The sequence below is a fragment of the Arachis stenosperma genome, chromosome 10, assembly GCF_014773155.1.
Source record: "Arachis stenosperma cultivar V10309 chromosome 10, arast.V10309.gnm1.PFL2, whole genome shotgun sequence".
Classification (NCBI taxonomy): domain Eukaryota; kingdom Viridiplantae; phylum Streptophyta; class Magnoliopsida; order Fabales; family Fabaceae; genus Arachis; species Arachis stenosperma.
The window spans coordinates 2,582,068-2,725,090 of record NC_080386.1 but is presented as its reverse complement, the minus strand read 5'-3'; the positions used below and the strand labels follow the sequence as shown (position 1 = coordinate 2,725,090).

The 143,023-nt window shown below is 32.9% G+C and overlaps 16 protein-coding genes and 1 non-coding gene across 25 annotated transcripts; 11 read left to right on the top strand and 6 right to left on the bottom strand.

Moving 5' to 3' along the window:
- The first annotated feature begins 1,393 nt into the window (after positions 1 to 1,393).
- LOC130956448 (callose synthase 11) lies at positions 1,394 to 8,301 on the top strand. Of its 2 annotated transcripts, XR_009077124.1 has the most exons (3): positions 1,394 to 7,159; positions 7,465 to 7,669; positions 8,051 to 8,301. XR_009077124.1 is itself a non-coding variant. In XM_057883494.1 (2 exons), exon 1 carries the CDS (start codon positions 1,835 to 1,837, stop codon positions 7,154 to 7,156), a length of 5,322 nt encoding a protein of 1,773 aa, XP_057739477.1. In that variant the 5' UTR covers positions 1,394 to 1,834; the 3' UTR covers positions 7,157 to 7,159; positions 7,465 to 7,799. The 2 variants fall into 2 exon arrangements, 1 of the variants encoding a protein (XP_057739477.1); XM_057883494.1 differs by lacking the exon at positions 8,051 to 8,301 and having other exon boundaries at positions 7,465 to 7,799.
- On the top strand, positions 4,797 to 4,879 carry LOC130959327 (small nucleolar RNA J33). The gene has a single exon (XR_009078418.1). It is a non-coding gene; the product is annotated as a small nucleolar RNA J33 (small nucleolar RNA).
- Positions 8,302 to 8,395: 94 nt separating the features above from the next.
- LOC130956449 (uncharacterized) lies at positions 8,396 to 11,664 on the bottom strand. The gene has a single exon (XM_057883495.1). It carries the CDS (start codon positions 11,627 to 11,629, stop codon positions 8,771 to 8,773), a length of 2,859 nt encoding a protein of 952 aa, XP_057739478.1. The 5' UTR covers positions 11,630 to 11,664; the 3' UTR covers positions 8,396 to 8,770.
- A 402-nt stretch (positions 11,665 to 12,066) lies between these two features.
- Positions 12,067 to 18,428, bottom strand: LOC130954506 (probable ubiquitin-conjugating enzyme E2 24). 2 transcript variants are annotated; one of them, XM_057881252.1, is made up of 10 exons: positions 18,004 to 18,427; positions 16,604 to 17,467; positions 16,350 to 16,414; positions 14,787 to 16,243; positions 14,312 to 14,449; positions 13,684 to 14,118; positions 13,534 to 13,597; positions 13,125 to 13,264; positions 12,683 to 12,994; positions 12,067 to 12,575 (listed from the first exon to the last, which is right to left on the bottom strand). In XM_057881252.1, exons 4-10 carry the CDS (start codon positions 16,230 to 16,232, stop codon positions 12,330 to 12,332), a joined length of 2,781 nt encoding a protein of 926 aa, XP_057737235.1. In that variant the 5' UTR covers positions 16,233 to 16,243; positions 16,350 to 16,414; positions 16,604 to 17,467; positions 18,004 to 18,427; the 3' UTR covers positions 12,067 to 12,329. The 2 variants fall into 2 exon arrangements, with proteins under 2 accessions (XP_057737235.1, XP_057737236.1); XM_057881253.1 differs by lacking the exon at positions 16,350 to 16,414 and having other exon boundaries at positions 18,004 to 18,428.
- A 22,050-nt stretch (positions 18,429 to 40,478) lies between these two features.
- Positions 40,479 to 46,512, top strand: LOC130955473 (lipoxygenase 3, chloroplastic-like). 2 transcript variants are annotated; one of them, XM_057882324.1, is made up of 9 exons: positions 40,479 to 40,974; positions 42,099 to 42,382; positions 42,596 to 42,836; positions 43,608 to 43,940; positions 44,048 to 44,130; positions 44,572 to 44,679; positions 44,772 to 45,076; positions 45,248 to 45,514; positions 45,591 to 46,512. In XM_057882324.1, the coding sequence occupies exons 1-9, from the start codon at positions 40,602 to 40,604 to the stop codon at positions 46,345 to 46,347; spliced, it is 2,751 nt and encodes a 916-aa protein (XP_057738307.1). In that variant the 5' UTR covers positions 40,479 to 40,601; the 3' UTR covers positions 46,348 to 46,512. The 2 variants fall into 2 exon arrangements, with proteins under 2 accessions (XP_057738307.1, XP_057738306.1); XM_057882323.1 differs by having other exon boundaries at positions 43,587 to 43,940.
- Positions 46,513 to 47,615: 1,103 nt separating this feature from the next.
- On the bottom strand, positions 47,616 to 48,488 carry LOC130955474 (uncharacterized). The gene has a single exon (XM_057882325.1). The coding sequence runs from the start codon at positions 48,343 to 48,345 to the stop codon at positions 47,908 to 47,910; it is 438 nt and encodes a 145-aa protein (XP_057738308.1). The 5' UTR covers positions 48,346 to 48,488; the 3' UTR covers positions 47,616 to 47,907.
- Positions 48,489 to 49,076: 588 nt separating this feature from the next.
- On the bottom strand, positions 49,077 to 53,857 carry LOC130954427 (probable hexosyltransferase MUCI70). The gene is made up of 9 exons (XM_057881164.1): positions 53,162 to 53,857; positions 52,548 to 52,781; positions 52,204 to 52,417; positions 51,928 to 52,037; positions 51,652 to 51,851; positions 51,138 to 51,241; positions 50,146 to 50,336; positions 49,862 to 50,061; positions 49,077 to 49,721 (listed from the first exon to the last, which is right to left on the bottom strand). The coding sequence occupies exons 1-9, from the start codon at positions 53,406 to 53,408 to the stop codon at positions 49,461 to 49,463; spliced, it is 1,761 nt and encodes a 586-aa protein (XP_057737147.1). The 5' UTR covers positions 53,409 to 53,857; the 3' UTR covers positions 49,077 to 49,460.
- A 9,040-nt stretch (positions 53,858 to 62,897) lies between these two features.
- On the top strand, positions 62,898 to 65,170 carry LOC130954721 (L-type lectin-domain containing receptor kinase VII.1-like). Its single transcript, XM_057881480.1, has one exon. It carries the CDS (start codon positions 62,950 to 62,952, stop codon positions 65,020 to 65,022), a length of 2,073 nt encoding a protein of 690 aa, XP_057737463.1. The 5' UTR covers positions 62,898 to 62,949; the 3' UTR covers positions 65,023 to 65,170.
- A 1,302-nt stretch (positions 65,171 to 66,472) lies between these two features.
- Positions 66,473 to 68,805, bottom strand: LOC130954273 (3-ketoacyl-CoA synthase 15-like). Its single transcript, XM_057881009.1, has 3 exons — positions 68,443 to 68,805; positions 67,111 to 67,695; positions 66,473 to 67,021 (listed from the first exon to the last, which is right to left on the bottom strand). Exons 1-3 carry the CDS (start codon positions 68,803 to 68,805, stop codon positions 66,473 to 66,475), a joined length of 1,497 nt encoding a protein of 498 aa, XP_057736992.1.
- Positions 68,806 to 85,788: 16,983 nt separating this feature from the next.
- On the top strand, positions 85,789 to 88,266 carry LOC130954621 (uncharacterized). The gene is made up of 3 exons (XM_057881377.1): positions 85,789 to 86,125; positions 86,252 to 86,483; positions 87,618 to 88,266. Exons 1-3 carry the CDS (start codon positions 85,829 to 85,831, stop codon positions 88,073 to 88,075), a joined length of 987 nt encoding a protein of 328 aa, XP_057737360.1. The 5' UTR covers positions 85,789 to 85,828; the 3' UTR covers positions 88,076 to 88,266.
- A 3,600-nt stretch (positions 88,267 to 91,866) lies between these two features.
- Positions 91,867 to 94,915, top strand: LOC130954322 (serine/threonine/tyrosine-protein kinase HT1-like). The gene is made up of 4 exons (XM_057881058.1): positions 91,867 to 92,137; positions 92,308 to 93,352; positions 93,576 to 94,031; positions 94,489 to 94,915. Exons 2-4 carry the CDS (start codon positions 92,687 to 92,689, stop codon positions 94,756 to 94,758), a joined length of 1,392 nt encoding a protein of 463 aa, XP_057737041.1. The 5' UTR covers positions 91,867 to 92,137; positions 92,308 to 92,686; the 3' UTR covers positions 94,759 to 94,915.
- Positions 94,916 to 104,353: 9,438 nt separating this feature from the next.
- On the top strand, positions 104,354 to 106,333 carry LOC130956447 (transcription factor bHLH162). The gene is made up of 3 exons (XM_057883493.1): positions 104,354 to 104,586; positions 104,767 to 105,087; positions 105,941 to 106,333. The coding sequence occupies exons 1-3, from the start codon at positions 104,452 to 104,454 to the stop codon at positions 106,025 to 106,027; spliced, it is 543 nt and encodes a 180-aa protein (XP_057739476.1). The 5' UTR covers positions 104,354 to 104,451; the 3' UTR covers positions 106,028 to 106,333.
- A 1,314-nt stretch (positions 106,334 to 107,647) lies between these two features.
- LOC130955374 (eukaryotic translation initiation factor 3 subunit D) lies at positions 107,648 to 110,707 on the top strand. The gene is made up of 2 exons (XM_057882211.1): positions 107,648 to 109,446; positions 110,451 to 110,707. Exon 1 carries the CDS (start codon positions 107,740 to 107,742, stop codon positions 109,441 to 109,443), a length of 1,704 nt encoding a protein of 567 aa, XP_057738194.1. The 5' UTR covers positions 107,648 to 107,739; the 3' UTR covers positions 109,444 to 109,446; positions 110,451 to 110,707.
- Positions 110,708 to 111,454: 747 nt separating this feature from the next.
- Positions 111,455 to 114,042, top strand: LOC130956133 (uncharacterized). 2 transcript variants are annotated; one of them, XM_057883168.1, is made up of 5 exons: positions 111,455 to 111,673; positions 111,856 to 111,942; positions 112,041 to 112,113; positions 112,434 to 112,499; positions 112,960 to 114,042. In XM_057883168.1, exons 2-5 carry the CDS (start codon positions 111,896 to 111,898, stop codon positions 113,104 to 113,106), a joined length of 333 nt encoding a protein of 110 aa, XP_057739151.1. In that variant the 5' UTR covers positions 111,455 to 111,673; positions 111,856 to 111,895; the 3' UTR covers positions 113,107 to 114,042. The 2 variants fall into 2 exon arrangements, with proteins under 2 accessions (XP_057739151.1, XP_057739150.1); XM_057883167.1 differs by having other exon boundaries at positions 111,476 to 111,942; positions 112,960 to 114,038.
- Positions 114,043 to 122,217: 8,175 nt separating this feature from the next.
- On the top strand, positions 122,218 to 125,053 carry LOC130956155 (VQ motif-containing protein 4). 4 transcript variants are annotated; one of them, XM_057883194.1, is made up of 3 exons: positions 122,218 to 123,066; positions 124,298 to 124,371; positions 124,541 to 125,053. In XM_057883194.1, exons 1-2 carry the CDS (start codon positions 122,370 to 122,372, stop codon positions 124,315 to 124,317), a joined length of 717 nt encoding a protein of 238 aa, XP_057739177.1. In that variant the 5' UTR covers positions 122,218 to 122,369; the 3' UTR covers positions 124,318 to 124,371; positions 124,541 to 125,053. The 4 variants fall into 4 exon arrangements, with proteins under 4 accessions (XP_057739177.1, XP_057739176.1, XP_057739179.1 ...); XM_057883193.1 differs by having other exon boundaries at positions 124,537 to 125,053; XM_057883196.1 differs by lacking the exons at positions 124,298 to 124,371; positions 124,541 to 125,053 and adding an exon at positions 124,150 to 124,172.
- Positions 125,054 to 126,550: 1,497 nt separating this feature from the next.
- On the bottom strand, positions 126,551 to 126,883 carry LOC130955436 (protein RALF-like 19). Its single transcript, XM_057882281.1, has one exon. The coding sequence runs from the start codon at positions 126,881 to 126,883 to the stop codon at positions 126,551 to 126,553; it is 333 nt and encodes a 110-aa protein (XP_057738264.1).
- A 7,132-nt stretch (positions 126,884 to 134,015) lies between these two features.
- On the top strand, positions 134,016 to 138,804 carry LOC130955521 (nonsense-mediated mRNA decay factor SMG7-like). Of its 2 annotated transcripts, none has more exons than XM_057882398.1 (6): positions 134,016 to 134,221; positions 134,711 to 134,822; positions 134,921 to 135,511; positions 135,601 to 135,723; positions 135,841 to 136,049; positions 136,312 to 138,804. In XM_057882398.1, the coding sequence occupies exons 2-6, from the start codon at positions 134,763 to 134,765 to the stop codon at positions 138,386 to 138,388; spliced, it is 3,060 nt and encodes a 1,019-aa protein (XP_057738381.1). In that variant the 5' UTR covers positions 134,016 to 134,221; positions 134,711 to 134,762; the 3' UTR covers positions 138,389 to 138,804. The 2 variants fall into 2 exon arrangements, with proteins under 2 accessions (XP_057738381.1, XP_057738382.1); XM_057882399.1 differs by having other exon boundaries at positions 134,703 to 134,822.
- Positions 138,805 to 143,023: the final 4,219 nt, after the last annotated feature.

The window sequence follows — 143,023 nt, the reverse complement described above, 5'->3', positions numbered from 1 at the left end:
TAACACACCGTTTCCTTCTTACCGATTTTATATATCAACTTCTTAGTTATAATTAAGATTTGAATTTGAATTAGGCACCCTTTCTAATAAGACAAACATAATTATCATTAGATTAGATCAGCCTTCTAGTGCTAGATAACGGAAGAATTAACCAGTAACATGTTAATCTTTTGCGTTTAGAGCATGTGTGGGCCTGTTTGAAGCAAATTCTTATTTTTTTTGTCTGATAGTAGCTGAATAATTGAGAATGGTGTATGGAAATAAAAAAACTCCAATGTTACTTACACATGCATGTGCAATGTTGAGCTCTTATCTCTTTTCTAATTTTATTTTTGGGAGGTGGGCTCCGTATTGAGACTTTGATCCATTGTAATTTTATAAAGTATAACTGAGTGCACTTAATGGACTATATGATTGCATCATTAGAAATATTGACTGTTAATACTTAATATTTGCACGCTAGGCAAACCATATTTTTAACCATTTTCTTCCTTGTCTCACAAAGACATCTGAGCAGATTCGATTTTAATTTTCTGCCTAATTATCTACAGTCGTGAGTTTTGGTAGGGCCAAACAAAATATTCCATTTGAAACAAAACAAGACTAATTACTCAAAAGACGATATCGCTATGATATGCTTTTGGCACATATTCGATTTCAGCAAAGCACTCCATTATATATTTTAAAAGGTAAATGGTTAAAGGATGTCTTTGAAGTGATTAAGACCAAACTTGTCATAATGATAATAATTTCGCTATGTTATCAACAGTGTCAACTTCTGTCAACTTTTATTTATAACTGTGTTTAATAGAAGTGTCTAATAAAAATATTTTTTTATAATTGTGTTTCACAAAAATATTTTTATAGATATATTTTCTAAATGTATCTCTTTATATATGTGTTTAAAATATAATAATTAATTATTATTAATAATAAATTCACAAATAATATATTGGTACTCTAATGATAATATAATATGAGCAAGTCCAAGTGGTAACGTGACAAAAAAAAAAAAAAAAGGCCCCTACTAATGAGCCAGATAAGTGAACCCAAGGCTCTTTATTATTAATTAACATTCATTGACAAATTTATCAAAAAGAACTCTATGGACATTGAACGATGATCATGCATTTATTCGAGACGAAAAAACAGAGAGATGCTGATGCAGCTCCCCACGTGTCGCACGTGCCACAGAACAAACGCAATATATGAATATGAAAAATACAAAATTACCCATAATCTCAAACTCAAAGGCAGAGATTCCCTCGGTCCCTGTCTCTGTTGGTAACATAAACACTGTACTCTCTCCTCTCAATTCAATTCCCCACGCCACCACCTATAACGTCGCATTTTCAAACGCTTTCATCAGGGCCGTCCATTTCCTAATCATCACAGCCATGACTCGAATCTCATTCAGGATCCCACATAACATAACTCATTGTTACTAATTACTACTTACTAGGTTGATAAACCGTTTCAGCAACTTTTAATGATGGTGCTAACGGGTCCCACTAGAAACTAAAACCCCCCAGTAATACAGTATAAACCAACCACCGCAACGGGAGCGTGGAAATCACCGCGGCTCACCGCCGCGTGAAGGCGTCAGATTAAGAAAAAGTAAAAAAAGAGGATCAGTTTTTTTTCGTGTACGTCTACTTCTCCTTCCTCGCACACTCGCTCACTCTACTCCTTCCGCCATAGCTAACGGGAAAATAGTGAAACTCAAACACCACGAGATATTGGAGAGAAGAAGTTGAACTAACTCTTTCGAGGAAACGAGAAATGACTTCAAAAACGGTGTAGTTTAGACAGGTTTGCTACTTCCTAGCTTCCAATGCAATTACGACAGCGTCCCTCCGCCGTGCGCGGCGGTGGCGTGAACTACGCACCGCCGCCTTCACCTCCACCGGTGAATTCAGTTTACAACATTATTCCGGTGCACGACGTCCTTGCTGACCACCCTTCCCAGAGGTCGCCGGAAGTTCGCGCCGCCGCAGCGGCTCTCCGTGCCGTTGGCGACCTACCGAAGCACCCGTACAATCCATGGGAGCCGCAGATGGACCTCTTCGACTGGCTAAGGTTGTTCTTCGGGTTCCAAAACGACAACGCTCGGAACCAGAGGGAGCACCTTGTTCTCCACCTCGCCAACTCGCAGATGCGGTTGGAGCCGCCGCCTGCCGCCGTCGACGCTCTCGACAGCGGCGTTCTGAAGAAGTTCCGGCGGAAGCTCCTCCGCAACTACACAGCATGGTGCTCCTACCTCGGCATGAAATCGAACGTGATCTTCCACCGGCGCCGCACGCCCGACGATCTCTTCCGCCGTGAGCTTCTCTATGTCTGCCTCTTCCTCCTTGTTTGGGGAGAGTCCGGTAACCTTCGTTTTGCTCCCGAGTGTATTTCTTATATCTTTCATTTCATGGCAAAAGAGCTTAACTATGTTCTTGATGAGCACATAGACCCTGACACTGGTCGTCCATTTTTACCTTCTATTTCTGGTGATTGTGCCTTTTTGAAGTCTGTTGTTATGCCTATTTACTATACTGTTAAGACTGAGGTTGATAGCAGTAGGAATGGAAAAGCTCCTCACTCTGCATGGAGGAACTATGATGATATTAATGAGTACTTTTGGAGCAAGAGGTGCTTGAAGAAGCTTCAGTGGCCATTGAATTTGGAGTGCAATTTCTTTGGGACTACTCCGAAGAACAAGCGTGTCGGGAAGACGGGATTTGTGGAGCAGAGGTCATTCTGGAATGTTTATAAGAGCTTTGATAGGCTTTGGGTCATGCTCATTCTGTTCTTGCAGGCTGCAATCATTGTTGCTTGGGAGGGGACTGAGTATCCGTGGGATGCATTGGAGAGGAGGGATGTTCAGGTAAAGATGTTGACCTTGTTTATCACTTGGAGTGTGCTAAGGTTGCTTCAGTCGGTGCTTGATGCTGGGACTCAGTATAGCATGGTTACTAGGGAGACTAAATGGCTTGGAGTTAGGATGGTACTGAAGGGCATGGCTGCCATAACTTGGACTGTTTTGTTCTCTGTCTTTTATGCAATGATTTGGATTGCAAAGGGTTCTAATCGAGGTTGGCCAGATGAGGCAAATCAGAGGATCATTACATTTCTCAAGGCTGTCCTTTTCTTTCTCATCCCAGAACTGTTGGCCTTGGTACTCTTCATAGTTCCATGGTTACGCAACTTCATCGAGGAATTAGACTGGAGTATTGTATACTTGTTGACATGGTGGTTTCATACTCGGATTTTTGTGGGTCGTGGTGTGAGACAAGGGCTTGTAGATAATATAAAGTATACTTGTTTCTGGGTTCTTGTATTGGTTTCAAAGTTTTCCTTCAGTTATTTTATTCAGATTAAACCTTTAGTTGCACCAACAAAGGCTCTATTGAAGCTTAGGATGAAACATTACAAATGGCATGAGTTTTTCAGTAAAACCAACAGAACAGCGGTTGTTTTGCTTTGGTTACCTGTTGTGCTGGTTTACTTCATGGATCTGCAGATATGGTATTCTATTTTCTCTTCCTTGTACGGTGCCACCATTGGTCTGTTCTCACATCTGGGTGAAATTCGGAATATCTCACAACTCAGACTTAGGTTCCAGTTCTTCGCAAGTGCATTGCAGTTCAATCTGATGCCAGAGGAGAGGCTTCTAAGTCAAAAAGCATCACCCATAAAGAAGCTTCGTGATGCCGTCCACCGATTCAGACTGCGTTATGGACTTGGTGGACCCTACACCAAGATTGAATCAAGCCAAGTGGAGGCTACTAGATTTGCCTTAATATGGAATGAGATTATCATTACTTTCAGGGAGGAAGATCTCATCAGTGATAGAGAATTTGAGCTCTTGGAACTGCCGCCAAATTGCTGGAATATTAGAGTTATTCGGTGGCCTTGTTTCCTTCTCTGCAATGAACTTCTGCTGGCACTCAGTCAGGCAAAGGAGCTGGAAAATGAGTCTGATACGTCCCTTTGGTTGAGGATATGCAAGAATGAGTATCGCCGGTGTGCTGTCATTGAAGCTTATGATAGCATTAAATATTTGTTTCGTGCAATTATTAAAGCTGAAAGAGAGTCCGTCATTGTGAATAATATATTTGGGGAGATAGAAACCTACATTCAGATGGGCAAGTTAACAGACGCTTACAGAATGTCTCTGTTACCAAGGATACATGAAAAGGTGAGCGATTTTGTTCAGCTATTGCTGAAACCAGAGATCAATCTGGATAGAGCTGTAAATTTGTTGCAAGCCTTGTATGAGCTGTGTGTGAGATCATTCCCGAGGGTGAAGAAGTCCATCCCCCAACTGAAGGAGGAAGGTCTGGTTCCTGAGGATCCAGAATTGCTCTTTGAGAATGCTATTCAGTTTCCAGATGCTGAAGATACAGTTTTCATTAAGCAGCTCAGACGGTTGCATACAATTCTTACTTCCAGAGACTCAATGCACAATGTTCCTTTGAATCTTGAGGCAAGACGACGGATTGCTTTCTTTAGCAATTCCTTGTTTATGAACATGCCCCGTGCTCCCAAAGTTGAAAAAATGATGGCTTTCAGTATTTTGACCCCATATTATGATGAGGAAGTTGTCTATAGCAAAGAGTCTCTCCGCAAGGAGAACGAGGACGGCGTCACTACCTTATACTATTTGCAGAGGATTTATGAGGATGAATGGAGAAATTTTATTGAAAGGATGCATAGAGAAGGCTTGGAAGATGAGGATGATATCTGGACAGCTAAAGCAAGGGACCTTCGCCTTTGGGTATCTTATAGAGGTCAAACATTATCTCGCACAGTCCGGGGCATGATGTATTATTATAGGGCCCTGAAGATGCTTTCCTTTCTTGATTCAGCCTCTGAGATGGACATAAGACAGGGATCAGAACATATTGGTTCACATAATCCAACAAATCATAACAGCAGTTTGAATGACCTATCCTCAAATAGGCCTCCATCTGCACGGAATCTCAGGAGGGCAGATAGCAGTGTGGCCCTGTTGTTCAAGGGACATGAATATGGGAGTGCTTTGATGAAATTCTCATATGTGCTGGCCTGCCAGCTGTATGGGCGCCAGAAGGCAGAAAAAAATCCCCGTGCTGAAGAGATATTGTATTTGATGCAAAATAATGAGGCCCTTCGGGTGGCATATGTTGATGAGGTTTCTTTGGGGAGGGATGAAACTGAATATTACTCTGTTCTTGTTAAATATGATCAGCAATTGCAGAGGGAGGTTGAAATTTATCGGATCAGATTGCCTGGACCTTTGAAACTCGGAGAAGGGAAGCCAGAGAATCAGAATCATGCAATAATCTTTACACGGGGTGATGCAGTTCAGACCATTGATATGAACCAGGACAATTATTTTGAGGAGGCTCTCAAAATGCGAAATTTGTTGGAGGAGTTTAACATCCACTATGGTATTAGGAAGCCAACCATTTTGGGGGTCCGAGAGAATATCTTCACTGGTTCTGTTTCATCTCTTGCTTGGTTCATGTCAGCACAAGAGACAAGTTTTGTGACACTAGGCCAGCGTGTTTTAGCAAACCCCTTGAAAGTAAGAATGCACTATGGTCACCCGGATGTGTTTGATAGATTCTGGTTCTTAGGTCGGGGTGGAGTGAGCAAGGCCTCTAGAGTCATCAATATCAGTGAAGATATTTTTGCTGGATTCAATTGTACACTGCGCGGTGGCAATGTAACACATCATGAATATATACAGGTAGGCAAAGGAAGAGATGTTGGTTTGAATCAGATATCCATGTTTGAAGCAAAGGTTTCTAGTGGCAACGGTGAGCAAATTCTAAGCAGAGATGTTTACCGGCTGGGCCATAGATTGGATTTCTTTCGCATGCTCTCAGTGTTCTACACAACTGTAGGATTTTATTTCAACTCCATGGTTATTGTACTGACAGTCTATGCCTTCCTTTGGGGCCGCCTTTATATGGCTCTCAGTGGCATTGAGGGGGAAGCCATGAATAATGCTACCAACAATAAAGCCCTTGGTGCTGTCATAAATCAGCAGTTTATAATCCAGCTTGGTCTTTTCACTGCTCTGCCAATGATCGTGGAGAACACTCTTGAGCATGGATTCCTTCCAGCTGTGTGGGATTTCTTGACGATGCAGTTGCAGCTTGCATCATTATTCTATACATTTTCCTTGGGAACCCGTTCCCATTACTTTGGTCGCACTATACTTCATGGGGGTGCAAAGTACCGGGCCACTGGTCGTGGTTTTGTGGTGGAGCACAAAAGTTTTGCTGAGAACTATCGGTTATATGCACGAAGCCATTTTGTGAAGGCTATTGAACTTGGAGTTATTTTAATTGTATATGCATCTCATAGTCCATTGGCCAAGAATACTTTTGTGTACATAGCAATGACGATCTCAAGTTGGTTTCTTGTAGTTTCCTGGATAATGTCCCCCTTTGTTTTTAATCCTTCTGGGTTTGATTGGTTGAAGACAGTATATGACTTTGAGGATTTTATGAATTGGATATGGTATCCAGGTGGCCCATTCAAGAAGGCAGAATATAGCTGGGAAACATGGTGGTATGAAGAACAAGACCATTTGAGAACAACAGGTATCTGGGGAAAGCTGTTGGAAATCATCTTAGATATTCGATTCTTCTTCTTTCAGTATGGTATCGTTTATCAGCTAGGTATTGCAAATGGCGATACCAGTATAAGTGTCTACTTGCTGTCGTGGATATACATGGTTGTGGTTGTTGGTATTTATATTATCATGGCATATGCACGGGATAAATATGCTACAAAGGAGCACATATATTATCGACTGGTTCAGTTTCTAGTGATCGTGGTCACAGTTCTTGTACTTGTTCTCTTACTAGAGTTCACTAAATTCAAATTTGTTGATCTTATCACAAGCATGATGGCGTTCATTCCCACTGGCTGGGGAATGATTTCAATTGCTCTGGTGCTCAGACCATTTCTACAGTCTACTATGATATGGGAGACTGTGGTTTCCCTAGCCCGGCTGTATGATTTGATGTTTGGGATTATTGTTATGGCTCCTGTGGCAGTGCTTTCATGGTTACCTGGATTTCAATCAATGCAAACTAGGATTCTCTTCAATGAAGCCTTCAGCAGGGGTCTTCAGATATCTAGAATACTTACTGGCAAGAAGTCTGCTTAAAATGTAATGTGATGAGATATCTTTTTTTTTTCCGTCCAAATCATTTTTACACTTAGTGAAATTTGTATCCTCATTCGTTAATTTTGTCTTTTAGTAGTATTATGTCTGGATACTTGGATATGAAGACAGTGTGATATCTGTCTATGTTAATTAGTAGTAGTACTCTGAAGTTGAATCATACCAATTAAACTGAAACTACCCCTGAATGCATGAACTACAAAATTGTAACTTGGAAGTTTTGGTATTTAGATAGTAATATACTAATATGTGTGTTTTGCTTACGTTAGTTTGATAATATGCATTTGCAGGTCACAGCAAAGACAAAGGTTACGGCCTTGCTGGTGAGAGATGGGTTTCTGTAGTTTCCCACGTAGTTTTGTCAAGAATCCTGTAACATGTTATTGGACCTGTAAAAGAAATAGAGAGAAGGTTATGGACAACTAGACACTAGCATCAGGTGGCGACTTTGACTGTTTGTAACCATGATGAACGGATGCCTATATATAAACCCATGTATGTACAGATCAAAAGCACTAGATTCTTTTCATAGCTTCATTTTCAATTAATTTCAGTTAAGCAACAAGTCATGTAGCTTCTGTTGAATGTGAAGGCCATTGTTTTATTGAATGAATAAATACTCCGTTTTGGGCCATCTAAATTCTCCTTCAATTCTCTTTGCTAATTGCTACAATATTCACGGAAGAAACTGCATGATTGATTTTTTTATGCGCCTTTTTCTACCTGAAGTTATGTCTTATATGATTGTTATTAGTTGATGGTATATGAAACTTACCTGCCAAACATACGAAATGAACATAAAATATTGCTCTCATAAAATATTTCTTCTAACAGTTCTTAATAGAATTCTAATTCAAAACTTGGCATTTATTTCAGGTTGTGCTTTCTCAAACCGGCTTAGCCTTCTCTCCGGAATAGTGATAGCTTATGTACAATCACCCAATGTTCTGTAGAGTATTATAATTATCAATCAACTTGCTGTACATCTTGTTAGAGTGCAACCTTATCTAACTATATACTTCATTCTCACGTCTTCATTGATTTTCTAGGCTCTTCTACTTTCGTTTGACAGCTGCTGCAAATATTGGACACGTTAAAAATTATTATATATAAATCTCAAATTCTTAACCTTTTGCTAATGACCATGAAGTTTGAACCTCTAGTATCAGATAACATTTTGAATTTATTTATTATTTATTTTAAATAAATAAAGGTTCCTGCCCGTGTGAAGTGATATGAAGATCAGATAACATTAGAAATTCCAGACCAAGAAAAGAAACGACAACATTACAGATTGATGTTGACTCTGGTGTTTGATTAGGGGATAACAAATGAGAGAAAAATAAAAGCTTTCTTTCTTTTGCAGTGATACATCCTTCGAGATCAAGGAAGCTAAAGAAAAAATAGTAATAATAACGGGGGCAAAATTTGTGTAACAAGATATGATTAGCCGCCTGCAGGGCCAAGAAATCCTCTGTTGCTATAATGTGAACTGTGTATGTGACACTGCAATCTATGCCATCCATAGCTCAAAAATTTGGAGGCTACAAATCATTATACATAATGCAATCAATAATATGATACCAGTTTAAGCTATCACAATTCATCATTACCAATAGCAGGTACTTTCTCATATACAGAACTCTCTCTAAACCTCTTTGGAAGAATGCACCTGCTGCCAAATCTCTGTTGTAAGTATACAAGGACTGCAAACAGAACACCACCGCATGGTATTACAATGTCCCACGCAGTGGAGTAAAAACCCATTCTGTGGTTTGCATAGATATATGATGAATCAAGGAACCATGCAGTAGTGTGAGCCCTGTAAAGATCATATGCATGGGGCAGTATCCGAACAATGGTTGTCCCCACATAAAAAGAAGATGCCAGAGTATTCCCTTCTGCTTTGGATGTTATATTAAATATTATTTGTGGGAGCAGAAAACCGTCGAGGAGCAAACCGGCATAGGATTTTAAGTCTTCCAAGATGGAAGGAGACTGGTAAGCTTGACCAAGAGGAAACTTAAACCTGTGGCGTGATAGCCGAAATGATCTAGATCCTTTCTTGTGACCACTCTTCCATATATGCACGAACCAAGCAACAAGTGTGCCACCAATGTACAATGGTAGAGTCATACAAAGAACCTTTTTCTCGGAAACCCACAAACCTGGCTGGCTTCCTTCATGCTGTCTTGAAGACCAGGTCAAATGGAGAAGACGCAGCTCGAGAAGGAAAGCAATCATTGTCACCATCCTCACAACTACTTCATTCACTTGAAACCAACCTTCACTCCCAAGAAACACAGTCTGCTGGCTGTGGCTAAACAAGGTTCCGAAGTTCAAAATCAGGGGAATCATGTGACCTAGAGTAATAACAAGCAACATCACAACCGAAATGTAAGGAAGCACTTCTGGGTGCTTTCTCACATGTAAGAGTTGCAATCCTACAAGTAAACATGCAAGTGTGTTTGATATCAACAACATAACAATCTCAAAATCCATTCTCCAGATTGATGCATCTGCCTGACTCGTGTAAATGGAACTTGAAGACAGCTGAAGAGGACCAAAATAGTAAGGATCAGACTTTAGTCTAGTGCTCTCTATTGTTCCTTTAACAGAGTCACGTCGCTTTGCATTCAATGCAGAAAACTGGACATTAATTACTATTTCACAGTCCATTGACTCATTCTTCATCAGTATTTTGCCATTTGATCTCAAATTCCTACATCCTGTCATACACAAATTTCCAGTATTCCTATTGTAGATTCCTTCAGCACTAATTTTAACTTCACCTGAAGAGATTTGACCACTGAGGTTGAAATCAGGTGGAGGGTTAAAGCTCATTGTATAGCTGACGTTCAAGAAACTGCTATAATTATCTGATCCAGTCCTTGGTGATTTCAGCTTTCCCATCTTTGTTGGAACACCATATAGCCTTCCTTCATAGCTCTCTTCCCCAACAAATAGTGGTGATGAGTAACCAGGAGCTACTTGTCCTTTGTTGCTTCTAACGGTCATGCTAAATCGCATATCAGAAGAATATCCATCTGGATACTTCTTTCTTCCCTTCCCCCTATCATTTATCTTTCCTCCACAATATTTTCTTACCCTTTCAATCTCAGTATACACATATTGGAAACCTTGAAGACCCCTTGCAGACTTGAAGGAGCTCTTAAATCCAACTTTACCGAAGTAACCAGAATCACCAATCCCTTTGTCACTCCAAATCTGGCCCAAAGCAGAACTCCTGTTTCTCAACGACAAAACCGCAGGAAATCTCAGTGCAAGCTTAATCGAGCAATCTCCAACATAAGGATTACCTAAATCTCCTGTGAAGTTCAATATCCGGCACGCAGATGCACAAAACCGATTCGCCTTCTCATCCCACACACCCTCAGATATCAACGTTGTATTAGGATAAAATGGAAACATAAAACCATGGTAACTGGTGTCAGGAAAACCCAACAACATTTGAACCCTTCGTCTTGTCACACATCTGCTACCATAAAAATACAAGAAATCCGGCAACTTCTGGGCACCGGAACCAATAGGGTTGCAATTAACATCACCACAGTGACTACCATATTCCAATTCAAACTGATCCATCCGTCCGCGAAACACAGTGCAGGCTCCTTTGCTAAGGTCTCCAAGGGGCAAATTCTCCCCATCAGATCCTCCAACACAACCACCATTCTCATTCCCAACTAGTGTAAACCTATAATCCGAACCCTGAGACAAAGCCAATATTGAAATAGGTTCAAAGTAATTCAAGCTACTCTTGTCATCAAAGCTTTCTAGGGTTCCACTAACCAAAGGATCCAAAACATTCAAATCCAAAGGGTAACTAAGCTTAAGAACAACATTAGCATCAGTCACCTTGTAACCATAAGATCCTGTTCCAAGCATGCAAAGCTTACCAGAAGAACGTGACCAGAACCCCCTGAGAGTAGCTCGAATCCACTGTGAAACTCCCCAATTCGTAACTCTGTGACCTCGGTAAACCTTCCTCAGCGACCTTCTATAATTCGTGTTGGGCCGACGCTGCTGAAGAAGGATTTGGCCTCGGAGCTCGAAAACGTCGTCGTTTTGGGTAATGCGAATGGAGGTGACGCGGAAATTGAGGCGCTTGGAGTAGTCGGAGGCGGCGGATCGGTTGAAGAGGCGGTGGGCGCTGGTGAAGTAGCCAGTTTGGAAACGGAGGGAGTCGGCGATGGCAGCGGAGGAGGTTGCGGCGGCATTGGGGCGGATCGGGAATGCGGTGACTAGGTTGTCGCAGAGGCGAATGTAAGTGGATTGAAAAGGAGAATCTGAGGCTGAAAAGGAGAACGTGAAGAAGGAGAAGAAGAAAAAGAACAAAAAGATAACAAATTTAGGGTTCGATGGAGAATTGCGGGTTTTTGAAGGGTTTAGAAGCAACGGATGAAGAAAAGAAAAAGAAGAAGAAATGGAGTCCATTGCTGAAACTTCTGTTTCTTGCTCCCTTCCGTTGGTCGTTGTGTTCGTTTGGTTAAAATAAAAGTCAACAAAATCTTTTTTTATTTCTGAACTCTGTGTAATGATGTAATTATCAATAAAAAAAGCTGATCAATCTCTTTTGTTTTTTAAACTTGCTCTCTCATTAGTTGCAGCAAGGTATAAAATTAAGGTCTATACCCTTTTTTTATGGTAGTTTTGTTCTCAATCTTCAGTTCTTCAACAAAGCATTGTTTGCATTTGCTTCATTTTATTCTGAGTCATATTTTAGAATGCAAGGATCCCAATATGTTTGTTTCTTACCATGATTTATCGAAGATAAGCAATACTTTGATTAGGAACGATACTTAGATATTGCTAATTTGCTAGTTGCTGCTATATAACATCAAATCATTGTGCATGAAACATGAAAAGACACATTTAAGGCATAAAGCAAAGCAATCAATGCAATGCTTCTTATTTCATTTTCATTATATTTCACATATGCAATCAAATATGATACACAGACACAATAAGTTTTTTTTTTTTTTGGTACATCATTGACATTTCATACCAAACCGTGGTTGTAGTGAACATAGCATAGATGGGTGTTTTAACATATTTTACAGATCCCATGAAAACAAATTAATTATACATAAGGTTGGACTGTCCTAGCAGGATTACTCACTACTTAGGACTTAGCTTATTTTTGCAGCTCAATATACTGGCTGCAATCAATTCCCTTATCAGAAAATGCCTCAACAAGCTTGGGGAAGAGCTTAGCCAGCATAATTTTGAATCCTGTAGAAGTCCCCTTCTGGTTTTCATCCTCGGATTTTCCAGAACCAAAAGCGCCTCCGATGGGAGCGCCTTCGAGATATGCCTTACAGGCAGAAAGTATATGACACGAGCGTTGTCTAAAGTGCTCTTCCACCAGTGCCTCAAAATGCTGCAACAGGCAACATTGCATGCATGTTTTACATGAATAAATGTCCAACACTATTTCACAATAATAAAGGAAAACCAAGCTCAAGTACTAAGTAGTATTTATTTTACCTTGGGTGGCTTTCTCAACAGATACAACATCGATTTGCAGGTGACAAGAAAAGCATTTTCATTGTAACTGACTGAGTTTTTCTCTCCTTCGGCTCTTCCAATTTGTTGATCATATCCGGCCTCATTGAAATAAGGTTTCTCATTAAGGACAAGGGCCTGCAGGGAGAGAAGGACTTGAAGGATTGTGGAGGATGCAGGGTTCCACACTTCGCTGGCCGTGCCGGTCCATGTATTCAGGAGACTCAGACACACTTTCCCAGACTCGTACAAATTAGGATTTAATCTGAGCCCACCAGAATGGTAGTGAACCATCTGCATGGAGTTTACATGGCCAAAATGGCTGCATTAGAGCATAATCATAAACCAATATGCAGTTTTTCTATGCATGAATAAACATGAAAATAATTCAACAAGCACAGTAAACCTAAATCCGAAAGCTTACAGGTGGTTCACTGGGATACTCTCGAGGAAAACATATGTCAAAGAAGAAGAGCCCATCATGATAAGGCGTCCCAGACGCACCCACAATGGCTGCTCTCATGAGATCCATTCTTTCTTCGAAAACACGGACATAAATAGTTTCTGTTTGGCCAAAAAATATACTAAGTGAATTTGCAGAGACTTTGATTTCTAAAGTAAAAGTTTTCAGTAACTACCACCAAATCTAATGGTCCTAGTCTTCCTAAAAATGAAACTGGTCTCAAACTTAATCTTCTCTATTAATTACAATGTCCAAAGGAATTAGAAACACTATGAACTTATATTCTGACCCAACTCTGAGCTTATATTCCGAGTTTAAGCACTGTATAACATAAAACATGTTTTCAAAACAAATGAGATGAAATGCAAACCAGGAAGATTTTTCTCCAGGATGCTCCATTCTTGCTGAACCTTTTTCACCCAATCTCTTTTTACCTACAATGAAACAAAAGGGATGAATAAAATTAGGGTTTTTATTGTAATTATATGTCGCTGTAATTGCTGATACGGAAATTTCTAACCTGAGATATCGCCAACCCTTTTCCCTTATCAAAAAAGTGGTGGTCTGAGCAATTATCTATCATATCAAACTGCTTTAACTGATCAGAACTATTGCTATCTAAAGAAACTGGAGAATCATTTCTCTCATGAATCTTAACGAACTCAGAATATGGAAGTTTGTCTTCATTTGTCTCCAACCCACTCACTGGAGTTGACTCGGGGAAGGGACCACAAGTTTCGAAATCTTTCTTTTCAAGAAAATTGGTTCCTTTTTCCTCTTCAAATGTAGGGACTCGGGAAACTGCTCCATAAAGTGAAGTTACACCAAATGTTTGGAATATACTGGTTTTAATGCTTGAAAAAAGTTCAATTGCAGCTTGAGGAATAGAAAAGGAACTGCACTCTCCTGGATGCTTTTCATGATTCCCTCTACCACTATCACAATTTAATAAGTCCTGATAATGAAAACATGAAACTCAGCTCATGATTGGACAATCACCTTGGAAAAATTAATCAATCTAATAAAAAGATTACGATTATTGATTTCTAACGCGAGACCTCTATATCTCAATGTCCCAATTAAGCATCTCACACACAAAAAAAAGTGATAGTAATATGAAGCATAATTCGAGAAGTTATTGCCCTTACCTTTCCCTTCTGGTCAGAAGGAAGACTTTCATGTACAATCATCTCATGAGATAACTCCTCAACATTTACTTCATTAGGAACAGGGGTTGCAGTTGAATCTTCATGTTTATCAATGCGAAAAATTTCATAAGGTACAACCTGTGAGGGGAAAATTATAAGGACTTTCCAAAGATGAAAGGCTACAAAGTGAAGTAATATCACGAAGTCTAACATGGTTCCATCTCAGTTCCACGGCTCATCAAATATAAGGATTCTGACAATGAAAGGAATAATTTATCTATTCTATCACAAAAGAGTTGAAATAATCATCCTAATCTCACCAAACTCTACCCTGACTTCAGCTTAGATACCTAAGAAGCACAACGAAATTTTCATCTTGATAAGCATAAACATAAACTTCATAAGTTTGATCTCACCACAGACCAGTAGCATCATTAACTACAAAATATTGAGAACAAAAAATTTGATTTCATACCTTGGTTGTTAAACCAGTAGCCCATTTCACCTCTACATCACCATCTTCGAAACCTACAACATTACCAAAACAAGACAGGTAAAAGTCATCAGGGAACTTATTCTGATCACTGATTTCATCCTTGCCTCTCAGAGGATCATCTCCATTCAAGTCAGTCACTGACTTCGCATTATCCTTATCAGCTTGGGAATCAATCTGTTTCTGAGCCTTGAACACAATATCACCAAAACAGCAGGAATAATCTGGGTGCTCCACAAGTTCATAGGCACTTACAGTTTCAATCATTGTTTCTCCAGCCAGATTATCTACCTCAGATATGGGAACAATTTTCCATTTTACTGTTACCGTACGCTCTTTTGCGTCGACAGATTGAACAACACCCCATCTTTGACTGCTAGGCTTAAGAGGATCATCAGAAGCTCCTTTCTCCATTACAAACTGCTGAGGCCAAAACTCATGAGTGTTTATGACATTAACTGGGATTAAGTTCTGTGGGTCTAATCCCAAAGTATGTTCCCCATTTTGCCACACAACATCCACTTTAGTCTTTATCTTCCCAACTATGAATATTTCCCCAATACTAGAGTTGAGGTTTCTTCTCTTATATCCTCTTGCCATACTATGTTCAGCAGAAATATCACTCGTAGAAGAATCTTGAAACATCTCTTTCTTTTGGTCTGCGATAGGGAGCATGCACCAATCACCAAGCTGCCAGTTTACATGCGAAAAACACGACAGCAAGGTCAAGTTTTTGGAATCTTGCCAGCAGGTGGGAGCATTGACATTGACATTAGAATTGAATCCAAGAACAGAAGCGATCCATTTAACATAAACAAGACCAGCATCCACAGCATATACAGTTCCTTCATCTTGATTGTCTCTCCAAGTGCCACAAAGCCATCTAGCCGATTTAGAAGCAGTGGAAGACTTAACCTTTACTCTTTGTCCTGGATAGTATGGATACTGTGAATCCTCAAGAAAACTTTGACTGATTGGTAAAATCTTCTCTTTTTCCAATGCGATAATCTCACATTTTGCTCCATCATCAAACAATACAGTCACTCTATCCACCACCTTTTGAACTTGACCAAGCCATGGTCCCTTGACCACAAAATCACCTTCTGAAATGGAGCGAATCTTCAGAAGTTTCTTGGAGTTTACATTTTTCAGTATGTTTCCCTGAACATTTTCCAAATCGACAGACATATCAACACTTACAACCCTGCCCATCTGTCCAGATGGATCTGACAACGAGCAGACCACATCCCCATGAGCAAATGCCCTCTCAAATGAGAGAAAATCATCAATTTTTTCAATGCTTTCTTCTAAACTGGATAATATGCTGCAAGCTTTCCCACCATATAAAAAATCAATATCCTCTTGATCATCGCTGCTGCTGCTGTCACTGGAGGTCTCCCAGTCCGAATCAGCAATGTGTGAATCCATCAACCAGATGTCTGTCATAAATGCGTCCATTGTAACATCAATGGCAAAATCACAGGAATATAATAACACAACAATAGGAAAAGATAGAGTTGGTAGTCAATGCAGAGGAATTCTCACCACTCAGAAAGATAAGATTCAGAAGTAATCTGCAATCAGTAATATCTTGTGGAAAGGAACACGACCTGGTAATGAAAATGTAGAGTTTATTTATTATTTATTTATTTATTCTCTTTGACAGAGCTAAGCATAGCAGTCTCCTTTCCTTACTAACCAAAGCCTTTAGCAGATAATTGATCATACTAGACAGACAATTTTTCTACATATTCATATAGGAAAATTAACAATAAGTAGGAATTCAATAAGATCATTACCTTCTCAACCAAATAGAATCATCAAACCCTAGTGTCTGTATATATAGCAATTCACAACAGCTGCGTTAATCTTGACCTCAAGGAGAGCCGTGTACGATGCCTGATTGATACTGCTATTTCTTTCAGATAGAAACTCAGTTTCTTAAAAGGAATATCTTGATCACTGAAAGTCTGAAACTGATGATTAGATACCAAAGGAGCTTAGCCTAACAGGATAACCTGTGTCAACTAAGGACTCCAAAATGCCAAAGGAGATTTGCCCAGTTTTTGAACTGGAAATTTAAACAGAAACTCAAGAAGTTTCAAAGACTGAAAGTATCTTTTTTTTTTTTTTTTTTCAGGAAGAAACTACTTGGGAAATTAGAGGAAGCAGGTAAGGTAACGAAATGTTGCCAAAGAAGATTTGCCCTAGTGAAAATAGTTCCTAGTGGATAGTGGAATTACTTCAGAATAGTAATCTTTTTCTTGAGATGACAGAAATTGTTCCAAGCCAAAGGAAATTAAGTAACTTTTGCCAAAGGAGATTTGCCCAATGCCCAACAGAGCAGAGTCTTCAAACATAAACAACTTCTTTTGGAAGGATAATAAGTTTGCTTCTTTCCAAGATTGGAAGCTATATTGCCAAAGGAGATTTGCCCCACAAGTCTATCTAGAACCAAGGATATCAATTACTATCTAAAACACATACACTACAGATTCTAAAGCACGAAAGGGTTTAGAACATTCAACAGATAAGGTGAAATTGAATACAAATATCTGCTCAGATGACCCGTCTGAAAGAACTTAGTCAAAACTGAACCATAATTGCCAATCCATCATTGCTGAAAGTCAAAAGAGGTTATCACCAGATCATATCGTTTAAACCTGCAGCACCATGATTAGGACAAATATGAAAAGCATATGAGAAACAACAAAATAATGATAAACAGTTAATCTTATTATCTGAAAATATAACATCTAATTCAGGAGCCAAGAAACAGGCTGGGAATTGATTAATTTAATCAACTATTTTCAATGAGTCAATATTCTAAATTGCACATCAAAGATATGCAACCTCACTGTGATTTGAATTTTGATAATAAAAAATAAAACAAATTCTGCCGCAATTTCCAATTTCTTTTTGGAAGGGGATCAACAATATCCACAGAAAAGGAGTGATATTTATCATACATGAACCAATTTATAATTTTTTTATTATTGAATAAGCCACAAATAGCTGCTCCTATAAACCTGGAAGAAAAGAACAACACAAACAAACAAACAAACAAACAAACAATCCTTTGGGTACTGAATTTCACAGAATAAGATACAAAAACCATCCGAAAGAGTTCAGACATAGAAAAATCTGGAATTTATAAGAAAGGATGAAACTTTGCAGGGGAAAGAAGAAGAAACTGTACCATTGAGAGAAGCGAGATGATTGAAGTTGAACCCATATAAGCCATGACGGTTACAGCACAAGAGACAAAAAGGGCCATAGTAATAACTCAAAAAGGAATGAACTTCACCAAAGATTGGAAGAGGGTTGGTTTGTTGGTTAGTTGTTGGCAGCCATGAATTTCGTTGAAGCAGTTATATATTGAAATTCAGATAGGACTGGTTCCATAGCCAGTTCCACCACCCTCAACTCTACCACCCAACTTTGGAACCATTTTCATTTTTCAGAGACACATGCAGAGAGAATATGGCAAATTGGCAACTTTGTTTCTTTGTTTGGTTAGTTCAGAGTTTGCACTTAAAAATTCATACAAAGATGGGACCTTTTTTCCTATTGAATAACCAATCAGGGAAAGAAATTAGAATACACCAAACCTAACTAACAGGATGAGACACACAGATACTGTTGCTCTACAACTAGACACTACACTTACCCTATTTAACCACTTTAAACTAAACTTTTTAGTAATTTAAAATAAAGTGAAAACTCAGTTGCAGTCGACTTCATGTGGAGTTAATAGGCGAGAGCTGTTAGATAAAAATTTAGTCAAATCATCTAACGACTCTCAATTATTAATTTCACGTAAAGTCGACTGCACATGAGTTTTCACCTTAAAATAATTATGTTATCTATTCATCAAAAATAATATTTACGAATCAGTTATTATATGATGAAGACTCAGGTGAAGTCGACTTCACGTGAAGTTGATATTTGAGAGCTGTTAGATAATTTGACTGATTTGATTAAATTTTTTCTCAAATATCAACTTCACGTGAAGTCGACTGCATCTGAGTTTCCACCTTATTATATATATAAAAATATATTTTTGATCTTTTATAAGTTTTTTTAATTATAATACTGTAAGTAAGTTTAATTTTTTTTTGTGACAGTAAATAAATTTGACTATTCAGCCACTATAATGTGTTTAACTTTTTGGTGATTAATTATTTAATTAAAAAATATATTAAATCAATATATATAAATAAACATAAATATGTATTAATTAATTTGGTAATTGATTTTCATGGTATATGTAATATCTTTTATTTTCAAATGTACAAATAAGTTATCATCTTTAAATTTTGATTTTTTTTATTTTTATAATTTAGATTTTATTTTGTTTGATGTCTAAACAAACTTAAACTATTTTCTATTCCAAGAAAATATCATACTATCATAATAATCAACAATATTACTATACTACTATAGAAGTGAAAGATACACTATGAACGGTTCTAAGAGACACTAAAGTTCAATTTTTATTTTACTTTTATTAAAAACGAAATTAGTTTTTTTTTATAATAGGGAGGAAATCTTTATAGATAATATTGCATTGCATGCTAATTAATAAAAATGAAACAAACAAAAAAACTTAATAAATATTTAGTTTTATTTTACAATATATAATATTACATGACAAACAATTTTATAATTAACATATAGTCAATATAAAAAAAAATTAGAGAAATTAATTAACCAAGTATATTTTCTTCTTTTGTAGAGAAGATCTTTTGTGAAAAAAGAGTGGCCCTTAACAAGTGCTTTTTGGAAATCAATCTCTTTAAACTCTATTTAACAACTGCTTTATCTTGGTGTTATTCCTATAATCAAAGTTCATTTATCACTTTATTTCTATAAAGTACGAACACTACATTGAGTTGTCGTATATGTGTATTAAATACGACATTTATTGACACTTGTCCAACATACTTAGACATACCTAATTAAATACCATCGTATGTCAGCGTGTCCAACTTTATTCTTAATATGTATTATTGAAATGAGTTTAGAAATAATATATATTATTATTTATTAAAACAAAAAATATTTTAGATGCTTTTATATAGTTAAAAAATATTAAAAATAACTAAAAAAATTATTTTATATTTTAATAACAATAAATATCAAAAATTCATTGTAATTTATCTAAAAAATACTTATATTCTATATATATACCATCTCCCTGTGTCTTATATAATTTTAAAATTTGTGTGTCCGCATATCCCGTATCATGTCGTGTCCCGTGTCAGTGTCTGTACATCATAACTTTATTCCAAACAATTGTGACATTTGAGTAACTTAAGCTTCAAATGAAGAGATTAAAAAAATGAAAATAAATGAAATTAAAGTCTAATATTTCAGTTGAGGTCTTAACAGTTAACACCAAGAGCAAAAACATTCATATATATATATATATATATATATATATATATAAAACTGATAGTGATATAATTAAGCACTACTCAACAGTAGGAGTTATTAACAATTTCTGGTTAGCCATTAAGCAAAGATTCTCTCAGGTTTATTCCCTTGGATATCCTATTAAACACATGCTACTTTTCAATGGCCAAAATGAATATTCTTGATTATCCAAAACTAAGTGGGATGATTTAACATGAACTGCTATATGAAGCTTAATTGCATTAGAAAAGACCACAAGACAAAGGAACACACTCTCTTTAGGAATGTTTGAAGAAACAAGCAAGTGCTTAATTCTCTTTTTTAATTCCTAATAAAAGATAACAAACAGAGAGAAGATATTAGGAACCAATGAATTTGGTTGTATTGTAATGTTAGAATAAGCATTTTCCTTTACAAGTTGCCAATGTTGAAAAGAATGTGACTTGTCCCTAACAGCACTATCTAAGACACTACTAATTGAAAATGACAATTTCCTAACAACTTTTTTTCACTTCCTATGACCATATGTGAAGTATTAAACTCTTTTCTTTTTTTCTCTTTTTGTTGGGTGGATTTCTGATTTAACTATTCCTTTTGTACCTTTATTGTCCATGTGCCCTAGATTTCATTCACAATTCCAATGACCCTTTGATGATTACTTATGACCTTTTTTTTTTTTGGGAGATATGAAGGGTTCTTTCCCTTTTTTTTTCCCTATGGGACAAATTAAACAATCATTTAAAAGTAACACTTGGTGAAAATGTTTTGGATTCTTGATGTTCTAGTTTATCCACAAGTTTGGTTCTATCCCTAATGAATGCATCTAAAGTTGCCATGCCAAAGGAAAGAAAGCAAAGCATTCATCAGCTTTCTTGGTTTCAACTCAATCATTCATGTTTCTTTTCATTCTCTAAGATATAACATCATAGAAGTTCTTGATTTGTCCTTGATATTCATATTATATATCATTCTCAGCTACAATATATACCTTTTTTTTTTATAGAAACTTAGGTGCAGTCGACTTCACGTGAAGTTGATAACTGAGAGCCGTTAGATAATTTGACTTATTTGACTAAATTTTCATCTAACGGCTCTCAGTTATCAACTTCACGTGAAGTCAACTGCACCTGAGTTTTCACATATTTTTTTTGTTTTTTTTACGATATTTTTCAATCTGATAAGTTAAATACTAATCCGTTGCGGATCAGAGCTCTATTTAAGGATCTGTTGCATGTATAAGACAAAATTCGAACCTCAAACACTTACTTAAACAAACTAATGAGCTAACTACCAGACTGGCTCAACTTGGTTACAATATATACTTATTTTAGTTTCTATAAAATTTGAGTATATCATATTTAATAATCAAAATACTTAATTACTTTACAAATTTAATATTTTAAATGATAATTTAACATGACATTGCATACAATATTATAATGTGTCATATTATCATTTAGTAGCAGGTAGCATATAGTATTATTAATTAAAAATGTATATAAAGATGAATACAGTAGTAGTGATAGATTGATTGACTAAAAATTAGCATCACATATAAAATATAATTTTAAATATTGAATTGTTAGTTTAAAAAATTTAGAAAATAAATTGAAATATCCTTAAAATTTGGAAAACCAAATTCAACTTTTACTACTCTTCAAAAATATGTTTTTGCGTAAATGCTATAAGCGAAGTTCGCAAATTAGGTCAAATCTGCATAGGATTTTATGGTGGGTCATCTCTAAATTGTGTTGGGCAGGGTGGAGATTTGACATCAACATTCATCTACTCCACAAGAATTTTATAAATCAAAATGCTCCTAAGGATCCACAATGTATGATTGTCATTCATTGGTTTAACTTTGTCATTAATTTTTTTTTTTCAAAGTCAGATAATTTAAGTGTAAAAGAAATGAAGAATTTTTAACGTTCTACTATAAAAATAATATCATATAATAATTTAATAAAAAAATAAAAAAATAAAGTGCTCATCAATTAGAAATTAAAAATTTATTGAAACTCCTTCTATAACTTTAAAGTTGACGCTATTATCTTTTCTAAATTAGTTTATATATTATTAAAAATAAATCTGTTCTTAACCTTCCAAAAAAAATTATAAATATAACTAATAAATATTTAGAGTAAAATAATAAATAAATTTTTTAAAATTTATATTTTAAATATTTCTAAAAAAATATTAATAATTTTTTTTAAAATAATAAATATAAATAAATTAATTCAAATTAAATTTTTTTATTCTTATTATAAAAATTAATTGCGTAATGTATCTACATTTTTTATACTAAAAAAATTTTTTAGTAATTTTTTTATTTTATTCAAAATATAAATCTTCAGAAATTTATTTATCCTTTTACTCAAACATTTATTTATAGTATACTAATAAAGTAATAGTAGTACATATAGAAAGAATACACGAGAATAGAAACTTTGAGAGGAATATTCTTGTGGAAATTTTAAAGGAACATAGTAAAAGGGCACAATGACTGAAACTTAAGAACGTGGTTTGAGCCACGTGTGCAGCATTAATCAGTGATTAAGATTTTCTGAAATGGAAGTGTACGTGTCGGTTTTGTTTGTTTTGAGTTGTGCCATTTTTGTGTTTGTGCGATCTCTCTGTCACACCAAAGACATTAACCACCCATCAATGAAGTTGGATATCCAACTAGCTATATATATATAGTCTCTAATTCTACTATTAAATATTTAATTAATAACATTACACCATTACAATGCATGTCATTCACTAATAATATTTAATATGTAAATCTAAATTCGTTATTAATGCATGATTTTATTAGAACTGAAATATGTTTTCTCAATGTTTTTTATTACACATGCTTACAAAAATATTTTATAAGATATTTGCTAATATAACACTAATATTATTAGAAACAAGTATCAAAGTTGTAAATTTAATGTGATTAAAACACTATTTTGAATAATATAATTAAATTTGTAAAGTGCAACTATAGTTAGCCGAACTTTTTTTTTTAATATTAAATTTTTAGGCGTGAAATCTCTAACGATAAAATAAACTATGTCTATGTGTTATATATTATTGTGGATATTTACAAAATATCAATAACACTTTATTATTTTATAATTAAAATAATATTTTTTATTATAAAATGTTAATAATATTTTATTTTTTATAATTAAATAATTTTTTATTATAAAATATCAATATTACACCACAATAATATAAAATATTAAAATAATTAAATATTTTCGTATTTTATATTAAAATTATTCATATATAAAATTTTTAGCCATAGCTGACTAGTTATCTTAGCAGTAGGGAAAACGATTTCTATGTAAGTGCTTTCATTAATGCATGATGCTTTAATATCATTATTATATATATTAATTAATGCTTATTTAGGTGCGGGAAACATCACCAACTTAAAAAGTGTAATAAAATTAAACATTCATAATAATCTACCCTACCTGGGCACCTGGCGACCTGGAAAACCCTTTTTGTCTTCAAAGTTCTAAATATCACATTTCACATGTAATTTTGATGTCATTCCTCCCTAATGATATATAGGAAGGTTATCAGGTGTACCGGGAATATCGGTGTTCCAGTTGTTTTAACCGTCGATCTAAATTATAAAAAATATATATAATATATATTAATTAAAATCAACGGTTAAAACAACTGGAACACCGATGTTCCTAGGTACATCTGATAACTTTCCTGATATATAATGGTTTAATTTAGGGTAAGATCGTCTAAGTCATGAATAATATATATTCTCTCTCTCTATATATATATATATATATAGAGAATTTTATATCAATAAATTATAATGTCTAGCTAGCTAGCATTATTTTATTTCATAATTTATTATGCTTCAGCCGAATTGAATATAATACTCAGCTCCCACAGTGGCATGTTACTCTGAAATTGTAAACACTGATTGGAGATCATAATATAGCTTATAAAGAATTTTAAATGTTACTAGAATACTGAAGTTCTAATAATTTTAATTATTAATATTAATTAAAATTAACTGTTATGACTGAAATATTAATATTTTAAAAAAGAAAAGTCTCAAAACTAGCAATTTTTTAAAAAATTAACCAGTATTTAATTATAAAAAAAATGAATGATCTCATATCATTAGATTTAATTTCACACCGTTAAAAATACTATTAATAATCAATTAATGATTATAAAACACAAAAATTGTTACCTCTTAATACTCTTCTTTTAAAAATATTTCATAATTTTTCTAAAGATGATTAGACAACTTAGATTTTTTTTTAATTATGCTTTGAAGTTTGAAGCAATAATGTCATTCAGGCAAAGCACACACATTTTTCTGTGTAACAGAATAAAGTGTTAGAGCTTAGAATATTGGAAACCTTTGCATTAATTTAAGAAGATAAAAGAAAAGAAGAGAAGACATAGTTGTAATAAATAATAAGACCTTACCTATTCTATACCATATATTTTTTTTTTTTTCATTTTTTCCCACAAAAATCAGTGCATCTGTGACATGCAAATTGCAATTCAGAAAAGGGAAAGATATATATTGATTGAAATATTGCAGCAAGAGAGGAATCCATTACTAGTGGCCTGTGCAAGTTAAAATATTTTATTTAATTTATTGCAGAATAAAGCCAAGGTAGGCTTATAATTGGTCCTCCACTGTTATTAAATAATCATTTCAAAGGATAGTGCTTTTCAAAGGCATAGAATAGGTTCTCTGATCTCTAGCTAGCAATCAAAGTGGACTTTTTTCCCTTAGAAATAATGCCCTTTATTTTTAAAATTGATGAACTTTTTCTTATTGTTCATACCATTTTATTAGAAAAATAATAAATAGACACATATAAAAATAAGCTAAACCAACCAACTATTAGGCTGCATTTGTTTATGGAAACAGAACATTAAGATAGGAATATAAAAACACAAAATCGTATTTGACAGAAGAAATATAAACAAAAATAATATATTCAAAAACACTAAATTAGTGTATTTTGTGTTTATCCTGACAGAAAGGATACATAGACACTAACAAAGAACACAATTTATTTTTTATTTTTTTTTTCATTATTTTTGTTAATTTTTTATAATTATATTTTTTATTATTATATTTTTCGCCTTAAATTTTTTTAATGAAAAAAAATAAGAATAAATTAAATTTTATGATTTATTTTAACTTATCACCAAATAAAATATAAGAACACAATTTTATGTCTCTATCTTTTTTTATATTGTTTTTAGTATCTTACCTTATTTTGTTTTCAGAAACAAACGCAGCTGTATATATGTATAGAGAGTACACAAACATTGCACCATATAATTCTTCCTATTATATGGCAACTGAAGCATATAAAATTCTGAAGTGTAATAGTAGTGAAAAAGAATAAAAAGAACTGAGAACAATTATGAGGTTTATGATTAATTATTATTCTGTAGTTGTTTATGTTTATGCAACTTTTGATAATTAGCCATTATTGATAATATTTTTCAAAGATTTTTATTATAAAGAATTGTCACTGAACAAAAAAGTGCTAATGAAACATGCTCATCATCATCATTTAAAATGGACTGAATTATTTCGTTTCTTCTTTTTGGCAAGTAGTACTATTTTTTCTTCATTTACCAAAACGTAGACTAAACAATAGGATTGAGATCTACTCTATATTTATGTATGGTCCACTTCATCATGATCATCAGCTTGTAATTAACTTTGAAAATTCGAGCATGTTACATAATTATTGCATATCACTGCACTTTAGGGACAATAAACATATATAAATGTGGTCGAACTATATTCTGATGCGTAATATTAACGATTTAGATCATTATGTCACGTTAACAAGTTATTAATAAAAAATATTTGAGAGACTAATATGCGTTATTAAATAAAAAATTGGGATTCGAATTGAGACAATTGAATATTTAAAGACTAGTTTAAAGCTGAAGCGAAAATTTAAAAAGTATTTTAAGATTTAATTCTTCAAAACAAAAAATATTTGTATGACTTTCTATTATTTTATTATCATGTAATAGATTTTAATTTTTACTGTATATAATAACTTTTTTTTTTAAAAAAATTATCTATGACATGGCTCGTTCAAACTGCGGGTTAGTTTTCTCTTACATAATTTAAACAACTTAATTAATAGCTAATTTAATGTGGCATTCTAGTTAATAGATAAGACTCGTTGAATAAAAAAATTGATACATGTCTAATCAAAATCCACCTTGTTCCAAAAAGAAATTAAAACTATGTTCTATGTGGTGGCAGGGTGCAGTAGTAATAATCAGATAACTTCAAACCCTTTTTTTTCTCTTTTGAAATGGAAAATAATTTTGAGGGTGAATATAATGAAAGTGGGAGTAGCTGTTGCAACAACAAAGTTCATTAGCATAATCATAATTTAAACGAAAGTGGGAGAAGAGGAAGTGTTTTACACTATATATTTGTGCCAATTAAGTCACCCATACATACACACACACTATATATATATATATATATAAGAAGCATAGACACACAGGCATGCAAACATGCAAATTTTAATTTTTTATAAGATACAAAAATATATTATATATATAAAATATAAAATATAAAATATTATTTAAATAAATTATAATATTTAAATATTTTATTTATATTAAAATATAAATTATATATTTTAATTATTTTTAATATTTTTTAATTATATAAAATATTTAAAATAATAATATATATGATTATTAAATTTATTTTAAGAATATAAATTAAAAATAAAATTAAACATAATTAACATGTAATAATATTTAGATGTATTTAAATATATTTAAAAAATATTTTTTATTTTTTATTAAAACACAACTAAACATAAAAAACACATATATCAGAAAATGTACGTGCTTCGTATATATATATATATACTACTACCACTTAATAATTTATTTTCAACAAGCTAAGAAACAAGATATTATCTTCCATTACAGAAAAAGGTTACCCTGGAACACAAGAAAACGTGTTATTACTAACTATTTTTCACAAATTTAGAGTATTTATATTTACGATACTACTTGAAACTGGTACAGTGTGTCCATTGGTCCAATTGGTAAGCCTTGAACTAAAAATCTTGTCTGAGTTATTAGAAAAATTAATGATTAAGCAAAATGTAGATAATGTTCTTTTAGCCACTTATTATGTATTTAACAGTGGTTATTTATATAAAAAAATTATATAAAGAATAATTAACCGTATTTAAATAATTTAATATATTTGACTAAATTACTTAATATAATATATATCAATATTTTATCTATTATTTTTATATAAAGTCATCTTCACATAATAAATAATCACCTTATTTAACATGAATGTGTACATTTTTAATGACAAACATACTTTCATTATAATCGAAAATTATACACATTTTTTGTTATCCATAGTATCCCCCAACTCGACAGGTTAAGGACTAATTTGTCGCTGATTTGAACTTCATTTAAGGGTCTGCCGTTGGTCAATAAATTATTGTATGTATAAGGTGAGATTCGAACTCCGACACTTACTTAAGCGGACGAGTAAGGTGACCACTCAACCAACCCAAATTGGTTTGAAAATTACACATATATCGTCTTTGAAATTAAAGATGATAGCTTCAAAAAAAAAATAGTTATGGTGAGAGAGGGGACCATGATGAGAGAGTCATGAATAGGATTCCATGTTTAAGATGTATAAAGCAGAATGTGTTGAGAATTGTGGAGTGATAGATAGATAGTGGTGGGGAAGAAAAGAGCCAAAAAGATGCATGGTGTTATGGCATTCTCAAGTTCATCCTAATCAAGTCAAAAGTCAACTCTCTATATATACGGTGACACATGTTTATTTTGCACTACTACTCTCTAAAAATCAAGTCAAGTATAATAATAACAAGGAATATAAGATCATGTGTCAGCAGTGGATAGGACTGGATCCTAATGCTGCCAATAACAGATTTTTGTGGAAGTATAAAGTTCAATAATAATCTCTATATGACTATCCATATATATGTAAATTCTATTTCCTAGTAATCCCAAAGTTTGCATACGTATTAACGTGTATCATGAAATCGTAACGTGTTTAGTATTTAATATAGAGAAATGATAGAGAGGCAATAATTTTATTTATATATATTATGTAATATTTTAAATTAATATTTTATTTTTTAATTAACTTTTAATAAAAAATAATAAATTTAATTGGTCCTGTAATATTACTTTTTAGTATATTTAACTAAATAACTTAACATAATATATTTTTACCCAGTATATTATTTTAACTTTTTTATGTAAAAACATTTTCGTGTGTGGAGTTACAATTTGACATAATATAGAATATAAGATTATATATATAGAAATATGAGGGAGACACAACTGTTTTCATTTAGGTAGGTGAAAATTCAAGTGCAGTGAACTTTATATGAAGTTGATAACTGAGAGCCGTTAGATAATTTGATTGATTTGACTAAATTTTTATCTAACAACTCTTAATTATCAACTTCAAAGTTGACTGCACCTGAATTTTTTCCTTTGATTTAACGTTCTTTTAGACACCCATATATATCAAACACCCTTCTAAATTTTTGATTAATTTGCATACGCACGTAGCCATCAAATAAAGAGATTTTATAAGACTCACGAATAAAACATTAACACCCTCTGTGGATGTTTCTTTGTCACTACTCTTTTTACGTTCTGTTCTTATCCACACTTCCAAATTAAAGGCGTTGCAACTTTGCTAAATATCGTAGACAAAACCTTTTTTGGTTACTAACAAAATTAAATCCAATAAAAGCATTTAATAATTGTTGGGCCATCCTCCAGTTAGCCCAATAATATAATGGGTTACATCGTTTGGGCATAGAAGCTTTCTTGTTTAAGCACACTGTACAGAAATATTTCAACCGAAGCATGCAAAAGAATGTTTTTTAGAAAGTGAAAACTTGAGTTTTCACTTTTTTAAAATGATAAAAACAGTTCTTAAAAGATTCGATACTTTAAAATAATTTTAAAAATTATTAAATTTTAGTTAATTTTGTATATATATATATATATATTATTTAATTTTGATGCACTATCTGTAAAATAGTTTTATACGTATATCTAATTACGTAATGCATGCAAATAATTATCTTATTGCGTGAATATTTATTCAAAAGAATTATGTAATTGTACGACTGTGTAAAACGCTTTAAACTGTGAATGAATATATATGTGTATGATAATTAAATTTATTGTAAACATGAAAAAATAAATGTACATGGCGTACCTGCCGACAATAATGAGGAAAAAAAAAGGAGTTTTGCATGTTATATATTCTTCTACTGCTGATTAACCACTATTATCTAACGTTAACGATAGATACAAATTATCAAGCTTAGAGAAGATTCCAACAATTGTGTACCACAACAAATACCTAGTAAATACGGTATAATATACTCTAGTTGGAGCTGGGATATATTCATCAGTATACCATTGGAGATGGAACAGTCACAATGTTGTCACACTCCCAAGAAATTCTTAGATTTAATATAACCACTGATCTATTGCATGTGGATGGAACGAAATAGAATATATATATATATATATATATATATATATATATATATATATATATGAGAAAATTTTTTTAAAATCAATAATTTTTAGTCTTTTTTGTTATTAATTAGTATAAATATTAAATTATTTTTAACAAATAAATTTTATTAATTTATATATACAAATTTAAAAAAATATAAATATAAATTATATTAATTTATGTATATAAAATATTTATAAATATAAATACAAATTATTATTAACCAAATACTAACTGAAAATAATAATATTTTCTCACAATATAGCTAACCGAGGCCAAGTTGCAGCTGATTGCTTGAAATTTCGAACACAAATCTGATGAACATTCTTAACAAATCTGATGAACATTCTTAACAAACTCTCCATTGGCTGCATTACAGGAAAAATATTATTTATTCCAACCTATCTTTTAAAAAATAATGTTTGGAAAATAATAATACAAAATTATTTATTTAGTTTAATATTTATAATTATATATTTATTATATTTAAAATTATCTATTTATTTTAATAATAATTAATGACTATAAAATAAAAAAATTAAATTATTTTAGACTGAATTTTATCATTTAGTAAATATTTTTTTTAATGTGATGACTCAGCATCATATCATATCACATTAATAATACTGGCCTCATCATCCTAAGATGGCAAGTGAGAGAGGAATTCAATAATTAAACAACGACAAAACAAAATACATTAAAAAAACTATAGAGATATAAAAAAATATCATTAAATTAGTTATTATGTATTATGTATAAATATTGTTACGGTCCCAGCCCAAACCTCATGTGGGTCAGCCCGACTCATAGGCCACCCGACCCGAATGATCGGGTGTGAGGCGTTCGACTGCCGATCCGGACACGCATTCCTGCCAACTCTTCCACAACTGTATGGGAAAATTTTGGAGAAGGTGGGTCTGCTCTTGTGGGACCCACATCTGACACGATATATAGGGGGAGGGTCCTACCCCTCCCCGAAGTACGTCACACATCACTTTATTTCCATTTTTTCGCCTGTACACTCAGCTAACTTGGGCGTTGGAGTGTCTTTGCAGGTGACACTCCCTCTCCACACCAAGTACTCGGGAAGTCGGCTGCTCCAGCTCCATCTTCGCAACCCCGAACCAGGCAGGAATCCCACCTTACCATCCGAGGGATCTCCCTGAACGTTCGGTACCCGAGTTACCGAATATTGGCGCCGTCTGTGGGGAGTACCTAAATGGACATCGTACAGGGTTCAGGGGACCATGGCCGCGGAGCAGGCCTTGAAGGGGCAGCCTCCGTCGCTTCTCCCCAGGAGCGGCAGAGGTCCCCCCCCCCCCCCCCCCGCGACGTACCGAGCCACACTCAAGGGCCCAAGAAAGACGCCCCTTTGGGGTAACTAGCAGTGATAGCGCTAGGATAATGCAGGAACTGCGCCATAGGGTACAGAACCTGGAGCGCCAGCTGGCGAACCAGGAGCACCATCAACAAACTTCCGATCCCAACTACTCCCCGTCTCCCGAGAGCCGGGGAAGAACCTCCCACAGAAGCCGCTCCCAACACACTCCCACCTCAGAATCAGAATCGAAAAGTAACCGGGAGAACCAGGAACACCCGAGAAGACGACATGACCCCTTCATATACGCCCGACCTCAAGGAACTCGCGCCGCGAGGCGAGATCGGGAGGATGACGGCGAAAGAATGACGAGTGCGCGACGACCTGTGATCATGGGGGCAACCCCTTTTCACCATTCCATCCTCGAGATCCGGCTACCAAGGCACTTTGATAAGCCGATGGATATGAGGTATGATGGAACTCAAGATCCACAGGAACATCTGACGGCCTTCGAGGCCAGAATGAATTTGAAAGGGGTAGGCAACAAGGTCAGGTACCGCGCCTTTCCGGTCACTCTGGCGGGACCTGGAATACGATGGTTTAATAACCTCCCGCAGAGCTCGGTGGCTAGGTTTTTGGACATTAGCCGCGCTTTCCTAGCCCAATTCACTACCCGAATCGCGAAGGCGAAACACCCGATAAACTTACTCGGGGTGACACAAAGGCATGGTGAGTCGACTAGAAAATACTTGGACCGATTTAACGATGAATGTTTGGAAATAGACGGCCTAACCGATTTGGTGGCCAGCCTGTGTCTGACGAACGGACTTCTGAACAAGGATTTTAGGAAGCACCTCACCACGAAGCCGGTGTGGACAATGCAGGAGATCCAAAGTGTAATCAGGGAATACATTAACGATGAAGAAGTCAGCCAGGTCGTGGCTGCCAACAAGTGGCAGCCCTCCTATAATCAAACCCGGAAGCACAATAGCGGAGAAAGACAGAAGGAACACGCCAGAGACGGCGGTCCGAGCAAGACACAAAGGCCGTTTTCTCGAGTCGGGAAATTCACCAATTACACCCCCTCACCGACCCCATCATAGAAGTTTATCAACAGATAGCCGAGAAGAGAATTTTGTTGAAGCCCCAACCTCTGAAGGACCGGACCGGGGGAAACAAGAGCCTCTATTGTGACTACCACAAAGGCGATGGACACAAGACACAGGATTGCTTCGACCTGAAGGACGCGCTGGAACAAGCAATCCGGGATGAAAAACTGGCCGAGTTCTCCCATCTCATTAGGGAGCCAAAGAGGCGAGATCGCGACCACGAGAGAGAGCACAAGACCCGCGCGGTGAAGTGACGTCACAAGCTAGAGGACAACGAGCACGGCCTTACCATAGTGAATGTGGTAACGGCAAGAGACGTACCTCCAAGGTCGAGGTCGGAACACAAGAAAGTCGCCAAGGTCCTGATGGTCTCCACATCATCCGTGCGAAGCTCCAAGAGGCTCCCACCCATCTCATTCGGTCCAGAGGACCAATGGTTCGATGAGGCCACGAAAAACCCTCCCATGGTCATCACGGCCAGAGTGAAAACTGGCCTCATCAAGCGGATCCTCATGGACACTGGTGCTGACTCGAATATCATGTTCCGCAACATGTTCGATGCCTTGGGTCTACGGGATGCCTATTTAAAGACGCACGAACACGGTGTTGTAGGTTTGGGCAACCACTTCATCAAGCCAAATGGGATAATCTCCCTACCAATATCTGTAGGGTCAAGACAGGGGCGAAGGTCGGTAAAGGCCGAGTTCGTGGTCCTACGAGACTCCACGGCCTACAACGTCATCTTAGGGAGGAAGACTAACAATGACCTCAGGGCAGTGATCAGTACGAAGATGCTGGTAATGAAGTTTGTCACTAATGACGGATCCTTAGGATCCATAAAAGGAGATTTGGAAACGGCAGTCGCTTGCGACAACACCAGTCTCTCCTTAAGAAAAAAATCTAAAGAAGCATCAGGGGTTTTCCTCGCCGACCTGGATGCTAGAGTCGGCGACAAGCCCAGACCCGAACCAGAGGGGGACCTGGAAAAGTTTAGGGTCGGGGACACGGAGGAGAAGTTCACATTCGTAAACAGAAACCTCCCACATGAATTGAAAGAGCCTCTAGTGGAAATGATCAGGGCCAATGGCGATTTGTTTGCTTGGACGCCAGCCGACATGTCGGGGATAGACCCACAACTCATGTCACATCACTTGGTCGTCAAGCCGGAGGCCCGACCAGTGGCTCAAAGGAGAAGGAAGATGTCACAGGAGAGAGTAGAGGAGGTGGCCAGGCAGACGGCCAGCCTCCTCGAGGCGGGGTTTATCCGAGAGCTAGACTACTCGACCTGGCTGTCGAATGTGGTTCTGGTAAAAAAGCACAATAGGAGATGGAGAATGTGTGTGGATTACTCCGATCTCAACAAAGCATGTCCCAAGGACTACTACCCCCTACCCAACATTGATGCACTCGTCGACGCGGCAGCGGGGTACCGATATCTGAGCTTTATGGATGCTTATTTCGGCTACAATCAAATACCGATGCACCGGCCTGACGAAGAGAAAACATCGTTCATAATGCCGGGAGGAATCTATTGCTATAAGGTGATGTCATTTGGCCTAAAAAATGCGGGGACCACATACTAAAGGTTGGTGAACAAGATATTCAGCGACCTCATAGGCAAAACAGTGGAAGTCTATGTGGATGATATCCTTGCAAAGACCACCCAGCCTGATGACCTCCTAAGCGACTTGGGAAATGTGTTCGCGACCCTCCGACAACACGGCATGAGGCTCAACCCACTCAAGTGCGCCTTTTCCATGGAGGTCGAAAAGTTCCTAGGATTTATGATAACCCAAAGGGGGTGGAAGCCAATCCTGAAAAATGCCAAGCAATACTCCAAATGAAGAGACCAGGCTGTGTCAAAGACGTTTAGAGGCTGGCAGGAAGACTCACCGCGCTGTTCCGCTTCCTCGGAGTGTCGGCAGTGAAAGCCTTGCCATTCTTCAACATGATGAGAAAGGGGATAGCATTTGAATGGAACCCGGCGTGCGAGGAAGCGTTCAATCAATTTAAAGACATCCTTGCAACACCCTCAGTACTCAGGAAGCCCAGGACAGGAGAACCACTCTACCTGTACCTAACCATAACGGAGGAAGCGCTTGCAGCGGTTTTGGTGTGAGAAGAAGAGAGGGTTCAACAACCCATTTACTTTGTGAGTAGAGCACTGCAAGGAGCAGAACTGAGATACAGCAAATGGAGAAACTGGTACTGGCACTCCTGACCTCTTCCCGTAGACTAAGGCAATACTTCCAAGGCTACCAGATTCGAGAACAGACTAGGGATCCGTCAGGTGCTCCAGAAACCCGACTTGGCGGGAAGAATGATGACCTGGGCCATTGAGCTCTCCCAGTATGATTTGCGATATGAGCCCCGACATGCGATTAAGGCGCAAGCGATGGCAGATTTCTTGGTTGAAGTGATGGGAGACCCAACCAAGGAAATGGGCATACGGTGGAGGCTCCATGTGGATGGGGCCTCCAACCAAACGTCCGGAGGTGTCGGGATCATTTTGGAAAGCCTTGCTGGAGTCATATACGAATAATCGATCAAGTTCGAGTTCCCCGTATCGAACAACCAGGCGGAGTACGAGGCCCTCCTGGGCGGCTTGACCCTAGCTCGGGAAGTCGGGGCTACAAGATTGGAAGTATGCAGTGACTCACAGGTCGTCACCTCTCAAGTAAATAGAAGCTACCAAGCCAGAGACATGGAGAAGGTCAAAGAGCTGAGCAAGCAATTCGAGGAGGTCACAGTTCAACACGTTTCGAGGGAAAGGAACATACGGGCAGACCTCCTATCCAAGCTAGCAAGCACGAAATCGAGAGTCGGCAACCGATCCCTCATTCAAGGCAAGGTAAAAGAACCGGTCGTTACCCTCCACCTGACAAGGATAGGCCCTTTCTGGATGGACCCCATCACTAATTTCCTAGAAATCGGCAAGCTCCCTGACGACGAGAAGGAAGCTAAAGCGTTGAGAAGGGAGGTGGCCAAATATGCGATTATACAGGGCCAACTATTCAAAAAGGAACTTAGCCAGCCTTTACTGAAGTGCCTACATCCCGACCAAACGGACTATGTGCTCAGAGAAGTCCACAAGGGGTGTTGTGGTCATCACATCGGGGGTAGAGCCCTGGCAAGAAAACTCGTCCGAGTTGGGTATTACTGGCCATCGATGATGACGGACTCCAAAGAATTCATCAGGAAATGCGTTAAGTGCCAAGAGAATGCCAACTTCCACAAAGCGCCAGTAACCGAACTAAGGCTATTGACTTCTTCCCGACCTTTCGCACAGTGGGGAGTCGACCTACTAGGACCTTTCCCGACCGGCCCGGGACAAGTCAAATACCTCATAGTTGCCATCGACTACTACACCAAATGGATAGAGGCTGAACCACTGGCCAGTATATCCTCATCCAATTGTCGAAAGTTTATGTGGAAGCTGGTGATAACTCAATTTGGTATCCGGGAAGTTGTCGTCTTTGATAACGAGACACAGTTCACTGACAAGAAGTTCGCAGAGTTCCTCACCGGTCTAGGCATAAAGTAGAAGTTCTCCTCTGTAGAGCACCCCCAGACGAATGGTCAAGTAGAAACCGCAAACAAGGTCATCTTACTGGGCCTCAAGAAGTGGCTGGCAAACAAAAAAGGTGCATGAGCCGACGAACTCGCCTCGTTTCTCTGGTCCTACCGAACAACAGAGCAGTCGTCCATAGAAGAAACCCCTTTTCGCCTGACGTACGGGGTGAATGCGATGATACCCGTTGAGATCAGCGAACCGAGCCCACAATTACTCCTGAAGGAGGTAGAGGAAGCTGTGGAAAAGGACCTAGTAGATGAGACTAAGGAGATGACCCATTTATCAGAAATAGCGCTAAAGCAAATGATGGCCTTACGCTACAACACCAGAGTGCTCAAGAGAGAATTTGAACAAAATGACCTCGTCCTGCGGCGCAACGATATCGGGCTACCGACTCAAGGGGAAGGTAAATTGGCGGCAAACTGAGAAGGTCCCTACAGAGTCAGATAAGTGATTGGCAAGGGCGCCTATAAATTGGAGAAGCTCGATGGCAAGGAAGTCCCGAGAACTTGGAATGCAGGTAACTTGAGAGGAATTTATTCCTAACTCAAATACGCCGATTAGGCGATCCGACGAGCTCAAGGGTTTACTTTTGTTAAATACCTATTATGACAATAGACCTGTTTAACCACTGATTAATGTTCACTTGTCAAAATTACTTTTCCATTTACTTTTCCCCATTTACGCATTCCACGACAACAAGTTCCCTAGAATACATGTCAAATGGGACGATGATACGACACCACGGGACAGATCACCCCGGGAGCCGACTAAGCTAACGCCATGGCAAACGGCTACAGCAAAGCCACGACTTGGCTCTGCCAAATTACCAACATAACAGTAAACAAACGCTAGCGACAAGCCAATACCAAGAAAATGGCAAACAAAACAAAATGAAAACGCTACTAGACAAGCAGAGAAAGATAATAATCACAAGCCGACCAAGCGACTACTAAAGTATATCAAAAGGAAAGTTCCACAAATTCCACAACAAAATCACAAGCTCAATGTAAAAATACAAGAGATCATTTCTTAGGCATATCGACAATCTTGCCATCCTTAATTGTTTTGAAGACCCCGATCGCTGACGTGTCGAAGTCAGGGGCCACGATCTTCACCTGGGCTTTAAGAGCCTCTTCTGTCATCGGATCACACTTTTTCCTTGCTTCACGGTCTCTCTATGCTTTTTCTTAAACTCTTCGACTTCGACTTGAGCGGCCTTAGCTGATGAGACGGCTGTGTCACGTTCTTTCTCCAAAGCGACCACCCGACCTTGCGCGGCATTGAGCTGGCTTTCCAAATTCATCTCCCGCTCGGTCAAACGGGATATGGTAGCATCAGAGGTCTTCAATTTTTCCTTGACAGACGCAGCCTTCTCCTCGGCGGTCTTAAGCTTCTCCTTCGCCTCGGACAGCTGCTCCCGAAGCATTTCAACTTGAGTTTTGAATTGATTATTGGCTGTACCAGCAGATTCGAGCTTCCTACGCAGCGACTGCATACTCGACAACTCAAACTCAGCCTTCCAAGCTATGGCAGCACCACGAAGGAGGGTACGATACATTCACCGCGCCTGCCCCGCAAGGTCAGAGCCATGGAAGTGTTCCTCCGTGCCAGGAAGCAACTGGGAGTCTATGAATGTCCCGGCATCGAAGTTCCTCTCCATTACGGTAAGGGCTCCTTCGGGGCTAGAGAATGACCTCTTCCTCTTGGGGGTGGGGATGACCCTCAAGTCATCTTCCTCGGCCTGTTGAGCAGAGGACGAGTGCCCGGTACCGGCCGTCTCCCCATGAACAGGAGAGACATGCGCCCCGTCAGAATGCTTGTCCGACATGTCGACATCACGGGGTGAAGGTGCCGCCTGATCCTCCTTGTTCCCGAGAGGGGCCTCCGGCTCCTCATCAGCCTTCTCCTCGTCACTCTCTTCCAAAAACGTTTTGTACAAACTCTCAAGGCCTGTTACCTCGGCAGACATTCTCACTACAACAAATAAATAAACAAGTTAGTCGTTTAATCGGCGTAACCAACCAAAGCGATGATAATACAAGAAACACAAGACAAAGCTACTCACAAATATAATTTCGGACGACCTCCCGGTTACCCATAAGGAGGTGGGGGTTCATGTGGTTTTTCCAAAAAATGGCCAACAACACGTCGGCAATCTTTTTATCCACGACGGACATCCCCTTGTAGGTCACCTTAATAAAGATGTTAGACCCCGCCCCGATACTCCAATACGTCGGGATGAGGCTTTCCTCCTCTAACGACAACCAGAAGGGATGACGGCCTTTGACTGGACGCACCTTAAAGTACTTATCCTTAAACCCGTGATAAGAGTCCTCGAACAAGTCAAAGATCCTCCGACCTTGGACAGATCGGAAGGACATGAACCCTTTCCTCACCTTCCCCTCCTTGGAAGGATTCGTGAGGTTGAAAAAATAAAGGAAAACGTCGACGGACACCAGCAGCTCCAAATATTCACACACCATCTCGAAACAGCGGATGGAAGCCCAACTGTTTGGATGCAGCTGTGACGGCGCCATGGAGATCCGATTAAGGAGCGCCATTTAAAAAGCAGAAAAGGGAATGCGAACCCCGACTTGGGTGAATATGGCTTTGTAAAACCAAACCCAATCGGCAACCCGGGGGGAGTGCAAATTGAGTTCGTACAGCTGTTCGCTAGGGGCAGGAACAAAGACGTCGTAGTTGGCCTCCTCGTCAGTACCACCGCACAGGTACTCGGCTTGACGAAACTCGGTAAGCTCCTCCTCGCCCATCTGGTTTGGGGAGTCCCTCAAGTCGGAAGCCACCCAAGCATATGGGTCGTAATCTGCGGCGGAGGTGGAAGCTCGTGAGACGACGTGAGGCATACCTACAGTGGGTACCACTTGGTTAGTCTATGAAGTCGGGAATCCGGAAAGAGCCCAGAAACCATATTTAGCCTATTTAACAAACTAAGATCAAGCATGGCTGAAGCAGAATCCAAGTAAAAATCTAAAAAGCTAATGTTCTGGAATGGTGACCCCCCTAACGCACCTACCTAACACTAAGGTTATCTAACATGCAAACCAAGCAAGCGACATGCATACGGAAGGATTGATAATGAAGATAAAATAACCATAAAGTAGGAAAAGAAGAGAAGAATGCTTACCTGATTGACTATGATAGCTGAAGGCAGAAATGGATGGATGCTCAGAAACGCAAAGATCACAAGGGGGAATTCAATAAGGAAGAAGGAGAATACATAACGCGCCACCAACAACGTTCGTGTCCATTGCTGGCGCGTTGGGGCACTGTTACGGCCCGGTCCAAACCTCATGTGAGCCCGCCCGACCCATAGGCCACCCGACCCGAACGGTCGAGGCGCTCAACCGCCGACCCGGACACGCGTCCCTGCCAGCTCTGCCAGAACTGTATGGGGAAATTTTGGGAAGGTGGGTTTGCTCTTGTGGGACCCACCTCTGACACGATATATAGGGGGAGAGTCCTACCCCTCCCCGAGGTACGTCACACATCACTTTATTCCCCTTTTTTTGCCTGCACACTCAGCTGATTTGGACGTCGGAGTGTCTTTGCAGGTGACACCCCCTCTCCGCACCAAGTACTCGGAAAGTCGGCTGCTCCAGCTCCATCTCCACAATCCCGAACCAAATAGGAACCCCACCTTAGCATCCGAGGAATCTCCCTGAACGTCCAGTAACCGAACTACCGAACAAATATATATATTATTTAATTTATTTTTAATATATATTTTATATTAGTAACTAATTTAATAGTTAATGTTTAGTGTACATCTACTGTAATTGAAAAAAAAATTATTTCACAATTATTATATATAAAGCCTTGGTTCTTCTAATAATTAAGTTCCGTCCCCTGCATATATAATCATATATCCTAATTAAACACATTAGTCACATTAATTAGAGATTTATTTTAATTATGTATTATATATTAGTATAAGAGAATTTGAAGTTTTGAACAAAAATTCAACATTTCAACCATATTTTACTACTCTAGATAGCATCCCTCACAAAAAGACGAGGATGGGTGGATAAGGAAATAAAATTTGGCGTGTATATATATACACTTAAATCTTTATATTCCATGGTGCATGCATTGTTTCCATGATAAACAGTAGGGGTTAAATAATTAAATTAAAGGGTTATCATTTTGTTAGTTATGCACGCAAGACATGCATGTGCATGTATATAATATTTCAAATTCAATTGTCTATCAATTAATCATAAAATCGTTTTGTTGATGATGAATGCGGGTTTAAGATTAGTTAAGATTGTGGATGCTGTTGAATAGAATTTAAAAATACTTAATATTAATCGGTCCAAATTTTGTACATCTAACAAATCAGACGGTTTAATTTCTGCTTCTCTAATTAAACGGTTTCACGTTTAAAAATAACACTCCAACAGTCCACATTTCAAAAAAACACCGTTAACATTTCAATATTAAAAACAAAAAATGTGTAGGTGAGTCTCTATTTTTTTCCAGAGAAATAAAAGTAATATCCGATAATATTTATTCACGTGATTCACAATCTTCATATGATTCAAGCTTTACATACAAATTATTTTGTGTACCACACAAACCTCAAACTTGTATATATGTACACGAAACTTCTTTCAATTTGGAAGTTTGTACAATTCTGTTACAATAAATAGGTTTCATTATTCTATTACATATTATTTTGTGTATACATATACATACATACATATAAAGGAATAGTAACAAATACACACTTTAGGGTTTGTTAGAGTTGAAATTGAGAATTGAAATGACGATGGTTAAGGAAATTTTGGGACAGAGTGTAGTGGCTGAAGCATTTTGTTTTGAAGTTTCTAGAAGATGTTACACTCATCAAAATAATGAGAAACACAAAATTTCAATGTTTCCGAGTTTCTCTTGCTCATCAATTCTGTTGCCCATTGTGAAGAAGAGAACCACAGTTGATGATTTGAATAGTAGTAGTAATAATAAGAGTCTCCATGATGGTGGTGGTGTAACATTGACGATAAGTGGAAGTGTAACTATAAAGAATAGTAAGGAGTTCATGGCAATGATGCTTCATTACTTTGATAGTTTCAGCCATAATACAACTGGGGATAGAGGAATCGTCATGCAGCTAGTTAGCACTCAAATTGATCCCAGTAAGCATGCACTTTTTTTTTACATAATTCTAGAATATATTATTTTTTTTATAATTATTTATGTTTATATTTTTATCTCTATTTTTGTTTTTCAACACCATCCAATTAAAGATTAATAAAATAATAAAATATTTACATATTTTTTTCAAATTTTTAAAAAATAATCCTGTTAGATAACCAACAGTAATGCTAGATAGATAAAAAAAATCAAAATTTATCTTATTTAACATTTATTAACTAGAAACAGTTAAAATTGGCCTTATTTAGCATTAATTGTCGTAATAATTAATGAATGCTAAATAAACAATTAATGAATGCTAAATAAGACCAATTATAATTATTTTTAGTTATTTTTTTTGTTACCAAATATTTCTGAATAACCAACTAAGATATCAACCAACTACAATAACTATTAGTTAAATTGAAAAAAATCTAACAAATACAAAAAAATATATAATTTACTTCAAAAAAGAATTATGCTATGTGTAAACTAAAATCAGCGTTTTCTTCTAAAATAAAAAGCCTCCTTTTACAGCGTTTTCTTCCACCATGCATGCACTTCCTTCCGCCATATGTGTTGTAAAATACTTACATATATATTCTCTCCAAATTAAAAAAAATCTTTAAAATGAATAAAATTAAAGTAAATGACCTTTTTGATATCTAACTGTCTATGGACTTTCTACTCCTTAAGAAATCTAAAATTTCAAATCGGTCCCTATCTATTTGATATATATATGTATAGTTTGTATACACGTTCTAGTCCCTATCTATTTTGAATAAATGTCCTTTCCGGTCCCTAACCAGGGATTGAAACGTACATATATCAAAGTAGATAGAGACCCATTTGAAATTTTAGATTTCTTAGTGGATAAAAAGTCCATTGGACAAATAATTAAAAATCGAAAAAGACATTTACTCCAAATTATAAATTGACAAAAAAAATTAATTATTATTAAATTTATAATTTCTGTCAAATTTCAATTTTATTATTAGTTTTTTTATCATTTTATTAACTTTTTCATCTAAAACCATTTTCTCATAAAAACATGAAGCTAAACCAATATGAATGATTATTATTTGTGTTGACCTGAGTTGTGTGATTTGCCCTAATTGAATTGAAGCAACAATGGAGGGAAAGCTGAGCAAGAGAGCCGTACTGGATTGGACAAGAGAATTATTATTTAATGGAGGTGGGGATAGTGATGAGAGGTCCACTCACAAAGTTGACTTTGAGATTCACTCTAATTTTGGATTTCCGGGAGCCATTACAGTCACAAACAAATATAACAAAGAGATCTTCTTGGAAACCATCTCCATTGATGGAGGCTTTGTGGAATTTTCTTGTAATTCTTGGGTTCAACCTGAAAAGGTTCACCCAGACAAGAGAATTTTCTTCACCAACAAGGTAGCCATTTGATTATATATTAGGTGAAAATTCAGGTAAAGTCGACTTTACGTGAAGTTGATACTTGAGAGGCATTAGATGATATCAGGTATCAATTTCACGTGAAGTCGACTGCACCTGAGTTTTCACCTATATATTATTATATTTTAGTTTGATTATTATATCCACCACAAATAAATTAAAAAATTAAAATTGTGCATTGTTTATTATTAGGCATGCTTACCATGTGACACAGCAGAGGGTGTGAAGGAACTACGAAAAGAAGAGCTGAGACAAAAGAGGGGAGATGGAAATGGAATGAGGAAGTTGATGAGTGATAGGGTTTATGACTATGATGTCTACAATGACTTGGGAAATCCAGACAAGGGCATTCAACATGTTAGGCCAATTTTGGGAACCAAACAGAACCCTAATCCTAGGCGATGTCGAACTGGCCGTCCACCTGTCATAACCGGTGAGTTTCATATTCATCTTAATTGCTCTTTAATCGCACAATGTTTTCATGTGAAAATGATAGTCGAAAACTATTAAATAATTTAATATGTTTGACTAAATTATTAAAATATGATATATATCAATATTTTAGTTATTATTTTCACACGAAAACTTTTATATAAGTAATTTATCACTGTTAAAATACTTAATATGTGCATTATTATTAAGGAGATCACTTTGATAAAGACACTAAAAATATCTTTTTTTCAAGATATTTACATGTGTAATAATATTATTGGACATTTTTATTAAACTGGTTAATAAATTATTTTTTTAATAAACCATAACAAAATCGGTTTTTCATAGCAACAATAATAAATCCAATTGTCCGAATTATAATTATTAGACTCGATTTGATCCGACCAATTTACACAATCTAAACAAATTATGTTTAAATTTTTTGATAAAAAGACAAATATATTCCTGACTTTTGTTTAAAAAAAAAACAAAACAAAACAAAACAAAAAAAACCCATAATCCAGTGGATTATATAAATTGATTGGTTTGACCGGATCTGATAACAATTAGATTTATTGTTATTGTTATAAAAAAATCGATTTTATTCTAGTTTGTTAAGAAATTAAAAAATAACCGGTTTATTAATATGCGATACACAATTGTCTTTACAAAAAGACGTTTTAGGCGTCATTATGGGAGTATCCTCCTACTGTTAATTAATATGATTAAACACATTTTACATAATTTGTAGCCATATATATGCATGTGACAGACGAGAAATATGAGTCGTGTGTGAATGCATTCATGGAAACATACGTGCCAAGAGATGAAGTGTTTGAAGGAGTTAGAAAGGAGGCACTTGATGTGGAGAGAGTGAAAGGTATAACAAGAAATTTGATTCCCTTCATAAGAACTCATATAACTAAGTGTGGAGTCTTTAAGGAGCTATCAGAGATTAAGAACATTTACAAAAGAAGGCATCAAGTGGATGCAATGATGAATCATACTAATGAGGAGAATGGAACACTTTCTATTGATGTTAACAAGTTATTCCAAGATTCCTTCGAAGAGTACTTCAAATTTAGCACTCCACACATTATAAGTGGTATGTCAGCTAATAATAATAACTTCAATGACTCAACGTGTTAAATGACAATTAAGCAGTTTCAAATTGAATATCATAATGAAGGAAATTTGTTTAAAATTTTATAGGGAATGGTTGCTGCATAAGAGATGAAGAACTTGGGCGTCAGGCCTTGGCTGGCGTCAACCCTTTAAGCATAAAAAGGCTTCAGGTATATTTAATTTTACTATTTGAATCAATTTTGAGAAGAAAATAATAATTCTCCATAAAATTATGTTACGTATATAAATGATAATGAAAAAAATATGGATTATGTTAAGTGTACATTAAAATCAGCTATCAAAATCAGCCACCAGCATAAAATACATGTTGAAATATAAATACACATTGAAAATAAATTAAACCACACGTGTATTTATACATAAATACATTAGTGACTGATTTTAGTGTACAAATAGCATTTTTCAAAAAATATATATATATGAAGTTACAGCTGGCAAGTGGCAAGTAGGAGATCCAGATAAATAGGTAGTTTTAGTTAGTTAGGCATGTTATAGTTAGTTATTTAACTGATCTTTTTTTTCACATTATATTATATATATTCTAAAACTTTATTCTGATTATTTGACACGTTTGTTCTAAAATTTTGTAGACTTTTCCACCGGTGAGTGATTTGGACCCCTCCATGTATGGTCCACAAGAGTCCGCTCTAAAAGAAGAGCACATAATTAGCCACTTGGACGGCATGTCCGTACAACAGGTATATATACATAGTTTACATACACATATACATGGCTTTCTATGAATCCTTGTACAATTTATAACACACAAAATTATTTCATTTTTGAATAGGCTATAGAGGAAAAGAAGCTATTCATTTTGGATTACCATGATGCTTATATGCCATTTCTAAAAGGGATCAATGCTCAAGAGGACCGAAAAGCTTATGCAACTCGTACCATATTGTACTTGACTAGAATGGGAACTTTGAAACCTATTGCCATAGAGTTGAGTCTTCCTGAGGGGGAGCACCAACAACAACAATCCAAACAGGTTCTAACACCTCCATTGGATGCCACTTCTTATTGGTTGTGGCAACTTGCCAAAGCACATGTTTGCTCCAATGATGCTGGAGTTCACCAACTTGTTCATCACTGGTATGCAACTCAATTCAATCCTTACCTTTTTTATACTCTCCATCTTGTAATATTCATCAATCATCATGTGGTCATGTAATATTGAAAGAAACCTAAGTTGAAGTCAAAAGAAAAATTATTAATGAATTTCTTATGAGAATAGGCAATTCTTTTTTCTGTTTTGTTTAACAGGTTGAGGACCCACGCGTGCATGGAGCCATTCATCATAGCAGCACATCGCCAGATGAGTGTCACGCACCCTATCTTCAAGCTCCTAAAGCCTCATATGAAATGCACACTGCAGATAAATGCATTGGCTCGCGAGGCTCTTATCAATGGTGGAGGCATCATTGAATCTGACTTCTCTTCCGGCAGATACAGCACTGAGATCGTATCGGCCGCCTACAAAGATTGGTGGCGTTTTGACATGGAAGCCCTCCCAGCTGACCTTATTAGAAGGTACGTGTACATTAACGATTCTTATTTAGGAACCTTTAAACATAATCTCATGATCATTGTCCTGAACATTATGCAGGGGACTAGCAGAACCAGACAGAACACAACCTCATGGGATAAAACTTACAATTGAAGATTACCCTTATGCAAATGATGGGCTTCTTATTTGGTTTGCTTTGGAGAGGATGGTTAGAACTTATGTGAACTACTACTACCATAATGGCCTAATGGTACGGTCGGACACTGAACTCCAAGGGTGGTACAATGAGGTCATCAACGTAGGCCATGGTGATCATGCACATGCTACTTGGTGGCCAACACTTGCCACTCCCAGAGATCTTATCTCAGTCCTCACCACACTCATTTGGATTGCTTCAGTTCAGCATTCAGCAGTGAATTTTGGGCAGTACCCTCTTGGCGGGTACGTCCCGATGCGCCCGCCGCTGGTGAAGAAGCTGCTACCCAAGGAAGGAGATCCAGAGTACAAGGAGTTCTTGGAGGATCCCGAAGGTTTCTTGTGTTCTTCCCTGCCGGATATGTTTCAAACCACCAAGTTTCTTGCAGTGCTTAACATACTCTCTCAGCATCCGGAGGATGAAGAATACATAGGGCAGAGAAGGGACTTGTCAGATTGGATTGGTGACCCTAAAATCATAGAGGCATTCTATGATTTCTCCATAGAGCTAAAGAGAATAGAGAAGGAGATTGAGAAGAGGAATAAAGACCACAATCTTAGAAACAGATGTGGTGCTGGGATTCCACCATATGAATTGCTTATAGCTAGCTCTGGTCCTGGAGTAACTTGTAGAGGGGTGCCTAATAGCATAAGTACATAGATATCACACAATTGTGGCGTAGGATTTACCCATTGTTATGAAACTAGGTAGTGTATATTGGATAGAAATAGTGCCAAGATACAAAAATTATGTAATTATGTAGCAGAGGAATTTCGATGAACAAAACTGAAAACCACTCGAGCAATTAATTTATTTTTCCACTAACTCTTAAAAGGGTGCCTAATGATGTTAGTATATGGCATTGTGTTAAACATAGATCTTGAGGGAACCATGCTTTTCACAGAATATAGAATGTAAAGCCTTTCAACGGAGCAAAGTTAGCTTTTGTATCTTCAATAGCTATCTGCCTACATATCTTAATTTCCAGAATGAAGAAATGCCATCTACAACAATATGTAATCATACCTAGTCAGAGCCGTCCAAGAAGATCCAATGCTAATGTACTCAATTGCTTCTAACTGGTATTAGAAACTGACGAATGTCTGCGGAAGTGAATATCAGCTACATGAATGAAACCCTCTGCTTTAGAACAAACAGTAGCTCAAAGGGAGAACATAATCTTATGATTACCAGAACAAGGAGCATCAGAAGCACTAGAAGTATGGAAATATAACACATCATCTTAGATATACACTTACACACAGTTACTCCACATTTGTGCACTATTCAACAGTAACTGCCCTATGATAGTTACTCAGTTTCAGATCAACTCCAGTCTCGCTGGGAAATGGTCACAGCAAATTTATACCTTCTTTGCACCACCTTAGATAAATAAACATCTACCCTCAACAGAACCAAAAAAACAATCCCAAATATGTCACAGGGATAGTTTACATATTAACACACAAAAGGTAACGTGACTTGTTTTTCTTTTTCATCAAGGACTCTTATACATCAACATCACATTGGAGATCACTAGCTAATCCTAACTTAAAAAATGTCTTGAATGCAATGCGGATGACGAAAAATGTGAGGATAAGTAAGAAACAAAAATGATATCCATTGTAAGTAAATACGAGCTAAAGATTCATCCATCTGGTGACCTTTAAGGATCCGATTTTACAGTTTGTATGATTTAAACAGAATTTAATAATACACAAATGGCTTGATCAGGACAACCCATCAAATTGCTCTTTCGAAGCAAAGGCATGAGAACATCAGTAAAATTCAGACAGTTTCTCACCAATAATTTTTTCCATTAAACAAATCTTCAAAACATAGCAACAAGTACGACCATCAATTTGATTAAAGAATCAGGTAAACTTCTACAATTAAGAAACAAAACCAGCACAAATCAACAGCAATCAGAATAAAAACGAGAAAAAGGAAAATTGATGAAAGTTTCAATGAGCTGCACTGCAGAAGACTGAGAAATAACATCAGGTATCATTTCTGATTTGAATTTTTCCTTTTTTTTCCCCACCGTAACAAAACACACAGGAATGCAATTCACAACTTATAATCTATGTCTAAATTACTCAATTCGATCGAAAGAAGAAACAGAAGGGGAAAAAATGTAAGATCCGATTTTTTACAGAGTAATTCATTCAAATCGAAGGGGAGGAAAAACCAAAAAAGGTGGATGTTAAATCAAATTAATCAATCATACTTCTCCCTCCAAGAGTAAACGAGGAAGAAAACCCAAGAAAGGGCCAAGACAATGTCACCGACGGTTTGCCGGAGCCAATCCCAGGCGAGATCCTCCACCTTGCGCTCGAAGTAGATCCTCCATATGGCCATGAACACGTGCAGGATCATGCAACCTTTGGCGAAGAAAGACTGAAAGTCACGGTCTTTGACGAAGGAAACCATGAAGAGGAGGAACCCTATGGCTACGAGAAGCAATCCAGAGAAGGAATCGGAGGTCTTGATGAGGAGCTGATCGTGCGGCGTAGAGCCGAGGAGCTTCGTCGCGGTCTGCACGCCGTGCCCGAAGGTGTATATTTCCTTCATGTAGAACATCATCAGTGCACCGCAGGTTATGGCGATCAGCGAATGAAGGATGCAGATCACGAAGAACGCCGACGACGATCCCATCGGTTCGAAGGTGGAGCAGCGGCGATTGCGGTTTATCAGGTGGTGGTTGATTTGGATTTTGACATGGCTGGTTCTGCAAAACCCTAACCCTCTCAGCTCACGTTTTGGGGAAGAAGATGATTGCAGGTCGAATGATGTTTATAAAAGTTTGTTTATTTTATTTTATTTTATTTAAATTGATGAGTTTAACGCAAAAGATTCGAAGGGTAGTGTGACGTAAGCGAGAGATTCTAGGATAAGGATCTGGTGGGGCCTACCTAACGTAACACTGATGACTAGATTGTCCTACAGGGTGCCACGTGGCAGAGCTCTTGTAGTGCCGACAGAGGAGATTCTGATCTGATCTACTGACTCGGTGGAAATTGGAGTTTGTGCCCTTTTGTTTTCAAATATTACGGCAAATTCTCTACACTGCAGCGGTTTAAATGCCATTAATTTCGGGATAATCTACATTGGGCAAAATTTTCCATTTACAGAAGTCTATCCTCAAGTTATAAATGCAACGATGGTAATGTAATTTTTACAAATTCGCCAAATGATTTTTTTTAATTAATTATTAATTATTATTAATAAAAACTTTAAGAACATAATGTATTTTTATTTAAAAAAAATCAATTTTAGTTAAACCCTTAAAGAAACGTGATATATATGACAACATAAACTCACATGTTAATGTTAGTAATAAGATAAAACAACGGAAACAGAACCGTACAACGAAATGTATAGGATCCTTGGTAAATTTTCGTAACCTTTTATTTAATAGAAAGAAAGACGATGAATTTATCTGTAATGGGGTATTTGAGAGTGCAAGTATACTTTCTCCTATGGGTAATGGAACAACAAAATGGGTTACCACATTTGAGGGATTTGGGGGGTAGGTGGTAAGTGGTAACCCACCTGATAAGATAATTATTCAACTTTTTTCTTTTTACTCTATATACAACAAAAATTATCAATAACAATGGAACAGTTGCACAAAGTGAAAGTAAGAACGCTCATCTTGCATATTTTTCCCTTCCAGCTCTGCCAACGAATGATTTTGATCTTTGTAGGTGTGTATGCCAAAAAGAAAAAGGAAAAAAAAATGGTATAACCAATCACCCAAAAAACAATGGCTATTGAGTTCCTGCAATGTATCTATTTCCATACACAACTCTGGGACGGCGCCTTCTTACACGCCTTACAGGGCCTCGCCAAGGGCCTTTCCAGGGTCCTCGCCAAGGACCTCCCCTAACTGTTGGAATCACAACCCTTCGAGGATGAGTTTCAAGCACCGGCAATGGAGGTGGCAGAGATGGTGTAAGTGGTGGGGGAGGACTCACTGCAGCAGAGTCTGGTGGAGACTGGCGCTCTAGTAGTAGATCCATGTGGTATTTCTGTAATCACAAAAGGAAGATAATTTGAATCACAGTAAGGTTGAGTGTTAAATAATGTTGCAAGGGAACTTTGAATAACAATAATAGTTATAACTTATAACAGAGGCCTTAGCGTTATGAAAACAAGGTAAAATAATTGCCTGAACTACAAAGTTGCGCCTTTCACAATCCAGGAACATGGCAAAATGAAAATCAACCCTGGACAGGAGTTTGTCTCTGACAATTGCAAAACTAATCTGGTCCCTTGAAGTAAATCGGTCAACTTCATTGTGCCAAAGACAGGTAAAGAGGTTGCTAATAGGAACGAGCTCTCGTACAATTACACATCCTTCAGGAACATCTGCAATTCAACCATCAAGGTTTGGAGAAGATGTAAGTCCAACCTGAATCCTAATCCCACAATGGAAGAGCTAGTTTAGCCTACCGCTTATTATACGAGGAAGTTTTGCTTCTGTGTATGGAGTCAGTCCCTCTTTCTTGTAAAAGTCTATCTGAAAGTCAATAGAGGCATTATCATACTTTCCAGCAGCTTTGTTTGCCTCGGCCTCAACAAATACATCAAAGCGTTTATAATGTCTAGATATTGCAAAAGTTGCATTCCTCCTCCACAAAAACCTGTAAAAGGATGAGAGATAAGAGTAACTTAGGTGCTGAAGCATGTATTGTAGCAAGACAAACAATAACAAAGCTAGTTCGCCGTGAGTATACACTACACATATAAATACACTCTCAACTAAAATGTATAGTCCTGAAGGCAAATGAACTAGAAGGCCTTGGAAGGTGAATTCTCTCCATCTCCAGCATCAACAGAAACCAGAACCACAATGGCATTCGTTTAAGTTTCACATTTATCCACGTTTTCCGTTGCCAAGCTCCCAAAAGTGACAATATTTCAGTTTGTAACCTACTTATAAAATACAGGAACAACAACCAAGTCTTTCTCCACTAGTTGGGAACAGCTCATGGATTAAACAATGCCTATGCCTGATGCAAACCATGCCTATGGACAACTAACTCAGAAAGATACAATAGGAGGGACTTCAATCAGTTCTGGCAACCATCATAAGGCCAGAAAGTGTATGTCAAGACCAGTCATTTGTTTTCATCCTTAAAACTTATATCCATAATCAAGAACTTATCCATAATAAATGTGGAGGCATTTTTTGTGATCTAGAATGATTTAAGCTTCTAGTCATTCATTGTGGTAAAGAAATAACTATTATACTTTCAAAAATTTCAATGCCATGACAAAAAGAACCCAGAAGAGATATTAGGAGCAACAACTGCAATAATGACACTGAATGAGAAGTACACAAATAAAACATTCTTGGTAAAACCAAGAGACATCAGTTATAGTGATCTGACATTGTGGTAAAAACATTCACTCTGAAATAAAAAAGAGATCCTGAAGTATACCTTTCAAGTATTTGATATGGATCAACAACAAGCTCAAGCTTCCCATCAAGCCATATAGAGTACCGGGCATTTGGAGTCATCCTATGAATCAGAAGCTTTGGAATCTGTGGGAATGGTAGTTAAAGTTACAAGTAAATAAGAATACTACTTATGCACAATAAAATATAAGGGTCTGGATTTGATTTTTGGTCATCTTAATCTTAATTCATATCAAAAGCCTATAAATATATTCTGAATGAAAAAAAAAACATCATAATGCTCAGACAACGAGATCAAGCTAATAGCTTTGTGTTTCTCCTCCATTTATGTATGTTAAGGGATGGTCAATATTGCATTTAAGTCCATCAACATCTATTATATAACGACAGCCAACAATTTTAGCTTTCTATACCAATGACCATATCGTAAAGAAAAGCATAATGATTTAAAGCTTAAGCAACAAATATGATTAGTAATCCCTGTGTAAGATTCTATATTATAGTCGCACTGGTGCTTGTGAACTTATAATACTGACCTTTCCTGTGCGTCTTGCATCTGTGTAAGGAATATTACGAGCAACAATAATTCTCCATAATCCAATCCTTTTGTTGATCCCCAGTAGGCCAGATGCCCTCCAAGCTTTTTCTGTTTCTTCATCTATAAACATAAGGAAGCATACTGTCTTCTTTGAATAGTTACTAACGTTTGATGGCTCATTTATCGCATCAAAATTTCCTGAAAAACATATTCAATGGATCAGCAAAACATCAGCCTAAACAACCAAGTAAAGTTAGAACAACATGATACACACCAAATATGGCTGATGCAACAACTACACCACGGCACTGCTCCATATGATATAGGTCGTCTTCATCCATGTCAAATCCTGTGTTGCGGCCAGGTTTAGGTCCTTTTACAAATCTGAATGATCACAACATCATTGAAGATGCAAGAATCGACAGATGTGAGTAAAAGGGTTGGATGTATATCCTTTATAACCGGCAGAGAAAACTTTATGCCCACAAAAAAACTCTTCAGTGCTTAATAGCTAACAAAAGGTAAATATCCAACAAAAATGAAAACTTACCCACAGTGCACACTCATTGACTCTCGTATATCAAAAGAATCACTTCTCTGCTTCAAAGTGGGGTATCCACCAAAGTCTGAACCACCAAACTCCCCATCTCTGCTTAGATTTTCCTCCCAGATATATGTTAGATTCTGAATTATTGGAGAAGGTGAGGGAAACTTCGGCATAAGTGCAATGGCTTCTTCAACGGGAAGGTAACATACAGGGCATGCTGAAACATAAACGGATATTTTCACCAATTAATTGATATCTCACAGGCAATTGACTCCATTGCAAATTACTAAGTATATAATAACCTAACATAAGAGATGAAGGAACCAAATAGTTCAAGTAGGACTTACGCCGCGGCCCACTACGCTTCGGATCTGCTGGTGGTGGAGGAAGAGTGAAACTATTACATGGATGGCCAGGAGGAAGAGTGTAACCCAGAAAATGGCTAGGGGGAGGAGGGGGTAACACCAAATTCGTGGCGAAGCCCATGATATTCGCCGTAGAGATCGTAGATGGTGAATCACTTATAGAAATACTTCCCTTAACACTGATTTCACTTGCCCTATTCCCTTCTGGCGAATCACCTGAAAGAAGCAAGCCATACCACAAAGATAATGCCTCGTTCAAAAGCTAAACAAAAAACAAAAAAATCATTATCCGCATGTAAATGAAAAAACAAGTTTTCTTCCTTGAATATAGCAATTGGAATCCATCCCTAACAATAATGGTTAATCAGATTCTAGAACCTGTGTTAGTGTTATGAAACCAAGATACCTACCACCTTGATCAATGGTTAATCAGATGAGATGAATCCTAAAAAAAACAATCAACTTATGAAAATAAAAATCAAACAAGCTAATTAAACTATGTATGTTCCTCTAACGTCATTACAATCCACTGAAGAATATGCAGAATTGAAATTCGAAACAATAACAAAAGAGGTGAGGGAATTAAGGAAGGTCACCTTTTCCAACGTAGAGAACCCAGACGAAAACGGCGGCGGAGATGAGAGAGAGGATGAGCATTCCAACCTTCCTCCTGCCGGCGAGCTTGCAGATCCAAAGGAAGAGTCTCTCTTTTTCTTTGAGCATCTTGGAAGGCTTACGCGCTGATTGAATAGCTGAAACAACAACTCCGTTCTGTTGCAGTTGCAGCTGCTTCTCCAAAGAACCATAACTCGCAGAACGAAACTCCAATGAACCGTTACTCATTTTCTCATCCTTCACCTCTTCAACATCATCAACAACAACAACACTTCATCAACTTGCCCCAACTTCTCGGAGCAGCACTCAATGCAGTTTATTACCAATGCCGCACTCACTTTTTCAACTCAGCTAAGAAAATTAGTTTTCGTCAATTTTGAATCAGAGAGAAAAAATTCAATCGAGCTGAGTTTTTGAGTTCACAATTACGTGCCACCGAAACTAGCTCCCAGTGAAAACAAAATTCCCCGGTTTTTTCCTTTTATTTTCAATCAGCGAATGAATCTAGGGTTTTCCTTTTAGAAAATCTGATTGACTCTGCAGGAATTTTAACGAGAAAATTCTTTTGGAAATCTGAGAGACTTTGAAGAAACCAAAGGATCTTCTTCGAGTTCAAGTACTAGTATTATTATTATTATATATTTTTTTAAAAGAAAAAAAGAGGAAAAAAGAAATCAGAAAAGTGATGATCTGAGAGAAGAAATTTTCACGGGATATTTATAGGAGGGAATTTAGGGGGTGAGAATTGTTTTGTTTTATTTTATTTTGTTGGATAAAAAAAAAGAAAATAGAAAAGTTTTGATAGGTTAATGTGCGCATATGCCCAAAGTTTGCAGGTTCAGACACTGATATGCCATGTCATATTCATACCCAAAGTCATTGTTTCTCTTTCAGTATTTATTATTATAAAATTGTGGAACTTACTCTCTTTAATTAACCACAAATCACCTTGGATTCTTGGAACAATACTATATTACTATACTACTACTAAATGCTTGATCCCTCATTCCCAAAACAACTTTTTTTTTTAAATTAAATTTTAAATTTAAAAATAAAAAATACATATTTTAGAAAGAACAGAATAATAAATATTGAAAAATAAATATTTTTTTAAATTAAGAATGAAATTCGAACCCGTAATCTCTAAGTGAGTATGGAGAGATTATATCATTTGAGGTATAGCTCTTTGGCAATTGAAAAACAAATATTACCATTCTCTTATTAGATTTTGGTATACATGTATTTTCTATTGAAAATATTATCATCAATTTAGAAGTAATAATATATAGGTAAAGGTTATGGTGCTTACAAGGTGCCTATTTATTAAAAAAGGTTAAAAGTTATTATTTAATTTAAAAGATTTAAGAATAAATAATTTTTAAAAAATTAAAACTCACTACAAAAAATAAGTTAGACAAAATTTAGACAAAAATTTATAAACACCATAAAATTGGCCTAATATATATTCTTGAATTATTAGTCATTAGTAATTACAAATAATTTTTAACAGTGTAGAATTGAAGAGTAATTAGTAATTCGGTAAATATTTTAGGAATTAGTTAATATGTATCTTTAGAAAGCTTATTAAAAAACTAAAAGTAATTTTTTTTGTGTTTTTATACATCTCATCATTTAAAAAGTAGATTAAAAATATAAAAAATAATGATTTTCAATAATAAAATTCTTATATATATTTTTAGTACATATTTTAACTAAACCTAATTGGATTTTAAAACCTAGACCTGGGTGATGACTGATGATTTAACTTACTAAACAAATCACAGTTTGTGAATACCAAAATTAAAAAAAAAATTAGAGTTTGTTATAATGGACTTAACGATTTACCGCATAACATTTTGTCTAAACGTTGATTATTGTTTTCTACTTTTAAACATGGCATTACACAACACTTAATTAAGAGGAATGTTATTGTTGAGACTTGAGAGACCAAGTTGAAGGCTATGTAAAGCAACTTTTAAAATAGTTTAAACCTAAAACCAAGTCTTAAGAAGAAGAATAACAAAAATGTGCCACTTGGCTTGAATTATTAACTCATTCTTTTTTCCTATCAAATTTTAAAAGTTTTTATATTTAGAGACAGATTCAATTATTTTTAAAAATTACAATACTATCTAAATTCGCAGGTATTCATTCTGTCTCTAATTATTCGGTACAAATAATTATCTGCATCAGGATAGATTTTTAGCGAGATAGAGTTTTGGGCGAACAAAACGAGATTGAATTTAGATAATATTCGTCCTACACATCTTGATATATATATAAAATAATTAATAAAATAATTAATAATATTATAATATTATTAAATTTTATTTTAATTTATATTATGTATACGATGATAATTATATAAAATTTGAATTTTAATAATTATAGAGATAGAGCAAATATCCACAACAGTGGATTAGGGTTTAATTTTTATTATTTATGAATAAAAATAAAATAAATTCTATACAAATTATTATTAGATAAGACGAAGCAGGATAGAACAAAAATTTGAGCTAACCTATTCTATTGTTACCCCTAATTATTTCATGATTGCTCTTTTGGATTGTGTTACTAAAGCACCAAGAATGAGATAGGAATGTTTCACATTTTGCTTTTAATGGAGAGAAATGGAAAATTATATTTGGTTTGGTTTTTAAGATTTTTAGCATGTAAAATTATTTAGATCGGCTGTAATTTATAAACTTTGTTTTCCACATATATGCCAAAAATATAAACAAAATAAAAAGAAAATAGTTCGATCTTTTAAAGCCAGTTATCCCTTTTCCAATTTAAGTATACCTATTTATTTATAGGAACCAGGATAATAATATTCTTTTTCCTTTTTAAGAATTGGTTCGATACCTTTCCTTTTCCTTCAAAACATCAAAAATTAACAGGCTATACAATATACATAATGAGAAAAATACAACAAAATTCTGACACAAATTACAATATCACACCTCAATTTCTTCTCTTATTTTATGTATGTAGACAAAAAAAAAATATTATATGACAAATGCGAGTATAATTAATTTTGATCCCCGATTATATTGTTGCAATTCTTTTTTAAAAATATTTTATAAGATGAAATGCTTAATTTAAGACACACTACACCCACTCAAAAATGATGTAATGTTTACAAAAACTATTGAGAAAATGAATTATTTAGGGGAGAGCACGGGTAGCGGGTATTCGGGGAAATTAATTTTTTCTAGTTTTTTTAACATTTGAAGAAATGAAGTGTGATTTTTTACTATTAATTTTATAAGTGGGACAAAAAATAAATATGAGAGATCACAATTGATATCATCCAATTTTTTTTACTGGAGAGGATCCACTCCCGGTATCCGGTTACCTATCTGAACCTGAACCGAACCAATTAAATTGGTTCTGGAACCAACAGGTAATCGGATTCAACCCAAATCAAACCGATAGTTTTTGTTAGTGATTGGTTCGGATATCGATTCTGGAGGTGCGGAATCCGAACCAACCCACGAACCTGATCATATATTAATTAAATAAAAAAATAAAATATATATATATGACTTTTCTATTAGACAATGATTATTCACTATTAATATGTTTGAATTTAGTTTTTGATGTATTTAGTGTTTAACATGTTTGGATTATTTCTATTGATGTTACATGTTTATTGTACTTGTTGAATTTTTAAGATAAAAATTTGATTTTTTTTTATGAACTTCAAAGTCATCGGATACTCAATTACCCGAACCGAATCAATCTATTTTTAATAAATTTGGTTTGATTCGCATACATGTACAAAAAAACATAAATCCGACTGAACCAATTATATTTTAATCAGTTCGATTTTAATTTTACTATAAATTCGAACCAAATCGACCTGTGTTCACTCTTAAAATTATTTAATTTCTCCTTAAATTAAATTTGAGTGAAGGATAATTTTTCAATGGATAATACTAAGGAGGAAAAAAAAGTTGAATAAAAAAAGTAACTATTTTTTATTAAATTTTTTTATTATCAAATATTTTAAATTTTTAACCTTTTCAGAGCATAGGACTTTCATAATAATGAGTGTCCAACTTTAAAACTTTTAATTTCACTACCAACAATAAATTGAAGAATAGGATGTCAATTGTAGGAAGAGACCCCCCGCAATTAAACCCTGGATTGTGATATGAATTTGTCATATATTTATGATCATTAATTACATATGTTCCTGAACCATGCATCTCTAAGGAAGTTACCTTCCATAACTCGTCTGAATGTGTGGCATGTGAATAAGTTGAAAACCATGCCATTCTCATAATTATTATGACACCAAACCATCTTTAATTTCGTTTTGAATAATAGGTCAATTTCTCTAAGATCTCGTATTATTCATCTCTCTACATTTTAAATTTATGAAAATGGGAAAAGAAAAAAGTTAATACCCGTGAATGTGATTGTTTATTCGCTATTTTATTTAGGAAAAGTATAGGTAGATAATGAAAATACTAAATAATGTGAACAATAGATTATTCGATGTTCAATTTATTAGGTGTGCAGATGGTTATTCTAATATTAAGATTTAGGTGGGTAATTTGGAGGTGTAGTGTATTTTTATTTTGTTGGGCAAATTTTAAAACTCATTGTTCATAAAAATTATTGTCTACCTAACAAAGTCTTCTTATTTATGTTATAATCTAAATTTAATTAAGAAAAAGTCTAAGGATCAGTAACTTTATTAAATTATAGTAGTATGTAATCTCACACTATTGAATAAAATCTCACACCATTAAAAAATCATTAATAACTACTTGATAACTACAAATAAAAAGAGTTACTACCTCTAACACTCCTCTTTAATTAATGAGTAAAAAAAATTGCCTACTATATATAGAGGTTATCTCCAAAATTAACTTACTTGTCTCTACTATAAATACCTCTACACTTTAGGTATTATGCAATCCATTTTTAATTATATTCTACAAAAAATTTTATTGACTTAGAGATTGAAATTTTGTGTAAAAAACTGTATCACTGAAAAAAATATAAATGAATGAGCAATTTTCAAGTGGTCTGAATCTAATTTAAAGGTCCATTTTTTATATTTTGTTTTAGGTAACATCTCGAAATAATATCTAACGTATGAAATTAATCAATAAGATAAAATTTTATGGTTAATAGGTTTTTATATAAAAATTTAGATGAATTCAGCATAAAAGAATGATATATTTTAGTTTTAAACAAGTGTAAAACAAATTGTAACAGAACTATAAAAAGAATTATATATAAAATAATTTAGATGAATTCAGCATAGAAAATAAACTATATAAAAAACATCATGGGGATAACTAATGTACAGTTTTAAACTTGGACTTGATTACAAAATTATTTTAAGGGTATTGCTAACCAAATATTTAGGGAAGGGAAATTAAAGGTTTTATACTCTCTTAATTTATTTGTTTATTTAATGCATGCATGCATGGATGGTTATTCTTATTTTAATTCAGGCTCATGAAACTTTGACTAGATGATGAAATTCAATTATTTCCAAGTAAACAATGATAAGAAAAATCAGTACACATTTTTTTCATACATAAAAAAGAAACAAAAAGGACAAAAATAAACTTTCAAAAAAGAATATTTTTAAAATATTTAAATATCAATATAATTATTATTTAATTAATAAAAATTTTAATTCTTAGTCATTAGTTCAAAATTTTATTTGCCATGATTCATAAGGAACCGAATCATGGATCATTGAGAAGCAAAATATACTTTAGTGACCAAAAATTCCATTATTCCATCTGATTATAAATAATTAATCATTTGAACAAACTCTGAAAATTAATATATTTATTTGAAGACAAATCATTTTTTTTTTGTTTTTTTTTATCGGATGGATTAGCTGCAATTAAATTGTGAGATTGTGTATAAATTCATTAATTATTTTATGTATTTTAATTTGCCTGAATATAGAGTTATTTAATTTAATATAAAAATTAGAAGTAATCCATTATTTAATTTGGTATCAGAACTTAGAAGTAAAAAGAAATATATGTATGAGAAAACCTTCCTCCCCCAAAAAGTGTTATCCTTCTATTTCTATTTATGGAGTAGTACCAATGTATATGATATTATATTATTATGAGATTAATTTCTCTCTTTAATCTTTATGACACCACCGACTATATCTTTTGAAGCAATTAAGCAACTTCATTTCTGAACGCATTTGCATCATACAGCTCATCATGTTCCGGTATCAGTATAATGTATCACCATACCCAACTCGATGATTTATTGATGCAGCAATTTTAAAGTGTGCCTAATTAATAGGAGCCACTAAGTTAAGTTTATTATAGACCAAACTTAATTAAGGAACTTATATCAATGATTAATCATTAATGTCTCCCTAATATAACACTCCTCACGTGCTTGTTCATTGCTTCATTTTTTGTTTTTGGGAGGGACGGTGGGGATTTTGTTGTTTTGGTCAATAGGGCTTGAAATTTATTAGCCATTTGCCCAGTGGGTAAAATTTTTGGGCTTTAGCTATGTTTTGGGCTTTTTGGTAGACCCAAGATAAAAATTAAAATATCAAAAGAAAAAGTTTAGGCCCAACAAGAGAAGAGAAAAAAGAACAACATAAAAGGATTTTTTTCCGCTGACCAAAAAAAGAAAAGGATTTTTTTTCAAGTCCAAAAAAAAAACGGATTTTTTCCAGTCCGAAAAATGAAAGGATTTTTTTTAATATAAAAAAGGATAATTTTTTAGTTATATTTGTTTTATTTCATTAAATTAAATTTACTTTTGAAGAGCCAAAATATTGTTTCTTTCTTTTGAAGATTATTTGTCAAAACTTTTTCAAGATATGAACATCAACAAAGCCTTGACAATCAGTTCTGATTAAATGCTGTCTTTTAAGTCTGAAATAAAAAAAAGAAACTAAAATAAAAGATCATCTTTTGTATTAAGATACTTCATATTTATATGTAATTTCGATATTTAATTAAAAAAACTAAATGATTTAACATATTTAATTGAACTATAATTATTTTTAGAGTCTGGTTAAAATTAGGATTTATCAGATTTTTTTTTATATATATTTAGAACCTTGGGATGAAAAAAATTAAGACTTAAGACCATCCCTTATAAGATTAGGATTTAATTTGACAGCTCTAATTGCAACTTGTAAATCATATTCATAAACTGAGGTGGGAAAAGCATCAACTATATTTTATTATTGACAATTCATTCATGAATCATGATCTGGGCAAAAGAAATCAACCATCGACAAAAAATTTCTATTACGGCGCAGACATATGGAAAAAAGTCAGACATTTATAGTAAATTGGGAAAACAATGTGGCGGTTTATTTATTATTCCTTTTGTTTTAAATTATTTGTGTTTTTTATGTATATACAATATTTGAGACAATAATTAATTTTTCTAAATTACTTTTAGTAATATTTTTAATAGTTATTCTAATTTTTTTTTACATTTAATAGTAGAGTATTGGATAATTATATTTATTTTTTAAATGATAAATTATATAATTAATATAAAAAATAATTATTTTTATATTATATAATTAAATATACCTATAAAATTATTTTATATTGTTAATGCATCAAAAATTTAAAAAATCCACAAAACGTGTCGTAATCCTTCCGTACAAGGAGGAGTCATGGAGTTTGGAGAGTGAAAGTTTGCATTGAATATGGATGCCGTGTTTTCTTTGTCTCCGTTTTCTTCTAGTCAAAACCTTCAACCTTGTGCAGTTCCCATTATAATTCTAGGCCCATTCTTCAATAGGGTATAGCAAAGAAAAAATTATTTAATTTAAAGATTTTAGATTTTATTTATGTTTTAGCTAAGTGCATTTGTTAAGAATACAATAATATAATTTTTTATTTATAAATAATTAATATTCTTGTATTTTTAACAAGCATTTTGTTAACAAAATCTTTTATTTGGTATACGATTTATTTTTAAATTTGTTAATAAGAAGTCAATACTCTCTTACTATTTTTATAGGTGAAAAATAGTTAATACCTGGTGTTAATATTTTTGTTAATTGTTAAAATTTATTTTAAAAAGTGTACCAGTGAATGTAGAATAGTAGAAGTAGTCATTTAATTTTTAAAGTCAATAAAATTCTTCTTTATTTTCATGAGTAAATGTTTATGGCGACTGTTAATAGATTATAGTTTAAATGATATAATTTTTTTATACTCAATTAAGAGATTGAGAGTTTGAATTTTTTATCTATGATAAAAAAAAAACATTTATGTAAACTTGATATTAGTTATCTCATTAAGATTAAATTATATTAAATTATTAATTATTTGTAAATTTAACTATTTAACCATTATAATGGTTAGAAACAAGATATTAAATTAAAAAAATAATTTGTGTGTTATTGAGTGTAATTAAGTTGTCTAAAAAGATACAACATAAAAAAGTATTTATAAGTACTAACAGAATCGTAATAATAAGACGTAATCTCTTATAATAAATATTAAGATATACTAAATAATACTAATTGATCATAATTATATTCTAACATTCCCTTCAAACTCAAGTGCAACAAAATAAGGAGAAATTTTTTTTTGTGCATAAATTGATAAAACGGGTGCAGACGAAACTGAGGGAAGGAAGCGCAAACGGAACTGCAGCTTATCTGAAGAAAGCACAGACAGAACTGCTGCTTGTCTGAAGTAAGTGCAGACGAAACTGTCGCTTGTGAAGAAAGCGCAGACAAAACTGCCGCTTATCTGAAAGAAGTACAAACAGAACTGTTGCTATCTGAAGGAAGTGCAGACGGAACTAATATAAGAAAATACAGATAAAACGCAGACAAAACTAACACGAAAAAAACACAAATAAAACTGCCACGAGAGAATAAAAAAAATAAAAAAATTACGATAACTTCACGAAAAAAAACCATTAAAGAGTAAATAAATAAAAAAATAAAAAATAAAGACGAGTGAGTTAAGCCATTGACGTAAACTTAGCTAAGCTACCTGCCCCGATGTACCCCGCTCATAAATTCTTAGCTGTCACCTCACGGTTATGTTTATTAAAATAGCGTTACCGCCATTGGGAACATTATTTAATTTTAGTTTATATTATCTATCGTTGAATCTTTTTTAATTTTAAGAAATCAACGGTTTATTAATAGTTTAATGAAAATCAAACGAAAAAGAAACATTATAATATGCGTGTTATTTTTTTTTGTGACTATAATATGCGTGTTATTTGATATGAATGAAAAATATTAAAAGAAAATAAATTATAATAATAATTATTATTATTGTAAAAGTCAACGAGGTTAAATTCCACTGGTGAACTAAAATTTGGTTCTAGTATGGGATACTCATTCACACAAATCTTGTTTAGCATTTAATTCTCCTTTGTCAATTGTCAACTCACAAAACGTCATTATACAAAGGTTAATTAATGAATTTTTTTTCCTTAATAAATTATAAAAATATTTATTTTTACTAAATTTAGTTTCCAGTTTCATTTTATCGAAATGTATATTTTTTTGTATTTAGTTAATAATTTTTATAGAATTCACTATAAAGTGCGAGGAACTTGTCCAAATACAAAAAAAAAAAACGTATATTTCAATAAATAAAACTCAAAAATAAATTTTAAAAAAATAAATATTTTTCATAATTCCCAACACTATTTCATTATTTGACTGAGGAAACTTCAAATACTATCCAATCCAAAAGGCTTCTTTCTATTCTTACACATGATTTTCTTCAATTTTCTTCTCTTGTTCTGAACCAAGATGATGAAGCACATGAACTCACAGCTTCTTCCACCATTTCTTGTATCAGTTATTGTTCTTTTGAGCTCAATATCTGCCACTGATTTTGTCTTCAATGGCTTCAACTCCTCTGATGTGTTGTTGTATGGGAATGCAACCATTGACTCAAGAATCCTAACCCTCACACATCACCAAACTTTCTCAGTTGGTCGTGCACTTTACCATAAGAAGATCCAAACCAAGAAGTCAAATTCTTCTTCCTATGTCTACCCTTTTTCCACTTCCTTTATATTCTCCATGGCACCTTTTAAGGACACTCTTCCTGGCCATGGATTTGTCTTCATCTTCACACCACTCACTGGCATATTCCATGGTACAAGCACTGCTTCTCAGAATCTGGGGCTCTTCAACTTCACCAACAATGGAAATTCAAGCAACCATGTGTTTGGTGTTGAGTTTGATGTGTTCAAGAACCAGGAGTTTGATGACATAAGCGCCAACCATGTTGGGGTTGACATAAACTCTCTCACCTCTGTTGCATCTCATGATGCAGGGTATTGGCCAGATGAAGATCATGATTCTTTCAAGGAATTGAAGCTCAACAATGGTGAGAACTACCAAGTTTGGATTGAATATGAGGATTCTTTGCTCAATGTTACCATGGCAAAGGTTGGTATGAAAAGGCCTATGAAACCTTTGTTGAATGTTTCTCTTAACTTGTCTCAAGTTTTTGTAGATGAGATGTTTGTTGGATTTACCAGTTCCACAGGGCAATTAGTTGAGAGTCACAAGATTCTTGCTTGGAGTTTTAGCAACACTAATTTTTCATTAAGTGAAGAACTAATTACTACTGGTTTACCCTCTTTTGTTCTTCCAAAGGATTCAATTTTCAAGTCAAAGGGGTTTGTTGCAGGGTTCACAGTAGGTATCTTCTTTGTTGTTTGTGTCTTTGTTTTGCTTGCAATGTTTTTGATTCGGAGAAAGAGAAGGCTTGAAAGGAAGAGAATGGAAATGGAAGATTGGGAGTTAGAGTATTGGCCACACAGAATGACATATGAAGAAATTGAGGCAGCAACAAAGGGATTCTGTGAGGAAAATGTGATTGGAGTTGGTGGCAATGGTAAGGTCTACAAGGGTGTTCTAAGAGGCGGCGCAGAGGTGGCCGTGAAGCGAATATCACAAGAGAACGACGGCGTGAGAGAGTTCCTAGCAGAAATTTCAAGCCTTGGAAGATTGAAGCAGAGAAACTTGGTTGCTTTGAGAGGATGGTGCAAGAAAGACATGGGAAATTTCTTGTTAGTTTATGAATACATGGATAATGGGAGTTTGGATAAGAGAGTGTTTTGTGATGAGAGCATGATGCTGAACTGTGAAGAGAGAATAAGAATCATCAAAGATGTGGCCTTTGCTGTGTTGTATTTGCATGAAGGTTGGGAAGAGCAAGTTCTGCATAGGGACATAAAAGCCAGCAATGTGTTACTTGATAAAGATATGAATGGAAAGCTTGGAGACTTTGGATTAGCAAGAATGCATAGCCATGGCCAAGTTGCTAGCACAACAAAGTTGGTTGGGACAGTTGGTTACATGGCTCCAGAAGTGATCAAGACCGGACAAGCCTCGACTCGCACGGATGTGTACATGTTTGGAATCTTGATTTTAGAGGTCATGTGTGGAAGGAGGCCTATGGAAGAAGGTAAGGCACCTCTTGTGGAGTTTGTGTGGGGACTAATGGTTAAAGGGGAACTAATCCATGCACTTGATGAGAGGTTAAGAGCTAAAGGAGACTTCAATCTGCAACAAGTTGAGAAGGTTCTTCAGTTGGGATTGTTGTGTGCATACCCTGAACCAAAATCAAGACCAAACATGAGACAAGTTGTGAGTATTTTAGAAGGGAAGAACAATGAGGGAGGAGAAGAATCAGAGAATGAGAATGTGGATACTTGTTTGCTTCTAAAGTTGAAATCTGGGGATATTTTTTCTGAGTATTCTAATTATTTTAGCTATTCAACACACCCAACATTTGAAGATATTCGCCGGTCTAATACTTCTTCAATGTCTCTTACTTGGTCTAAATCTGTAGTTGAGGGTAGATGAATCTTTTCACATCAATGCAATTATGGAGATGATGTGTTTAGGTGATGAATTTTTTGATCCATTTTATTACATTATATGATTGATGTAAATAATGTATCAGAGCATAAATGAATTGATGAACATATGATTGTGATCTAGTAATTCTTTTTAAACTCCTTGATTATATTATTGAGGACACTTTAGAAATCCGGCTGTCAATTTTTTTCATATTACATGATGATGAGGAATGTTTAGCCTTTCTTTGGTTAACGTAAAGAAGCAAAATAAGCACAATTTTTTATTTATTTATTTTTATGCTGTCTTAAGATTGCTGTTAGGTGAAAATTTTTGCTTAGTCTGCACCTATAATTTCTGTCTTTCCATCCATAGCGCATTAGTGCAGCATACTTTTAAGTTTTGTGTTGGATGACCAAATTCTACCACCCCCAATGGTGAATGCTCCTGTACCAGAAAACTGTTTCTGATTTCATTCTAAATAAACTTTTGTTTACATTGGTTATTTATTTATATTGGAGCAATATAAGATTAAGTGATTGACACTACCCACTATTACAATTATTAATTGTTAGTTATTCTTGTGTGTTAGATCTAATCTAAGAGCTTGTGTTTGGGAACCATGTGCTTTATGCCTTTTCATGTTCTTTTCATCCTTCCTCTGCCTCAGGTTTTGGGTATCCTAGGCTGGTCAAAACCATCTACTATTCATTCATAATGTAATGTTAGAATATATTAGGATCAATTAGTATTCGTTAAAAATATTTAATATATCTAAATATTTATTATATAATATTATATTTTTATTATTATGATTTTCTTAGCACGTATAAATATCTTTCATTTTACACAATTTGAATAGACACACAAACTTTAAAAAAAAAAAAAAAATAACCTATCATTTTCAAAGAGGATACCATAATTTTGATACCATGATAGAAAGATAAGAAAAAACAGTAGAAAAAAAGTTTATGTGTTATTGAGTGTATTCAAGTTGTCTAAAATGATACAATATAAAAAAGTATTTATAGGTGTTAAGAGAATTATAATAATAAAGACGTAATATTCTATAATAAATATTCAAATAAAACTAAATAATTCTAATAAATCCTAATTAATCCTAATATATTCTGACACATAAAATGGTGGGGAATTTGTCCTTAAAATATCATGTTCCTCTTAAATGTATGATGCAATTGGCAATCTAATGATGGATTAAACTTGATGTATTGATACATAAAACTAGGTGCAGTCTAAAGTTTAGTCTGAAAATTGGTATCAAATATTTTCTATCTCATAATTCTTACAGTGATAGCATGTTTAACCTAGAAAATTGTTAGAAGATAACTTGATAACATATTAAAATCATTTGGATGATCTTATTTTACCAACAAACTAAAACTCCAAATCAAATCTCTATTAAATCTTTGCATGTATTTGTGGGATGATTCCTGAGTCATTCATCCTTAAACCAAGGAGAACATTTTGGTGTTTTAACATTCCTTAGAGCCTTCCAAACAACACTATTACACTTGAATCCAGACCCAAATGCAATCTGGCAAACACGATCACCCCTTTTCACCCTTGAATTAAACTCAAGGTATGCCAGTTCATACCAAATGCTGCTGCTAGAAGTGTTTCCAAATCGCTCCAACGTCTTCCTCGACGCTTCCATGTACTCCTCCGTCAGCTCCAAATTCTTCTGAATCTCGTCCAGAACTTTCTTGCTTGTGGCCTGGATGCACATGTGCTCGAATGCCAGCTTGTAATCCGGTATGTACGGCTTTGTTTTCCTTTTCTTGAAGAGCAAGTTAGTGAAGAAATGAAGCTGCTCTGAAACAGGTAACACCAGAGGGCCTAATGTGGTTATGTTAGCCTTCAATGCATGCCCTCCAATTTCAGTTACATCTTTGCTTACCGAAATGCCCTTCCTTCCTTCACTATCTTCCCTTTGGTGTATACTTTTGTGGCTTCTATTCTCCATTCCCTTGTGAGTTCTCACCAACTACACCACAATCTCCATAATATCATTATTTAAGATATTCTAAAACTGATACAGCGAAATCTGATTGCACGACTGTGTAAAATATTTACCTGTTTGAGTTCATACTTGGCGCGCCATCTATGAAGGCGAAAATTGGAGAGCATGACGGCTGCAGCTCCCATTCTAAAGAAGCAATTGGGAATAAGCATGTCAATGTCATTGCCAGTGTACCATGAAGAGCTCACAACTTCAGTGCTAACTACAAGGGCATAACTGCTTGGATATGCATCAAGAAGGTCTCTAGCTAGATCAATGGCCGTGACACCGGCGGCGCAGCCCATGCCGCCGAGGTTAAAGCTGTGTATATCATGTCTAAGCTTGAAATGGTTTATGATCATTGATGAGAGAGATGGGGTGGTATTTAGTATTCCACAGTTTACTACAAGGATTTTGATATCATTTGGTCTTACTTTTGTGGCACCAAGAACTTCCTTAACTGCTCCAAACATCACCATGGATGCCTCTTCTCGCCCATCCTTCAACGAGGTTCTATAACCTGGCCGGAAAACTCCCTTTGGCATGTAGGTCTCGTCGCCTATGCCGGATTTCTTAAGAACTCGTTCTTTAAACTCAATGGTAGTATCATTGAAATTCCCAGATTTTCTAGCTAATTCTATGAACTCTGCCTTGGACACCTGCAAACAATGTCAAAACCAAACAAACTATCAATAATGATTTGTTACTAGCTTCAAGTTTGTTACTTGTTACAAGCTATAAAAAACACTGAACACTTTGTTAAATTGTGTTGTTCCTATGTTAGATATATTTTGAACATAACAGAGACATTTAATATTCGTTACATGAGTATATTTTATATTCAATTGTGTTTTAATAAAAAAAATTAGATACACTCAAATATCATTATGTGTCGCGCATGTCCAATCTTATTATTAATTTATATTCTTAAAATGAGTTTTGAAATCATATATTATTATTTATTAAAACAAAAAAATTATTTAAAATACTTTATACAATTCAAAAAATAATAAAAACATTTAATAATAAAAAAATTATTTAAAAGAATTGTTAAAAAATTAATTATTAAAAAAATTAACATTAAAATTATTTTTATAAAATTTAAAAACAATTAAATATTTTTTTTATAAAAAAACAAATATACACTTATGTTATTCTCTTATTTATTTTAATATTAGTTTGTATTTCAATATCTATAAAATATTAAAAAATTATTTTATATTAATATATATATTGTGTTTCTGTGTTTTAAAAAAAATAAAATTAGTATATTTGTCTATCTTGTATGGTGTCATATCTGTGTCTGTATGACGTGTCAGTGTTTCATAGGTTTCAAGTCACATTACATAAAAAAAAGTTTTATTGAAAATCTAAAGGTGAGTTGAGATTGTGTTTTGATTGAGTACCTTGTAATGATTTGGAGGGCGAAAACATGCGAAATCAAGCAAATAGGTAGAGCGAGGAGTGAAGTCAATATATAGATAGAGGAGGAAGAAGAAGAGTGGTGAGATGAATAGAGCCTGATGAGAGAGATGTTGCCAAGTGAAGAAGTTTCCAAGATGAGCAACGAAAGCAGCAAGGAGTGGTGGTGCCAGCATCATTAACAAGTAGAGACGATGAGTAATGAGGTATCCATAACCCAATTTCACATATTTTAGGTTCACTGAACTAAGAAAATCTGGCATTCTAGGCCTCACTCTCACTGAGAATGACAGAGATCCACCATTCTGCACAATCTCTGTCGAAAACTCCTCATTTTCTTTTGACATAGGGACTTGAAAACAAGTTATTATAGTTTTAATGCAACAAGTTGATGATAATGAGTATTGTTGAGACTTGAGAGTGAAGAATAATTAAGAAATAAGAAATACATAAGCAACATGTGAAAAATATTGGACGGAAAAAAAGTTGATTTGATATACATATTTATAGATGGTAGATGGTATAATAAGTTATGATAAGGATTTTACGGAGCATGCAAATAGAATAGGGACATACATCAATTGTGCATGAATGCGTAAGACAAGCAGATTTGCAGCACCATTGAATTTGTATGCAATTATGGTAAGACTAATTATTAATTAACATATTATGTTTAATAATTAAAATTCCATTATTCAATTAAAATAATATTTATATTATGGTATTATAAGTTTATTATAACACAACAAACCATTATTGCTCTGTACTATACTATGCATGCATGCTTGTACTAATTTAAATTTCGAAAAGTTTAGCTACAGCAATTTTATTAAATTCTGGTTAGCATGTAACCAGCAAAAGAAAAGTCTTACACTATTGAATGAAATTTCACATCGTTAAAAATATTATTGATGACTATTTAATGGCTATAAATTACAAAAGTTACTGGTTCCTAGCACTTCTCAATTATTTATGAATCTCACTAAATTTTGTATGTATATATCTAAATATGATATGTTAAACTAGTATTTTTAGGAAAAGAAGTTTGAGTAACTTAAATAAATAATCAAATAAGATTTAACCAAAATTATAATCTATGATTTATTACTATCCGGCCTATTATCTATTTTTATTATGTATTTTTTTATTTGATGTTTAGCTATCGTCTTTCATGTCATTCTCTCTTATTAATCATTGAAAAGTATTTAGTATATACAAAAGTTAACTACTAAATCCATTATTATATGAGTAAAGCTAGGAAACCAAAAGCATATCAGCCAAAATTCAGCCAAATACCTTTGGATGAATTCAAAATTTTTACGAATTAATATATATGGATGTTTCTTCTATTAAGTATTAGAATGTTTCTTTTTCATATTAAATGGATGTTCTTTTATATATTTTTCGAATTTGTGATTGTTATAAGTGGATAGATTAATGTGAGAAAAAATAGGAAGGTTTTTATAGGTTTTAATTAGGTTTACTTAATCAATTTAAAATTTTTAAAATTTTGAATTTAAAAAATTTAAAATTAATTAATTATTAATATAAATTAATATAGTTTTATTTAGTTTTTGGCTGATAAGTTTTTGGTTCCTTATACTTTTCTTTATTATATATATTTTTAAGACACTTATTTTTTATCAACTAACTGTTCCTTCTGAACGCTTGGGTTTTTTTCTTCCCACTAGGTGGTATCAATCCTTCTTTTGTATTTTCGTGACGGTTTTTGGAAGTTTTTTGAAGCTATTTGGCAACAAAATATGTTAAGAAAAATTAGTCCCATAAAGTCTAGGCCTGCCCTTTGGACTTGTGAGTGAAGCCTGTAGCAGCCCATTGCAACTTTCTATTAATTTAGACCAAAAGAAAAATATTTGAGTGAATACTTATTCCAACCATGACAATTTTTCCTAAGGACCACGAGGTTTCAACAATTTTTTTTAGTAAAGGACAAATAGATTTTTAATTTTTTTTTGTAAATATTTTTGTCTTTGACCAGTGAAAAATATTTTTAAATTTCTGGCGTCTTTTAAAGTTAGACGGATCAGTCCTTCTATTCAAATGCCTCCATCAGACCCAACGGACAAATCTGACGTGGCTCCTGTAATACTTGTCACACATACGTGTCGTCATGAATTTAGTAAATTCCTTTTCTTTATGAATTCTCTACTTTGCATGCTTTTTTTCTATTTCTTGCAAGTCATTCTTACCTTCAAAACTTTAAATCACTCAAATAAACATATCAAGACATCAAATGAGAGAAAAGTAAGAATGATACGGCTTCTACATGATTAAAGAATGTTACAATGATAAAAGTGTTAGTAACATTTTTCGTCGACTTTTATTTTCTTTTTTATTTTTTGCATCATCATAATCTTACATTGCGAGTTTTGACATCAAAATGTTAATTTAGTATTCTTTTACATCGTATTCTTATTCCAATACTCTCAATAATCTTATTTTTAATATTATTTTAGAATCCAACGTTCATGATTATATTATTACTTATGATTAATTTTTTTATTTAATTTATCTTTTTTAATGAGATCATAATTTATATTATAAAAAAAATTACACTAAAATATTTACGAGAATTACAATTATAAAAGAGAATACTAAAAATAATAAAAATTAAATAGTTATCTTGATAGTGATGAAAATACATCTAAATTTTTTATGATATTTTATATAGATATTTTTAGTACTCTTAGTATTCTTTTTTAGTATGCTATAATTTTACTATTATTATTCTATAAAAAAATAATAGGTAAAAAATATATATAAACAAAAAAAATAAAGATTATGTAAAGAATAATAATATCCATGAGAGAGTACTAGAGAAAAAATATTATAAAAAAAAGCAACAAAATTGATCATATGAACAATGAAGGACAAAATTGGGAGATAAAAAATAAATTTCGATCTAACACAAAAATTTAAATATAAAAGCTATCATTTTTAGCTTTGGCTAACCTTGGGTTGAAGAGCAAAATGACGTTTACGTTCAGAAGAAGAAAAAATAGTCAAACTATAAAGTGAAACTTAAAAAAAAAAACTAAACTTATGTTTGATGCTTCAAACGCTAAGCACCCTAAATTGCTAAATTTAATTTACTTTTCTCCCATTCAATGTCTTAATATATTTGTTTGAGTGATTTAAAGTTTTGAAAGTAAGAATGACATGAAAGAAATGAAAAAAAAGTATGCAAAGTGGAGAATTCATGGCGACGCCACACATACGTGTGAGAGGGAAGTTTGCCAGGTAACGCGTATAAGTGACAAGTATTACGGGAGCCACATCCGTCTTTTCCGTTAGATCTAACGGAGGGATTGATCCGTCCAACTTTTAAGAACGACATGGACTTAAAAATATTTTTTAATGGTCAGGAACTGTCTGCGAAAAAAAGATCAGGACCTGTTTGTCCTTTACTCTATTTTTTTTAGTTTTTAATTTTTAACATTGTGAGATTTGTTAGCTCTTTCATTAATGATCTCTCTTTGAGTTAACAAAATGTGCTTACTTACATGACACATTAATCAGCCGATCTGTTTATTAAATGACAACTAGGATTGACAGATTTTCATTGGGGACTTCGTCATCTTTCAGAATAATTGTCAAAAACAGTTTAAAATTTTTTCTTTCTATTTTTGTTACCTTTTTATATACATCAGCTAAATTTATTGTGTAAGAATTGAAAAATATTAGTAATTTTTAAATTGATTTTACTTATAGAAATTAAATAAAAGAGATACATATTAATAAGAATGACATCTAATTGTTATTATCAGTCTTATCTATTTATTATTAGTTATTCCAAAATGTTAAAATTTGAATTTTTGATGTTATATCTACATGGTTAGTTGATATAAACATTTGTATTTGTTTTAGATTTAATTACTCTGGTCTCTATAGTTTCGCAAAATTTTCAATTAGATTCTTATATTTTTTTTTCCTTTTAATTGGTTCCTGTACTAACTTTTTTTTAAAATTAGATCCCTCTTAGTAGTAATTGCCTAATTGGCTTAATTTTATAGGGACCTAACTAAAAAAAATAGTGCAGAGACCCAAATAAAAAAAAAGTGTAGAGACCAATTAAAAAAAAAAGAATTTAGTGCAAGGATTCAATAAAAAAATTATAAGGACCTAATTAAAAATTTTGCGAAATTATAGGACCAGTAGAGTAATTAAACCTTTGTTTTATCTATTTTAGATAACATATTATGATAACTTTTTTATTATCTATTATAAAATAAAATATACACTTCTTTTAATAATAATAAAATATGAATTATGATATTTAATTTAAATTGATTGCACATAAAACTTAACATAATTCTAATAATATAATATTTTATTAATTTTTTTAAATAATAATAAAAAAATTAAAAAATATATACCTTCCGTTTAATTTTTATAAGTAAGAATAAATTAAAAAATTATTAATATTTTTCTGTTTTTACACAATAAATTTAGTCAATGTATATAAAAAAAATAATAAAAATTTAAACGATTCCTGATAATTATTTCAAAGACAATGAGATTTTCAATAAAAAAATCTATCAATTATAGTTAGTACTTAATGGATAAATTAATAATTTAACGTTACGTAAGTATATTCTATTAATTCACCGTGAAAATATTAGACATAAAAATTAATCAATTTTATGAAAATAAAATATATATTTTTATTAAAAATTTTGTTGTTTTTTAAAGTAATTAGCATAACTGTTTAGAGTTTTTTCTCAAAATATTTTGATTTTGAGAAAATATGTTCTTGGAGGGAGCATGTCTTGGAAGAGTTTTGTGCAGCTCGACAATATTTTCTTTAAAGAAATAAATAAATAATATCAATTATTTCAGTTTCGGCTTTCTTTTTTCGTTTTATTTATGTGGATTCCTTTGATTTGATGATTTTCACAAACAGATAGGGACAAGCTAAGAATCCCCGTCCCTAAGGAAAAAAACAAAAAACTGTTAGGTAAATGTTGAAGCAATAATGCTTGAGCATTTTGTTGATGTATAAGCAAGGCCTAACTATGTTAAGTGGAAACAAATGCAATGAAACAAGTAAAAAAAAAATAAAAATAAAAAAATAAAAAACAAAAAAAAATAAAAAACAAAAAAAAAAGGCCTAACTGTTTAGAGCCTTAAAGGGTAATAGATATAATACTAGGAGTGTCTAACTGTCTATAGGTTTCGCCAATTCGATTACTAAGAGCGCTAAAATGGAGAAGTCTGTCTCGTCTGCCAAAAATTTACCATCTAGTGAATTGAATTGTTCTATTTTATTTAGTGATATGGTCTTAAATTTTTCATTTATCCTATCTAATAGTGTGTAGTCCGTTAATTTTGTTTATAAATTATTAAATGTTAAATAATATATAATTTTACAATTATTTAAATAAATTTATAATTTTAAAAGATATAAAAAATTATAATTTTTAAATTTATAAATATTAAAGTCTTTATAATTATAAATACATAATAAATATAATTATAAATTAAATTTTTTGAAACAAAATAATATAACCAATATTATCTAAAACAAAACAAACATTCTTCAAAATATATAATTAAATATCTTTAAGTTTATAATCAATCAAACATAAAATATAATTCAAAATATAACTTAAAACATCTTCAATTATCATCTTCATCATTTTGTAAATTAATAATATCATAATAATTTGTTAAAAACATCTGGCCTGCCGGGAAAACCCGCCCCCCACCCATGCTAAAGTCCACAGGCGGTGTAGGTTAGATGGACTTTTAAGTTTGTCGGTTTTAAATTTCTTATCTGCCCCACCTTTTTTGGTAGGTTACATAGGTCAGACCGACGAGTTTCGTCCCATTCGCCACCCTTATCGTCCAAAATCAATTCGATCTAATTATATTAATTTTGGACCTAATAGTAATAGGTAATCAGGTACAATCGTGTTAGACTTGATCAAACCCGACTGTAATTGATTTAGATATTGGTTTTGAGATCACTAACCACTCGAATATCTGATTAGTTTAATATTAATTAAATAAATAAATAAAATCTAATAATATATATAAAAATTTATCTTTTAATCTTAAAGTCTTTTAATTTATAATAATTATTTAAGTTTAAAATTATTATATATTACTTTTTTTAATATTAATATTCTATATTTATAGTATTTAGATTAATTTTTTAAATTTTTCTTTCAAATTTATTTGAATTTTATTTTCAATCGAATACATAATTATCCGAATCCATCTAATCCAAATTTAATCAGATCCGCTCAACAAAAATTCATAAATTCGAACCGATTAAAACCGGTTATGTTTTCATTTCTCTCCAAAATGAAATCGTGTGCACCGAATTAAGTAACTCTTAACGAATTAGCTATACATGTGTGATACGAACCTTTCTTTTATAGAGATTGGTACATGCCGAAAAATCTGAGATAATATGTAACTTTTACGCCATAAAGAAAGAATGTTAGAATAAAGAGGGAAGGATGAAGAGTGCACTTCTAAATTCTTTTGCATATATATATGATAAAGTATTGATAGGGATGTGTGCCATTTATGCAAAGCTAAGCTCTGATGATCAAGCAACAACCTCCGAATCGCGGATATCTTTATAAAGTATTATTGATAATTTCTTTATATTATTATCCTTTCCCGAGAGAAAAAATAGGATAGATCACAGAAGCTAAATTGAACTAATTTTGGAGTTCACTAAGGATTGAATTCTTGATCTTTTGAATTCAGCGCTCTAATACCACTCATCCTAAAAATTTCAGTTGATGGAAAAATATAATACTAATGATTATATCTCTAATATTCTACAAACTTACATTATACATATTGTATAAATATTTCATTGGCTCCTCGTACTTTTCCATTTCCAAGATTACATGCTAGCTAATGTTATAAACAGCTGACTGATTATTAGGAAAGCTATTTGAATCTTCATATTATTATCTCATGAAACAACATATCTAGTACTCTTAAGTTTTTTCTTGAGCTGCTCACATATAATATTATTATTGTTATGACTTGGAATTATTGCACGTTAATTATTGATTGAATTATTATTTGGCAGTTTGTGCCGTTAATTATTATTATTAGAAAACGTTTTTTATTTTTTAATAAATATATTTAAAAATAATTATTTTTTTATTTTTTATATACATTTTTAATTAATAACTTTAACATATCTTTTTAATTTTAATGCAGAAAAATTGTTAGTGATGTAATAATAATAATAATAATAATAAGATAAACTCTATAAACAATAGAGTTGATTATTTTTAACCCGTATTTTTAGTCATCGGTTCAACTTTTTTATTTTAGCAATCTAATAATATATTTTTAATTTATATTTTTTAAATTATTAATTAACTGTTGACCAAGAATAATAAATTTTATTAATTTTATAATATTTTTTTATAATAATAATAATAATAAAAAAATTTTAGAATATCTCTATATGACTAGTAGAGTTAATTGTTTTTAACCCGTATGTTTAATTGTTAGTCTAATTCTTTTAATCTAACAATTCAATAATATACTTTTAGTTTACATTTTTAATATTATTAACTAATTATTGTTCAAAAATAATAACTTTTACTAATTCTCTAATATTTCTCTAATAATAATAATAATAATAATAATAATAATAATAATAATAATAATCTTGTATTAGTTTCTGAAATTGGGAGAGTTTAATTTATTTAACTACTGAGGTTTGAGAAAATGAAGATCTAGGAGTATCATCTCCTAATTATAAACTTTTTTTGTTTAAATGAATGCAACGATTAGGAGGGCGACTCATCCTTTTGAGTTTTGTGTTTAACAATCTATTCTTAATATATAAAAGTAGATGCAGAAGTTTATTCACATTATTTTTAAGATATTTTTCTTCTTTTACTAATGTTATATCAGTAATATTGCTTACTTGACAAAATTTTAAAAAACTAGGGTGCAAAATTAACAATGACAATAATTAGAAATTAATAATATCTAACCAAATTTGTAACCTACAAAGATATTAAATCTATATCGAGTATTTATTATATCTTATCATTATAAATAATATAATAAATTTATAACTCCAATAATTAATTTATTAATTTCTATAAATAACTCATTAAATATAATAAACATCCATATTATAAATGTTATAATAATATTAGAGGAGTGCTAAGGGCCAACAAATTTTGTGATTTGTAACCATCAATTAGTTATCATTAATAATTTTAATGGTATAAGATTTTATCTAAAAGTATAAAATTATTCACTTTACTTTTACTGATTAAATACTGACTAAATTTTAATAAAATTATTGCTGAACCTCTAGACTTTTCTATAATATTATTAATCATAATAAATTTTATTCCATACTCAATGATGCATGTAGGGTGGCATTATGGTGATTGATGTTAACGTTGAACAAACCACTGCTCAATTACTCATTGCCATGGATAACACCATATTAATCTAATAAATTAATGGATAATCAAGTATATTTTTATTGCTTGTGATGATATAATTTTCACGTTAATTTATCTCAAAGGGATGCTTCGCGTAAACTAATTTCTTGGATTGAATTAATTTTCTTAATTTTATATATATATGCCTCTATTGTATATTAATAACCTTTTAATTAAATGATAATGATCAATACAAACATCTTTTCAATGAAAACTAATTATCATATTATTGTAGAAAAAAAATCCACCTTAATTAGTAAAGATCTTATTAACACGTTGCCATATTGTTGTTATATGGGTCAAAATTTAAATCATCGACGATGCTGAAAATAATTGAACAGCTTCAATGTATGTGGTATATATATCTCATTTATAATGTGTAAAAAAAAGATTGATCTGACACACTAATGTGAATAATTAGAATATATCTTACAAAGTATATGGATATAAATCCTCCATTAATTATACTAGCTATCAGAAATTATTTGATGAATTAATTAGTGGTCGATAAATATCTTTTTAAAGGTTTATATATGCCTTTATGAATCATTTTGATTTTGGTCCGCTATGTACCTCACTGAAAATTTTGTTAATATATAGAGGATAAATTACTTAATTAAAAATAAATAATTTACTCTCTAATTTTTAAAGAGTACTAAAGTTAACTGTATATAAAACATGTATTCGTCATATATATATACATATTCAATTGAGCTTGTATATATGATGGGATAAGATAGATATAGGCACATGCAGAAACACATGTTCCACGTCTATATAATATACAAAATTGATGTATAAATCTTTGATTTGGATCTTCCATGTATACATATAGCCATACAAAGTTTACAGCTGTTCACTATTATAAAATTATTTTATGACGTATTATCAGAATTTTATATTCAAATAATTTAGAGTAGGGATGGATTGTATTTTCACTATAATTTAAAATTTTTTTGAGTAGTATATGATAATAATATTTATTTATTTTTATTAAATTATTAAATTTAATTTTACAATAATTTTTTTTATTCAACTTTTGATATTAAATAGTCAGTTTAAGAATTATATATTAAATATTTATTAAAATGATCAATTCTCAATTTAAATAAGGTTAGTATTCTTTCTTAAAAATAAACTCATCAAAATATATTATTTATCTTTTTTTAAAATTAGTTTTAATTTTTCCTGTAACAACTATATTAATTGAAAGAATTTTTTAACTATGAATGTAACTGAGAGTTAGTTTATAATTGTATGAGAAGTAAATTTTTAAATAACTGTTTAGTCATATATTATATATATATATATAAAAGAGACATTTCAATTGTATTATTAAAAAAAGTTACTCAACTTTTTTTTTAAAATATGAAACCTAAAAAATAAAATTATAAATTATACATTATTATTTAAATTATTATTTTGGTGTTTTAATTTTTAAATTATATATTTTGAAGACTAATCATATTTTACAATAACAAAATATAATTATAACAATAATTATGCTATATATACATAAAAAATAACTATTCGTATATAATACATATTGAAAATAAATTAAATAATAAATATATTTATACACAAATACATAATGGTTAATGAACAATTTTATAACTGATTTTTATGCAATATAATATTTTTATTATAAAAATTATTAGATTTTATTTATCTTGTGTCCTAAAGATACATATTAAGATTACAAATTGAGAATATTTTTGTTGTAAATACAAAAACTTAAGTTTTTAATATATTTATTTTACAGTTATTAAATGAAAAAATTTAAAACCTTTCACTAATACTAAGTTTGTCTTGTGTCTTTAGGACACATATTAGTTAAACCTAAATTATTATGATATTATATATATTTTGTTCTTATTGTCAGAATTTTTTAGATTCGTGATTGATTTAGAATTTGATTTTTTTGTAAATCTCAAAAACTAAAAAAAATAATATAAGATAAATAAAAAAATGTCTATATAAAAATTAAACATACTTAAAAAAATTGTTTGAGAAAAAAATATTAATGATGAATGATTAGGATTTGTGCCTTTTTTTATTATTATCTCATTATTTTACCAAACTTCCCAAAATAGTCTCTTTAATTTGATTCATGAAGCAACCGTGCGTATAGCCTTAATTGCATTACCTAATTAAGGACATAGACCTAATTCACTTGCTAGATCTGGTAACAATAATTTTAATTTATTGTTTCATTGGTTCATATAAAAAATTTTTAAAACAAAGAGTTTGACACACCAGAATGAAGCATATAGTAACAGTCAAACACAGCAAACAAAAAAATGAAGTACAAATACAACAACACAAGAAAAATATCTCTGTCATTTCCTGTCACAATAACACCATGAAAACACAGTAAAAATCCATGGAGGTGTTGATAATGTTGATGTTGATGCCTCTGGTTATCTTAATTGCAATAATACATGGGATAATCATGCACCTCTACTCCACTTTTTCACTATTCATTCACCTTTAATTTATTCCAATAATACTCACACTATTACATTTGACTTCCAAGTTACATTGTCACGCACGTCCGCATCACAGATTAATTACTATTAAAATAAGTACTTTAGCAAAAATTAGTTATAATATATATTTTTTATTTACATGTATAATTTTATATATTTTGACATTATAAGTTTATCTCAACTTTCCAAGACCTACTCATGGCGATGTGAAATACCATATACTGATGGATATACAATTTGGTAATAATTACGTGTCTAAAATTTTTTGTTTAACTTATCTATCTCAACAATACTAGGAAATCAAGAAGGTACCAACTAAATGTCTTTAGGTGAATCTAAAACTTTTACGTGAATGGTATTTATATTAGACATTAGAATATTTTTTATTAAGTATCAGACTTTTCATACTCTATGAATGTTTTTTATATATTTTTTGAATTTTTGGAATTAGCGTAACACTCAAAAAACTTCGAGTGTGAGATGTGAAGAAACGAGCTTAATTCTACGCCGTGATCCTAGAAGTAGTTTTGGAAAGATATTATTCAAAAGTTAATTTTAATTAAATAGCAATTAATAATAAATATTGTAAATAAAAAAAATTAATTAATTAAAAATGTGTCATGAAACCACTCATTCCAAAAACTTAAACTGATAGGAAAAGTTAACACTAATGGTTATATCTCTAATAGAATAAAATATAAATTAATGTGTTTTTATTTAGTTTTTGACTAACAACTTTTTGGTTCTATATACTTTTTCAATCTAAAAATAATTATGAAATATTTAAAATTTATTATAAAAAATAGGACATAATTAATAACAACTTCTAACTCTGGTCCCCGTATATATATATTCCCCTCTTTTTTGGTCGTTGTTATTATTATTGTTGTCGCATTTGGTGATTTGGATTAGAGAAAACAAATAGGGTGACCAACGTGTCGAATCTCATACTGCTGCTACAGTTGCAAACAATTGGTAAGTCTTCGTCAATCAATTTTTATACGTTTTTTCTTCTTTTTGTTCTTTAGTTAATTTATGGACTTTACTCTCTTTATTTTAACACATGCAATCGGAAGGAGGAGAGAGAAAAAAACATCAATGGATGATTATTGATTGATGGAAAATCATGAATGTATGCGGCCTCAAAACTAGCCATTGTTCACAACAGGAAATTAAATTCTTTTCTCTTTGGATTAAAATGTGTTTTTTATGCATAAATTATAAATAATGGAATATCTGGATGGGTCCAACTTTACAATGAATTAGAAACTCAAATCTTGTAATTATTATTTTAAAATCGTTATGCAATTTAGGAACTCACTTAACCAATTGACTTGCGTAATTCTGTATAATATACCAAAAGATAGATAGATAGTTCTATTAGAAACTCTACGTACATCTCACTAATTCTCTGAAATAAATATTGAAATTTCGAATTTTGTCTTATATATATAATAATTGATTAATTAACGATAAAATTTTAAATAAAATTTAAATTCATAATACATTAATTATTGACCTATTAAATTGGAGACTACTGTAAAAAATAAAACAAAAAATTTAGGCATATTTAATATATTAACTACTAATAAAAATAATCATAAAAATTATTAATGACAAAAAAGCATTTAATATATTTTAAAATTTAATAAATGTATCCATTCTTTTATAAAAATTCATTTTCAATGAGCATAATACTGAGATGGTTACCAAAATTAAATGATCGGATATACTATAAAAATAAATTACTTATATGCATGACATTTTGAAATAAATTTTGTAATGATTGAATTGAAAATAAGATTTGCAAATCAATGGACTCATGCCTTAATTTCTGAAATAAGTGAAGTGCCTATTTTAACATCATCACCAACTTTTAAAAGGCATTTCAAGTTCATAGACATTGTGCTAATTAAATAAGATCAAGATCTTTAAAATAAAAAAGAATAAAATAATAAAGTAAGATATTAATTATTTTTAAATTAAAATAATAAAATTTATATATGATAAAAGTTTTATCACTTTATTAATTTTTTATTTGGAAAAGTAAATTCAATTTAACATGTCTTAAATTAAAGGCTAGTTAGAAGCCTAAGTGGAAACTCAAAAAAGATAGCAATGTGTGGCCAATAATATTTGGCTAAAGTATACACACGCACCATTTTTTAATTTAATTTAGACTTCAATTCTTCAAAACCTAGCTAATCCTAGTCCCAATTCCAATAAAACACAAAGAATGGATTAAGCTAGCTCGCCTACACTGCTACTCTTTTTCTAGCTAACAATTTGTGGGGAAAATTTTGGATGGAGATGTAATCTTATATAAAGCCTCTCTTACTTTGCTTAGGTTTAAATAAAATAATGAGATCTTTTTTTATTATAAAATAATTAAAAGCTAACTTTCTTTCACTTAAGTTTACTCTAACTTTTTCCGGCCCCTTTTTTCTTCCCTTTTATTTTCTTTTACTTGTTAATATGTAACAAAAATTTAATGTATTAAAAATATAAAATATTTTATATAATTGTATAATTATAAATATTTTTTTAATAATCATTCATGTAATTAATATAAAATATAATTATTTTTATTAATATCACATTATATAATTGAATATATTAAATTATTGTTCCACTTTAGCACACGATAATAATAAAAAAGTCTTGTGGTCCACAAATTCAGGCCAACAAAATACATAAATTTAATTTTATTATCTTATCTTATCTTATCTTTATTTATTTTTATCTTTTATAGGTCAATACTCTGTATATATTTAGTTTTATTTTTATAATTTACAATACAATTTAATTCAATCAATCAACAATTGATCAAAAAATACAAAGTACACTTTTTATTTTTCTTTTCTTATTCTTTCATAATTTTATGAATACACGTGTAAAATGATTTTGTATCAAAATTAAAATGTATTTTTAAAAGTAAAAATTCAGGTGCAGTCGACTTCACGTAAAATTGATAGTTGAGAGCTGTTAGAAAAAAATTTAGTCAAATTAATTAAGAGGAGTGCTACACATACAAGTCATTTTTGTTTACAAGTCTTACAAGTTGGGCCTAACACGCGCGTTACAGAAGAAGAAGCAAGTTGGGCCTGTAAGAAGAGTAAATATAAATGACTTGTATGATTTGTATGGAAAAGCGCTCTCTCTTTGCCTTCGATCTCCTTCTGTTTTTTTTCGATTTTCATGATTTCTAAAATCAAGTTTTGAAATTGTTTTGAAGATGATGGAACTTCAGAAATACACTCGAACGATTACAAAAATACACCCAAACGATTATAGAAATACATCCAAAGGATTACAAAAATACACCCAAACAGTTACAGAAATAAACCCAAATGATTACAGAAATACACCCAAAAGATTTAAGAAATACACCCAATATAGGGAGAGACAGTATATTTTTTCTTGAAATCAATACACCCAAAGAATTATAGAAATACACCCAAAGGATTACAAAAATACACCCAAAGAATTTAAGAAATACACCCAAAATTCGTTGAAGTACACCTTATGCATAATTCAGAACTCTTTCTCTTTTTTCTCCTCATCTTCTGCTGCTGCTTCTTCTTCAAAAATGATTTCAGAGCTTGATATCAAAAAACAATGGAAACCGAAAATAACTAAGAAAGAAAACAAAGAGAAAAGCACGTAAATGAAGAAGAAGAACAGGAAGAGAAAGAAGAACGTGTAGCAAGAAGAAGAAGAAAGAGAAAGAGAAGGTAAGAAACGTACCTTGAATAATATTTCTTCGTTTTTTCTAGTGATTTTGATGAAGAAAAAAGAGAAAACGAAAAGAAGAGAAAAAATTTCAATAAAAAAAGAGGGAGAAAGAGAAGAAAAAGAGACAAGAGAAAAAAGAAGAAAAAGAGGTACAAAAAAAATGTAAAACAACGTGTTTATAAATGACTTGTATGATTTGTATAAAAAATCACTTATATATAAAAAATTACTCATTAATTAAACATCTAACTACTCTTACCTATCACCGGACGTTTACCACATCTGAATTTCCACCATTTTCAAATGACATGGATCATGTCATAAATCATGATTTGAATTACACCTAAGTGTGATGTCTCTCCACAACCACCACTCTTCATGTCCAGGCCCCGACCCTATCAGGCACGTTCTCTTCATCAAAATTTGCCGCGTCAGCCTTCAGCTGTTCACTTTCAGCACCATTCAATGAAGATGACACTCCCATTCGTGCCCATTTCCTTCTTCACAAAACATAAATGCATGCACCTCTAGATTTAGTTCTAATTAATAAAATCATTTTAAATTTATATCAAATAGAAAAAGGACAAAAAGGTAAAATAAATTAAACAAAGGATACTGATTTCATTTAGATACTATATTTTTGAAAAATGTGAAATTTATAATTAGTGATGAATTAAAAAAATTGACAGTATAAATAACAAGAAGTAAAATGAGAAAGACAGAGCAACAAGTTCAAATTTAATAATATAATGAAAGTAATTATTTAAAATTCTACTGTTTATCAAAAAATATTCTTTCTGCTTGTTATACTCCACCTCCTCCTTCTTTTCTTTTTTTTTCTTCTCATTAATTTGGTAGCCCCATTTGGTCTCATTTCCCTTTTTGGGTATTTTTCTTTTGTGGGAAAATGTCTTTTTTTTTTTCCTTAGTGGGGTACAATTTTTTAAGCTAAATTCCATTCCTTTATGGTTTCCAAACTTATTAATGTTGATGAGCTGCATGAACATGTGCTAATGAATGCACATATTTTCTCATTGTTTCTATTCATATTCAGTTTGTAATTATAGACATTCGTTAATTATTTGTTGGTGATGGAAGATAGTGGGACCTTGCCACCTTGGTTAATAGAATTATAAATACTTTTAGTTTTTTACCCGTCACGTAAAAACATCAGCCAACAACATGAGCTTAGAATAAAAAAAGAAATTTAAAATGATTATTTTTTAGAAGGCATATTCATCCAATTATGCTCTTTTATGACGCGGCCGGGGAACACCAAAATTATTGAAAGGGGGGTAAATTACAAAGAAGCCCCTAAATTTGGGCCCTGAAGTTTTAATAATGAAGATGAATTCCAATGGGTGGGGGAATCATTGGAAACAAAACCACCCACAATAAGCCGCGTAATTCACTTCAATTCACTTTCTTCCAAAATCTAATTTTGGTAGCGGACACACTGGCCCCACCTACCTCCCTATCGGATAAGCTTCGTTACTCAACGCCCTTGATCTTGCAACGTTGCATCTCATCATTGCCTCGACTCACTCATTCTAATTTCCAATCAACAAAATTTCATATAATTATTATTTAAGGTAAAAATTCAAGTGTAGTCGACTTCACGTAAAGTTGATAATTGAAAGTTATTAGATAAAAATTTAGTCAAATCAGTCAAATTATCTAACCACTATCAGCTATTAATTTCACATGAAATCGACTCCACCTGATTTTCTATCATTATTTAAATTTGAGTGAATACTCTATCGAACGATTCTTGACAATTATCTCAAAAGAACAACGAGACGTTCAAGAAAAAAAACACCTAATCTGATATTTTTTTTAGAACTAATTAGTCTCTATACAAAAAAACACTGACTTTTTTTGACACAAAAACTAATTCATTTTATAAAAATAAAATTCAAAAACCAAATTGATATTTTTTTTATCAAAAATTTCATTGTCTTTTAAAATAATTGTTACCTCTTTAAATTTCTCACCTCGGCTTATGTATTGTATTTGCTTCAGGACATCAACATTTCTTCTTAACGTTATTTCTGTATATATTGTTTGATAATTAACTTTGTTAAGAAATTAGGATATTCGAGCATATTCGGATGGTTGGGGTTTGATGGTAGAATACATAATTTTAATACCCTAAATTCAAATGTGTTTATTAAAAAATATATTCGAGTATTAGAATCATGCTTATACGAATACAGAATCTAATACTTGAGATTGATTATACGAATATATGTACAGTAGATATTTTTCTTCTTCAAATCTCGCTTGATAATTATTCCGTTTTTCATTTTTGGTTACTACATACTATATAATACGATTATAATTGTTTTCCTATAAAATACCCGATGAATATTCGAGTATATCCATATGGTTGGGGTGAAGAGAAATTATTGGACCTCACCTACGTGGATCCTCGCTGTCTGGCCCAACTTCCACTCGAGTCACACGACTGGTCAGATCTGAACCAACCACTTAAAAAACGCCACGTAGGCATCCAGAATTTACCCACATGTGCGCGGCGATTAGTGCCCAATAGTTGGGCCTGTGGTGGGCCCAATTGAGCCACAATTTCGGTATAAAATGCATTTGGAAATTACAACATCATCCAAACCAAGTTTAAAGAGAGAAAAATTAGGGGGCGAGTTAGTGAGTGACTCAGCATGGGTGGAACAACCATGGGTGGTAGAGTAACGAGGTTCCTGTCGAGTCGTCGCAGGGTAAAAACCCTCGAGCTCAGCTACGTGGTTGAACAACCTCAACATGAGACAAGTTGTGTTGTTGGTGACGTTGAATTCGAGTTTCTTGATGATGCAAACATCTATAGTGCTTGCAGTAGTGATGACTCTAATGAAATCGAGTTAGATCAACATCATGATGATGATCAAGATAATGATGATGATACTTGTAACCTTGAGGATAATAGAACTTTTTGGGACAACCAACACCAGATTTTGCAGGTAATTAACCAATTAAATTAAAGATATAATTATTCATGCTGTTTTTTTTTCTGTCAGCTTAAGTTTTTGGTACGAGTGATTTATATTTATGACGGCGATTAAATGAGGTAGAATTTTTGGTTTTAGGCAAATGTATGCAGAACAAGTTCTTTGGAGTCAAGGATTAGGCATGCAACCAAAGAAGCGCTTCAAGAAATACAAAGTGAAGAGAGCGTCTGCTGCTGCGGGAGAGAGATGGCGGCGGCCACCTCGTGCCGGAGCTGCTTGATGAGGGAAGTTTCAAGGCGGCTTCAGAAAGCAGGTTTTGATAGTGCCATCTGTAAAACCAAATGGAGAAGCTCACCAGACATTCCTTCAGGTTTGTCAATTTTGTCTTCCAAGTTGCTCATTCTTTTTTCCTTATGAAAAAGTATGGAAACCAAGTAGGTCATAAGTCAAGATAAGTTAACTTCATTTTAATTTAATTTCTAAAATAGTCTAACAATAAATTTGGATGTTTGTTATTATTAGGAATTAGGATTAGATAATTTTGTTAATTTTTAATTTTCTTATATTTTTTAAAAATATGTTTAAAAAAATTAATTTAATTACTAGTTGGATCTAGTTGACACTAATTAGTTTTTTAGTGGAGTTGTTTCCTTATTATGTTTTGTTTGACTTGTTCGCCTCTCTTAATAGAAAAAAATCTTTAGGGTGGGTCTAAGATTAGATTGAAACCAAATAGGCAAATATTCTTCTTATTGTCTTGTTTTTTTTTTTTTTTTTCCTTTGATTATTTTCGTTTTGTGATGCATGTATTAACTAGTTGAATAGATTAATTTCAAGAATAATGCATCAAATACATCATTGATACAAAGACATGTGCAAACATTACAGTCACAAATACAGATAATTGATATTACTTTGTTTCTTTGCCAAGTATTTTAAAACTAAAAATACAGCGACAACACAAATATATAAATCAGTTTTTTTTAATATTTTTATTTTTATCTAAGACGGATATTATTAAAGAAACCGATAAATTATATATCAAGGTACTGATATGAAAATAATAATTAAAATATTGATAAGTATTATGTTAAATTATTTAATTATTAATATTTAGATAAAAATATTGATGAATATTCACCATATATTAAATTATTATATTCCATGTATTTTGTTTTCACCTGAAAAGTGTTAAATTACCCTTTTCAAAATCCTCACTAGATTATTAATTAACTCTACACTTTAGCTGTAGAGTTATTTTCATAAGATTGCACCTAGCTAGAGGGAGTATTAAAGTGTAAATCATAAGAATATTGAATGGTAGGTGCACAATTGAAAAGTGAGTTAGGGATAAAAAAGTTACTTAGAAAATTGATCTGGATAAGAACGTCTTGTCATTTGAATTAGATATTGGTTGTTGTTGTCACTAACCCCTTCATAAAAAATATTGACCACTTTTAATTAAACTATTAATTAAACTTTATACTTAATAAACTGTGTGCAGGTGAACACAAGTTTTTGGATGTGATAGACACTACAAGCTCAAAGAAAGGGGAGGTAATAAGAGTGATGATAGAACTAAACTTCCGGGCGGAGTTCGAGATGGCGAGGGGAAGCGAGGACTATAACCGCCTGGTGCGGCGGCTCCCGGAAGTGTTTGTGGGGAAGGTGGAGAGACTAACGAACTTGATCAAGATCTTATGCATGGCTGCAAAAAGGTGCATGAAAGAAAAGAAAATGCACATGGGGCCATGGAGAAAGCATAGATACATGCAAGCTAAGTGGTTAGGTCCATGTGAAAGGAACACTTCAACAACCCCTTTATTATCAGCATCATCAATGGGATATTCTCAACAATCTCACAGGATTATTCCAAAGCCAAAGCCAAGAGCTTCCATGTTAACGGTTGATTTGTTGGACAAGCTATCCACTATGCATTGTACAGCGGTTGAGGTTTTGTAACATTGTATCTTATTATTAAGGGGGAGAATGAAGAGTTTGCATTTTTACCCCCCTTTTTTCTTTTTCTTATTTGTTAACCCTTTCCGAGTGCTTCACAAATGTGAAATGTCCCATGCACATGCATGTTTTATGTAAAAAATAATATATATGCGCAGTTCTAATTACGGTTGCGCTGAAATGTTATTGTCACTTAATTAACTAGCCAATCTCCTTAGTTAACCAAACCAATTCGGTATTAGCCAATTTGAACAAATTTTTAAAATTATTAAAAAATAAAATTTTTAATTTTTAAAAATAGAATTTTAAATTTGTAATCGTTTTTAAAAAAAAATAAATTGTTAAAAATAAAATTTTAAACTTGTAACGGTTTTATCAACGTGAAGACCAAATTAAATGAAAAAAACATCCCAAGTTAAATAGAAAAAAATTTTTAGACGGCGTTGCCATTCTTCCTAGTTTCCGCTTTCAATTTTCTTTGTTGTGACGTGCAGAAATATAAGAGTAAATAAAGATAAGATAAGAATAATTAAAGATAAACTAAGATAAAATAATAAAGACTAAAATTATAACTAAATTTATGTATTTTATTGGGTTGAATTTGTGAGCCATAAAATTTTTTTATTGTTGTTATGAATTAAAGTAAAAAAATAGTTTAATAATATATGATATATCACCGAATAAGCAGCCACTTAAATTAGATTGTGTTATTTGCCATGGTAAGTTAGCCTTACCTAACTGGCAATCCCTATTTTTTAAATGGGTATACTTGAAGGGTTAGCTTTAGGGATGTCAATGGGGGCAGGGGCGAAGCGCGAGATGCAGGGATGGATTCATGTTAAAGGAAATAGGGGTAAGTGTCCAATAAAATTTAAAAATTTGTTAATTAATATATAATAATAAAATTTATTTATCCTCCTTATATAATTAAATTTGATCTCATTATAGGTGAACTTTATTCATTAACTTTAGTGATCAAAAAACAAATAGTAATTTAAAATTCAAATAAATTTGTTATAATAACTTTTAAAAAGAAAGAGTGAAATAATTATAAATTTGTTATTTTATAATTGTGACTAATAAATAAATTTAAAATTTGAAAAAATATGTTTATATACTTAATGAATCTCATTGTTATGCCGTGTATATATATTATATATATTTGATTATTTGTTCAAAATATAAGTAATTATCAATTTGATATCTAAAAGATTTAGACGCAGACAAAATAATTGTTAAATTATTTAAAAATTGTGATAAAAATAACTAATAAATATTATATTTATTAAAAGTGACAAAAAATCTTTTAATATTTAACAAATGGCATATCCATTTAATCTAAATATTTGATAGTTAATAGAATTCAACCTAATATTTTATTAGATTTGATTATAAATATATAAAATTATTCTGTTAAATTAATTTCAAATTAAATAAACTATCTTATTAAATTGATTTTAATATTAAATTAAAAATGATTAATAAAAATATTAATTTTATATTGACTATTAAATAAAAAATGGTTAAATAATAATAATAATAATAATAATAATAATAATAATAATAATAATATAAGAAATCAAAATAATACTGTTTATTCATTGGTGTTTTTTTAAGTTTTTAGTTTTTTTTTTATAACATCGGTTGAAATTTTTTTTTTAAATATGAATAATATAAAGAATCAATTTCGTAATCGTATGAAAGATGAATTTTTAAATGATTATTTAATGACATATATAAAAAGAAAGACATTTGATTGTATTGAGAATAAAATATTATTTAATTTTTTCAAAATATAAAACCTAAAAAATAAAATTTTAATTTATATATTATTATTTAAATTATTATTTTAATACTTTAATTTGTTGATTAGATAATTTAAAGACTAATTATATTTTATAATAACAAAGTATAATTATAAAAAATATTATCATATTATGTATATTTCGCCCCCACTTACAAAATTTTCTGAATCCGTCACTGGGGGATGTCTCCTTACTCTCCGTCCCCCACCCCCAGAATTAATCCCCGTCCCTGCTCCATTTTTCATCATGGGGGGATAATTGTTTCATCCCTGTTCCCTGCGGGGCCCCATTCCCCATCTCCCTATATTTAACATTCATATGGAAATTATAGTAAAAAATATAAAAGAAAACCAAAAAACAAATTACAAAATATTATTACAAACACACAAACATATCTTATCTAAAATTATAAGTCCAGAAATACAACATAGAAAATCATAGTCCATAAAATAAAATTTTAAAATACAACTTTCATTCTAAAAAAATCAATGAAATAAAGTCTTTAACATCAAATATTCTTTCATTATCAGCATACAACTTTCAACAAACATCTTCATGTTCTTTGTTAAAACAACAGAGACATAAATATGTTAATATATAGTGACGAGAATGGAAGCAAACGCGCAAACGCAGAAGCGGAGAAGGGAAGGACACCGCGCCTAAAGAGAGAAAACGACGCGGTGAAGCTGCCAGAATGACGGCACAAGAGTGGCCAGTGGCGAGTGGAGACCGACGACAGCGTATGGTGCTGTGAGGGTTTTAAAGTTTAAACAAAGTAGAGAGTGAGTGAGTGGCTAGAGTCTAGAGAGTTGGGGTTTGGGTGGGAAAGAGAGTTAGAGACGGCGCAGCAATAAAGGTGAGAAGGGAAAATAAGGTTAGGGTTTTTTAATGGGTGAAATTACTAAAATACCCCTATGTTAGAAATAAAGTAAGGATATTTAAGTAAGTTTAACATCGAAAAATTATCGGGGATAGGCGGGGATCCCCGCTCGGGTCCCCACACCTGTCTTGGGAGAATTTTACTCCCCATCCTCATCTTCACAGAAAAAATTTTCCACTATCAGAACCCCATTCGAGGTGATTCCCGCAGAGTCCCTGTCTCTTGGAAATTTTTGACACCCCTAATTAGCTTGATGGTTTTTTGCGTGCAATAGTGCTTAATGAAATTATGAATGCTATATATATGCATTATTACACATTCTTAAATTTGTAAATTTCTTTAATATTATTAGTTTATATAATTTAGCAGTGCTTTTCATCTAAATGCTTTGGTTCTTGGTACTCCTTCTTTCGTTCTTTTTTTTTTTTTGGGTGATTACCTTCTTTTGTTCTTAAAACCATAAATTTGTAGTTTCATTTAAGGACCATCTTTGATGATATGTCTCTCGGCCTTTCTATTTCAGCCCATAGTTGAATAATACCCATAACTATTTTAAACTCCAATTTCTAATGAACGGCCCAATAACCAGTCCAAATATTGAGGCTTGAAGAAAAGAAGGGGATAGTTTTTATCACAGAGAGGCCCAAATCTTACAAATTTGATTAATCCCAGGTCCAATTAAGGAATTAAAATTTAAAAACCTAGGCTAGTAAATTAATCTCAGTTGCCGATAACTAGTTCGCGGAACAGGGAAAACAAAATTAACGAGAATAGAGTTGAATCCGTGCAAACCGTACAGAGTGCTACAGTTTGTTTTCGTATTGGACTGGATTAATTTATTAGATCCATTAAGAGGCGTAAACCCTAGAATATAGATTCGGGTCTCGTGATTAGAAATTTAGAATGTTATTATATCCCATCAATAATGCGTGTTCACCTAAAAAAGCATATATATATATCGCACTATGAGAAAGTCCAACCGTACTACATTCTCTGTGATTTTGACACGTGGGATCCACAAGGGTGGACCCCACATTCCACCAGCACGTCCATGATGAGTGATATTCCACACACTGACACATCATCATCATGCATCATGCATTGCCATCTCTCATCTCATTCAATTCAATTCAATTCAATTCAATTTCAATCGTAATCTACGGTCTGATAGAAGGAAGAGGAGGAGCAAAACAAGGATTCTCTTTCGTTCACCAAAACATGGGATTCGCTGCTGCACCCTTATTCTCATTCCCAACAACAACAACATCGCATTATAATTACTACTTCCTCGTCATGTGTATTAAGCCACCCAGGAACACCCTTCCTTCCATGGCGATTTGATCTTTCCATCTTCCTAAAAGCCTTATAATCCCCTTTGAGGTAACACCTTAATGCACCTCTTCCTCATTTCTTTCATGCAACAATTATGAAATAAAGTCGTCATCTTTTTTCTGTTCACTTTGTTTATTATGCATTGTTTGTACTTTTCCTTTTCTGTTAGATAATATACTTGTTTTGTTTTGTTTTGTTTTGTTTCTTCTTTATGCCAGGCTTTTACGGAAGGTGGGATCTGACTTTGATCCTATAAGGGGTGTTTGGCTGTAGAGTTTCTGTAAGGTCACCAACTGTTTGATTCATTGCTCATTAGTGTTCCTCTTAATTACCTTTGTGTAACTCTGCAGCTCTTAATTTGAACCAATCCTTCCGTTTTTTTTTTCGGGGTTTTGAATCAGTTGGTCATTTTCTAGATAAGAATCAGATGTTTTTGGTTAGATTCTTGCACTAGTTGTTGTTGAAGGGTCTGAAGAAAGAAATATAGGTTTTTGAGCTAGTTTTTTAATGCAATTTTCAAGCTGGGGCCTAGAGAAGTTTGAAATTTTGTTACGAGACCTTTAATTAGGTTTTGAAGGGGGGGAAGTTGGGAATAAAATGGGTGAAGATCACAATTCTTGGTTAAGGAGGACAAAATTCTCTCATACTGTGTGCCACCGCTTGAATCCTTCGACACTTGCCTCTATTCCTCTCAGCATTGAGACAGAGCACAATTCAGGTCTGAAATCAAGACCTTCTTACCCGCAGAGATCTTCTTCACCCTTGCCCGAAACTTCGCTTTCTGATACCTTTAGGGAAGCACGGCATGATCAAAAGAGGTTCTCAACACCAGGTCCTAGGGGGAAGCCCAGCAATGAGGGAAACATGGATAAGTTGCGGAGCAAGGAGCTTGGGGAAAGTAAGGTTTTGAGGTTGAAATCGCGTTCCAATAGTCCAAATGGGCAAATGAAACCAGATAATAACTCAAACCACCAAAAGGATTTAGCCTGGACCAAGTGTTTAGACAACAGTGGAGGAGGAAAGGTTACCGAAACAGATGAACGATGGAATGTTGACCTCTCTAAGTTGTTTCTTGGCCTTAAGTTTGCTCATGGCGCTCATAGTCGGCTTTATCATGGTGTATATAAGGAAGAGTCTGTTGCAGTTAAAATTATTAGAGTACCTGATGATGATGAAAATGGAACCTTGGCTTCTCGGTTAGAGAATCAGTTCGCTAGAGAAGCCACCCTTTTATCTCATCTTCACCATCCGAATGTTATAAAGGTAAAATGATATTTTCCCTTTTTTTTGTATATGGCTCTGTATGCTGTTGTGAAGAGTATATGCCTATTACAAACACTGTCTCTCATGCCTTAGTGGAATAAGATTGGTGTAGCTATTTTTTTGGTCTGATTTGCCAGTTAATATCATGTTGACATAATTTAGTGTAATAATGATGCGGTTAATATTTATATATTTTTTCTCAAATATTTTAATCTGATTCCAGTTAGTAGCAGCATGCAGAAAGCCACCGGTTTACTGTATCATCACAGAGTATCTATCAGAAGGTTCTTTGAGGGCATACTTGCATAAGTTGCAGCACAAACCTATGTCTCTAGAAAAGCTAATAACTTTTGCTCTAGATATTGCTCGTGGGATGGAATATATACACTCTCAAGGTGTCATTCATCGAGACCTTAAACCAGAGAATGTTCTCATTGATGAAGACTCCCACCTCAAAATTGCGGATTTTGGAATTGCTTGTGAGGAGGTAGTCTGTGATTTATTGGCTGATGACCCAGGAACCTACCGATGGATGGCGCCTGAGATGATCAAACGTAAATCCTATGGGAGAAAGGTTGATGTCTACAGTTTTGGGCTTATGTTATGGGAAATGTTGACTGGAACAATACCATATGAGGAAATGACTCCAATCCAGGCTGCTTTTGCTGTAGTAAATAAGGTATGTCCTCTGTAATTAAATTGTACAGGCTTTGATTCATATGAATATCATGTAGGCAAGGTTTTCGTGATGTGATATCGTGTTCTTTAATACTGTGTTCAGATACATTAGTTTTCAAATTTTTAGAAAAATCTAAAAGCAGCTACCATTAATGTATCTTGGCATGTGTGGCGAACAGTTCCAAGAGAAAATTAAATTGAATTTATGCAGGTTGATTTATAAGGCTAAAACATTGATATATATATATATCTTAAATGGTTACAAGTTCTGATGTCTTCTTGAATGATATCCCATTTAAGATGATAGATTAGTCAAATGGAGCATATTTAATTCATAGGATCAACCAATGTGGGGGTAATTGTGGTTTTCTGGTAAACAGTTTTGTTTCTTTTTAGCAGCTTATTAGTTCTTGTCTCTAGTAATTCTGTGACGTGTTATTATTTATTTATTTTTTCAGAACTCAAGACCAGTTATTCCTTCTGACTGCCAACCTGCTATGCGAGCTTTAATTGAGCAATGTTGGTCCTCGCAACCAGATAAGAGGCCGGATTTCTGGCAGATTGTTAAGGTATTAGAGCAATTCGAATCCTCCCTTGCCCAAGACGGGACCCTGACTCTGGTACAAAACCCTCTTTCCCATGATCATAAGAAAGGTCTTCGGCATTGGATTCAAAAGCTTAGTCCTGTGTATCCAAATGGCCATGTGCCTAAACCCAAATTCACATGAATCATTGCAGTGCCCTGGATTTGGTAGTACTCCACCAGGTCCATTGTATTAAAAACTGGAAGGTTTGTTTTTGACGTTCTCTGGTTTTAGTTGTGACATTCATGTGACAGGGAATTGATTTTTAGGCCAAACACATAGTTGAAAGCTTCTTTTTCTTCTTCTTCTTCTTCTTTTGGTTGTGTGTGCCGTGCATTGCATCCACACTAATTTTTTATCAACTTGTGTCAGCTGCATATGCACTTATAATTCGTATAAATATAAATTATATGAGGGTAAATGGATTTGATTTATTAGTTCTTTAATAGATTTCTGGAAAAAACTGTGTCTTTTGGTCCCTTTGCATGATGCATTACAATCTCGAGAAGATTGTGATGGACTTGGTCAATATGACACAGCCGTAGGGCTAGAAATGAGTCAAGCCAACTCATGAGCTAGTTCGAGTTCGACTCGTTAATAGTTCGATAAGCTAAACATGTGAGCTGGTGAGCCAAGTTTGAGCCTGGAATTGAGTTTATAAATTAAATGAGCCGAGCTTGAGTTTAGATAAACTCAGCTCATTAGCTCGTGAGCTGGCTCGATTATATATATATAATTTTTAATACACATCTTATAAGCATTTAATCTATATTTTTAATATTATATATATACATATGAAATAGTAATATATAATTATATATATTTATTAATGATTTTAATTATTTAAAAATTTATATTTATTTTTTATATATAATTTTGATATAAGACATAAATAAAAAATTTATAATTTATTGATAGATAAATAATATATAAAATTGATCTTTTTAAATATTTTTTAAAATATATAAGGTATAATTTATTGATATAGAATTATAGATTATGTTCCTGTTGTTTGAGTCAGCTCGTGAGCTTTCGGTGAGTCGAGTTTGAACTTAAGAAACAGGCTCGATTGTTAACGAGTCGAACCGTGAGCTAAACTCAATTTTTGTGAGCCGAGCTTAAACTTGGTCCAGCTCAACTTAACTCGGCTCACTTCCAGCCCTAGACACTGGCATAAGGCATATAGTATCTATATATCAATTTCAAGGTTACACTTTGTTTACTAGGAGACCCCCTTTCCTCCAAGCCCCACCCATTACGACTCCCCAGCTCCGGGAGCCACGCTTTCGCCAGTTTCACCATCTTCACCATCTTAACCTTGCTAGTTGGTCCCTCCTTTGGGGCTAGCCTTGCCTCTAGTGCCGTGGTCAAAGTGTCGATGGACGGTGGACCTAAACCTCATTGGTTTAACCCAAGTTGCCAAATTAGGAAGCCTTGTAGTTGTAGCTGGATGAGTGAATTGAAGACTGCGAACTTTGTTTTAATCAAAACAATTTTGTAAACTGGAAAGTGTCACGTAGTCGTCGTTGTTCTTCCCATATGCTATTATGCCTGTTGCTGTATAGTCAATTTTAAGTTTGATTGATCAATAACTGTTGAGTTTTGTTTGACTTGTAAAATTTGAACTTAAGATATTAATCACTGAATTTAACAACAAAATAAGCCACCACCTACTATTGTAGTCACTATGGTATAAACTTCACAAGAACCACTATATTATGTTGTTATGAAAATTGACTCCCTTCATAAATCAATACATTTGGACACAATTTACATTTAAATATGTTGAATTACAAACATAGCAGACTTATTTAAAGTGACAAATAAGGTAATTATTCTTATGAAATTGTCTTCGTATAAAGATAACAATTAAAAATTGTTAGATGATAATTTAATTAAATATCTTAAATTATTTAATGGTTCTTAATTATCATCTTCACACGAAAGATAATTTAATATAAGCAGTCATTGATAAACAATTTGTTAGGGAGGAAATCTGTCCAATAGTTTTTATTTTTTATTTGTGACAGTAAATAGCTGTGACGAGGAAATGGATCTTCTCAATTTTTTTTAACAATTGAAAAAGTAAAATGTGATTTCTCACCATTAGTTTTATAAGTATGATAAAAAATAAATATGAGAGAGAGAGTAATAAAGGTTTAAAAATCTCACTTTACACTTTCAATTTTTTTGAACAATTGATAGGATTCGTTCCCCTCTTGATGATAAGTTAAGTATGTAACCACCTAGAAAAAGAAAAATGGTCTAAGTAACCCTACACGACGTGTATAACACATGATGAATATGCTTTTGTGAGACCTTGTCTCCTACTTTCCTTTATAGCTGGCTATGAATGATCTTAGCTGGTAGAAGAAGATGGATTCACAAAATTTATACAAAAATTTTGTTTTTGATGTGGGATTTCCAGATTTGGGAAGATAGATATTATCATGAAAAGAGTGAACGAGTGGGGTCCCTCTGATAAAGGGGTGGATGAAGTTTTGGCTTTATGCCCTTGGACGAGATTTTAGATAAGATTCATTCATATATAGTGATGTGTATGTGAGTAGTGCAACTCTTTAATCTGGTATGTATAGCATATAAATACATACTTATGAGGAAAGAAAAAGACAAGTGATAAAAATGATATCAAATCAAATCTTACATATGCCCATGAACCGAATGGCACTACCCCATTTCCTGCAGCTTTGATTAAAGGCACTAAGGCAGGGGAAGGATGGGGTTACTACTTACAACTGGGTTCTCGGATTCTCCTTTTCTCTTTCTTCTTCCTTTAACAATGGTTATACTTTTCAGCCACGAGAGAAAAGGAATCTTCATCCGACATGAATACCAATTTTTAGATTCCGTGAAGTATTTTTGTGTCAAAAGTTAAAGAATTAATTTGTCACAAATTTAAATTTTATTTAAAAATTTATGGGCAATTTACTTAAATAAATTATTTAAAGGAAGAATTTATTCAATTACAATTTTTTAAATATCTACACGCAAATGCAATTTTTCATATTATAGAAATCGGCAGTAATGATTTAGGGGAGAACATAAATCGTTATTGACATCCGCTACTACCTATAGCAATTTTTATTAATGCCACTAATTTACATAAATTGCGATTGCCAGTAGTGATTTACGTTCTTTCCTAAACAGCTAGCTGTTTCTATAATAATATGAAAAATTGTATTTGTGTATAAGTATTTAAAAAGTTATAATTGAATAAATTCTTTTTCTTTAATCACAACTACTATTTAGTAGCTTAAATAAACATATTTTGTGTAGAAATATCAGTTATGAATTATAAGCAATTTGAGTGTAAGTTCATGAACAAAAATAATGATTATGAGAAAGATATCATTTATCAAATTAAAGGAGCAAATGAATAATTATGTTAAAGCACCTTTTAGTTGGTTTGCTTGTGGATTGAACTATTCTAGATTATGGTGTACTCGATGAATCTTTGACGGGAATGTTGGTGAACCATGATATTTTATAACATTATGTGCTTTTACTTGTAACACTTGTGTGGCTAATGTATTGACAACGAGTTTCTTTTCTTTTCCTTCTTTTTTTCTTTCTTAATAATAATATGCCAACCAATAAACTACTCGGATAGTGATTCTTAAGATAAGTACAAAAAAAAGAGTTCAATCATTATGTGTTTAATGTGTAAAGGTACTACTGTATTATTATATTTTTTTTTTCTTCACTGTTTTTGCAAAGGCGAATTTCTTATGCCTTTAACTTTTGTACCGAAATTATCAAACTTATTTTTTATAGTAAATTTTAAATATTAAAAAATTATTTATTTTTATATTTTTTAATTTAAATATTAATTTTTATTTTTTTTTAATAAATTAAACAAGTATATATAAACACCTAACATACACCTTTTGCAAAATTGTAAAAACTAAAAATAAAATTTAGTTAGGGTTTCTCAAACTATTCTTATTGTTTTCCTTGTTTTAGGTTTCACATGTCATATTGGTAATTTGATTGGGGAAGTGAGACTAAATCACTAACTACGGGATGACCTATAATGCTGAAGTCAGCTACATGACATCACGTTTAGTTTGTTCTTTTCTCTTTGAGAAGATTTTTTTTTTTTTTTTTGTGCATCTGTTCACACTAGAGATGGAAAAAAGTTAAACGATCTGTCAGGGGTCTCTAACCTGACCTGTATTTGACTTAGTATGGCCTGTTATAAAATACGGACAAATTTATGTTCTTATAAAAATTTTATTATGTTAATAGATTAGGTCTAAGTTCACTAATTAACTTTATTGAGCTGTCTGGACCTTTTAATACATAATTATATATATAAATAATTTTTTATTATTAATAAAATTATGAGATATTTTAAATTTATTATATTTAATTATAAATAGTTTTATATATTTTAAATACTTTAAAGTTTAAAAATTCTTATAAATATTAAATATGACATTTTACATATAAATATGTTTATTAAAAAAATTTAAATAATTTTTTATTTTTGTGAAAAAAAATTAACAGGCCTTTTAATAAGCTTCAGGTCAGAAGAAATAACATGTCAGATTTAGTATTTTGAAAAAAGTCTAGAGTAGGCTGCAGGCCAAACCCATGCCAATCAATTACATAACAGGTCAGGCCTATTAAAAATAAAGTCTGATTTGACTTGACCTATTTTCACCTTAATTAACACCTAACAAATTTCATAAAAAATTTTAATTTTAGAGGAAATAGTGATGATGGAAGAAACTTTTTAACAGTTATATTGTGCGAGATATGTTAGAAACTTTTTATTGGGCTAATAATTATTCTTAGAAAATTATTAGAATGATTTAAGTTTTTAATATGTTTTTTGTAATTTTTTTTTATAGCATCTATATTTGGACAGAAATTAATCCATTCTAAATCTGAATTTTATTTAACGATTTATCGTTGAGATGCTAATTAATAGATCACTGCATATATTTTTTATTTAAAATTTAGATGTTTCAGTTTATTTATATAGACAATCTCAAACATAAATTTGGATTTATCTATATATAAATTTTATAAAATTAAAATTAAGTTGGATTAATTTAGTAATTAACTCATTATTCTGTTTAAATAAATGTTAGAAATTTAAATTTTGTCTTATATATACAGCAATTTATTAATACAAATTTTTTAAATAAATTTCAGGTTCATGATGAATTAATCATTGAGTTATCATGATAAATACCGTAAAAGAAATCTTATAAAATTAAAATGTTATTACGTTCCATACATTATATAATGTCATTGACTCTCAAATTAAATGACAAAAATAATTAGGAAATTAAATTTGTTTTCACTAGACAATAGGTTTTTGTGTCTGAATTTGATAAAGAAAGAGAAAAAGGGATGTATCACTTTATTTAGGCCCCTCTCATTATTCTATCATTATTTTATTAGATTATAATAAGAGCTATACTACTTATACGATAATTTCATATTGATAGGTTGTTATAAGTGAATTAATATATAGTAAATAATTTTAAAAAATGATGTGAAATGGTAATTTCAATTTTTAATTGATAATATCAAAATGTGAATTTTTTGTGATACATTTTCTAAATAAGATCAAGAAAATTTATGTGACAAGTAAAAAGTTATCATCTATTATTATTTATTAATTATAATTCTATCTTAATTTTATTTGTTTGTGCGCATATTTTAAACACATATTTTTAAAGTTTAACTTTCTATTTTGAATTTAAAATAATTGATTACCATTATTATTTCTTTTTGTTCAGATGAAAATAACTATATTATTAGTAAACCACCGTTACGTGTTATAAATTTATAATGTTATAGTCACCAAAAAAAACTTATAATGTTATGTTTAATGTTAATTCCTTTGAATCCTTTTTAAAATAATAAACATTCCAGTAAATATTTTTTTGGTCTCTCGTCATATATAATCAAAATATAAAATGATTTTTATAATTTGAAAATTTCTAATCGATTTTCAATCATTTAAGTAATTATTTAATTGATCTTTAATTATTTAAATAATTAGTCTAAACAATTTATGTAAATAATGACCTATTAATATAGTAGAAAATAGAAACTATTTAAACTTATTACTTATATAATTAAAGATCTGTCACGGCCTAAAATGAATCATGATCGATGCTCAGAAAAATAATCCCCAAGCAAGTCTAACAAACTCAAATATAAGTTGAATAAAAAAATTACAAATATTTTAAACAAGTTTACAATGTCTAAAATGAATAATTACATATTTTTAACAAATAAAAAATAAAATAAACATGGATGAATCCTGCTTGTGACATATAGAGCAGATGACGTCTAAGAACTCAACGACGAATAGATATCCATTGCAGATTATTACTCTTGAATAGAAAGGCTCACATAATCAAATATTTATTCCTAAAAAATATTTTTAGAAAAACGCGAAGTGAAGCGATCCAGGAGAAGAGAATCGCGACGACGTGGCTTGACGCTGGCTGAGGAGAATAGTTCTCGGTGACGGCGGTGCTGGTCGCTGGCTGCTGCTGCTGGCGGTCTGAGAGAAAGAGAGCGGCTATGGTTTCGTGTGGAGATCAGAGACAGAGAAAGAGGGGGCTGGGTGGTGACTGAGTTAATGGGTTGTGCGTGTGTGCGAGAGAGAAGGGAGGGGGTTTTATATATATTTGTTTATTTTTTTAACTAAAAACCGGTAAAAACCCGTCCAATTCAAGCGATTCACTGGTTAATCGCCGGTTTGACCGGTTTTTTCACCAATTTTTTACCAGACGATTTTTCACTTCAACCAAACCGACTAGGGGATCGATTTTCGGTTAACCCAGTTGAACCGGCCGGTCCGATTTGATTTTTAGAACATTGGTCTTACCAAAGGAAATAAGATGATGGAGCATCAGCAGCTCCGGTGACCCCCCACCGGCAAGGACAGAACAGGCATAATCAAAGCTGAGCTAGGGCAAACTTGCAGAGTTTCCAACAGCGGCTTCCGACGACATCAGCACTGTTCCCGGTGACCAGAGGCGCGTTGGCACAGCCTGTAGCAACAATGGAGGCGTACCAACTCTCCCTCCTTGCGAGACTCTCCTCTCTCTGACCATTGCCTTTCTCTCTCCTCAGCGAGCTCCTCTCTCTCTCTCTTCGAAGCCCTATACCCGCAGCGATGACGGCGACGATGAAGCTCCTCTTCCAGTGGCAACAACAAGGCGCGGCTTCGACGAGATGTGATTCCCTTCATCTGTTCTGTGTCGTGTCTTTCTCTTTCACATGCGGTGGCTTTTTGTGGCGGCGATGGAGTCCTCGACGGCAGTGAAAGTTCCGGCTGCGGCAGGAATGGTCTCCAAGGGCGACGGCGGGACAGCACCATCTCGTGCTTCTTCCTTTCTCCTCCCATTTTTTGTTTCGAGCCCCTTCTGCCTTTCTCTTCCTGATCCACGACGACGACGGCTCCCAATCTCGCCGGCACCGTCCCTTCCTCCCTTCTCTTCTTCTTTTCGATCCTCACTCTCTATGCTTCTCCTGTGTGTGTATGTGTGTAACGTGTGAAGTGAGAGTTGAGAGTGTGAGCAAATTTTGAAATTAGGGTTAGATTTGGGGAAAAGAATAATAAGAATATTGTAAAAATTTTACAAGATCGGATAGAGATTTTTAAATTATAAAAAATTGTTTTATTTTTTGAATAAATAATTGGTAAAAAAAAAACTACCAACATTTTATTATGTTATAGGAAGCATTTCAAGTGCATCGGGAGTACCGGTGCACCAGTTATTTTAACCGTTGATTTGAATTATAAAAAATATATATAATATATATTAATTCAGATCAACGGTTAAAACAACTGGTGCACCGGTACTCCCCGGTGCACTTGAAATGTTTCCTATGTTATAAACCCTTTGTAACATTTGGACCCACTAAATAAGTAGACACGTTTAAAAATATTGAGGTACAGTTTTGAACATACATTGTAGATATGATGATGATATTGCCGTGTATAAACCTGCTAGTTAGGAGTTAGGACCACAGAAGATGGAAGGTGGAGCCCCATGTGGGGTTTGAATCTCAATCACCGAATTAACTTTGGTTAGCAGCAAAACGCTGCACTATACTGCTTTTGTAAAAGAAGAAACACAAACCACCGATTCCGATCCCATTTATTTTCAGTAATTGACAACGCTCTTACTATTTTCAGAATAAACTTGGTAGTTTTTTTCTGTGTTCTCATGCTATTCTGATTACTAATTTGACTGATAAAATCACAGATTTGAGTTTTATTTAAAAAAAATTTATTAGTCAAAAATAAATTTATTATGGATCTGAGTTTTATTTAAAAATTTGTTATTAGTTATAAATTATATTATGTACAAAACAAAATTCGAATCTCAATATTTTTTTAAGCTGATAAGTAAACTGACAATTGAATCAATCTAAGTTGGTTTATTGTCTAGTTGGTATTACTACAACAATATGGATTATTTTTTAGGGTTATATATGTAAAAAAAGAATTAAAATTTGTCAAAAAAAAAAATTGACTCTATTTTAACTATGAAAATATGTTAATAAAAATTTTGTCAAAAATAGTATTTTTAACATATAAGTAATTGTGAAAAAAGTTTAAATCTTATTTTAATAAATATTGACTGTCAAAAATAATTTATTAGAAAAATTTGAGAATATATTTTCTGTGATACTTATTAACTGTCAAAAATACTATTTATTGTGATACTTATTGACTATAAAATATTCTCAACAGAAATTTTTAACAAATAATAAGATGAGATCTTGAAATTGAAGAATAAATTAAGATTTTGAAGATAAAGAATGAGTAGTATAATCCCAAACTGAGAGCAGTGTGACGTCAAAATTGACAGAGCCCAAAGAAGAAGAGAAATAGTGGAGTAAATTGAAAACAAATGAGTGTCAAAATTGAGAAGTAATTTTCTACGGTCAAATTATTCATTAAAAAACATAGAAAATTTGACATTTGTGATATTTGTCAAAAATATATATTAATTTTGACATTTAATTATAGTGTTAAAAAATAAAGTGTTAAAAACTTAAAATAGCTCTTTTTTCTTGTAGTAATTATATGTGATTAATTTACTAATTTATTTAAGTGCCGAAAATTCGATTTTCGCTTTATACTTGTAATAATTTATTGATCAACAAATTTTTAAATAGAGTTTAAAATTATGATTAATTTATTTTTAATTTGTCGAATTAAAAATACTGTAAAAAATAAAAAATTATTATTATTTATAGATTAATATATAGTTAAAATTATCTCAAATTATATGTGCATTAATGAGTAAGATTACAGAACTAATACAATTTATTTTGTTTTAGTTAACAGTTAGACAATAATATTTAAAAATATTAATTAAAAATAAAGTATTAGACTATTAGATTAAGAATATTATACTACTTACTACAAAAGTTGGCTAATATAAATTAAGTGGTTAAGCTTTTCTCTTTATACAAGAAACAAGAAACTAACGTCTAAGAAGTCAACATTTATTTATTATTATAAAATTTAATTTTAAGAATTATAATTTAAAATTTAGAACGAATAAAAAATTAAAAATAGAGTATTTTGAGTAAAAAATACGGACTCACTAGTTAAACTACAAAATAATTTACGCCATACGACGTTACGTCACAAAAGATTAATTAAACTCATAAGACATTTTTACTGTATGTTAATCTTGTAAAGTGATTATATAAGTAAGGTAGCTAGCATTTCCCTTTTGAATTTCAATTTGAAGTTGAAATGATTATGAAGCAGTGAGGGACTTAGAGAGTTAGAGGTGCCTACAACACATTGATTGATTGATGGAGAAGAAGCACGACCCTGGTTCTACTTGCTCCACCAGAACTGAGAGAAAGTTCATTGAGAGAGAAAGAAGAAACCAAATGAAGGCACTCTATTCCAACCTCAATTCTCTTCTCCCTCCTCAAACCTCAAGGGTATGTATATGCTTTCATCATTTATTTATTTATTTATTTATTTTATCAAAGATATGAGACTCGAACCCGCAATCTCTTAATTGAGTATGAAGAGACTATGCCATTTGAGCTATTACTTATTGGCCTTTCGTCATTTATTTTGAGTTAACTATATATATATATAATAAATATTTTTGGCAGGAAGGAATTTCTTCACTGCCGGATCAGCTAGAGGAAGCCACAAACTACATAAAGAAGTTACAGGTGAAGCTGGAGAAAATGAAGGAAAAGAAGAACACATTATTAAGAACAATTCATCATCAAATACCAAATAATAGATCTCCACAAATTGAGATCCAACAAATGGGATTCACCTTAATGGTTGTTCTCATAACTGCCTTGGATTCTCATTATTTCATGTTCATTGAGGCCATTCGTGTTCTTCATGAAGAAGGTGCAGATGTTGTTAGCGCCAGTTACAAGGTTGTTCAACATGCTGTTTTCCATACAATGCACTGCCAGGTAATTCTAATCGATTGATTGAGGGCCAAAAATAATAAATTCTGATAGTCTTTTAATATTTTTTAGATAGGAGTCACTTAGATAAATAAAGACGTTTAAAACGTTTTTTTTAAAATATTTTTAAATAATTAAAATTCAATATATAAAATTGATTAATTTTTTTTTATCAAAATTAGATCAGATAAATTGATTTGGCCAAAAAATTAATAAATTATACCTTAAATCGGTCTAAATTAATATTTTTTTATAAAAATAATTATAATATTTTTATTATAAAAAATAACTAAAATATTTTTATTATATATATATAATAAGAATCCTAAATTCTAACCATTTTCTTTTTTCTTGTCATTATAGGGTTAGAATTTAAGATTTTTAAAATAAAAAATATATATAATAAAAATATTTTAGTAATTTTCTATAATAAGTTATTGTAGTCATTTTTTATAAAAAAGAAGATTAATTTAAATCGGTTCAAGGTTTAGTTTACTAATTTTTCAGCCAAATCAATTTGTCTAATCTAATTTTGACAAAAATAATATAGTTTAATCAATTATATATATTAAATTATAGTTAATATTAAATATCTTTAAAAAAAGACATTTTAAACATCTTTATCGGAATGTCTTCCTTTTTAGATACTATATATACTTAAAAAAGAATCAATTTTTAAATTTATATTTGTATTTTTTTTTTGTAAATTTTTAGTGTATATTTATATTTTAACATAATATATATTTTATATTTGTAATTGATTTGGTGTTTTTTTTTTTTTTTCTTATAAGTAGTATAGTTGAAAAATATGTGACTCGGAATAATTTCTAAAAGATTAGTCTCTATTTGTGATGCGCAGGTAGGGGAGTATGGCAATGGAGCTGCTGCGAGGATATCAGAGAGACTGAAGAAGTTTGTGAATGATTCTACCTATTGTCCCTTTTAGTAATTTCATGGCAATCTAGCTAGTTAGCGAGTTTTGAATGTTCTGATTTTGGTAATGTTTGTTTGTTGGATAAAACGAAAAGATGACGCGTTGTTAATTTAAGCCACACATATGTATGTGATGAGATTGGTCAATTAATTGCCTACATGAAAATATAAAGCTTGGTGTTTTATATACTAATAGCCTTAATATATAGTTATTAGGGCATGCTTTGTTGCTTCGTACGTGATTCAATTATGGACAAGATTCATGAATTGCTGTGTTTTTCAATGTTTTTCTTTTGTTCTCTAAATTAGTAATGGTTATTTCCCAGCCAATTATAATGCTGTTCTTTGATTGTATTGGAAGCTGGAAGATGTACTGTAGAGGTTGTTATATTTGACTTTTTGCTGCTATATTATTACTTCAAAAACTAAACTTGTGATTATTTCTTGAAAATTCTTTTAGAACAATATATATAAAATTTGGACAAATATTTCTATGCTCCTTGGTATAATTAAATGATGATATTCTAAGATATACTTTTAGTAACTAATAAGTATCAGTAAAATTATATGTATTATTGACTGATGATCACTGCATTTGTCCGAATGCATGCAAGATAACCTCCATACCAAGTAGTGGACATACAAAAGAACCCAAAGATTAGTTACGATATGGTTTGTTATAAAAAAAATTACCAATAATTTATTATCTAATACTATGTAATCAATCATTTTTATAAAAAGAGAGAATATACTTAATTAGTTGATATTTTTTATCAACTACAGAATTATTGATCATGTAATCTTTGATATATTTGTTATTTTAACGAATTCCATATTTTTTTATATATATTTAATAAAATAAAAATAATTTAATTTATTAGTGATTGTTGTGTTAGAGATATAATTATTAATATTGTCTTCTCTGTTTATCAGTTTAAGTTTTTGGAATGAGTAGTTTTATAACATGCTGATATCATAGCTCTATATCTTAAAGGTTTAAAATTTATCTTTTGCTGAACCCAAAAATAAAAAATAGCATACAACAAATAAATTTATTTAAAAAAAATGTCTATGCAAAAATCAAATATTTATTATTAACCGTATCAATTTTAAAATTTAAATTTTAAATAAAAGATTATTTAAAAGATATTTTTTAACATATTTCATTTATACACGAGATAAGTAATCAGTGCAAAATGAAATTTATGAGTATTTTTTTTATCTTCAGTTTAAATTAAGATAAAAAACAAAATATAAAAATTAGAAATATCTAAAAAGATAGTATTTATTTTATTATTTATAGGTAAATGTGAGAAGTAACCGAGTGAAATAGGTTATTATTAAAAAAGATAGGAAAACACATAATATTATTCAAATCAAAATTAAACCATATTAAATATGATATGATCCGCCAAAATTAAATTAGAACAAATCTAATAAATAATTTTAGTATAATATATCATGATAGTATTATCTCATTATCTGAAATCAGTACCCCCCAAAAAAATTCATCTCAAATTAATTGTTGATGTTTGGGTCGGAGTTTCTTATAATATTCTGTAACTGTTTGGGTCCATTAGAAGCAGAGAGAGCCCAGGCCCAAGAGATTATAACAAAATTGGCAACCCTGAATCCAAATCTAGGGTTTTGGTAGTCAGATTCTGCTGCCATAGCAACACACTGAAGAACCACTCTTCTCCGGAGATTGAATCCTTGATCCCACCAATGGTTGGAGCTTTCGAAGTCGGCCCCGTCCCATTCAACCCGGACGGCTGGGGCCCTCCGGAATCCGCCGCTGCAGCCGCCGCCACTACCAACAGCAACCTGCCACTGAACGTACCCTTCGCTCCCTTCTCTCGCTCTGACAAGCTTGGCCGGATTGCCGACTGGACCCGCAACTTCAACAACCCGTCCCGCCCTAAGAACCCCGCCGATTCCGTATTCGACTTCTCCAACGACGATTCCTTCCCTGCCTCCGCTGATGACGACTCCTCCTTCCGCCTCGTTGACGGTAAGCCCCCTCCAAGGCCCAAATTCGGCCCAAAGTGGCGCTTCCAGCAGCAGCGCCAGCTCCCCCAGCGCCGCGACGAGGAAGTCGAGGCCCGAAAGCGCGAGGCCGAGAAGGAACGTGCCCGCCGCGATCGCCTCTACCACCTCAACCGCTCAAACGCCAACGCCAACCGCCGCGAAGCCGCCGTGTTCAAATCGTCCGTCGATATCCAACCGGAATGGAACATGCACGACCAGATCCCCTTCTCCACCTTCTCAAAGCTCTCGTTCTCCGTCCCTGACCCCGAAGATCTCCTCCTATGCGGTGCTCTTGAGTACTACGACCGCACCTATGACCGCATCACACCGAAGAACGAGCGCCGCCTGGAGCGATTCAAGAATCGCAACTTCTTCAAAGTCACCACCACTGATGATCCCGTTATTCGCAGGCTCGCCAACGAGGACAAGGCGACGGTTTTTGCAACCGACACTATCCTCTCCACACTCATGTGCGCCCCTAGGTCGGTTTATTCATGGGACATCGTTGTGCAGCGCGTTGGGAACAAGTTGTTCTTCGATAAGCGTGATGGCTCCCAGCTTGATTTGCTCTCTGTTCACGAAACTTCCCAAGAGCCTCTTCCCGAGGCTAAGGATGATATCAACTCTGCACATTCGTTGAGCGTTGAAGCTGCTTATATTAACCAGAATTTCTCTCAACAGGTTCTTGTTAGGGACGGAAACAAGGTGAGTTTTGATGAACCTAATCCTTTTGCTAACGAGGGCGAGGAAGTTGCTTCTGTGGCCTATAGGTATAGGAGGTGGAAGCTCGATAATGATATGTATCTCGTGGCAAGATGTGAGGTGCATAGTGTTCTTGAGCTGAATAAGAACAAGTCTTTCCTTACTTTGAATGCTTTGAATGAGTTTGATCCCAAGTATTCCGGTGTCGATTGGAGGCAGAAGTTGGAGACTCAAAGGGGAGCTGTGTTGGCCACTGAGCTCAAGAACAATGCTAATAAGTTGGCTAAATGGACTGCGCAGGCGCTGTTGGCCGGCGCCGATATGATGAAGCTGGGATATGTGTCTAGAATCCATCCCCGTGACCATTTCAATCATGTGATTTTGGCTGTGGTTGGGTACAAGCCTAGGGACTTTGCGGCGCAAATCAATTTGAACACGTCTAATATGTGGGGAATTGTTAAGTCTATTGTGGACTTGTGCATGAAGCTCAATGAGGGTAAGTATGTTCTTGTGAAAGACCCGTCTAAGCCGCAGGTTAGGATCTATGAGGTCCCGCCCGATGCGTTTGAAAACGACTATGTGGAGGAGCCACTTCCTGAGGAGGAACAAGTTCAACCTCCAGCAGAGGGTGCTGATGGTGTAGATACAAATGTTACTGCAAACGAGGCTGAGGCTAAGGAGATAGATGATCAAGCTTAGAAGGTAATTGAATGAACTCAGTTTCATGCTCTAATTTCTTTCGTGCTCTGTTCATGTTTTTTTCATTTGGGAAACTGTTTGCGTTTTTCAATGCTTTGTGACTCTATTGCGAGGATTCGCCCCTTATAGTTGCTTAGTTTGAGTGAATGAACAAATAGACTGATGATTTGGAAAAAGCTGGTGATGCCTATTTTAAGTATGTGAGATTATGACTTTATGATAGTAGAATTTATGTGAACATTCTTATAATCCGTGGTAGATGTCTTTTAGGCTTCTTTAGGATTTTAGTGTTTGCTGCATTCTTCTCTGCCACATGCTTGTTGGAATTTCTAGAAGGTGAGGGAAAACCTATTTACGCATATCCTATGCTTTGAGGCTTCTCTATCAATACTTGCGTAACTAAGATAAAATTAAGCTTTTCAACGCCTGTGGTGCACCACTTAAATGCCTTTGCTTTGTTTGTGGTTTACCAACCTTTTCCCATAAAAGGGGCAGCCCGGTGCCTAAGCATCATGCGTTACACATGGTACGGAGAAGGGCTGTACCCAATAAATAAAATATTCAAGTGGACACCGTTGATTTGTAAAACCTGTGTTGCGCTTGGGACGAATGGTTTCTGATTTACATGGGTTTAAGTTTTATATGAGGTTATTAAATCCTGATATGTCAAATATCATCTTCATTTACGTGAAAGCACTTGATTGAGGACAACAACTAGATTTTTATGCTGATAATGCCTTGAAATTAAACTTTGTATTAGGAATTTAACTCTTGTAGTATATTCATTGTTTGGGCATTGGTCACTTTTTTGTTCTATCCGGTGTTTGGATATACAATGATTATTTACAAGTGACCTATGCGAACATAAAAGCCGTTTGATGGGATTAAAACATAATTTAAGCTAATAGTAATATATAATCGTGTTTTCACTTGTTTGATGTACACAAGTCATGATCAGAACCTAATTTATGCTAATAGTAATATTTGATTGTGTTTTCACTTTTCAGAGGTTAACGGCTCTTCAACTAGGAGCACTGGAGTGGTTCTGCGCTTTCAATTGTTTTCTATTTTCTTTTTTACCTTTCCAAGTGCCCGTTTAGAGTTTATTTTTCCCTCTATGTCCTTTACCAGTGCCCAATTGGGGGGCAAGTTTTTGCTGTTACGGATACGGTCTATGGAACCAAAATTCATAGAGCATGAGATGTTTATTATTTATATTTATATGTTATGTTTTGACATTTATATGGTTGTACCTTGTGTATTACTTCGGCTTTGTTTTTCACCCCCTCCTTTCTTTACTAAACAAAAAAGCTTAGATGTTCAGGTAAACAATAACAACTCCTTTTGGAATTATTCGGTGGTCTCCAATTATTTTCACAACTTTGGTGAAATGACTTGAATTTACATGTTAATCCCAGAAATACACTTTCTAGGATTTGTGAAATGCATCAAATTTAGGTTGTAATAGAACAAAATGCCACACGAAACAAATTAAACGGTGATTTCATTATTAAAAATTTGGGGTTCGATTTCGACCACATAATCATTGGTGATTGATGATCTAAAGCATCATCTTCATGTGTTAGTAACCATTCATTACCTAAGCAAATCCCAATCCAACTCAAAGTGCAGGCGAAGACAATTAGACAACTCAATTGTAATTTATATGTCAAATTGCAATTTGAACGACTCAATCATCGATGATTGATGATCCAAACCACTATTGTGTTTGTTATTAATCAATAATTATCTAACAAATGCCAATTAGAACCACGTAGAGTCTTAGATCAATTAGGGTCTCACGTAGAAAAATTGGCAATTAAGAATTGTGAATAGGGGTTAACTCATTGTTAAATAAAATCTCAAGTTCAATTAGGAATCAGCTATATTTCTTTATTGGGCCATTCTGTGGAATTTCACTCTTTTTGGGGATATATTTAAATATTTGGGCCAAAAAAAGAACAGTATATGGATGGCAACCCAAAAGATGATGTCCCCGGTTTTGGTGTCAACCGGACTCGTAAGTTTGGGTTGAAAAGGAAACCGGGGAATGAGAGGAGAGGTCTTCTCTGCGTGATGAGAAGCTGGAAGGGGCGGGAGCTGTCACGGCGAGGATGAAGACGATCGGGTGATAAGAGGAAGATGGCTACTGCATCCATTGATGAGGGAAACGCAGGGTATTTTCGGGTCGGGTTGGGGACTTGGAGCTTCTGTATCGGGTCTGTGCCAGGTATTGGCCCGGGTCCATGACCAAAAAAAGAAAAACACCCTAGTTTCCTTCTCTAAACACATGGTGCAAGCAGTAAAGAGAGTGATTGCTCGAATTGAAATTGGAATTCAGCCATTCCACACTTTGCTTTAGCGGATTCATACTTATCTTTCGTTTCAATTTGATTGCTTCTTTTTCCCCAGAAATTATTCCAGTTCGAAACCCCAATCTCTTTCTTTTACCATGGAACCTGGAAGATTTGATCCAACTTACTCCTCAGAGTTATTGAAGTACTTTCCCTTCAACCTGCGCCGTGCTTCTTTTTTTTCTTCAATTTATTTTGTTTTTTTGGGAACCTAGTTTGATTCTGATTTTTATGTTGAAATAGGCATATGGATAAGCAGAATGAGATCCTTATGGAAGCCTACAGATCAATGCTCCATGAATCGCAAAAACTTCAGGTTCTTTGCTTGGCACTATCCCTGAATTTTCCTGTCTCTAATTTAATTTGTGTTTTTTTTACTATTTTAGCTATTCTCTTTGAAATAGAAATTACATTCTTCATTTAGATAGTCCTAGTTTGATGCATTTTTCAATAACAAATAACAAATGTGATGTTTGTAAGAGAGAAAGTACTTTCTGGTTTATATTGGGACTGTGATACTGATTTCTGGTGGCATGTATCAATGAATTTCCGAATAATGATTTATTTTTCTGTGTGACGTTTGTATTAATTCATCAACATTAATTCATCACTAAGTTATGGACTTCTAATTAATAGGTCGAAGAAGAAATGCTTATGCACAAGCTCTATGAAGTTATGTCTGCTCATGGTCTAACTAAAAAGGTATCTTGATCACTTATCTCATCTCATCTCGTTTACAGTTTAGGTTTAGGGTTTGATCATTTGAATCCCATAAGGACCTAACTTTGATTCTCACCGCTTCCATAAAAACCATTTTGATAGATTATCTATAAGTACATAAAACACTTGTAGTATGCTCTAATTCTGGTAGGATGTTGGTGTCATATCTATCTAATTCTTTTAATATCAAGAAATAAATCCTGCATAGTTGTTTTGTTTGGATGGACACAGCTTTATTCTATTTTTTTTTTTTTCGATTACTGAGTTTGTCCAAAAGATTTAATTAGTAATTGTACATTATTGATTCTTCAATGTGGATAACATCCAGATTATAGTAGTTGTAATCTAGAATTTCCCTTCCTGTTTCATTGGAGGTGCGTTCTACATGTATTATATATTTAGCTTCAATTATGTTTATTTATTTATGTATACTTGTGTGCAGAGTGATGCCAATTCCAATGCTGCTGATAATGTTGGAGCTTTAACTGAAACGAACAATAACGAAGCTGTTACACACCCCAGCAGTATAGAAACTCGAGGGCAACAAAGGGAAGTCACTCCTTTTCGATACACTTATAGGAGGAGATAACAGAAAATAACAGAATGAGTGAGAGAAATTGGTAGAATTGTGGAGAGAATTGGATTTATTCATTCTCTTACCTTAATATATATTTCACTGGTCTAGAGAATTTCATACTAAAATCTCCTGCACTAGTAACTTTGTTAGCCTCACACTTGAATTACAAGCAACAATTAAGTGAACATAAATGGAAGATGAATATGGATTGTATTGAAGAAAAATGCAGCAACAAAATGCAATAACAGCACCCTATTTCCCTTTCGAGTCTCGGAATGTGACTCCTTGAGCATCAACTAATTCTTCTTACCCCATTCTCTCACTCCCCTTGTAATATATTTTCCAGTACTCTAACTAACTGTACGGTCCCCTCACTCAGTGTTCTGACTGTTCTCTACTCTACTCTCACTCTATTTTCCCATATAATAGTCCCTCCCAAAATGAGGCATTTGTCATCCTCCTACTAGTTGGACCTGGTCCTTCAGTTGCTTCTGGTATTTGGTGGTCTTGGTAGCTTGGTTCCGGGTCGGGTTGGTCAGTTTCATCAGACTTCCTTCTTTCTACTTCTAATTCTAATCCATCTTAGCTCAATTCTTCTATCTTCTGTACTATTATTTTGTACAGGAGATCTTATAGAAGCCCATGACAAACAGTGAGAACATAGTTTAGATTCGTTCACTCGTAAATTTGGATCAAATTAGTTTTAGGGAAAATGAAATAGATCTTTCTTTACTCTATATCCTTTGTTTTGTTTTGTTTTGTTTTTTGCATAGCTTACTCTTTGTTTTGTTTTCTTGAAAGTGCAAAGTTATGAAAAATTTTTCACTACAATGTGCATGACAAAATGATCTTTGCCTTTTTAGCTAGATCGATGAAGCGATGATACTACTGTTAGTTTGATGATGTTGAAATTGCACTCAGTTTCGAGTTTGTTAATTAAATAGATTATTTGTTTTAATTTGTGTGAGGGTAAAGATGTCCTTATATGTTAATAAAACTATAAAAGATATTACATCATTTTACATCATAGGATGTAAAGGAGATTAAGCACAAGTTTCTTGTGGCACAGGCAAATAAAAATTCTGTCAATACCAGTCAGTGTTATGTTGATCAAGTCAAATTTTCACACTCTTTACTAATAGAATTTCCAAACGAAGTAAATGCCTCTAGAGATGCAAGACTTATAATCCCAAGATGCAAATTAAAGGCCTTGAGTTAGAGCTTGTAATAATCAATATATATGAGATATAGCCTAGGCAAATAATAATGCGTGTAATTCTATATCAGTACAAAGCATTCAAATATTTCTTCCCCTGTCCCCCAAAACAATAAATAATGTAAGAAAGCTAGCAAATCACTATGCTGGATGATGAGCCCAAAGGACTTGAGCTACGAAATTTATTGCTAACAATATTCGGCCAACTACTATAAAATTTATAATACATATTTTTTACATATGTGAGTGGTTCAACTAGATTAAATCATATAGATTTTAATGTCATATTAACAATTAAATTGATTTTTAATTTATTCCCAAAAATTAACTCACCAAATGAAAAATATCTCATAAATTTTCTAAAAATCATATTTTTAAAAGATGCGTCCCTTATAATACACCACAAAGTCAAAGATGATTTTAAAAAATCAAGTACAGCTAGATTTTATACATGACTTCATATTGCTTAAAGTGGAAATAGCAGTTTATAACAGTAGTAGTAATATGAACCGACCTTGTGCAGAAATGAAAGAGCTTTTCGTTTTCATGGTGCAAGCTTGTCAATTCAATGGAAATTTGGAATCAAAATTGTTTCAAACGTGTTGAGTGGCTGCATGCATCTGGCACTATCCTATACATAAATGGACTCTTTTTTTTATTTATTTATTAAAAAAAAAGAAGAAAAGATTACAGCACTTCAATTAATATACTCTGGTATGCTTGTTGCACTTATAGATTTTATTGTGGTCCCTTCTTTTTCCAATATCCTACTATTTTTACAGCATTTTCGGTATTGTTTTATCCCCTGGCTTGTATAAATTAAAATGGGAATGGAATTGGATTCTGCAATCACTTTTGCTTTTTCTCCTGCTCTTGTTTGGTAGCTTAGGATCCTGGAATTGGGAATTACTTCCTTAAGTATAAACTTCAAAGTGGGCATCAATAGGCTCTGACTTGTGAAAAAGCAAGAGTATGTGTTTCATAAGATTGTTCTCTCTTTTCTCTAATGTCCTATTATTAATCATTTTTTTCAACTTCAGTTACACGTAATCCTTTCCTATAGTCAAATCATTTTTTTAATCATTGATATACATTATTGCACGGAAAATAAATTAAAAAAACTATTCATTCCTTCCTTAAAAATTAAAATTGCATTTGAAAAAGAAACTGAAATTAACAGTCTGAATTATGTTTTATGTAAAATATACTGAATTGAGAGTTATATATAATTATCATGTTTGATTTAAGATATTAAATTTTTAATTTTCAAAAATTGCATTCTTTTTGTTTTTATTTTTTAAAAATATTAAAGAGATTAAAATTTTAGTTTCAATTTCTGACTATCAAATACAATATTAAATTTCAGTTTTTTAATCTCAATTCTAATCTCTAAAAGTAAACACTACCTAATTGAACAACTCCAAATTTATCAAAAATAACATTTTTTTTAAGGACTCGTATCTTATTATTATTTTTAAATAACATTGTCTTGTGCTACTCATGCAATTTGACCCATTAATACATGTAATCGTGCATGATGAGATTGTAATTAGGAGTTATTAACGTTTTAACATGTAAAGACAAATTATAACTACCTCCACTAGAAGAGTCTTAACATGGAAGGATAAACTAAAATTCTAAAACATTTGTACAACATGCATATTCTTTATGAATCTTAATTTAGAAACATAATAAATTTTTATCCCAATTAACCACTACTTTGATGTCTACCAAACAAAACTAGATATCACAGGGTTTACAATATTTAGTAAGATTAAATCCCTAAGAATCTGTAACTGGCATGTACCAAATAAATTTATAGTAGATAGAAACACCACCTATACGTAAAATTTTTTTGCATGACCCTGTGGGACATAGATTGGAAGTAGCTATAAGAGTAATGTAGTGGTTTGTTCTAAAAATTATTAATGAGGTTTGTTCATAGGAATAGGATACACCAAAAATGTAACACAGGAGTTGTTAGCATTAATCAAATATGTGTGTGTTAGGCTGTTAGTTATTTCTATATATAAAAGTAAGATGTTTATAAATAGTTAAATACTCATTTTTTTTCTTAAAGGTTAAAAAAAAGTAAGAGTTTGGATATTATAGTATGAACTATTTCTAAGTTCAACTAAAAAGTCTTAAACCAATCTCAACTTATTTTTTTAATCTTAAATTTTAAAATTTCCAAAAATAAAAGTTAACAAAATAATTTTATAATAAAAAATTAATTAATATTAATTATTTAAAAGTTAACGTCTATATTTTTTTTCTAAAGACTTACAAATAATCAAGTAAGTGCTATACAAAATACAAAATAAAATTAAGGCCCAATTTGGATAAACGATTTAAATAAGCTCTTTTGAAAAAAGAGCTTAAAGGATAAGGATTTTTATTAATAGCAGCTTATAAATAAGTTATTTTGTATTTGGATTTTTAGTTATAAAAGTACTTATTTTAAAGTTATAGCATTTGAATAAATAACTTAAAAAATACATTTTTTTCACAAAAAATGAATATTAAAACAACGATGATAACAAATACTTTTCAATATTGAATGTTGATTTTCTATAACCTAATCACTAAAATTACAATTGTTTAGGCAATTAATTCTTTATAATAGCACAATAATAATAGCAGCTATATAAAAATAAAATCACATGAAAAAAAATAAAATTAAAACTGAGATTTTATACCACACACAATGTTAAATACAAATTTAATAATAAAAATAGAGTGGTAAAACGATAAAAAAACAGAAAGAAATATATGCAATAGGTGGTTCAGATGGAACATTGTTTTAAAATGGTGGTGGAGGGTCAATATTTTCAATAGATAAATCATTACGTGAAAATGATGGCAGATGGGTGAAAATGGTAATGGGGAGCCAGTATTTCCAGTATTTTTTACAAAGCCAAAAATAAAAGTATTTTTTTTTTTAGTTTTGAGGTAATTTTTTTTACGGAAATAATAGAATAACTTCTCGAGGAGAAAAAGTCATATATTTCTACTTTTTTTAAAAATTTTGAATTAACTTTTCTGAAAGTTTTTTTTTAAATAGTACCAAACATACGTGCAGTAACTTTTCATAATTCAAAATCCAAACTAAGTAGCTTCTGCTAGTTCCCAAATGGGCTCTAAATCTTCAAAGAATTACTTTACAAGTCCTTTTTTTCCTATGTAACACAAACCATCTAATGTTTCAAAATCTTAAAAGTAATTCATATGTCTAAATTTATTTACTAATACTTAAGAGAATATTTAGAAAAGAATTGAATTAGAAAGAAAAATGAGTGTAGGTAGAGATAAGGTTAGTAGAGGTTAGTGAGGGTGTGAGAGAGTCAATGGCAAATATTAAACACATTTTGACGCTTTCTGTGTATGACTACATCAAACCCCACATCTTTCTATTGCCATTACCATATCCCCACTCACGTGTTTCTCTAAAATTCCAAATTTCACCAATTGAACCTTACCATTTCAGACTTCTCACCCTTCTCTTCTTTCTCTTCACACCGCGCTTTAGGCGCGTGCTCTTTCATCTTCAATCATTTATATGCCTCTGCTACTTTCTAAAGGTTATTATTATTCTACATAAAAAGTATGGAAAATATTAAAATAATCCTAGCTAGAAGAATACTAAAAATAATTATCAATATAAAATATATATTAAAATATAAAATATATATTTAAAATAATTTAAATTATATATGTATAGCAATTATTTTTAATAATTAATTTTAATATATATAATATTTTTTATATTAAAAATTTTATTATTTTTTATTTTAAATATTTTTTATATTTTTAAAAATAATATATTTGATTTTTTTTATTTTTTAAATATTAGAAAAATAAGTAAAAAGATGAGTTAGAATTTTTGATAATTAATATACTGTTAATATTTTAAGGATTTTAATTAAGGCACTTGATATCATTTTTGTAGAAAAGTTAAATAATTAAAATTTCAATGTATCTAAAATATATTTATTAAATTTTTTTAGTATAGGTAATATAAATCAATATCCAAGAAATGTTTGGTAGAAAAATATTTAAAATTTTGTAAGTAATAAATAAATTAAAAAGTTAATTTCTTTAGTTTTTTTTTCATGAGGATAATCTGCAAGTAAAATTCAATCAATATTGATTCATTTTTTATTCTGATAATTAATTTAGTCAAAATTTTAATTAAATATTTCGTTGAAGGAAGAAATAAATGGTTTTAATTTGATGGTCAATGATATAATCTAACGTTAAGAAGCATTATTAGTAAATGTCGTAATTTATCTCAGTTTTGACGGTCAAAGATAATCTAACGAGGTTGAAAAGCAAAGATACATGTACCAAAAAAAAACAAAAAACAAAAGATGTTCATAAATAATTAAATATGACCATGTTTGTGTCCTTTTGTGTTGCAGTTCAGTGAATTCAAACATTTTTAATAATATGACAATGACAGCATAAAAAAGGAATTTTTATTTTTATAAATAAAATAAATATAATAATTATCGAAATAAATAATTTTAAAAATATTTACCGTTCCAAATTTTTCAGTCTTATCTCATTTACATTGTAAATGAGATGACTTTTCATGTATCTTGTTTACAGTGTAAACGAGATAAATCCTATCTGCGTCTATAAATAGAAATCGTTTACAATGGTCTTCCGGGTCCCATTTTGATTTAGTCAACATCTTTCTTCCATCTTTAACCGTTTTCGACCCTATTTTAGACTAATACGGTGATGGCGCGGCAGGCGGAGAATGACGGAGAAATCAACTGGCTGAACGAGACGTCGCATTACGCTGGAGCGGCCGACTTCGAGGTTAGTAGCGTTTTGTTTGTGTAATCTAAGTATATGACTATTGTTAGGGAAATCCTGAAGTGACAAGAACGTAGTTAAATGGTTTACGGATGGGTATCTAGGTGGAATTTAGAACTCTATTTGCTTGTACAAAGTTGTTATGACTTAGTTATTGGTTTGGAACTCTATTTTTCTTGTGCTAGGTTGTTAGTAGTTATAACGTCATAATTAGGATTTGCTTACTGACATATGTAATTTAGATGCATGTGTAAGCTAGAAACATAGAAGTATGTTCTTAACTAGAAGTAGCTGTAAGTTAGATAGAAATATTTGCTTAACGTTTAATGTGCTGTGTATCATGTTAAGCTGGTCTAATTACTAAACCAAAAAAAAAAGAAAGTAAGAATTAAGTAAAACAAAAATTTATAATAATCTCTTTATAAGGTTGAATCATTTTGTTATTCTTCTCACCTTCTACTGCCTCGACGAGTGAGTCATACCCTTCCTCCGCCCGATGCCATCGTCCCGTATCTGGCTGAGGCTGAATTCAGCGACATAGTGCCCCTCAGAGACTTTACTTTTGACAATTTTATTATTTTGGTACTTGTGGAGCGATGGCGTCTGGATACGCACACGTTTCATCTCCTTTGGGGTGAGGTCACTATTATCCTACAGGACGTGGCGTACCACCTAGACCTACGCGCACACGGTAACCCCGTTGGGGGTGCCTCCGTGACTTCGGTAGGTGGTACAGCACGGAGACGTGGGCTATGGTGGAGCAGCTACTTGGTGCCAGGCCTTCGATGGCGGCACAACAGGCTACGCAGAGAAATGAGTCCTTCACGCTCAAGCTTGTGTGATTGCAGGATCGTGTCCACCAGATGCCCTCGACAGACGATCCGGAGACCCTCTGATAGTACGCCAAGTGCTATATTATATTACTTATCGGAGGGTATCTGATGACTGACAAGTCCAACAACCTGGTGCACATACGTTGGCTACCGCTTCTCCGAGACTTCAGGGAGTATAGGACGCTTTCCTGGGACTCGGCTGTGCTGGCCTGGACGTACTAGTCACTTTGTTCGGTGGCACAGCGGGACGTCAGAGATATCGCCAATTGCACTCCACTTTTGATGAGTTGGATCTATTAGAGATTTCTTTAGTGGTGTCCACCAGATAAAGGGATCTACCGGTATTCATTGGCTACAAGGTAACAAATGTATATTTATGTATTTGCTTTGAATGTTGTTCTCAACTCATTTGGGATGTTACTTATGATGCTGTATATACTTTATTGGGATGTTATTTATGTTGTTTTCAACTCACTTTGTTAGTGCATGCTAGTTTTATATTATATCCTCGATAATATATATATATATATATATCTCGTTTACAGGATAAACGAGATATATAAATGTCATATGGTTTATACTGTAAATGAGATAAGATCAAAAATTTAAATCAGTAAATATTTTTTAAATTTTTATTTCAATAATTAATATATTTATTTTATTTATATAAATAAAAAATTTAAAGAAAAGTTGATAATAAGTTTTAATTTTATTTTATTTCATATTTGTATAAAAAATACATATTTTTATTTTATAGATATTCATTTTCCATCTTAACGGTAGTATATATAACCGTCATGAAAATATCATTCGCAAGAATTTGTTTTGGAAATAATTTTATATGAAAAAGTCTAGGGAGCCAATGGCCTAAGCGTACAATGTGTACAATGGAGGTTTAAGAAGTATTAGAGATATGACCATTAGTGTTACATTGTCCTGTCAGGTTAGGCTTTTGGGATGAGTGGTTTCAGATATGGTATTAGAGTTCTAGATTCGAAAGATCAAGAGTTCGATTCTTGGTGAATCCCAAAATTAGTTTAATTTTTTATTGAGATGTTTATTATCCTTGGTATCCGGATGGTTATCCTTGGTATCGGATGGTTATTCTAGCTAGTATGGTGATGTTCATTTTATTCATGAACCAAAAATTTAGCCCATTGTACACATTGTACACTTAAGCCATTGGCTCCCTAGCACTACCCATTTTATATTTATGAAAAAATTATTAATAAGAAATTGCAGTCAAAGCTAGAATCTTAATAAGGCTTAATTATATTAACAAAAATATTTGATAAATAATTAAAAAAATCAATTTAAATCAGTCTAACTTTATCTTATGTTATATTCATTAATTATTTCTAAAATAAATATATAATTTTAAATATTATATACATAAAATTATAAATATTAAATTAAATATATTATAACTTTAAATATATTATAACTTTAAATTATTATTTTTTTAACATTATTATTATATTAACTAATAAATCAAATAATAATGTATCATGAAAACCTCATATCTTATTAAATCCCTCAAATTTTTTTAATATACATCGGAATATAAAGTCTAAAAAAAATAGACATTAAACTTCATACCTTATTAAATCCCTCAAATAGACATTACAAAAAAAAAAAAGGAAATCAAACAAATCCAAATCCAGAGTTGGATTTTAATATAAATATATTTCCCTAAGTGTGTCTATTTCCATTACATATGTGTGTATATATATATATATACACTTTATATTCATAAGTAATTGTCATTTTGACAAAATTTAATATATAATTTAAACTAATATTGCCATGCATAAATTAGAGTTGAGTACCTCAATTGATATATTGGAATCACCTGCCAACATGCGCGTAGGTTAACTGGCTGAAGCCTGAAGCTGAAGGAGACTAACGTTAGATTCTTATTAGTTTAATCCAACACTGAAAAATTATTGCCTTTGCTAGAATTGTATAAGTAAACGCCTGTTTTTTTTTTTTTTTACGAAAGAATTTGGTATGTCAATTGTATCATTAAACTAAAAATCTAATAATGTTTTACTAAAATACGTCAAATTATTAATATACTAAAATGTAAAAGACATGAATATTTTAAAGGAGGGAGTAATATGTAATTATGTATAGTTGAGTGGGTTACACAGCTTAGAGTGCGCGTAAGGATGGATTAGCATATAGCATATGCAGAATGAAGAAGAGTGAGAAAAGACTTCAAGGTCCCTCAGCAAATACAAAACCAAAGTAACCAAAGTCTCACCTCCATCTCTCTCTACTCTTACTAAAGTCCCCTCCACTTCCCCCCTCTCTCTCTCTCTTCCGTTGTTATTATTTTCTCTCTCTAGAAATCAGTGTGGGTGAGAGAAAGAGAGAAAGAGAGAGAGAGAGAGTCACCAATGGAGTCCACCATGTCCCCAAGGTACCAAGACAACAACCACAAAGCACCATTTACAACCGCCGCAAGCAGCAGCAGCTGCAGCAGCAATGGGCTACTACTGTCACCTCAGGCTCAAAAGCCCATCACGAGATCCGAACCCGGAAACCCGTACCCGACAACATTCGTTCAGGCAGACACGTCTTCCTTCAAGCAGGTGGTCCAAATGCTGACGGGCTCATCAGAGACAGCCAAGCAGGCTTCGAAGCCCGCAAGCCCACACCACCACAACCACAGCATCCCGCCCATAAAGCCCAACGCTAACAAGAAGCAACAGCAGCAGTCAGGCTTCAAGCTCTACGAGCGAAGGAACTCCCTAAAGAACCTCAACATCAACCCTTTGATGCCCGTTTTCTCACCAATCGGGTCGGGTTTCTCGCCCCGAAAACCCGAGATCCTTTCACCTAGCATCCTCGATTTTCCCGCTCTTGTTCTCAGCCCCGTGACCCCACTGATACCCGACCCGTTCGACCGATCCGGCCCCTCCCAACAACAAACCGGGTTCAGCAGCTCCCCCGGTTTGGATTCCGAGGCTGAAGACAAAGCCATAAAGGAGAAAGGGTTCTTCCTGCACCCTTCGCCTGCTTCCACTCCTCGGGATTCTGAACCTCGCTTGCTCCCTCTCTTCCCAACAACTTCTCCTAGAGCTTCTCCTTCAGGTTCTTCTTCTGCTTCTGCTTCTGCTTCTGCTGCTGCATCTTGAGTTATATTCTTCTTCTTTTGTTAATTTAATTTCAATTTGGATTTTGTGGAAGATTCTTATATGTAATATTGGCATTCATGATCATGATGAGGGGAAGAAATAGCGATGAATTTGTAACGGGTTTATGGAGAGAGAATGGAAGAATCTTGCTTCAATTGTATGTAGAATCGTCGTGTTTCCTCTTTTTTTTTTTGGAATTTAATTTTATTACTACTTCGGTTCTCTGTTTTTCTCTAGTAGTTTGAGCTTATAGATTAGAAAAGCTTCAAGTAATTTGAGAATGTGAATCTGAATTTTACTACTTTTGACGGCTTAGATTTGGTCAATTATGTGGGGGTATTTGGATGATTTTAAAAAAAAAAAATTATTCAGATGATTTTATCGTCAAAATGATGCAGTGTCAGAAAGGCAGCATTGAATGCCGAAATTGAATTATGTGATCCCAATTGAGTTGCTTGGGGTTGAGGGCATTCATGGTTGATTGGTTGGTGTGGCACTATAATATTACATTACAGTAATAAGGTGTTAGGAACTGAGAAGAAACCTGGCATGTGAAAGGAACCCCCTCAAAATAAAATAAAATAAATAAAAGAAGGAAAGAGTGTTGGGGTTTGAGGATCAAATTGCAAAAGCAGCTTTGGGGCTAGCTGTCAAACAAAGAGTAGAAGAATGGGAAAGGAATCTTGACCCTTTTTGTTGGCTTTCTGTGTCAGGGAAGGATGCCATTGATGATCCATGTGTTTATCACCTCGTGTATTAATTCTAAGCATTAACCATCCATTTTTATTTAAAAAAAAAAAAAAACTACTTTGTGCTTTTTGTCCCAAACAACCACATGCATTGATCTAAGCATGTCTGCAAAATGGATTTATGGTGGGATAAAAAGAAAGTCCACCCTTGTTGAGTAATTGCTGTTAACTATTAAGTTTGATTCTTAACTTGTTAGGTGGTAGGCCAATTCTTGTTAATGAAAACTTTAGATTATGTAATGTGATAGTTCATCTGCTCTGCACATGTACTTTGAAAAAAATTGCTGCAGTAATGTGATAAGGAGAAGTCAGACTAAGCTTGAGCCATTCATGGTGTGAACAAGAAAATCACAATCCATATCCATTAAAGTATAAGTATTTTTTTTCTTTTTCTTTTCTTATTTCTGTTTTGTTTTGTTCTTTTCCTCCTTATGGTAGGGACCCTTGGTTTCTTTTGAGTCAGGGTCTTGAATATAAAGCTTTGAACAGCCGTAAAAAGCAATCATGCAAAGGTAGTCCTTCTTTCTTCAATTCAATTATAAAAGGGATTTGCTAACTAGTACATTCAAAAAAGAGTTTTTTTTTTTTTTTTAAATAAACAAGTAAAAATTTATTTTTTTCCCTGTATTTTAAAAGAGTATTTGATAGGATATTTTATTTTTTCTTTTTGACTGAAGGGAGACCAAAACTGTAGTGAATGGGGACATGAGAAAATGAAGGGAAGAGGGGGAAGTGGGACTTGTGATGATGAAAGGTAAAGAAAAGATGGGGAGGGAAGAAAGCAAAGGAAGGAATGGGTTTTGTTTTGTGTGTTGGATGATTGTTTGTTCCTTTGTTTGTTTGTGTGGTGTTACATTATTTTTGTGGACTTTGCAACTCATGGTTGGTGATGCATTTATTGGTAATTTGAAACTTGACATGTGCACTGCTATGAAAATCCCCTGTTGCCTTTGCTGACCCATTTTCATTTATCAATGTCACCTTCTATTATTTTCCTTCGCTTTCATGTTTTCTGAAAATTATAAAACATTTCACATGTGGCATCTTTTGATTTTATGTCCTATCCATTCAAGTCTTTGTGATGAGGAAACTTCAACCATGACATCTTTGACCATGTCTTCGCTACCTTCAACTTGGTAGAACCCACACCGCTTCCACAAACTTAGCCTTATATTTATTTATTTTACTCACATAATTTAGATTAATTCACTTTCTCATTTCTATGTATCAATCAAGTCAATTAATCATTTCAAGTGGAAAAAGGGGGTTAGGAGATACTTTTACCTTTTTTAGTAATACTCGACAAAACGTTAAAATTGTACGTAGAGCACATAATTTCTGGGGCTTAAGCTTAGATTAGTTGGGTTCCAATAAATTTTAGTTATTGATTATTTAGAACAAAAAATAAGAACGTGTCAACTAAGTTAAGTTGGTCCAGTAGTTAGTTTACTAATTCACTTAAATAAGTGTTGAGAGGTCAAATTAATTCTTAAAAGATACCGTAAAAAAAAAAAGAACACATGTTAAATTTATAAATTAAAAAAAAATTTATTGAAAATTTTACATTTATTAAGTAAAAATATTTAATATTTTTTATTAATAATAAGCTTATTATATATTTTTAGAGTTCATGTTAGCTAACTCTTTTAATAATCAGTACTTAAAGTTACTTGAGCAGAAAAATTACCGCAGCAGATTAGTCCTTAAAAGATATTGTAAAAAAAAAACACATATTAAGTTTATAAATTGAGAAAATTTTTATTAAAAAATTTATGTTTATTAAATAAAAATATTTAATATTTTTTATTATTAATAAGCTTATTATGTGTTTTTAGAGACTTAAATTTACTTGAGCAGAAGAATAAATAAATAATAAATAACGGAAGTGAGTAGGTCCATGGATGGTATAGACTTGCGTCTTACGATATATACTAAATTCATATTAGGGGGTGAAAAACATATTTAGTAAATCACCTTGATTCAACCAAAATCACAAAATCAAGCGTATGTGTGGCTTTGTAATTTGGTTTATGTCAATCTCTAAGCTCCTCCACTATCAATAAATTAAACTTGGTATTATGGCTAACATGACGTTGAATAACGCAATTAAAAGTAGCATTATTAGTTGAAGGTTAACCAGTTGGATGGTCTATTAAACATATTTAAAAATATATATATATTAATGTAATAGACTAATAGAGGAACTTTCAACACCGCACGAGGAGCAAAATTGTCACCCATGCTTTGGATATGATTAACACTAGCATAAACCTGATTATGCACACCAATAACATTCTAAATATTCCTGTTTGGTATTACCAAACTTTCTACTTTAATGCATGAAAGACACACAAACATGGTTCGCTTAATAGAAAAAGAACGAGGGAAAATGTATGTCTATACATATTGGGGAAGAAATTAAAGAAAGAATAGTTAGTTGCACGTGAAGGTTCATGTAACACTTAAATCACTTAATAAATATTTTATTTATATATATATATATTTCCTTTGCATTTGATAATAACGATAATAACAAAATACAATAAAAAAAAGAAGAGAAAGAGGCACATACATGTTACATTAACACCATATATATGTAAATTGTGTCTGAATGCATGGGAGAAAATCTAGTAATTAATATTATAGCGTTATGCAAAGGATCATCCCAAATTTGTATAGTTTTGAATTGAATCAATCCATGGTTCTTTGGCATTTTGTGATGCGACTGCAACCGCGACGGTAGGGGTTGGCCCTTTGTCTTTTATTGCAATCATAGTAAGAACGTCCACGTTGACCGCATGGGATTTGGTTAGCCCTAAGAGCAGCATAACTTATGTACCGTGCCTGTGCCAGTGTCCGACGAGTTGACTCCGAGTTCATCAAGAACTCGTTGTCATCGACGAGCAGATCATAGTCACCAGGGGAAGTAAGCCTTGAGAATTCGTGGATTTTCGTTGCCTCGGCCACAATGGCGAAAGCTAAGGTGGCCAGGACGACGATAACAAGCAATGCCTTTGACTCCATTTTGATTCAAATGGGGCAAGGATTTTGGTTTGGTTCTGGGTTGGAATGCAACAAGGAAAAAAAAAGGAAAAAAAGCCTTTTAAAATGCTTCTTTTTTTTAATTATTATTATTATTCTTGCCCAACTTGGTTGGGTTGGAGAAAGGGTGGATATAGGTGAAAAAATAGGGATGAGAATTGGTTTATGTTTTGGATAGAAAAGAAAGGAGAGTTTAGAAATAGAATTTGTGTGGTGTATTTGCTAAATTAGTTGATGTAATCATTTTTGTGTAAAGGTTTTTGAGATAAAATGAGTGGCATGCATGAATTTGGTCAAAATTGAAGGTTGCTTTGTTTCTTCTAACAATCTTAACGGATTTTGCAACAGTTACTAAATTTAGTATTGCCTCCAAAGCTCCCGGGCTGCTATATTTGTGCTAAACTCTTAATATATCAATTTTTGTTTCTAATTTGTAATTACTCGTTAAGTTATACTTCTGATTCTAATTAGATTGCACCAATATAGGTTCTCACTAACTTTTAATATTTTTTCAATGTTCTTACTCCTTAAGGAGTCCATGTGGCCTGTGATCAATTGGGCTTTCATCCATGGGCCTATTGATTTTCCAGCATGGCTGCTATATATATTCTCATGGCCTTGTGTCCTTGTCCAAATTAAAATCTTACACGTGCGCTGGAAAAATTACCCACGAAAGACAGATTTATGTGATAAATTACATGGAGATATATATATAGACTGGGAATTAATATTACCTACATGTCTTAAACCGAATTGTATTACATACTTATTTTGTTTGCAATTCTATATATATAAATCGAATTAAAATACATATAAATTAAATCTGCACAAATAATAAATCGAATCAATACATATTTTTAGTGTAAATCAAATTTAACCGATTTAATTTATATAGAGTTATAAACGAGATAAATATATAACACAATTTAATTTAAGACATCTATATAATACTGATTTTCAATTTATTTATCTATGTACTTTATCCATTTTATGTTATTTAATTGAAAAATATAATAAAATATATATCTGTAGTCAAACGGCCATAATATTTTATAGAGGTGTTCATGGGTCGGGTGAAATCGGATTTGATGTGACTCGTATCCGATTCGAAATATATGTCGGGTCTATTTGTTAGACTCGAACCCGGCCCTGAACCCAATGAAATCTATATATTTTCGAGCCACAGATAAAAATCGGGTAAAAATTGGGTCGTTAACATTATATTACCTTGATACCTTCTTGTAAGCTAGCATGTGAAAATATCCAAATTTTCAAGACTCCAACCATTATTTAATATGATAAAATTCACTTAAAAAAATATAACAAGAACCAATCCCCTCTAAAATTAAAGCATAACCATAATCAATACTAATATTGTCTAATAACACCAAATTTTTAAATCAATATAAATAACATAATATTATGCCATTAATCTAAAATCTTATATATTTTAAACATAAAACATTAACTTATAGTCTTATAATGACTAATAACACAAAATATTAAAGTTTACAATACTTAAATTCCACATAAAAATAACCATAATCAATCACTAATAACACAAAATATTAATTATTTATGATAACCGGGCCATCAGACCGAGTTCGGGTGACTCGAGTTATGGCTCGGAACCGACCCGAAATAATGACCGAGTCTATTATTGAGACCCTTACCCAATTCTAAACCTAATGAAATCACACCAAAGTAACCCCTAAAGTGTTTGGAGCCGGGTCGGGCATGTACACCCCGAGTTTTTTACGACAAAAAAAGCATATTTTGCATAGACTTGTTATTTGTACATATTTATTCAGACAAATTAATGGTGATCCCGTAGCTATAGTTCGACCTAAATTTATATATTGATCTATTAGTCATAGCTCGGCTCAATTATATTTGTTGATCCGTTAATTATAACTCGACCTAATTATACCTATAAATCAGAATCCATGTGAAATAATAGAGATAACTTATCTTCAGTTAGAAGAATTTCGACTATAATAGAACTATATGAATACACTCAGGAATAGTTACCACAAAATTAAGCTAACATATCTTCAACAACTCTGCAATACTAAGTCTATTGAGTAACCGCCTATATATAACATAATAACTCTATAAATACAAAATTTTAACTACGTCAAAATATATTGGTCATTCTAAACAATATTATAATTATCTTTTATCCTTATTTAGTTGAGCATTGGATTATCTTTACAAATATTTTTGCTCGTAGTGTTCTAATTAAATCGATGTATAACTCTTCCAACGAAATAACACACTGTTCTAAAAAGTAGTTATAACTTGGCTAGATCTTCACGCATAGAACAAATGGTATTTGGTGTCACTACAAAAAAAAAGGCCTATGGTCACGGTACCATAGCTAGTAAAAAGGGTGGCCATAGATCTGTGGTCACGGTTTTGGACCTATGGTCACGGTTTTTTACCGTGGCCATAGGTCTATGGTCACGGTTTTTTGATCTATGGTCACGGTTTCAATTTTCAAAATCTGACACTTTAGGCCACGTTTTTTTACCGTGACCATAGGTTAATCTATGGTCACGGTTTAGCTTTATCTATGGTCATAGCCTCTATGATCACCCCTCCTTAAAACCGTGACCATAGCCCAACCTATGGTCACCGTTTTCACCGTGGCCATAGACTCTATGATCACCCCACTTAAAACCGTGATCATAATCTATCTATGGTCACGATTTTTCACCATGGCAATATCCTCTATAGCACCTCATATAATGACGTGATTTCAAAGTTTTCAAGATAATAAATGCAGTAAAGTTATTAAAAAACTATTCTATCAATTGTTGGATCCGTCAAAGTATTTATAAGCAAGTGAAGGATCAGTCATCGTATTCAATAATAAATATTCTTATAGCAATAGTAAATAAAACTAAAATCTCAGAAATAACCCGAATTGATGTATTTATAAAGGGGTTAAGGAAACCTTTGCAGCATATTTTTTGGGCAAATTTGCCTCTTGGAAATTCTGAAATAACAATGCTTTTATTCAACTCTTTATTTGTTTCCCCTTTTTCCTGTTCTCTTATGTTGCTTTAGTTAGCTATAATGAAACCTAGGATTCCCCAACAGTAGCGGAAAATTAAACCTTACTAAATGTGAAGGATGCAAAGGTCAAAAGTATATATTTCATTATAGGCATCTAAGCTTAGCTTAGCATATTAGCATTTCTTTCTTCCACTGAGATGACCAATAACGAAACCAAAGCCGTTCGTAAATATTTAATGTTAAGATAACAAAAAAAAATAAAATAAAATAAGAAGCCACCTAGATAAAGATGTCAAAAATATTTTTTTAAGATATTTTTTAAAAATTAAAATTTAACATATATAATCAATTAAATAGTATTATTTTTATTAAAATTAAACTGGACAAATTAGTTTAACAAAAAAAATTAATAAATTAAATTTTTTAACCGGTATAAATTAATATTTTTTATAAAAAATTACTACAATATCCCTATTATAAAACACAACTAAAATATTCCTATCATATATATATATATAAATTTTGAAAAATTTAAATTCTAACCCTATAATAATAGAGAAAAAAATGGCTAGAATTTAAAATTTTAAAATTAATATATATAATAAGAGTATTTTACTAATTTTATATAATAAGAGTATTGTAGTCATTTTTTATAAAAAATAATATTAATTTAGATGAATTCAAAATTTGATTCACTATTTTTCGGTCAAATTAATTTGTCTGACATAATTTTGACAAAAATAACATAATATGTGTTAAATTTTAATTATTAAAAAATATCTTAAAAAAATACATTTTCTGCGTCTTTATAGTAACATCTTCCAAAAAAATATTATTAATATTAAATAAGTTTTAACTAATTTTTTTTAATTAAATATTTTTGCTTATTTAACGCTCCGAAACGGCTAAGGAAGAATTAGTTGAGTCTCCAATTTCATCAACTTGGGACACAAAATGTCAACTTTGGCGACTGCATGTTGTAGTGCGTGTGGAAAACATATATCATTATTGTTATTTGTTCATCTTTGTGGAGTTTAATTTCTGCTAATAGTCAAGTTTAATCATATTAAATATACAATGTCAACAAAGTGATGGCTTAGGTTATTTTAGATCACATCATCATGCTTCTCATTATGGGTAACCTTCTAAAATTTAAGTGCTTCCTTATTATTATTATTATTATTATTATTATTATTATTTCCATCATTTTCAGTGCAATTATTAAATGGGTAGACTCCAAATGAGATATCATCAAATTTATCCAGGTGTTACATCCATAATTAAACATTTGTATTACAATATATCCACGCAAAATTAAATCACAATCACATTTAAAAGTTTTGTTTTCCAGGAATTTTTTACATATATATACCAATAATAATCACACTCCTAATAAATTAGTTTATTTTTATCTAATTTTTTTATGCAACAAAATTTCAAACTCAACCTTTCAGTTGAGGTAACTGTTTGTATAAGTTTAATGTGGAAATTGCATTTATACTTACATTTATCCATGTCATAAGCAATTTCATTCGCAAATTTTCTGCGTTTTGTCGTGCTTCTTGAGAAGAAATCATTGGTTCCATAATCAACAGTAACTGTAGGATGGAGATGAGACAAGTGGGTCCCACATTAGCATGTTACATGAATAATGAAAAAATGAATTTTGGCATGAAAATGGATATGATTTATATGGTGTCTTATTATGACACAAATTAATTTATAATCTCTCATCATGTCTCTATTCATCTTAATGGAACTCGTGTGACTTCAAATTTGGGATATTATCTTTATCTCTAAATAATACAAAATTGGTGAGATAATCTAATTATTATCCCATGATGATGATGGTTGTCTTGTGGGACCCCCTTAATTTCCATAATTCATGTACTAAGTACTAACTAATACTCATAATCGTTGTTTAATTTATGGTTTGCTTTCCGTATTACTTTGAAAAAGCTTGCTCCTATACACAGCGTGCAAGCTTTAACTTCACCAAAACTGGTTATTCTATAAAACCGATGGAAAATAAATAAATAAATAGCACTTTTGTGATATTATTGTAAAGGAAAAGAATCTCACAAAAACATCTAACTATATATATTAATAAATAGAATGAATGTACATGCTCCTTTTTTATTTTTGGCTAATTTCGTTTTTTTAAGGTGAAAATTCAAATGAAATCGACTTCATATGAAGTTGATACTTGAGAATAGAGTCATTAGATTAAAATTTAGTCAAATTAGTCAAATCATCTAACAGTTCTCAGATATTAACTTCACGTGAAGTCAACTACACCTGAGTTTTCACTTTTTTTTAATACCATAATAGTAGGATTAGATATTTAATTTTTCCTTAGCAAATACTTCTTTCGCAAGAGCGCTAATAAACATTCAATACCGTGAGAATCATGCAAATGTGGTCATTAATTAACATATAATATAGTAGTAAAATAATTGAAAATGATTTGTGAGCAATGACTCAGCTAATGAGAAAAAGACATTTTTCAGATTTTCAAAATTGAAGCATTATTTGGAAATTGGATGAGAACATAACATGACATCCCAACCAACACTTTCATTTTCAGCAGCCACTCCACCATGCACACATGTATGGTCATATGTATATATATATATTTGTGTCAATGTGGCAAAAAACTAGATGCTATCAAATTATATTATAATAACAAAAGGCCTATACTCTTGTTTAATGTAATAAATTGTAGATCGATATATCTATCTCTTATATAAAGGTGAAAACTCAACTGAAATCCACTTCACGTGAAGTTGATATTTGAAAGTCGTTCATCTAATAATTTTTAGGTATTAATTTCACGTGAAATCGACAGTTTTTACCATATATAAATAGAGCTCACATCCGCGACGAATTAATCCTTAACCTGTCGAATTAGAGGATACCGTTTAGATAAACAAAAAAAATTACTAAAGTTAAACCAAATATTTTCAAGGATATGAAAAAAGCCGCTATAATTAGAAAAGAAAAAGTATATGGAACTAACTAATAATCAGCCAAGAATGGAATAACATAATTAATTATAATTAGTTTTATTAATTTATAATTTAATTTATTTTTTAAATTATTGTTGACCACGTTCAAAACATGAGGGAAGATACGCTAGTGATAGGAGAGAATCACGGCACATATGCTTTGATCATTCATTAGTTGATTCCATATAATTAATTATGTTTTATTGATGCGTAACACATGAAACATAGAAATCATATCCAAAACCATCCAATTTACAAGAAAAAGAAACATCCATATAGCAACATCCGGTTAAAGTTACCAGTGCCTCTGATTTATCAGTTAGCTGATTCTTGACTTATATAAAGTTGGTTCCTAGCATTATTGATTAGAAAATTAATTAATAGGTGCAATAATTCTACATACTCACTGTATTTTTTGGGGTCAAGCTAAGGGAATCTTCTTTGGGGTCCCATAAAGAAGAAGAAAGAAAAAGGATATAGAAGTAAATGCATCTATGATGTGGTGTGTTTTAGTTAAATTTGACACTTATAAGATATAGTTATGGAACTAACTATCAATTTTAGATAATTAATTGACCCACTATAATATTTCTAACGAGTAACCACCACTTTATAAGCTAAAAATATCTTAGTTTTTGCCCATATTAATTTATTTTTAATAATATAATGGTATTTGTTAAAAGAGTACTAGATGATGGTACATAAGAAATCAGAGGATAAGTTGAAGGAAGTGGCACGGAGATAGTCGTTGTCTTGATTTACAAGTGATCTTGCTGAATATATTTATTAGGCAGAGAAATGGATGATGATAAGGCACTTTTATTTATTTCTTTATTATAATTAATTAATTATAATAAGAGTAGGAACTCAGATGTAGTCGATTTCACGTGAAGTTAATAATTGAGAGTCGTTAAATAATTTAACTGATTTGACTAAATTTTCATCCAACGACCGAAGTGAACTACACGTGAATTTTCACCTTATAATGAGTTGTTTTTTATGGAATAATATTAAATGGTGACAAGGTAAAGAAAGAAAGACATTCAATAAGAAAAGCCAAAAGAAAAAAAGAAGGGGGGTTAACAGTTGTAACTAGTTTTGTCTTGAATTTCATTTTGAGTGTCATCTCATCATAATTCATAATCCCACCTTTTACTTTGTCTGTTTCACAACTGAAACACACACTGATTCTTCTTGTTTCTTCTCTTCTTCTCTTTCAACACACTGGCATCTCTATCTCTAACTGCACTTTGAATTCTGCACTCAAGCTTCATATCTTCTTCATTATTAGGTAACTTTCTTTTTCCTCTGCTGAATTATTTTGAGTATGCTTCTCTGTCTTGACTCTTGACCTTAAAGGGTAATCAAATATCTTTCCTTTTTGTGTTGGTGATGGTGGAAATTTAAGAAATTGAGCTCTGATATGAGTCTAGTAATGAAACTTGCAACTAGCTTCCAAACTTTGCTTATTCTATTTTGAGTGTAAACCTGGTATGATATTATTCTAAGACTATTTCTTATTCTGTTTTATTTTATTTTCACAAACATAACTTCTGTGCTTGCTTGCATCCTGCCTTGAATGAATTCATCTTTTGCTTATCCACCATGGTCAACTGATTGTTCAATTGTTTGGTTAGATCTCAGATTTTGCTTGTGTTGACACTGTTTTCCCTGAAATGTTAGGGTACTGGTATCATGAGCTTAATTAATTGTCTTCTTTTTCTCTCTCTCTTGCATTTTGGCCATTGAAAATTGAAATGTTATCATTGGAGTTGATCAGGATTGTGCCTAACTGATGCATTACCTTTGAAAGAAGCTCTTCAGTTTCAAGCATGACACCTAATTTACATCTTCAACCTGTAGATCATAAAGAAGAAAAGGTTCTCCTTGAGGTGGATTTTCTAAAACTACCATTCCTTGTTGTTAGGCTTTATTTTTAAGGAAACTATTTACTTCATTTACTTACCTTTCAACTTTGTGGCATGTTCAGATAGGGAATTCTGAAAAGCAGCTATGGACATTGATTCATTCTAAAGGCCTATTAAACGCCGAAGCTCAAGACTTGTACCGCAAGGTCCGGTCTAGTTATGAGAGAATACTCTTGAACAATCACACACAGTCAGAACTTCAAGATCTTGAATACTCTTTGTGGAAGCTCCACTATAAGCACATTGATGAATTTCGCAAAATACAAAAGAAAGGTTCCAGTAATGCTGCCGGAAAGAAATCAGGCACATCACAAGATGCTGCTGCAGAGAATCATTTGCAGTCATTTAAGTCATTTCTGTCAGAAGCTATTGAGTTTTACCAAACTTTGATTGTGAAACTCAGAAAACACTATGCAGTGCCAGAAGAGGCTTTGTTTTACAAGAAGGGTTGGACCTCTACTTCTGTTGAACCAGATGTCATGCTGAAATGTCAATATTTATGTCATCGTTGCTTGGTTTGTATGGGTGACCTCTCAAGGTATAAACAACAATGTGAAAACCCTGATAGTCAAAATCATAACTGGTCAGTTGCTGCCACTCACTATTTGGTAGCAACAAGGATTTGGCCAGATAGTGGTAACCCCCAAAATCAGGTAAAGATATGTTTTAAGAATTTAATGCACAAAGAAAAACTTTTTTTACTCAAATTTGTTCCTAAGACAGTAACCTTGTTCATTTGCAGTTGGCTGTACTGGCAACATATATTGGTGATGAATTTCTTGCCATGTATCATAGTATAAGAAGTTTAGCTGTTAAAGAACCATTTCCTGATGCTTGGAACAATCTTATCTTGCTATTTGAAAAGGTAATATGATACTCAGTTTCTTGAGTATACATTTTCTTTTTCCCTATCCATATGCTCCATGCTGCTTCTAAGCTTCTTATGTTGCCATGTTCTCAAGTGTCACTTATGATCTTGCAGAACAGGTCATCACATCTGCAGTATACATCAAGTGAAGTCTGCTTTGACTTTTTAAGACCATTCGGGGGAATCAGTGAAGAGACGAAAGAACAATACAAAGGCGATAGCCCGAATTACAGTAAATTTGAAGGCGAAAGTAATCACTTTGCAGATACAAAGTTATGGTCTCTTATGGTCAGGACCATAAGTTTTCTCTTCATAACATCAAGGTATGTCTTGGAATCAGTTTATTTTGCTCTAGAATTTTCTAGGCATTTTGTTCTGTTTAGGTGCTATGTATGTTTTAATGTCTGTGCATGTGTTAGACAGAAGCAATTCTTCAATAAATGGACATTGAATTACATATTATGCAAGAATTGGACATGCCATATTGAATTGTCAGACAGAAGCAATTCTTCAATAATGCTTTGTACTTATTTCCATATTCTTCTACATGCCTTCTAATCCAACTTTTCTTATCTCCTGAATCAGTTTGGAGGAGTTCCCTGTTGCATTAGCATCTACTGTTGTTGAGTTGGATAAACTGATGGAGCTAGAAGATATTGAACTGAAGAACATGTTGGAGTCGTATCGTCAAATGGATTTAGCCAGAAGAGGTCCTTTCCGTGCCTTGCAAGTAGTTTCTATGCTCATCTTTTCCCTGAAGAATCTACTTGATAAGCTTGAAAAGAATGAATCAGAAGACAAAAATGATAAGCATTTGATGCAGCTGGCTTTAGCCGCTGCATTCAGCTTCATGGGACGTTTCACTGAAAGATGCTTAAAGGCTAGTTCTTTAAATCACTGCCCCTTATTGCCATCTGTTCTTGTTTTTGTGGAGTGGTGTTCAAGCACGCTTGATTCGGCTGAAGCATGTGCTATGGATCAGACAAGTAAAAGAGCTATTTCATATTTTTTTCATGTGTTTGTCCAACTTCTGAATCAACTAAATGTGAATAGAAAGAAAACCAAGAAGCTTCTTGATAATACCCCTCTATGGGAGGATTATGAGTTAAGGGGCTTTGTACCTGTTTCCTCTTCACATTTCTCATTAGATTTCAGTGGTAACTGGGAACACATTGACAATTTTGAAAGTGGAATTGAATTGCGCACTGAGCGTATCAGAGTAGCAGGAATGAAGATTGCAAGAAGATCAAATAATTTGCAAAAGTGGATAACATGTGATGAATCAGGAAACAAGTTTTATGTGGCTAGTTCAGATGAAGATCACAGCAAGAAAGGAACAGAAAAGGTGGAGACCGGCAGCAATGGTACAAGTGCAAAACATCTTAATCAGCAAATCAACAAAGACGCCACGGCTGAACAAGGCAAACTGATAGCAAAGGATAGTTTAAGTAGCTCTGGTAGCAATGGAAAATCCTCTGCAGTGGAAGAAGAGGAGGTTATTCTCTTTAGGCCTCTCACAAGGTACAACTCAGCACCATCATACCCTTCTATCTCAACTGATGAGCAGACATCACCAAAAGACAAGGATGAACAAAACACCTCCTCTGATGATTGTTTGCGCCGTGCTACTTCTCTGCTTATGGCACAAAACCCAGCTCAAAATGATCCATGGGAATTCCATGCTACCCTTTCAAACTTCAGGAGTGACAAATCATTCAAGCAGCAAGAACCTTCAACAAAGGAATCAAATGCATATACTTCTTCTGAAGCTCCAATATCGGCCGGCCCTCCTTCGCTCAGCGCTTGGGTCCTCGATAGAGGAAGCTTCAGCATCAACAGAAATAATGGAACAAATTGTCTTGCACAACACAGGTTGCAACCCATTGATGAAATAGCCACTTCATCCTTGGCTAGTCTTTCCATCAATAACAAAACAGAGAACCCTGTTACTACCATTTTGGCCAATGAATCTTCAAATTTCCATCCCTCTTCTGCCACATATTCTGTTCCAAATCCAATGCCTTCTGCTCCATTGTTGCCTGATAATGCTGCTTGGTTCACCAATCTACAATCTGGTTCTCAAGTATATCCAAGCAACCAATCACCACCACCACCACCAAGTGCCTATCAAGATTTGAGTTCTGCTTATGGACCACCCGGATATGATCCTAGATTTCCAGCTTTTACCAATGGATACACGCCACCCGGAAGAATGACTTCCTCCGAATGGCTTCGTTGGTACCGAGAGAGTTATAAGCCTGAGAAGGCCAACAATTATGTGCAGCCTACTCATATGAATACTCCTGGTCCTGGAAATAATGGAAACTTGCTCTATCATGAGAATTACAGGTTTAATCAGTTTGATAGATGGGGTAATCCTATTCCTTTGCCTTCTAACCAGTACACAAACATGGAACCGCCGGGGCCACCACCGTTGCAGCCAGGTTTTCTCACTTCGTCTGCTTATGGTGCAAGTGAACAGAAGGCAAGTCTCTTCAACAATTTTCAAAGGCCAAGCCCTTATGGTTGTGGTGCTGTGACAGACATGAGAAATGAGCCACAGTCTCTGCTAGAGTACCTGAAGGAGAAGGAGTTGAGACTCCAGAGAGATCCTAACCTCGGAGGACCTACTTTCATGGGAAATCAGAACTCTTTCATCTGAGAAAAAAAAACATATGTTTCACCGTTTTCATAACTTGTATCTTACACTTTAGTTGAGCACATTAGATTGTATATAGATATAGATGTTTCGGTCATTTCCCTCAGTGAGGAATCCCGGTGAAAGTGGATGAAAATCCTGCATTCAAAGCATTTTATGATGTTGGAAATCCAGAGTGATTCATAATCATATATGTTCATAGCTGCACACTATTCTAGAACATGCATGTAAAGTGTGTTATGTAAGAATTCAAGCTACATCATGTGGAAAAGATCCTCACTCAAGAAGTGGTTGTATGATTCGTGAAAATATATATAGTGAGGTTGTGTACAATCATCTATCCATCTAAGAATTGTAGTGAATGCATGCAGTGCTCGAATTTGAGAACGTGTTGAATATAAATAAAATGGTGGAAATTCAGGAAGTCTATAGCTAGAGTCTTAAGATGAAAATTTAGTCAAATCATTTAAATTATTTAACAGTTCTCAACTATCAACTTCACGTGAAGTTGACTGCACTTAAGTTTCACCAAATAAAATTTGATGATAGGATTGATTGATTTATCTAATAAAATAAATGTTTAGTCTAAGTTGATTTTGAGTATTATAAATGATGACAAACATTTCTTTAGATTGAAAGCCCAATATTGTTTAATGTATATTTTATTATGGCAAGCCCATAACTCTTCTCACTGCCAAACAATGAAGCTGGTCTACTCCTTTGGTTATTCATGAAAAAATAAACAAGACTAGCTTATGCCTCAGCAAGTTAAAGAACTAAAGCTCCTCCATGAACCACCGTTCAGCAAATTAAATGGTTATGTATTTGCTAAATGTAATAAAAGGACAGCTGGATCATGCAAGGACAGGTGTGGTTCTGTGAAAGCAAGAAGGACATAAGGACATCTCCACTCTCCCAAGGACATTAGCAAAGCAACATTCGGTTAGTGGGTGAGCAAAACACAAAAGCAGTAGCAGCTGAAAATGGAGCAAAATGAGAAAGGAGAGCATGCCAAGGAAGAAAGAAAAACAAAGGATAGCAGAGGTAGTGGTCGAGCTCCTCGGATAATAGAGGCAGTGGAGCAGGATGAAGAAAGGACTACATGCCAGTAGTGACAGCTCCAACAAGCAGCTGGTACAAGGAAATGGAAGAAGCAAAAATGAAGGCAAGTTGAAGATATATAACAAGCCTCATTCCATCATTTCAATGCAAGAAAAAGAGAGCACACATTCAGAGCACCATCTCAAACATTGAATTGAAATCTTTTTCTTCTACTCAAGCTTAATTTCTGATTTTTTGTTATGACTGTCTTGTGTCATTTTCTGTTTTGAAAAGACTAATATTGAGAGGTTGAAAAGCCAAGAGAGAAAAGGCATGAGTGATGCAGAATAGCCACTGATTTCTGATGTATTGAGTTGGTGAACTAGGATTAGTTTCCCTTCCTAGTTAGGACAGCACTATGGGAAGCTAAGCTTTGGTGAAGGAAGCTTAGGGGTAGATACTAGTTGAATTAGGGAGTAATTCAATAGTATTGGTGTATGAAATCTGTGAATTTTAGTGAAAATTCCACCATTGTTTGTGGTGGAGACTGGACGTAGGATTCATTGCACAAAGAATCCGAACCAAGATACATGCTGGACTTCATCTTCTCTTCCCTACTCTTTACTTATTCTGCACATGAGATAAAATGAAATAATCTCCTGCAACTCGAGCTACTGCTGAAACAGAGTTTGAAAATTTAAGTTTTAAGCCAACTTGATTCAACTCCCCTTCTCAAGTTCAACTAGAACCATCAATTGGTATCACGAGTAAGGTCTCAAGGAGTCAAGCTTCACAACTTGGAGTAAAGATCCATGGCCAACAATATTAGTCCCAACATTGTGGCTTTCACTCTCATTGAAGGACAGTCTAATAATAGACCTCCCTACTTCAATGAGAATCTTCGTGCAGTCAATCAACTACAACATCTGGAAGATCATTCTCAACAGACCAGACGTTCCCACTGAACAAAATGATGATGGAGAGGTTGTGACAAAAGAAGACAACGAGTGGACAGATGAAGAAAAGAAGAAGGTTGAATCAATGCCAAGGCAATCAACCTGATGCATTGTGCAATCAGTTTTGAAGAGTTCAGAAAAGTGTCAAGGTGCAAAACGGATAAAGAAATATGGGACAAATTCAGACTCACTCATGAAGGTACTAAGCAAGTGAGGGAGACCAGAATTGACATGCTGATGAAGGATTATGAAATGTTCAGCATGAAGGAGGATGAGAGCATCGATCAAATGTTCGAAAGGTTTTCAATAATATCAACAATCTGGATGCCATGGGAAGGAACTATTCTGAAGAAACCTTAGTAAGGAAGATCCTGAGAAGTCTTACTAAGAAATGGGAAGTAAAAAGTACAGCCATCTCTGAAAGGAATGATTTGATCAAAATCACCTATGATGAGCTAAGAGGCAAGCTGCTGGCTTGTGAAACCACTCACATGTCTCAAGACAAAGATGACAAAAAGAAAAGTATAGCACTAAAATCAAGAATGACAACCAAAGAAGAAGAATCTGATGACAGTTTCTCAAATGAAGAAATGGTGCTCTTTGCAAGAAAAATGAGAAGACTACTGAGATACAAAAGTAAAGGCAAAGGAAGCTCTTTATCCAAAGACTTCAAGAAAGATCAAGTCAAGTTCACATGCCACCACTGCAAGGAACCCAGTCACTTCAAGTCAGATTGCCCTCAACTTAAGAAAGGCGAAATATCCAAGAAAGACAAAAAGAAGGTGATGATGGTAACATGGGAGGATTTAGAGAATGATAACAGCTCAGAAAGCTCAGATAAAGAAGCTCAACTATGTCTGATGGCAGATCATGATGACGAAGATGAGGTAGATCTCTCTGACTTATCTATTGATGAACTGCACTATATTATCAAAGACATTTCTGCGAACTCTAAAAAACTCTTGGATAAGTATGCAAAATGTAAGAAAGAAAACGAGGCATTGAGGACAGAAAATGATCTTCTTTTAAAAAAGGTTAAGGCTACTGAAACTGGTAATGAAAATTTTTTAAAAGAAGAAAATAGTGCTTTGCGAGCTGAATTAGAGAAATTCAAACTCAAGCATAAAGTTACTACTTCCACTTATTTGATTTCTGAAAACAAAAAGCTGAATGAACGAATTAAAAATTTGAATGAAGACTTAGCAAAGTTTGTTCAAGGTTCTCAAAATCTGAACAAACTGCTTGCTTGTCAAAGGTTTGGGTTTGAAAAATCTGGAGTTGGATTCAAAGAGAAAAATAAAGCTGTTTTCAAACAAAACATTCAAAAATCTGAAGCCTTCTCTTCCAAGCTTTTTAAACCAAAAGGATTCAACAAACCTCAGAAATCAGTGGGCAAGAATCATTGCTACAAGTGCAATAGGAATGGTCATGATCATCCTTAATGTTTCATCTTTCTTAAGTCTTTTGGTAATGATAGTAAATTATATAAAGTTGTTCATGATTTTAATGCTCTTGGGCAACCAAGAAGATTTCACATCAAAGGATCCAAATGGATTTGGATACCTAAGATTAGTTGAAGAACATGCAGGTTTGCCTTACATCCAAGAAGAAAATGGACATGTGGTATCTTGATAGTGGATGTTCAAGGCATATGACCGGAAGGGATACTTTCTTCATTAAACTCAACAAGTATGATGGAGGATTTGTCACTTTTGGAGATAATGGTAAAGGTAAAATAATTGCCATTGGTAAGGTTGGCAAAGATTTTTCTACTTGCATTGATAGTGTCTTTTTAGTTGATGGGTTAAAGCATAATTTATGATGACCAAATTGCATGGGTTAGGAATTTGACTATCAAAATGGAATTGGCGTTGTGAGTATAGTCATAATCCAACAATTTGACCATCAATCAAATATTATCACAATTTAAACCAAATATTAACCGAGAGTATTTAGCTCCCGGGTCGTCTTCCCTATGAGTTGCAATTAAGTGTACATTTATTGGCTATGGAAAAAATGGAGGTTGGATGATTGCAAGAGAAGCAAGAAATGTAAATAATAAGAAAGTAGATGATCACGCATGGAATTAAAAGGAAAGTAAGTGAAGGTAATACAATTGGAAATTAAAAAAGGACTCTTGGCAAGAAGTGGGTAATCTAGGTTTCCTATCCTAGTTGTGGACCACAAACATGGTAATTGTATGGAATCAATCCAAACTAGTCAATCCTCCTTGAGAATTAGTCAAAGAATGTAATTGATCTCAATCCATAAGTCCTAGTCAACTCACTAATTACTTAGTGAAAGACTAGCGTCAATGGAAACCAAACCAATTAACTATCCTCACACAATGCGGAATGGACATCCACAACTCAATTTCACCCAAACACCCAATTTCTCAACCAAGAGTGTGAAAATTAAACATGCAAGAAATAAAAGTCAAAGCATGGAAAATTCGAATGCAAGAAACCTCTTGGCAAGTAATTGAGAGCTAAGGCTACCTATCTTAGCCATTGACCATAAACACATGATGATTATGAAGAGTTAATCCTACTTAGTCAACCTTACATCGAAAATAAGTCAAATAGGCATAGTTAATTCCAATCCCTAAGTCCTATGTCAACACTAATGGGTCACATAGAGT

Excerpts from the sequence above, each read along its gene's own strand:
- LOC130956448 (XM_057883494.1), top strand. The coding sequence starts at position 1,835 with ATGCAATTACGACAGCGTCCCTCCGCCGTGCGCGGCGGTGGCGTGAAC.
- LOC130956449 (XM_057883495.1), bottom strand. The coding sequence starts at position 11,629 with ATGGACTCCATTTCTTCTTCTTTTTCTTTTCTTCATCCGTTGCTTCTA.
- LOC130954506 (XM_057881253.1), bottom strand. The coding sequence starts at position 16,232 with ATGGATTCACACATTGCTGATTCGGACTGGGAGACCTCCAGTGACAGC. Across the intron at positions 13,265-13,533 it reads CCTGGAGAAAAATCTTCCTG|AAACTATTTATGTCCGTGTT; the intron begins GTTTGCATTTCA and ends TTGGCCAAACAG. Across the intron at positions 12,995-13,124 it reads AGTATCCCAGTGAACCACCT|ATGGTTCACTACCATTCTGG; the intron begins GTAAGCTTTCGG and ends AACTCCATGCAG.
- LOC130955473 (XM_057882323.1), top strand. The coding sequence starts at position 40,602 with ATGACGATGGTTAAGGAAATTTTGGGACAGAGTGTAGTGGCTGAAGCA. Across the intron at positions 42,837-43,586 it reads CCGTCCACCTGTCATAACCG|CCATATATATGCATGTGACA; the intron begins GTGAGTTTCATA and ends CATAATTTGTAG. Across the intron at positions 44,131-44,571 it reads TAAGCATAAAAAGGCTTCAG|ACTTTTCCACCGGTGAGTGA; the intron begins GTATATTTAATT and ends AAAATTTTGTAG.
- LOC130955474 (XM_057882325.1), bottom strand. The coding sequence starts at position 48,345 with ATGGGATCGTCGTCGGCGTTCTTCGTGATCTGCATCCTTCATTCGCTG.
- LOC130954427 (XM_057881164.1), bottom strand. The coding sequence starts at position 53,408 with ATGAGTAACGGTTCATTGGAGTTTCGTTCTGCGAGTTATGGTTCTTTG. Across the intron at positions 52,782-53,161 it reads GGTTCTCTACGTTGGAAAAG|GTGATTCGCCAGAAGGGAAT; the intron begins GTGACCTTCCTT and ends TGCTTCTTTCAG. Across the intron at positions 51,852-51,927 it reads TGTTGCATCAGCCATATTTG|GAAATTTTGATGCGATAAAT; the intron begins GTGTGTATCATG and ends TATGTTTTTCAG.
- LOC130954721 (XM_057881480.1), top strand. The coding sequence starts at position 62,950 with ATGATGAAGCACATGAACTCACAGCTTCTTCCACCATTTCTTGTATCA.
- LOC130954273 (XM_057881009.1), bottom strand. The coding sequence starts at position 68,805 with ATGTCAAAAGAAAATGAGGAGTTTTCGACAGAGATTGTGCAGAATGGT. Across the intron at positions 67,696-68,442 it reads GCCCTCCAAATCATTACAAG|GTGTCCAAGGCAGAGTTCAT; the intron begins GTACTCAATCAA and ends CATTGTTTGCAG. Across the intron at positions 67,022-67,110 it reads CCAAGTATGAACTCAAACAG|TTGGTGAGAACTCACAAGGG; the intron begins GTAAATATTTTA and ends ATTGTGGTGTAG.
- LOC130954621 (XM_057881377.1), top strand. The coding sequence starts at position 85,829 with ATGGGTGGAACAACCATGGGTGGTAGAGTAACGAGGTTCCTGTCGAGT. Across the intron at positions 86,126-86,251 it reads ACCAACACCAGATTTTGCAG|GCAAATGTATGCAGAACAAG; the intron begins GTAATTAACCAA and ends TTTTGGTTTTAG. Across the intron at positions 86,484-87,617 it reads CTCACCAGACATTCCTTCAG|GTGAACACAAGTTTTTGGAT; the intron begins GTTTGTCAATTT and ends AACTGTGTGCAG.
- LOC130954322 (XM_057881058.1), top strand. The coding sequence starts at position 92,687 with ATGGGTGAAGATCACAATTCTTGGTTAAGGAGGACAAAATTCTCTCAT. Across the intron at positions 93,353-93,575 it reads ACCATCCGAATGTTATAAAG|TTAGTAGCAGCATGCAGAAA; the intron begins GTAAAATGATAT and ends ATCTGATTCCAG. Across the intron at positions 94,032-94,488 it reads CTTTTGCTGTAGTAAATAAG|AACTCAAGACCAGTTATTCC; the intron begins GTATGTCCTCTG and ends TTATTTTTTCAG.
- LOC130956447 (XM_057883493.1), top strand. The coding sequence starts at position 104,452 with ATGGAGAAGAAGCACGACCCTGGTTCTACTTGCTCCACCAGAACTGAG. Across the intron at positions 104,587-104,766 it reads TCCCTCCTCAAACCTCAAGG|GAAGGAATTTCTTCACTGCC; the intron begins GTATGTATATGC and ends TATTTTTGGCAG. Across the intron at positions 105,088-105,940 it reads TCCATACAATGCACTGCCAG|GTAGGGGAGTATGGCAATGG; the intron begins GTAATTCTAATC and ends TGTGATGCGCAG.
- LOC130955374 (XM_057882211.1), top strand. The coding sequence starts at position 107,740 with ATGGTTGGAGCTTTCGAAGTCGGCCCCGTCCCATTCAACCCGGACGGC.
- LOC130956133 (XM_057883168.1), top strand. The coding sequence starts at position 111,896 with ATGGAACCTGGAAGATTTGATCCAACTTACTCCTCAGAGTTATTGAA. Across the intron at positions 111,943-112,040 it reads TACTCCTCAGAGTTATTGAA|GCATATGGATAAGCAGAATG; the intron begins GTACTTTCCCTT and ends ATGTTGAAATAG. Across the intron at positions 112,500-112,959 it reads CTCATGGTCTAACTAAAAAG|AGTGATGCCAATTCCAATGC; the intron begins GTATCTTGATCA and ends ACTTGTGTGCAG.
- LOC130956155 (XM_057883194.1), top strand. The coding sequence starts at position 122,370 with ATGGAGTCCACCATGTCCCCAAGGTACCAAGACAACAACCACAAAGCA. Across the intron at positions 123,067-124,297 it reads TCCTAGAGCTTCTCCTTCAG|GGACCCTTGGTTTCTTTTGA; the intron begins GTTCTTCTTCTG and ends TCCTTATGGTAG.
- LOC130955436 (XM_057882281.1), bottom strand. The coding sequence starts at position 126,883 with ATGGAGTCAAAGGCATTGCTTGTTATCGTCGTCCTGGCCACCTTAGCT.
- LOC130955521 (XM_057882398.1), top strand. The coding sequence starts at position 134,763 with ATGACACCTAATTTACATCTTCAACCTGTAGATCATAAAGAAGAAAAG. Across the intron at positions 134,823-134,920 it reads AAGAAAAGGTTCTCCTTGAG|ATAGGGAATTCTGAAAAGCA; the intron begins GTGGATTTTCTA and ends TGGCATGTTCAG. Across the intron at positions 135,512-135,600 it reads GTGGTAACCCCCAAAATCAG|TTGGCTGTACTGGCAACATA; the intron begins GTAAAGATATGT and ends GTTCATTTGCAG.